At 47.0% G+C, this 144,179-nt stretch overlaps 2 protein-coding genes across 7 annotated transcripts in view; both read right to left on the bottom strand.

Moving 5' to 3' along the window:
- Positions 1-11,799: 11,799 nt before the first annotated feature.
- Positions 11,800-84,601, bottom strand: LOC119976793 (COP9 signalosome complex subunit 7b-like). Of its 5 annotated transcripts, XM_038817583.1 has the most exons (8): positions 84,484-84,601; positions 72,015-72,208; positions 64,529-64,604; positions 43,386-43,474; positions 40,640-40,842; positions 14,796-14,901; positions 14,051-14,070; positions 11,800-12,186 (listed from the first exon to the last, which is right to left on the bottom strand). In XM_038817583.1, exons 2-8 carry the CDS (start codon positions 72,189-72,191, stop codon positions 12,174-12,176), a joined length of 684 nt encoding a protein of 227 aa, XP_038673511.1. In that variant the 5' UTR covers positions 72,192-72,208; positions 84,484-84,601; the 3' UTR covers positions 11,800-12,173. The 5 variants fall into 5 exon arrangements, with proteins under 5 accessions (XP_038673511.1, XP_038673509.1, XP_038673510.1 ...); XM_038817581.1 differs by lacking the exon at positions 14,051-14,070 and having other exon boundaries at positions 84,484-84,600; XM_038817582.1 differs by lacking the exon at positions 14,051-14,070 and having other exon boundaries at positions 72,030-72,208; positions 84,484-84,599.
- A 4,202-nt stretch (positions 84,602-88,803) lies between these two features.
- LOC119976317 (endothelin-converting enzyme-like 1) overlaps positions 88,804-144,179 on the bottom strand; it is a 159,603-nt gene continuing 104,227 nt past the window's right edge. Inside the window, exons 9-17 of one of the 2 annotated variants that reach the window (XM_038816760.1) lie at positions 143,975-144,078; positions 143,392-143,450; positions 138,011-138,062; positions 137,839-137,906; positions 133,731-133,855; positions 118,210-118,275; positions 118,025-118,120; positions 96,116-96,192; positions 88,804-89,333 (exon numbers count right to left, since the gene is read on the bottom strand). In XM_038816760.1, coding sequence (XP_038672688.1) covers positions 89,234-89,333; positions 96,116-96,192; positions 118,025-118,120; positions 118,210-118,275; positions 133,731-133,855; positions 137,839-137,906; positions 138,011-138,062; positions 143,392-143,450; positions 143,975-144,078 — 747 coding nt within the window. In that variant the 3' untranslated portion in view covers positions 88,804-89,233. Of the gene's footprint in view, positions 89,334-90,936; positions 91,542-96,115; positions 96,193-118,024; positions 118,121-118,209; positions 118,276-133,730; positions 133,856-137,838; positions 137,907-138,010; positions 138,063-143,391; positions 143,451-143,974; positions 144,079-144,179 lie in introns of those variants that run through there. The other variant, XM_038816761.1, reaches the window with a different exon arrangement.

The raw sequence follows: 144,179 nt of genomic DNA on the forward strand, positions 1-144,179 counted from the left end.
TAGTACCTGGCTTCCTGGTGCCAGGGTCAGGGATCTCACTGAACTGCTGCAAGGCATACTGAAGGGAGAGGGCAAACAGATATTGTGGTCATGATGTGGAGATGCCGGCGTTGGACTGGGGTGAGCACAGTAAGAAGTCTTACAACACCAGGTTAAAGTCCAACAGGTTTGTTTCAAACACGAGCTTTCGGAGCACGGCTCCTTCTTCAGGTGAATGGCTTGGTCCACAGCATTTCGCATACTGCCACAACTGGTCCACTGCAGACACCCTATACCCATCCCTGGAGCATCTCGATAACAATGACTCATTGACTACAGCTCTGCCTTCAACACCATAATCCCAGCCAAGCGCACATCAAAACTCCAAAACCTAGGACTTGGCTTCTTCTGCAACTGGATCCTCGACTTCCTGACCCACAGACCGCAATCAGTAAGGATGAACAACAACACTTCCTCCACGATAGTCCTCAATACTGGGGCCCCCACAAGGCTGCGTACTTAGTCCCCTGCTGTACTCCCTATACGCACACAACACTACCTTGTCTGCATCAATGGTGCCGAGGTGGAGATGGTTGACTGCTTCAAATTGTAAGTATGCACATTTGGTACCAACAACAAAGGCAGAAAAAGGGATGAGGTCCTGCAAGCAGATTTTGGGAAGCTAGGAAATAGATTTAAAAACATGACCCAGAAGGTACTAATCTCTGGATTACTTACAGTGCCACGTGCTTCTTTTTTTTTCAAATAATTTTTATTGAAAAATTTTGAATTTATGCAACAATAACGCACCATAGTAAAATACCAAAAATAACAATAATATTAACAATCATAAACATTCGCCCTACCTCCATGAACAACACAGCATTTTAACAACAACGCAAATTATCACAATATAAAGTTACAGAACAGACACTACAATAAGGAACCCCCCCCCCCGGGGTTGCTGCTGCTATTGACCAAGTTACCTATCTTTGAGCCAGGAAGTCCAGAAAAGGCTACCATCGTTTATAGAACCCTTGTATTGACCCTCTCAGGGCAAATTTGACCCTTTCCAATTTTATAAATCCCGCCATGTCACTGATCCAGGTCTCCACACTTGGGGGGCCTTGCATCCTTCCACTGTAGCAGAATCCTTCGTCGGGCTACTAGGGACGCAAAGGCCAGGACACCGGCCTCTTTCGCCTCCTGCACTCCCGGTTCTACCGCAACTCCAAAAATCGCGAGTCCCCGCCCTGGTTTGACCCTGGATCCAACCACCCTCGACACCGTCCCCGCCACCCCCTTCCAGAATTCTTCCAGTGCTGGGCATGCCCAGAACATATGGGCGTGGTTCGCTGGACTCCCCAAACATCTGGTGCACCTGTCCTCACCCCCAAAGAACCTACTCATCCTAGTCCCGGACATGTGGGCCCGGTGCAGCACCTTAAATTGGATGAGACTAAGCCTCGCACATGAGGAGGAAAAGTTGACTCTCTCCAAGGCATCCGCCCAAGTCCCGTCCTCTATCTGCTCCCTAAGTTCCTCCTCCCATTTAGCCTTCAGCTCCTCCACTGACGACTCCTCCACCTCCTGCATTACCTTATAGATGTCAGACACCTTCCCCTCTCCGGCCACACCCCCGAAAGCACTCTGTCCATCGTCCCCCGCGACGGCAGCAGAGGGAATCCCTCTACCTGTCACCCAGGAAACGCCTTTACCTGCAAGTATCTGAACATGTTCCCTTGAGGAAGGCCAAATTTATCTTCCAGTTCCCCCAGGCCCGCAAACCTCCCGCCAATAAACAGGTCCCTCAATTTGCTGATGCCCGCCCTTTGCCACCCCCTAAATCCCCCATCCTTGTTCCCCGGGATGAACCGATGGTTGCCAGCCAGTGGAGCCTCCATCGAGCCCCCTGTTTCCCCCCGATGCCGTCTCCACTGTCCCCAGATTCTTAGGGTCGCCGCCACCACCGGGCTCGTGGTAAACCTCTTAGGGGAGAGCGGCAACAGTGCCGTTACCATGGCACCCAGGCTCGTACCTCTACATGACGCCATCTCCATTCTTTTCCACGCCGCCCCTCCCCCCATCACCCATTTACGCACCATTGACACATTGGCTGCCCAATAGTACCCCAGAAGGTTGGGCAGCGCCAGCCCGCCTCTATCCCTCCCTCGCTCCAGGAACACCCTCTTCACTCTCGGAGTCCCATGTGCCCACACAAAGCTCAAAATACTGCTAGTCACTCTCCTAAAGAAGGCCCTGGGGATAAAGATGGGCAGGCACTGAAAGAGGAACCTCGGAAGCACCGACATTTTGACGGACTGTACCCTCCCCGCCAACGATAATGGCAGCATGTCCCACCTCTTGAACTCCTCCTCCATCTGATCTACAAGTCTGGTGAAGTTATGCTTGTGAAGAGTCCCCCAGTTCCTGGCCACCTGCACCCCCAGGTACCTAAAGCTCTCCCCTGCCCGCCTAAGCGGGAGCCTACCAATTCCTTCCTCCTGGTCTCCAGGGTGCACCACAAACACCACCTTAATTTATAACCTGAAAAGGTCCCAAACTCAGCTAGCAACTCCATCACTCCCGGCATCCCTCCCACCGGGTCCGCCACATACAGTAACAGGTCATCGGCATACAACGACACCCTATGTTCCTCTCCACCTCGCACCAAGCCTCTCCACCTCTCTCAATCCCTCAACGCCATCGCCAGCGGGGGCAACCCTGCCTGGTCCCTCGGTAAAGCCGGAAGTACTCCGACCTCCTCCTATTCGTGACCACGCACGCCATTGGGGCTGCTGCCTTACCCATCTAATGAACCCTTCACCAAATCCAAACCTCCCCAACACCTCCCATAGGTACCCCCACTCCACTCTATCGAAGGCCTTCTCCGCATCCAGTGCCACCACTATCTCTGCCTCCCCCTCAATCGCCGGCATCATGATGACATTCAACAATCTCCGCACATTCGTGTTCAGCTGCCTTCCCTTCACGAAACCTGTCTGGTCCTCGTGCACAACCCCTGGCACACAGTCCTCTATCCTGGTGGCCAGGATTTTTGCCAGGACCTTAGCATCCACGTTGAGGAGAGATATGGGCCTGTACGAACCACACTGCTGGGGGTCCTTGTCCTTCTTTAAAATTAACGAGATCATGCCCGCGACATCGTCGGGGGCAAAGTCCCCCCTTCCCACGCTTCATTGAGTGCCGCACCAGCAAGGGGCCCACTAGGTCCACAAACTTTTTATAAAATTCCACCGGGAACCCATCCAGCCCCGGTGCCTTCCCTGACTGCATCTGCCTGATCCCCTTAACTAGCTCCTCCAGCTCAATCGGCGCACCCAACCCCTCCACCTTCTCCTTCTGCACCTTCGGGAAAGAAGGCCCGTCAAGGAACCTCTCCATTCCCCTCCTCTCCCCTGTTGGCTCCGACGGTACAGTTCCCCGTAAAAGTCCTTGAAGACCTCATTCACCTCTACCCCCTTCCGCACCATATTCCCACTCTTGTCTCTCACTCCAGCAATTTCCTTAGCCGCATCCCGCTTGCAGAGCTTTTTTTTTTTTTTTTTTTAATAAATTTAGAGTATCCAATTCATTTTTTCCAATTAAGGGGCAATTTAGCGTGGCCAATCCACCTACCCTGCACATCTTTGGGTTGTGGGGGTGAAACCCACGCAAACACGGGGAGAATGTGCAAACTCCACACAGACAGTGACCCAGAGCCGGGATCGAACCTGGGACCTCGGCGCCGTGAGGCTGCAGGGCTAACCCACTGCGCCACCGTGCTGCCCAGCCGCTTGCAGAGCTGATGAGCCAGCATCCTACTCGCCTTTTCACCATGTTCGTACACTGCCCCTTGTGCCTTCCTCCACTATGCCTCCGCCTTTCTAGTGGTCAGCAAATCAAATTCAGCCTGCGCCTCTCCCCCAACAGTCCCTCCTCTGGTGCCTCTGCATACCTCCTGTCCACCTCCATCATCTTTCCCACCAGTCTATCCCCCTCACTCCTCTCGCTCCTCTCCGTGTGCCCGGATGGATATCAGCTCCCCACGAATCACTGCCTTCAGGGCTTCCCAGACCATCCCCACCTGAACCTCCCCCCGTATCATTCACCTAGAGGTACCCCTCAATACTTGCCCGGACCCTCCTACACACCTCCTCCTCCGCCAACAACCCCACATCCAACCGCCACAACGGACGTTGGTCCCGCACCTCCCCCATCTCCAACTCTATCAAATGCGGAGCGTGGTCGGAGATTGCAATGGCCGAATACTCGGCCTCCTCCACTCTCGGAATCAGTCTCCTACTCACCACGAAGAAATCTATCCGAGAGTAGACCCTATGTACGTGGGAGAAGAAAGAGTACTCGCATGCCCTCGGCCTCACAAACCTCCATGGATCCACCCCACCCATCTGATCCATAAACCCTCTCAGTACCTTGGCCGCCGCCGGCCTCCTACCCGTCCTAGAGCTGGACCAATCCAGTGAAGGATCCAACACCGTATTAAAGTCCCGTCCCCCCCCCCCCGGGACCCGTCCCAAGATACGCCTCATAAAGCCCGCATCGTCCCAATTTGGGGCATACACACTAGCCAGTACCTCCTTCTCTCCTTGTAGCCTGCCCCTAACCATAACATACCTACCCCCCTTATCCGCCACCATCTCCGATGCCTCAAACAACACATTTTTCCCCACCAGAATCGCCACTCCCCGGTTCTTCACATCCAACCCAGAGTGGAAAACCTGCCCCACCCATCCCTTCCTCAGGCGGACCTGGTCCGCCACCTTCAGGTGGGTCTCCTGAAGCATTGCCACATCTGCCTTTAGCCCCTTCAGGTGAGCCAGTACCCTTGACCGCTTCACCGGCCCATTCAACCCTCTAGCATTCCAGGCGACCAACCGGATCAGAGGGCGTCCCGCCCCCCCCTCCCCCATTGACTAGCCATAGCCCGTCGACTGCCCGCCCCAGGCCAGCACCCCCTGCCCGACCCAGTCCCCACAGCGACAACACCTCTCCTCTGTCCCCACAGCCCCCACCAGCTCCTTCCTGACCCTACCAGCAGCAACCCGGTATTCCCCTTTCCCCCCTCCCTTCCCCCCCAGGCTAGGAACCCTCCCAGCCGCGAAACGTCTTCCATTGTACTTCCGTGGGTCAGTTAACTTCTGACGACCCCGGAAACTCCCGCCAATAACCCGACCCCTCCCAAAGTGGGATCATCCCCCAATCTATCCCTCCTCCAGGCACCGCTCCAGCGCGGGGAAGAACCAGTTAAGGCCCCGCCTCCCCCGTCACCGTCTCCGCCCCCCAGCCCCGCAGCGCGGGAAACCAGAGGAAAGCCCGCGCTTTCGCACTGCCCCACCAAACCCTTCTGACACAGCTCCCAAATAACAGCCCCACTCCATACCCCCAACCCGACATAGAATACAACAAACCCCCCCGACCCTCCCCGCAAGATACACAACTCAACCAATGCCCCACAGCAGAAAAAAACATAGCAGAACAACACCCCCATAAATAGCCATATCAAAATTGCAAAAGTACAAAAAAAAAAGAACATAGCAACAGCAGAATCCAGCACTAAGATATTACAACCGACCCCGCAACCCCAAACCCCTAGTTCAAGTCCAGTTTCTCCGTCCGCACGAAGGCCCACGCCTCCTCCGGGGAATCTAAATAATAATGCCGGTCCGAATAAGTTACCCACAGGCTCGCGGGCTGCAACATTCCGAACTTTATCTTTTGCCTGTAAAGCACCTCCTTCGTCCGATTAAATCCGGACTGCCGCTTAGCCACCTCCGCACTCCAATCCTGGTAGATCCGTACTACCCCATTCTCCCACTTGCTGCTCTTCACCTTCTTGGCCCAGCGCAGCACACCCTCCCGATCACTGAACCGGTGGAACCTCACCAGCACCGCACGCGGGGGTTCATTGTCCTTAGGCCTCCTGGCCAGTACTCTGTGTGCTCCCTCCAGCTCCAAGGGCAGATGGAAAGACCTGGCCCCCACTAGCGAGTTCAGTATTATAGCCACATAGGTTGTCAGGTCCGACCTCTCCAGCCTCTCCGCAAGGCCCAAGATCCGCAGGTTTTTCCGCCTCATGCGGTGATCAAGCTCCTCAAAGCGTTCCTGCCACTTCTTGTGGAGTGCCTCGTGCCCCTCCACCTTACTTACGAGGACCACGGCCTCCTCCTCTCGTTCAGTGGCCTGCGTCTGCAACTCCTTGATGGCAGCACCCTGGGTGGCCTTCTGTTTGTTTCCTGCAGAGAGCTCAGTACCTCAGCCTGGAAGTCTGTGACGCAGCGCAGGAGAGCAGCTAGTTGCTCCTGGGCCCACTGTTTCCACTCCTCTGGAGCTCTGCCGGTGGCCATCTTGGATCCCGTCCCCCGTTTTTTTCTGGGGAGCCGCTGCTGCTTTTTCCCCCTTTCCACTCCGAGTTCGATCTCATGGACTGTGGGGAAAGTCGTTCAGCACATCTTCCCCCACCGGGAGACGTCGAAAAATTTCTGTTTTGGGCTCTAAAAAGAGCCGAAAAGTCCGTTTAAAACGGGAGCTCCCAAATGTGTGGCTTCCTACTTCATCACAGCCACCGGAAGTCCACAGTGCCACGTGCTTATAGACATAGAAATAGGTTAGTCTAGATGAATACATGGCTGGAGAGATGGTAAGTAGGGAGAGTTTTAGATTTCTGGGAGACTGGGACCGTATATGCGACAGTGGGTTTTGGACATAGCGGACAGGTTCACCTGAACTGTAATGGGACCAGCATCCTTGCAGAGAATTTTGGTAATGCTGTTGGGGGTGGGTTAAACTAACTTCGCAGGGGTAGGATCCTGAGAGAAGATCTTAAAGATTCATTCTCCGATTTCCAGCAACTTCAATATTTTACCAAGGGGTATTTTAGTGAGGTATTCATCATTATGCTTTTTGTTAATAAGATGGTTCAAATATCCACCGACTTCACAGCAGTCTAAATGCTAACATTTCTTCTGGGAGACGGTAAATATTTAGAAAATACATACATAAAAAAAGCTTGGAAATGCTTCTCCAAGAGCACTGTGGGTGTACCTACTTCACTCGGACTGCAACGGTTAAACAAGGCTCACGATCACCTGAAGGGCAGTCAGGGACAGACAACACACACTGGCCTTGGCAGCGATACCCACATCACACAAACAAAAATAATTTCTTCCGTCTTCCAGGTCCTACTTCAGAACCCAATCTGGCCATTTTTGTTTGAGAAACATTATATTTTCCAAACCGTATTCCATCAATTTACTGTTGAATAAGGAAATCAATCCAATCCCTTCTGAATAATTCATATCAGTATTTACTGTCAGTGTGGAATACTGTCGCTGCAATAATCCAATAGTCATGCACCACTACTTCCTAATTATCTATGTACATTTTCTAATCTCTCACTATACAAAGTCTTTGCAATCCCAGACAGGTGGGCTGTAAATCGCTAAAAATACGCTTGGCGCAATTCTCAATGGGAAGATTTCACGTGTTGTGTATTTGTAGCCATTATCATTTTTATCTGTATAGAATACAATTGCTCCAAAATGTATTCTGCAGAAATTTGTTACATCCTTTATTTCGATTTGCTTGGTACAATAATTTAGTTCCTTACAAAACAGCTCAACTGATGACCATAATTTCTTGAAAACACTCTGCACCACACTTAAACACCATTACTTACATAATATTGAATTGCTCCAGAAAATACTTACAGCGCGTTATGGCATCGGTCACCTAGAGAGACAAAACACATTTTTTGTTTTTTTAAAGGGCTAATAAGAAGCCTGTACATGGAAACAAAACTTGCAACAGGCACAAAGAAGAAATGCCCTCACGCGAACAAAATGGTCTCATCTCATTCAGTAACATTTTACTTCAAAAAGTAAGCACATTTTTTCACAACCATTTTTGGAACTAAATAATTTTCCTGAAAATATACAAAAGGTGAACTGCTGCTTTTCGAGTTGTTTAGGACAAATTGGTAAATTATATAGATTTCCATTATAGAAACCATTGAAGATAGTGTATATGGATTTCAGTAAGGCATTTGATAAGGTTCCCCATGATAATAATAATAATCTTAGTTACAGTGAAAAGCCCCTAGTCACCACATTCCGGCACCTGTTCGAGTAGAGGAGAATTTTGAATGTCCAAAAGACCTAATAGCACTGGAAGGTTGGGTGGGTGATGGGTGGGGGTCCTAGAAAGGGTTGCTGTAAGGAGGCTTGGGGTGGCCTGACGATGGGGAACCCCATAGCGGGGTGTCCTCCCTTGGGGGTGTGGGGTAGTGTTCATGTGTGTGTGGGGAGGTGGAGGGGTGATGACATTGCCCATAGGTGGGGGACCCACAAGCTCACTCAGAGTTCAGGGCACCCTTTCAAAATGGCGACCCAATCCCCAAGTTCAGCTCCCCAGTGCTCAAAAAACTTTTAATGTGCGCTAAACCGGTGAGAAACTCCCCAGGGCCCGAAATGTAACTAAGTATCATTGAATAGCGGTGGGGAACTCGCTAGTAGAGCTGGTGGAAACTCCCTGAAAACGCGCCACAAAATAACTTTGACATTTTTTTGGGAGAATCAGGTCCAATGTGAAAGGCTCAATCAGAAGGTTAGGGAGCATAGGATAAAGGGAAATTTGGCTGTCTGGATATAGAATTGGCTGGCCGAAAAGAAGACAGCGAGTGGTAGCGGATGGAAAGTATTCTGCCTGAAGTTGGTGACCAGTGGTGTCCCACATGTTTCTGTTCTGGGAATGCACTACCAGCAGAGACAGAGTCATTAGAGACATTTAAGCGACTCTTGGACAAGCACACGGACAGCAGTAAATTGAAGGGGTGCAGGTTGGATTGATATTAGATTAGGATAAATGGTCGGCACAACATCATGGGCCGAAGGGCCTGTACGTTCTATGTTTGTGGCGTTTAGGGTGATTTCAAAACATCATGCATGAAAGTTTGTATATATTCACAGATATGGAATCTATTTTATATATACTACCTATTCCTGAAGTTACACCCAATTCATTATTTACAGGAATTGCTTTCATCTGGAGGGGAAAAAAACAAATCTAAATCTACTGAAGTTTCTTCACTCAAAAATAATTTTATCCTCAAAACATAATTTAAGGCACAACCTTTAATCAGATACCTTTATTTCTACAAATGATACTAAATTAATTTGTCCTAGAATCGTAGTCACTCATTTCATGAAGATTCTAATATTATCTACCACGGTTCTTTTAGTATTACCTGGTTTCCAGATAATTATCTATAATTCCTTAATTATATTCCAATTTAGTGTTTTGTTCTTCCTTGACAAAGTGCAAAAGGAACATTTCACCAACCTCAATCTTGAACTTTAAAAAAAAAAATTTAGAATACCAAATTCATTTTTTCCAATTAAGGGGCAATTTAGCATGGCCAATTCACCTAGCTTCGACATTTTTGGGTTGTGGGGGTGAAACCCATGCAAACACGGGGAGAATATGCAAACTCCACACGGACAGTAACCCAGAGCCGGGATCGAACCTGGGACCTCGGCGCCGTGCTAACCCACTGTGCCACCGTGCTGCCCTAATCGTCAACTTTTTAGTATTGATTAAAGTGTTTTAAACTTTTTTCATGCCAAAGGAGATATTTTTACTTCTTCATGGGATGTGAGCAAGGCCAGTATTTTTTTGCTAATCCTTATTTTCCTCGAGGTGGCAATGAGTGCCTTCTTGCACAGCTTCAGTCCATATGATTTAGTTACAGTGGTTTTAGGATATATTGGCCTTAGAAGGAATGCAACATGAAGGAATGACTTGCATTTATATAGTGCCACTGGATTCTCCCAAATAGTTTTAGAGCCAGTGTTACCACTGTTGTCATGAGGGAAACGCCGGGATTATCAATTTTAACATTTTTCTTTAAAAAAAATGAATGCAATTCCTGCAAATAGTGAATTGGGTGTAACTTACATCAGGAAGAAGTAGTATATACAAAATAGATTCCATACGTGTGAATATATACGAACTTTCAAAAATGAGGTTTTGAAATCACCCTAATTTTTTTTTATACAAGGGGCAATTTAACATAGCCAATTCACCTACCCTGCACATCTCTTTGGTTTCTGGGGGTGAGACCTGCAGAATTTGCAAACTCCACATGGACTGTGACCCGGAGCCAGTATCGAACCCGGGTCTTCAACGGTGTGAGGCTGCAGTGCTAACCACTGGCCACCATGCTGCCCTCGCTGGGATTATCCATGGTGTCTTGATATTAATCCCTCAATCAAAATCACAAAACAGGTTATCTAGTCATTATCAAACCGCTTTTTGAGAGCTTTCTCTTTCGAGTACCCAATTAATGTTTTCCAATTAAGGGGCAATTTAGCGTGGCCAATCCACCTAGCCTGCACATCTTTGGGTTGTGGTGGCAAAACCCACACAAATACAGGGAGAATGTGCAAACTCCACACAGCCAGTGACCCTGAGCCGGGATCGAACCTGGGACCTCGGCGCCGTGAGGCAGCAGGGCTAACACACTGCGCCACCGTGCTGCCTTTTTGAGAGTTTTCTGAGCGTAAATTAGCGGTTACGTTTCCTACAATGACTACACTTCAAAAAATACTTCATTAGCTGCAAAGCATTTTGAGACAACCAATGGTCATGAAAAGCACAATATAAATGCCAATCCTTGGGGGGTGGGGGGTTCAAAACACATGGTCCAGTATGGCTGCACTTTCTACATTCTCTTCCTGGTCTCCTTGACTTCTCTATCCCAGTCCCTGGTGTTATTGGAAGTTATTCTGAAGCGGCACAAAGCAACTCTAATAACCCAGCACAAAGCTACCATAAACTAAAACTGTGCGTAAGTAAAGGTTACTGAAAACCACCTCACCTCAAACATGTGTAACAGTCATTTGCACTGGTTCAGGTCCCATCTTGCAGCTGCACCTCGCTGTTTGGTGATCAACGTAGTAATTCATGGACTAAACTTCCAGAAACAATGTTTGAATCCGGTGTCGCATCAGCTGGTTTGACTGAGCGACGTCAGGATAGCATCAGAGCAAGCTGATTTGATGCACGCAGGAGAAACACCCATTTCTTCTTCAGCCCTCATGCTAAGCAAGCCACTTGGGAACCAACAGCTGCAGCAATCCACACACAGCAAGTGGTGCAACTCCTCTGCAGTGCTGCTAAAAGCTGTGCTACATAAATGAATTTCTAACCCATTGTCTGAAACATCTCATCAGGTTTAAAATTGAGCTTTTGCTTTTCATTGGAAAGTGCAATCATGTATGAGTTACAACTAATAGATTTCCGGTTCATAAAGTAATGCAATGGCACATACTTGTATTCTTAAATGAAATTGACATCCAATGACATTTCTCCAGTTTCATGCTGACCAACTTTGCTTTGAAAAGTAATTCAAAATAAAGTTTGGCTTTTTAGCTCTGAAGCTAAAGAGGCCAATAATTGCATCAAAGAGCAAGCACCGTCTTCATCTCATTACAATATGTTCTTGAGCAATCACATTTCATGCCTGTCGATTCCGATTGTTTTTAAGTACCTCAATTTGAGATTATTGAACACAAGATTTATGAAGCAAAGTATTTGAATGAGTTAAATTTCTCAATAAAATACCAGTCATCCGTTTTTTGTCTAAATTCCTTTAGAATAAACTCATTGTAGAGATTATTTTTAAAGTAATTTCATTGCAGAGTACCTTTTAAGCTTCAATGTGCACACATAGACTTACAAAACAGTCACTGCAGAGAACAGTGAACATATGAATGCAAAAATCCTTTATCACTTCAGAGGTCAGTTTGTAACTAGTACCTTTTAATAGGAAAAGGATGATTCAGTAGTCATTCAGATTTCTATTATAAAACCTGTGTATTACAAAAAAACATTTTCAAATTCACAGGAAAGGCTATTTAAATCTTTTTCAATGTGTCATTTGGGAGAACCACTGCACAGTTCATTATATTTTCATTTCTTCTCAGTTTCTCTATATAAGTATTGGAATATTCCTTCGCACATGTGCTTCTAATGACGGCTGGATGATAAACTTTTAGATTTTGAAAGTTTCTTTGTAGATGGACGTTGTTCAACAAGCTGTGGAGTGTCACGATCCATGGGATGCTGATCAGGATCTTGTGTTGAGGTAGAGGCTGTTGCCTTCAATGTCTTCTTTATGTTCGCCACCTTAAAAATAGAAACAATAATAAGAATCTTTATTAGTGTCACAAGTAGGCTTACATTAACAGCAATGAAGTTACTGTGAAAATCCCCTATCGTCACATTTACACCTGTTTGGGTAAACTGAGGGAGAATTCAGAACGTCCAATTCACCTAACAAATAACAGCCATAACAATTTATGCCATTCTTTGTTGTGGAACATAGAACTACGATGTGTAAGAAAGCATTTGAGCCACTTTGTGCTTTTGGAAAAACAAATCTGGTGCCATATACCCATTTTTTATATCATTCATTAAGTTCAATAAGCTCGACATTGCCGGGGAGGCATGTGGCTCAGTGGTTAGCACTGGGACTGCGGCGCTGAGGATCCAGGTTCGAATTCTGGCCCCGGGTCACTGTTCGTGTGGAGTTTGCACATTCTCCCTATGTCTGCGTGGGTTTCATCCCCACAATCCAAAGATGTGCAGGATTGGCCATGCTGAATTACCCCTTAATTGGAAAATAAAAAATTGGGTACTCTAAATTTATAAAACAAAATGCGTACATTGTCAGCGAAATAATTTTATTTATACGTGCTTATCTACTTAAATCCTATCTACTTAAATCCATCGACTGCTGTGTGCTTTCTCCACCTTTCAGTTATTGTCATATTCATGTCCCTACTATCTTTCCTCTCTGTTGCTCTACAATATTCATTAAGTTTATAATCTAATAGCATTTAAAACGATGACAATGTTGTTACAATAAAGCAGCTATATTAGGAAAATAGACTATGGCGCGATTTTCTGGCCATGCTGCGCCGGACAAGCATGCCCATAAAAGCAGTGGGAGCCCCGCTCCCGGGATCCACCTGGCCCATAACGCCTCACGAGATTCAACAGAATGGGAGGACAGGAGACCTCCCATGTTGCGAGCGGAGCTCCCCGTTGTAAAAAAACACTGAATGACAGGAAACAAGTGACTAAACTCGCTCACTCAGGGATTTTGTACCCTTTTGGGAAGATCGCACCCTTTGTACGAGTTTTCTCCAGGTCCTATTTTGCACCAGTCTCTTGTAAAAGGCAATAAATATTTAGGATCTTTTAGCTGTAAAACAGAATATCTTTTGTCTGTGCAGCAACAGATGTTCTTTAGTGTAACAAAGACTATGGACATCAAAATCTATATATGTGAACCCATACCCTCTTGGCATACCAGTGTCAGATTTGTGCGATACCCCAAAGATGCACTGGGTAATCCCTCCCAGATGTTAGGGTTCTCTGGCGATTGTCCAGAAGCGTCAACTTCCCCTGGATAATTGCACTAACTTTGGATGGTTCTGCCAGTATTACACAAGTAGTTATTCTGGAAGGCAGAGTGCAAGAAGAAATAAAAGCACATGTAACCATGTAACTATTTTAAAGACCCAGATCGATCCCTGCACGAGACACATCCCCACACTCCTGAACTCCCACGATATTCTCCTTCCACCGAACACCCTCCTCCACCCCAAACACACAGGGTGCCCCTTACACCATGAACTTGACCACCGTGGCCGGACCCTAAACTCCCCTCCTCCCCTCCAACACCGATTGCTACTTGAGGAAATTATGGCCCATGGTTATATTTGGGAAACCCAAAAAGTACTGAATAACTATGCAGATGAGGAATGAAAAAGAAGGACTTGTATTTACATTGTGCCTTTCATGATCTCAGGAACCTCCCAAAGCTGTGCTATGCACAAGTCTCACTTTCGCTCTGGGTCTTGGTGTTTCCGTTTAGTTCAAGTTGGAAAAGTAATTAACATTATCTTGGAAAAATATACTTAACAGTATCGAGCACTTCCTAGCACCCAATTACATGACCATATCTCAGCAAGTTGATCTCTACCTTCTTGGCAATTGAGATGTCTAGGTCAGGTAATCCAAAGGGAGAATTTGAAAAGAAAGAAAAATTTTGTCAAAACATTTTACCCAAAATGTAGAAACATTTCAATTAAATTCACGAGAGGGAGAAAAGAAACAAATAGTACTTTGTGATAGGTAAACATGATTATTGTAGTAAAACTACTCAAATGACAGGAGACCTGCACTTTACTTGTGCGTGTCCTAGCCTAAACACAATATATATCTTATCCATGTTCTCTGCTTTCTCCTAGCTCCCATCCACCATTTTCATCCAAACTGAAGCTCAAAAGTCTGATGTTTAACCTGTTTATAAGAGCACATTTGGTTGTCAAAAGACATCTAAACTCCCTGGCAGCCAACACAGCTCAAAAATGCCAGGACAGGTGCACTTTTCTATGGTAGATTACGGTTCAATTGTACATATTATCAACTGTTTGGTTCAGAATACATAACCACTTTCTCTAAATAAGTCACTCAAATGCAGTCCTGTGAAGTTAGGTGGGTATTAAAAATTATTGGAGGTGAGCGGGCAACAGAAAACCAGATTAATGATGCAAAACAAAAAGGAATTTGACGATCAGATGGCAGTTGCACACTGGAGTTTTTTTTGGAACATTATGGCTTATGGAATTAATGACAAATTCCCGGCAACAGATGAAACTGCACGCGTTCTATGGAAAAAGCAAGATTGACGAGTCAAAAAGTCTTTTCTTTTCATCTTCACTCACCTCAGTTTCTACCTGTTGCTGAGTTTTTGTGTGGCCTTCCTTATACTGATTTACGCGGAGGACTTGTTGCTCAATTCCTAACAAAACTGCTTGACAACAATCACACCTGTAAACAAACAGGACAAATTGGTGGAATATGACTTTCTTTTTTTACAGTTATCAAAGGCAAATTCATTTAAAAACATAAGATAATCGATGAATAAGGTTTAATAAACTTGTGGCAATCTAGAATATATGATGCAATTATAGAATTTCAAAAAAGTCATAACTTTCATCTCAAGGTCAAAAAAAACTGGAACAATCCTTTCAGTTACAATATTGTTTGACACAATTATCTTTTTGTTACAATCAGCTAAAAGTCGTGTGTTTTCAAAAATATTTCAAAAAGGCACATTTGTTATATTTCTGCAACATTCCTACTTTTATAAAAACATTGAAGATTTATTTTTAGTAATGTCTAGTTTTGTTAAAGAGTATATAGGCTAGCATCTTTCTGTTTAGAATGCAATGTTATTTGCAAATGATACAAGATAATACTGTGCTGAACATGTGCTTCATGTTTCTATTTCAGAAGGGTCCAGATTTAACTAGAAAAAAAACCAATACATTTCTCAGTTAACATTATATTTCCACGACTAAAAAATCCTTAAAAATATAGAAGAACGCGACATTGGGAGGGGATAAATCTATGGTATGGAATATAATTTCACTTTAGGATAGCAACAAAGGACACAAAATGGGTCCTCCGTATAGGATACATTTAATTGTGCTAATCCAAATGTGCTAATCCAAAGAGAGATATACTCCTCAATAGAGGGAGTGCAGCAGAGGTTCACCAAATCTATCCCTCGGTAGGGATTAATTAAATCTCTCATTTGAGAGATTGAGGAGGCTGGGTTTGTATTTCCTAGGGTTTCAAAGAATTAATTCGCAAAAGGGTGACTGTAGACGTAGAAAAGGGCCGCGACGAGGACTTCCGGTGTGCATCATGGAGTGAGTGATCACACAGAGGCAGCTCCTGCCTAAGGTTGCAGAAAAGAGCTGTTTTTTGGGCAGCACGGGTTGGAGTTTCGATGAAAAGGCGTGGGTGAATGTTCAAGGAGTATTTTCCCCCAGGAATAGGATGTTTCTTGGTTATCAGACCCTCAGAAACAGTGCAAGATTTGTCTGAAGCAGCAGCAAACAAAAGCCTCTGCAAGCATGCAAGCGGGGGAAGGGCCAGTTTATAGGTCTCAAGCTGACCTGAGGGCCTTTATGAAAGCTGAATTCTAGCAGCAGAGGGAAGGACGGTGAAAAGATCTCACCAAGGCCATTGAAGAAGCGGAGATGGACTTCCGGTAGCGGTGATGCGGAGCTAAGCCGCACGTTCAGTGGCTCCCACTATTTTCGGACTTTGGGGCTCTTTTAAGGGCTTGTAGTGGTGCTGTTTGGACTTTTCCCCGTGTGGGAACACTCCTTCTCAGATTCTCCACCGGTGGATGGCCTGGACTAGGAGTGGAGCGGTCAGAAAATCGGCTTTGCAGTTGCGGCTAAGCCGCACCGCAGCTCCCGCTACTTAAGGACTTTTGGGCCGATTTGAGGGCCCCAAACGGCGCTGTCTCGACGAATCCCGGTGGGGGAAGGTGTCTAGAGGAGTATTCCCCATAATTTATGGTGCTCACCCGGAGTGGGGCAAAGGAAAAAGCTGCAGCAGCTCCCCAAGAAAAGCGGGGGAAGAAGGACAAAATGGCGGCCGGCGGAACACCCGAGGACTGGTGGAAGTGGGCGCAGGAGCAGCAGGCCTCTCTTCTGCGCTGTTTTGCGGAGCTGAAGGCTGAGTTGCTGGACTCCCTGAATGCGACTACCAACAAGCTGCTTGGGGCTCAGGCGGCCCAGGAGGTGTCCATTAGGGAGTTGCAGCAGCAGGCCGCTGAGCGGGAGGAGGAGGCCGTGGGTCCTCGTGGGGAAAGTGGAGTTGCACGAGGCACTTCACAAAAAGTGGCAAGACCGCTTGGAGGAGCTGGACTTTCGCACGAGGCGAAAGAATTTGAGGATCCTGGGCCTGGCGGAGGGGCTGGATCTCCCGTCGTACGTGACCACGATGTTGAGCTCGTTGATGGGAGCGGGGTCCTTCCATTTGCCCCTGGAGCTTGAGGGAGTTCACAGAGTGCTGGCCAGGAGGCCTAAGGAAAATGAACCCCCGCGGCCGGTGCTGGTGCAGTTCCATCGATTTAGTGACCGGGAGTGTGTGCTGCACTGGGCCAAGAAAGAGAGGAGCAGCAAGTGGGAGAATTCGGTAGTGCGAATCTACCAGGACGGGAGTGCGGAGGTGGCAAAGCGGCGGGCCGGGTTCAACCGGACGAAGGTGGTGCTGAATGCTAAGCAGGTCAGATTTGGAATGCTGCAGCCTGCGCGTCTGTGGGTGACATATAAGGACCGGCACCACTACTTCGAGTCCCCGGAGGAGGCGTGGGCCTTTGTACAGGCGGAAAAGCTGGACTCGAACTAGGGTCTGGGGACACACTATGGCCGTTGCTGTTTTCGCTGTTGCTGTTCTTCAATTTTGACACGTGTTTTTTTTATGCTGGTTTTCTTTTTGCTCTGTTTCCGGGTGGGTTTGTCTGTTGGGTATGGGTGTGGGGTATGTGGGGAACGTTGGGGGTATGTGCTTTATATGTTCTCTTCTGTACGGGGCTGGGGTGAAACTGGATTTTGAGGAGCTGCGTCAGAAGGGTGGGGTGTGGCTATGTGAAAGCGCGGGCTTTCCTCTGGTTATCCGCGCTGCGGGGCAGGGGGGGCGGAGCTGGAGGCGGGGGCGTGGCCTCTACTGGTTTTCTTTCCCGCGCTGAAGCGGTGCCAAGGAGGTGTGGCAAGAGGGGGATGACCCCATGCCGGGAGGAGATGAGTTTTGGCAGGAGCTGCCGGGTCAGCAGAAGTCAGCTGAGTCACGGAAGTACCATGGAGGGTGCGTCGCGGCTAGGAGGGGTCCTAGCCTTGGGGGGGGGGGGGGGGGGGGGGAGATACCGGGGTTGTTGCTGGAATGGCCAGGAAGGAGCTGGCGTGGGCCGGGTCAGGCGCGGCAAGCTGGCCTGGGGCGAGCAGTTGATAAGCTATGGCTAGCCGGCGGGGGAGAGGGGCAGGTTGCCCTCTGATCCGGCTGATTACCTGGAACGTGAGGGGGCTGAATGGGCCGGTTACGAGAACTAGGGTATTTTCTCATCTGAAGGGGCTGAAGGCGGACGTGGCTATGCTCCAGGAGACCCACTTGAAGGTGGCGGACCAGGTTCTTCTGAGGAAGGGGTGGGTGGGGCAGGTTTTTCACTCAGGATTGGACGCGAAGAACCGGGGGGTGGCGATTCTGGTGGGGAAGAAGGTGGCGTTTGAGGCGGCTGAGGTGGTGTCGGACAAGGAGGGCAGATATATTATGGTGAAGGGTAGGCTGCAGGGAGAGAAGGTGGTGCTGGTTAATGTATATGCCCCGAATTGGGATGATGCCAGCTTCATGAGGCGCTTGTTTGGCCGCATTCCGGACCTGGAGGCAGGGGGCCTGATCATGGGGGGAGACTTTAACACAGTGCTGGATCCCCCACTGGACCGGTCCAGTTCAAGGGCGGGTAGGAGACCGGCGGCGGCCAAAGTGCTGAGGGGGTTTATGGACCAGATGGGAGGGGTGGATCCTTGGAGGTTTGGAGGCCGAGAGCGCGGGAGTATTCCTTTTTCTCCCATGTCCATAGGGTCTATTCCCGAATAGATTTTTTCATCCTGAGCAGGGGATTGATCCCGAAGGTGCAGGATGCAGAGTATTCGGCCATAGCGATTTCAGACCATGCTCCGCACTGGGTTGATCTGGAGATGGGGGAGGCGAGAGACCAGCGCCCGCTCTGGCGCCTGGATGTGAGGCTGCTGGCTGATGAGGAGGTGTGTAGGAGGGTCCGGGGAAGTATTGAGGGGTATCTTGATACCAACGACACGGGGGAGGTCCGGGTGGGGATGGTCTGGGAGGCTCTGAAAGCAGTGATCCGGGGGGAGCTGATCTACATCCGGGCCCATAGGGAAAGGAGGGAGAGGAAGGAGAGGTAGAGACTGGTGGGGGAGCTCCTGGATGTGGACAGGAGATACGTGGAGGCACCGGAGGAGGGGTTGCTGGGGGAACGGCGTAGTTTGCAGGCCAAATTTGACTTGTTGACCACCTGAAAGGCGGAGACACAGTGGAGGAGGTCGCAGGGCACGGTATACGAGTATGGGGAGAAGGCGAACAGGATGTTGGCGCATCAGCTCCGCAGGCGAGATGCGGCTAGGGAAATTGGTGGAGTGACGGATAGGGGTGGGAATGTAGTGCAGAAGGGGACAGAAGTAAATGGGGTCTTTAGGGATTTCTACGAGGAACTGTACCGGTCAGAACCTCCGATGGGGAGAGGGGGAATGGAGAGCTTCATGAACAGGCTATGGTTCCCAAGGGTTCAAGAGGAGCTGGTAGAGGGGCTGGGGGCGCCGATAGAGTTGGAGGAGCTAGTCAGGGGGATTGGACAAATGCAGCCAGGTAAGGCGCCGGACGGGTTCCCGGTGGAATTTTATAAAAAGTATGCGGAACTGGTGGGCCCCCTGTTGGTGCGAGCCTTCAATGAGGCATGGGAGGGGGGGGGCTTTGCCCCCGACGATGTCACAGGCCCTGATCTCTCTGATCCTGAAGCGGGATAAGGACCCCTTGCAGTGTGGATCATGCAGGCTTATCTCGCTCCTCAATGTTGACGCTAAGTTGCTGGCGAAGATCCTGGCCACCAGGATAGAGGACTGTGTGCCAGGGGTGATACACGAGGATCAGACAGGATTTGTCAAGGGACGGCAGCTCAACACGAATGTGCGGAGACTGCTAAATGTTATTATGATGCCGGCAGTGGAGGGGGAGGCGGAGATAGTGGTGGCGCTGGATGCGGAGAAAGCGTTTGATCGAGTTGAGTGGGGGTACCTGTGGGAGGTGCTGGAGCGGTTCAGATTCGGGGAGGGATTCATCAAATGGGTGAGACTGCTCTACGCGGCTCCGATGGCAAGTGTAGTTACCAATGGAAGGGGATCGGAGTACTTTAGGCTCGACCGTGGGGCCAGGCAGGGGTGTCCCCTGTCCCCCTTGCTCTTTGCACTGGCGATTGAACCTTTGGCTATGGCGTTGAGGGAGTCAGGGAGATGGAGGGGTCTGGTGCGGGGTGGGGAGGAACATTGTGTATCTCTGTATGCAGACGACCTGCTGTTGTATGTGGCGGATCCAGAAGGGGGAATGCCGGGGGTGATGGAGCTGTTAGCGGAATTTGGGGGCTTCTCGGGTTACAAGTTAAATTTAGGCAAGAGTGAGGTATTTGTAGTACACCCGGGTGATCAGGAGGAGGGAATTGGGAGACTCCCATTTAAGAGGGCAGTGAAGAGTTTCAGATACCTGGGGGTGCAGGTGGCCAGGAGTTGGGGGACTCTCCATAAGCTTAATGTTACCAGGCTGGTGGAGCAGATGGAGGAGGAATTTAAAAGGTGGGACATGGTGCCGCTATCGTTGGCGGGTAGAGTGCAGTCCATCAAAATGACAGTTCTCCCGAGGTTCTTGTTCCTTTTTCAGTGTTTGCCCATCTTTATCCCTCGGGCCTTTTTTAGAAGGGTGACTAGCAGCATCATGAGCTTTGTTTGGGTGCATGGTACCCAGAGGGTGAAGAGGGTCTTCTTGGAGCGGGGTAGAGTTTGGGGGGGGGGGGGGGGGGGGGGGGGCTGGCGTTACCCAATCTCTCGGGGTATTATTGGGCGGCCAATGTGTCGATGGTGCGCAAGTGGGTAATGGAGGGGGAGGGGGCAGCATGGAAACGGATGGAGAGGGCGTCCTGTGGAGATACAAGCCTGGGGACCCTGGTAATTCTTCCTCATGACTGGGACGAGGATGAGTAGGTTCTTTGGGGGTGAAGACAGGTGTGTCAGGTGCTTGGGGAGTCCAGCGAACCATGCCCATATGTTTTGGGCATGCCCGGCACTGGAGGAGTTCTGGAAGGGGGTGGCGAGGACGGTGTCGAGGGTGGTGGGATCCAGGGTCAAGCCAGGATGGGGACTCGCGATTTTTGGGGTTGGGGTGGAGCTGGGAGTGCAGGAGGCGAAAGAGGCCGATGTGCTGGCCTTTGCGTCCCTAGTAGCCCGGCGAAGGATCTTGCTACAATGGAAGGATGCGAGGCCCCCAAGCGTGGAGACCTGGATCAATGACATGGCGGGTTTCATTAAGCTAGAGAAGGTCAAATTCGCCCTGAGAGGGTCGGTACAAGGGTTCTTTAGGCGGTGGCAACCTTTTCTCGACTTTCTGGCTCACCGATAGGGTACGGGGACAGTAGCAGCAGCAACCCGGGGGGGAGGGAAAAGGTGAGGGGGGGGGGGGGGACGATGACTATGTTTATTTATTTAATTTAAATTTATTTTTAAGTTCTTTTGTTGTTCATTGGGGTTGGGGGGGGGGGGGGGGGGATGGGATACATGCGTCGATACGGTCTGGGGGTGTTACAGTTATTATGGGTTATTTTGTTGCATTTCATTGTTTGTCGTTATGTTTTATATTTTCTGTAAAGAATTCCAATAAAAATTATATAAAAAAAAAAGAAAAGGGCGCAAAATATTGCGAGTCAAAAACCCGAATCTTGCCAGTGACTTTCCGCTTTCATATTCCAAACCCCATCCCCACCTACTCAAGAAGGGTCAGGCCCCTCATTTCAATATATTAACATATCTTCAGCAATAGGTCCTGCTGTAACCTTCCCCTTCATTGCATATTCCGGTTTACAACAGGTTTTAAAATGTACACCTGCGACCTCACTTCTGAGGGAGAGTTCGGAGATGAGCACGCAGATAGTCACTATCCACCAGGGAGCTCTTGGGAGCGAGGGAACCGGAGAGCTGAGGAGGGGACCAAGATAAGAGGGTCAAGAGGTTCAGTGGGGGAGGAGGGTTGAGCGGGCTCCGGAGAGGGAATGTCGATCCTTTTGGGGGCGGGGTGGAAGGAGGAAGTGTCTGCAGGGGCAGATACTGAAGCAGCACAGAGACAAAGGTTATTTTCTGAGGTGATGGTGGTGGTGAGATGCTGTCTTGTAGGTAGGAAAGGGCCATGGCTTGGCCCCAAAAACAACACAACAAAGTCACTAACAAACCTCACCTACACGGAGGCAGGAATCCACAGATACAATATCGAGGGGCCGTGGCAGCTGCGCTGGTAAGCAAGTACCCGTAATACAAGGCTTGTAGGAGCCATAACATTTTGGGTTGGGGGGGGGGGGGGGGGGGGAAGATGGTGTGTCTGCCAGTGATGTTTTCGGATCCTGTTACGCAATGAGCTCATTCATGATGCCACATGATGATCCAACTTTCCTATCAACACTCGTTAGCCTTGATGGATGAGCCATTGCTGCAGTTACGTAGCAGTGATGTATGCTTGTGCCACTGATCACCCCTTTTCACAATGAGCTCCCCAATGTCAATTCCTTCTGCATTCTTTGAGGACGAATCAATTTACTGTATCCACTACAAGGCCAAAGGTTTCACAGTTCGCCAGGCCACTAAGCTCCAATGTATTGTCATTGCAGCAGCATCCTTAAAAGCTGCCCCCCACCCCATTCTCAAAGAGGGTATCCAAGGCAGTTGCCTGAGTGGGGAGAGGCTCATCCGGGGTTTTGGCCAGTGCAGGCGATTGTAAAGAAGTGAAACAAGTGAGAAGGTTAGCAATCACTGACCATCTGTAGGATACTCCCGGGTTTGAACAGTCAATGGGTCCAGGAATTCTGGAATCCTTAATGGCCACTTTCTTCCCTGTTATTTCAGATACAAACATGGAGCTAACAGAGTTGGTGGTAACCCTTCATACTGTGCAGCAAGAGAGGCGACGCTAGCATCAATGTGTGGCTTCATGGAGGAAGGAGTAGAACCAATAAGAGAGGGGGGCAAGGCCTACTCAGCTGCTGGAGGCTGGACCACAAAGAGTGGCTACTCAGATGCGTCATCAGGTCCGTGTCTACCGATAGCCTTTGACATACTTGGAAATGAGTGAGAACCAGTGCAGGAGACGACTCCTGATATCCAGGGTCACGGTCACTCAGCTTTGCAGGAGTTGCCACCACATAGCCCCAAGGACACCCATTGCCGTTGCACCGAATGTCACCGCTCCCCTAAATTTATATGTTAGTGGCTCCTTTCAGGACTCCACCAATGCCCTTTGTGGCATCTAGAAGGTGTCAGCACGAAGTACATTAGGGAGGCCATGGATGTGTTCTTTGCAAGACCCCATGACTAAATTAGTTGTGACCGGGACCAGGCTAGCCAGAACCAGGAGGTTCACCCACATAGCTGGCTTCCCTCAAGCACAGGGAGCCATTGACTTCACACACCTGGCCCTCCACACCCCATGGTATCAAGGTGGCCCCTTCATAAATTTCAAGGGCTTCCATTCCCGAAATGTCCTGCGTCATTGGCGACCATGACAAGTCCATCCCTGCAGGTGTGTGTTAAGTTCCCGTGGAGCTTCCATGGCAGCGGCATCCTTGGCTGCTTTCAGATACCAGAGATATTTCAGAGCTCATTGGCTATAGTGTCGACTCCTAGGGGACAAGGGGTATCCCCTCAGGATGCGGCTGATGAGGCCTGAGTGCAGCATAGAGCTGTCACAATGTGCCCTACTGTGAATGTCTGCTTCCTGCCTGGCTAAAGGAAAATGAAATGAAAATCGCTTATTGTCACAAGTAGGCGTCAAATGAAGTTACTGTGAAAAGCCCCTAGTCGCCACATTCTGGCGCCTGTTCGGGGAGGCTGGTACGGGAATTGAACCGTGCTGCTGGCCTGCCTTGGTCTGCTTTCAAAGCCAGCGATTTAGCCCTGTGCTAAACTCCCACTGACCAGGGTAATATCAGGTGATGATAATACATGGCTTTTCCTTATTTAGGGTGTCCCTGAGGATCTGTCTCGCTGGTGGTGCCAGTGGTACAGCCCTCAAGGGTGGATTTTTTTGTGCTGAAGTCAGACTTCTCGCAATCACTGGGTTGGATAATGGCGTTGGCTGTGGGGCTCCTCATGGCCAAGGTGACACTGGCATTTCTGTGTCCTGTCAATGTGAGGGAAGGCCAACAGATACAAGAACATAAGAACTAGGAGCAGGAAATGAAAATGAAATGAAAATCGCTTATTGTAACGAGTAGGCTTCAATGAAGTTACTGTGAAAAGCCCCTAGTCGCCACATTCCGGCGCCTGTCCGGGGAGGCTGGTACGGGAATCGAACCGTGCTGCTGGCCTGCTTGGTCTGCTTTAAAAGCCAGCGATTTAGCTGAGTGAGCTAAACCAGCCCCTAGAGTAGGCCATCTGGCCATCTGGCCCCTCGAGCCTGCTCCGCTATTCAATGAGATCATGGCTGATCTTTTGTGGACTCAGCTCCACTTTTCGGCCCAAACACCATAACCCTTAATCCCTTTTATTCTTCAAAAAACAATCTACCTTTACCTTAAAAACATTTAATGAGGGAGCCTCAACTGCTTCACTGGGCAAGGAATTCCATAGATTCACAACCCTTTGGGTGAAGAAGTTCCTCCTAAACTCAGTCCTAAATCTACTTACCCTTATTTTGAGACTATGCCCCCTAGTTCTGCTTTCACCCACCAGTGGAAACAACCTGCCCGCATCTATCCTACCTATTCCCTTCATAAATGTTAAATGTTTCTATAAGAACCCCCCGCATCCTTCTAAATTCCAACGAGTACAGTCCCAGTCTACTCAACCTCTCCTCGTAATCCAACCCCTTCAGCTCTGGGATTATCCTAGTGAATCTCCTCTGCACACCCTCCAGTGCCAGTATGTCCTTTCTCAAGTAAGGAGACCAAAACTGAACACAATACTCCAGGTGTGGCCTCACTAACACCTTATACAACTGCAGCATAACCTCCCTAGTTTTAAACTCCATCCCTCTAGCAATGAAGGACAAAATTCCATTTGCCTTCTTAATCACTTGTTGCACCAGTATACCAACTTTCTGTGACTCATGCACTAGCACACCCAGGTCTCTCTGCACAGCAGCATGTTTTAATATTTTATCATTTAAATAATAATCCCGTTTGCTGTTATTCCTACCAAAATGGATAACCTCATATTTGTCAACATTGTATTCCATCTGCCAGACCCTAGCCCATTCACTTAACCTATCCAACCTCTGCAGACTTCCAGTATCCTCTGCACTTTTCGCTTTACCACTCATCTTAGTGTCATCTGCAAACTTGGACACATTGCCCTTGGTCCCCAACTCCAAATCATCTATGTAAATTGTGAACAATTGTGGGCCCAACACGGATCCCTGAGGGACACCACTAGCTACTGATTGCCAACCAGAGAAACACCCATTAATCCCCACTCTGCTTTCTATTAATTAACCAATCCTCTATCCATGCTACTACTTTACCCTTAATGCCATGCATCTTTATCTTGTGCAGCAACCTTTTGTGTGGCACCTTGTCAAAGGCTTTCTGGAAATCCAGATATACCACATCTATTGGCTCCCGTTATCTACTGCACTGGTAATGTCCTCAAACAATTCCACTAAATTAGTTAGGGACGACCTGCCCTTTATGAACCCATGCTGCGTCTGCCCAATGGGACAATTTCTATCCAGATGCCTCGCTATTTCTTCCTTTATGATAGATTCCAGCATCTTCCCTACTACTGAAGTGAAGCTCACTGGCCTATAATTATCCGCTCTCTGCCTACCTCCTTTTTTAAAACAGTGGTGCCATGTTTGCTCATTTCCAATCCACCGGGACCACCCCAGAGTCTAGTGAATTTTGGTAAATTATCACTAGTGCATTTGCAATTTCCCTAGCCATCTCTTTTAGCACTCAGGGATGCATTCCATCAGGGTCAGGAGACTTGTCTACCTTTAGCCCCATTAGCTTGCCCATCACTACCTCCTTAGGTGATAACAATCCTCTCAAGGTCCTCACCTGTCATAGCCTCATTTCTGTCAGTCACTGGCATGTTATTTGTGTCTTCCACTGTGAAGACTGACCCAAAAAACCTGTTCAGTTCCTCAGCCATTTCCTCATCTCCCATTATTAAAACTCCCTTCTCATCCTCTAAAGGACCAATATTTACCTTAGCCACTCTTTTTTGTTTTATATATTTGTAGAAACTTTTATTGTCTGTTTTTATATTCTGAGTAAGTTTACTCTCAATCTATCTTACTCTTCTTTATAGCTTTTCAGTAGCTTTCTGTTGCCCCCTAAAGATTTCCCAGTCCTCCAGTCTCCCACTAATCTTTGCCGCTTTGTATGCTTTTTCCTTCAATTTGATACTCTCCCTTATTTCCTTAGATATCTATGGTCGATTTTCCCTCTTTCTACCGTCCTTCCTTTTTGTTGGTATAAACCTTTGCTGAGCACAGAAAAATCGCTTGAAAGGTTCTCCACTGTTCCACCATACAAATGGAGGAGGAGTTTAAGAGGTGGGACATGCTGCCGCTGTCTTTGGCGGGTAGGGTGCAGTCAGTCAAGATGACTGTGCTCCCGAGGTTTCTGTTCCTGTTCCAGTGCCTCCCCATCCTTATCCCGAAGGCCTTTTTCAGGCGGGTTAACAGGAACATTACGGGGTTTGTGTGGGCACATGGGACCCCAAGGGTGAGACGGGTGTTCTTGGAGCGGGGCAGGGATGGGGGGGGGGGGGGGGGGGGGGGCTGGCGTTGCCCAACCTCTGTGGGTATTATTGGGCTGCCAACGCAGCGATGGTGCGTAAATGGGTAATGGACGGGGCGGGGGCGGCATGGAAGAGGCTGGAGATGGCATCCTGTGTGGGTACGAGCCTGGAAGCGCTTGCAATGGCGCCGCTGCCGCTCCCTCCGACGAGGTATACCATGAGCCCGGTGGTGGCAGCTACCCTCAAGATTTGGGGGCAATGGAGGCGCACAGGGGGGAGGTGGGGGCCTCGATGGGGTCCCCGATACGGGGGAACCACCGGTTTGTTCCGGGGAGAATTGATGGCAGGTTCCTGAGTTGGCACAGGGCAGGTGTCAGGAGGTTGGGGGACCTGTTCATAGACGGGAAGTTTGCGAGCCTGCGTGAGCTGGAAGGGAAGTTCAGGCTCCCCCCCGGGAACACCTTTAGGTACATGCAAGTAAGGGTGTTTATCAGGCGGCAGGTGGCGGGGTTCCCCCTGCTGCCGCCGCGTGGGGTCCAGGACAGGGTGCTCTCGGGGGTATGGATTGGAGAGAGGAGGATCTCGGAAGTGTACCAGGTGATGCAGGAGGTAGACGAGGCCTCAGTGGAGGAGCTGAAAGATAAATGGGAGGAGGAGCTGGGTGAGGAGATTGAGGAGGGGACGTGGACGGATGCCCTAGAAAGGGTGAACTCCTCCTCTTCGTGTGTACAGTTTAAGGTACTGCATAAGGCTCATATGATTGGGACAAGGATGAGCTGGTTTTTTGGGACCAAGGACAGGTGTATTAGGTGCTCAGGGAGCCCAGCAAACCATGTCCACATGTTCTGGGCATGCCCAGCGCTGGGGGAATTTTGGAAGGGTGTAGCAAGGATGGTATCGAGGGTGGTAGGATCCAGGGTCAATCCAGGCTGGGGACTCGCAATATTTGGGGTTGCAGGGGAGCCGAGAGTGCAGGAGGCGAAAGAGGCCGGTGTTCTGGCCTTTGCATCCCTAGTAGCCCGGCGGAGGATTCTTCTTCAGTGGAAGGATGCGAGGCCCCCAAGCGTGGAGGCCTGGGTCAACGATATGGCGGGGTTTATTAAATTGGAGAGGGTGAAATTTGCCCTAAGGGGGTCAGTGCAGGGGTTTTTCAGGAGATGGCAACCATTTCTAGATCTCCTGGCAGAACGGTAAAAACAAAAGGTCAGCAGCAGCAGCAACCCGGGGGTGGGAGGGGGTTGTCTCCTTGTTTTTGTTTTGGGTTGAATATCTGTTTTTTGCCAATGACGGGCGTTAATTTATCGTTTCTCTTTTGAATTTACGGCGGGGGGGGGGGGGGGTTCTGTTTGTTTTTTTGTTCTTAGAATTTTCTGTTACTGTTTTCGTTTTTGTGAAAATGTGAAAATTTGAATAAAAATTATTTTTTTTTTTAAAAACTGTTCCACCATAAAGTCTTTGCTCCCAGTCTACCTTAGCTAGTTCTTCTCTCATCCCATTGTAATCTCCTTTGTTTAAACACAAAACACTAGTATTTGATTTTACTTTCTCACCCTCCATCTGTATTTGAAATTCCACCATATTGTGATCTGCTCCTTCCGAGAGGATCCCTAACTATGAGATCATGAATCAATCCTGTCTCATTACACAGGACAAGATCTAGGACCACTTGTTCCCTCGTAGGTTCCATTACATACTGTTCTAGGAAACTATCGCGGATACATTCTATAAACTGCAACTCAAGGCTGCCTTGACCGACCTGGTTAAACCAATCGACATGTAGATTAAAATCCCCCATGATAACTGCTGTACCATTTCGACACGCATCAGTTATTTCTTTGTTTATTGCCTGCCCCACCATAACGTTACTATTTGGTGGCCGATAGACTACTCCTTTCAGTGACTTTTTCGCCTTACTATTCCTGATTTCCACCCAAATGGATTCAACCTCATCCTCCATAGCACCGATGTCATCCCTTACTGTTGCCCGGCTGTCATCCTTAAATAACAGAGCAACACCATCTCCCTTACCATCCAGTCTGTCCTTCCGAATAGTTTGATACCCTCAGATATTTAACTCCCAGTCGTGACCATCCTTTAACCACGTTTCAGTAATGGCCACTAAATCATAGTCATTCACGATGATTTGCGCCATCAACTCATTTACTTTATTCCAAATACTAAGAGCATTCAGGTAAAGTACACTTATATTGGTTTTTTTACCTCTGTTTTGAATCTTAACATCTCCAGTTTTATTCCTTTTAGTATTACTGGGCCTATTCACTGAGCTCCCCTCAGTCACTGTACCTTGTACTGTCGCCCTTTTTGATTTTTGACTTTGGCTTCTCTGCCTTACACTTTCCCCCTTACTTCCTTTTGCGTCTGTCCCTGTTTTACTACCTTCCAACTTCCTGCATTGACTCCCATCCCCCTGCCACATTAGTTCAAACCCTCCCCAACAACTCTAGCTGACATCCTCGCAGATGGGAGATGGAGACGGTGCCATTTGTCAGCATTAGCCTTCACTTGTTAGGTGCACACCGCTGTGTATATGGGCAGGTTATGGAGCAATGGAACTAGAGCAGGGAGGCACCAAGTGTGTGCAAGAACTTAGGTTTAATACATTACAGAGGTGCTCACTTGATGTTTCCCCAGGATCCACAGTTGATGTGGAGGCAGCCTGCTGTCTGCCGCACCCCGTTGTCTGAGATCACTTTGGCAGGTGTCCTCTGGAGGGAGACAGATGGGTTGGACACCCCAAGGTCTCCTGGAGGCCACCCCAGGTTATGCACCAGTTTCTCCTCCTCCATGTAGGAGAGCTTGGATGACCCGGGTTCCTTCTTAGGATAGAAGGGCAACTGAAATGAGACCCAGAAGCCCCTGCCAGCCTCTAGCACTCATGGATGTCCACAAGGACTTGCACCTGACGTTGATGCCCTGTGCCATGGAGTTCATGGTCTGAACCATGCAGTGAACACCTCCTGCCATGGAGTGAATGCCCTGCCCTCATATCTCTAGTATAGATGCCACCCTCGTAGTGTTGGCTCGATTGCCTCAGAGCGTTGGCACTATCACATCAGGCACAAGGTGACGAGACTCCTCCAGTCAACCTTGTAATCAGAGGAGTGTGGCGGATGTGTCTTCCTGATGTTTGATGTGTTAGGCAGGTTGGTTCGACGTGGACTGCACTTGATGCAGTGTGGCGAGAGACAGACCTCCAACACTGGAGAAGATCCAACATGATTTTATTCAACATTATAACTAATATACATGATCAGCTGTGGGCTGACACTATACTGAACTGACTGGAGATCTAGTACGAGCCTGACCAGACTTACTAGCTACCGCATGGCGTTTGCACTGCTAGCTCATGGACTCTGACTGTCTCGGTGGTTGGGTCCAGAGAGCGGGAAACCTAGTGCCCTTTGGCTTTATAGTGGTAGTGTCCTGTCTGGTGATTGGCTGCACTGTGCTGTGTGCTTACTGGTCATCCTGTGTGTCAATCACTGCCTGTCTGCACCCTTGAGCCCCCAATTGTTATGGGAGAGGTATTTTCAGAACCCCAAAATGTAACATGGAGTTCAACCAACCGCTCCCTTTCATGGATTGTTGCTTTTGAAGCACACGGCTTGTTCTCCAGGTATGGTATTACAATTGTGGACACGTGGGTTTTTAAACACAAAACAATGTTTATTCCATGAACTCAACTTAACCTTTTAAATAAATATTGGATCACTTAACACCCCCTTACTTCAAAGATAACCCCGAAAATAATACAACACTAAATAATCCCTCAAAATGTTCCTTCAGACCTCCAAAAGACTTCATCATTAACAACAGAAACACATCAGGTTAAAGACATTACTATTATGAGTTTAAATCACCCAAATGATTCAGAGATAGTCTTTCATGGCAGAGATCACAGCAGATCCAGCTCACTGCAAACACAGACACACCCAAGCTCTTTTTCTCAAAACCTGGCTTTCTCGTTTCGAACAGCTCACAGCAAACCAGCCAGGCACTTTTCAGCTGCTCTCTCTCAAACTGAAACTAAAAGCTCCCCCCACCATCTGAGATCATTTCAGTAATATGAGCTGCTCCATTTCTTAAAGGTACATTGCTTAAACATCCATTTCCTAAAGGTGCTCTCACATGACAACATGCCCATTCCGTCGAATATGCTGTGGTACTGCGTGATGTAATCTATGTCAGTTTGGAAGTTTCCATCAGGCGCAGCCGTCGCCGGTGACAGGGTGTGGACCCGCTGAACCAGGTTCAGGAGCTTGCAGGCTCAAGCACCGAGCAGGGATGCTCTGTCAGGCCCGACGATTTCAAACCGCAGCGTCGCCATGATCGCCTTATTGGACACCCCTAGTTGACACGAGCCACTGGCAGCTATTGCATTGCCATTGTAGTCAAGGAGCTGGCAGGCCGGTCGAAGAATACTTGGTCTGACGCGGATGGTGTCGAGATCGGATTTCGAGATGAGGTTCGCCGATGCGCCGGTATCCAGTTTGAACCGGATGCGAGCCTTGTTAACTGTGAGGACAGCACACCACTCGTCGTCGGGATCCACGCTGAGGATCAAGAGGCGCTTCGCTGTCGTAGTGAAGGGCAGCGCATGCTTTATGATGCTCACCCGGTATGGGGCCTTGAGGCACTCGGCATCAGGTCTGTTGGGCTGTCGGGATCGGAATCTGGCATGCCTTGCTGTATTGAACGGACACTTCTGCGCCGCAGCTGGGATCGCTGGCTGCTGAGCGGTGGATCAGATCTGCAAAGGGCTGCGTCATGGCCAAGCTTGCCACACTGTAGACACCGGCGTCCTTTTGCCGGACATTACCGCTTTAAATGGGCGGAGCCACAATTCGGACGCGTCATACGCCAATGTCAGCGCGTTCCGTGCGCCATTGCGCATGTGCAGTGTGGTCGTTCGCGTACGCACCTGCGCAGTCGGGTCGTTGGTCTCGCCGTCCCCTCGGTTGTGGCGCGCATGCGGAGGGACCCGGGAAAAGCGTGCAAAATGGCCACTCTCCTCGATGCTCAGGCCCTGCATCTGTGCGATGGCCTGCACCCGTTCCGCCTCGTGGGAGGCCAGCTTTGTAGACTCTGCCGCCCTGATGTGGGAGTAACGATGTGTTAGCATGTTCATGGACAACACACGTAGCGATAGCGAGGGTCAACTGCTCGACTTTCAGGAGCTGCTGGCGAAGGGAGTCGGAGTGGACTCCGAAAACGATCTGATCCCGGATCATGGAATCAGCTGTCGAGTCATAGTTACATGACTGCGCGAGGATGCGGAAATGGGTCAAAAAAGACTGAAAAGGTTCATCCTTACCCTGAAGCCTCTGCTGGAAAACATACCGTTCAAAGCTGTCATTTACCTCAATGTCGCAGTGGCTGTTGAACTTCAGCAGGACTGTTTTGAATTTAGTTTTGTCTTCCCCTTCAGCGAACGTAAGGGAGTTGTAGATGTGGATGGCGTGGTCCCCCGCTGTGGAGAGAAATACCGCGATCTTCTCGTGGTACCAGGGGATTGGCGAATGTCATGCTCCTGTTCAAAAAAGGGAATAGGGATAATCCTGGGAATTACAGGCCAGTTAGTCTTACTTCGGTGGTAGGCAAAGTAATGAAAAGGGTACGGAGGGATAGGATTTCTGAGCATTTGGAAAAACACTGCTTGATTAGGGATAGTCAGCACGGATTTGTAAGCGGTAGGTCTTGCCTTACAAGTCTTATTGAATTCTTTGAGGAGGTGACCAAGCATGCGGATGAAGGTAAAGCATGTAGTGTACATGGATTTTAGTAAGGCATTTGATACGGTTCCCAATGGTAGGCTTATGCAGAAAGTAAGAAGGCATGGGATAGAGGGAAATTTGGCCAGTTGGATAACGAACTGGCTAACCAATAGAAGTCAGAGAGTGGTGGTGGATGGCAAATATTTAGCCTGGAGCCCAGTTACCAGTGGCCTACCACAGGGATCAGTTCTGCTGTTTGTGATTTTCATAAATGACTTGGATGAGGGAGTTGAAGGGTGGGTCAGTAAATTTGCAGACGATATGAAGATTGGTAGAGTTGTGGATCGTGAGGAGGGCTGTTGTCAGCTGCAAAGAGACATAGATAGGATGCAGAGCTGGGCTGAGAAGTGGCAGATGGAGTTTAACCCTGACAAGTGTGAGGTTGTCCATTTTGGAAGGACAAATATGAATGCGGAATACAGTTAACGGTAGGGTTCTTGGCAATGTAGAGGAGCAGAGATCTTGGGGTCTATGTTCAAAGATCTTTGAAAATTGTCACTCAAGTGGATAGAGCTGTGAAGAAGGCCTATGATGTGCTAGCATTCATTAGCAGAGGGATTGAATTTAAGAGCCGTGAGGTGATGATGCAGCTGTACAAAACCTTGGTAAGGCCACATTTGGAGTAGTGTGTGCAGTTCTGATCACCTCATTTTTAGGAAGGATGTGGAAGCTTTGGAAAAGGTGCAAAGGAGATTTGCCAGAATGTTGCCTGGAATGGAGAGTAGGTCTTACGAGGAAAGGTTGAGGGTGCTTGGCCTTTTCTCATTAGAACGGAGAAGGATGAGGGGCGACTTATAAGATGATCAGGGGATACCAGGGAATAAATAGAGTAGACAGTCAGAGACTTTTTCCCCGGGTGGAACAAACCATTACAAGGGGACATAAATTTAAGGTGAATGGTGGAAGATATGGGGGGGGGGGGGGGATGTCAGAGGTAGGTTCTTTACCCAGAGAGTAGTGGGGGCATGGAATGCACTGCCTGTGAAAGTAGTTGAGTCAGAAACATTAGGGACCTTCAAGCGGCTATTGGATAGGTACATGGATTATGGTAGAATATTGGAGTGTAGATTAATTTGTTCTTAAGGGCAGCATGGTAGCATTGTGGATAGCACAATTGCTTCACAGCTCTAGGGTCCCAGGTTCGATTTCGGCTTGGGTCACTGTCTGTGCAGAGTCTGCACATCATCCCCGTGTGTGCTTGGGTTTCCTCCGGGTGCTCCGGTTTCCTCCCACAGTCCAAAGATGTGCAGGTTAGGTGGATTGGCTAAATTGCCCTTAGGTTTGGGTGGGGTTACTGGGTTATGGGAATAGGGTGGAGATCATGACCTCGGGTAAGGTGCTCTTTCCCAGAGCCAGTGCAGACTCGATGGGCCGAGTGGCCTCCTTCTGCACTGCAAATTCTATGATAATCTATGATTAATTTAGGACAAAGGTTCGGCACAACATCGTGGGCCGAAGGGCCTGTTCTGGTCTGTATTTTTCTATGTTCTATGTTTTTCCTGGCATCCGATGCGGCCCCAAGGTCGGCGGTCGTGATGTATAAGAAGAGGAACTTTTGCTTGAAGATCTTCCAATTGGTGCCAAGGTTGCCGGAGATGCAGAGCTGCGGAGGAGGGTGGATGTTTTCCATGTCACCGGATGGCTGCTTGCTGGTAAATGCTGATTCACTCGAGGTAGGTTAATCAAATTTCAGTATCACTCCGTGGTACCATGATGTGTTAGGCAGGTTGGTTCGGCGTGGACTGCACTTGATGCAGTGTGGCGAGAGACAGACCTCCAACACTGGAGAAGATCCAACATGATTTTATTCAACATTATAACTAATATACATGATCAGCTGTGGGTTGACACTATACTGAACTGACTGGAGACCTAGTACTAGCCTGACCAGACTTACTAGCTACCGCGTGGTGTTTACACTGCTAGCTCATGGACTCTGACTGTCTTGGAGGCTGGGTCCAGAGAGAGCGGGAAATCTAGTGCCCTCTGGCTTTATAGTGGTAGTGTCCTGTCTGGTGATTGGCTGCACTGTGCTGTGTTCTTACTGGTCATCCTGTGGGTCAATCACTGCCTGTCTGCACTTCACTATATACAGGAGTGGATAATATGACAATGTTCACAACTTTGCATTTGTAGATCCTGCAGCTGAGGGAGAACAGAGTCAGAGGCATGTCATCTGACTTGGGCTCAGTAGAGTTTTGGCCTCCAGCAGTTCTCCAAATGCCAGATCTCTACGATGTCCTGGCCGCCACCTACTGTTGGTCAGCAGAATTGATGTGCTCACCAGTTAGTGACCCAGAATGCAGCTACTGCTCATTCCCACTGAGATGTTTGTCTCTGCACTGTCAGAGGATGTGGGTGACAGTAATGACACCTTGACGGCAATGTTCGAGAATTTGTCAGGAGGTGCTCCCCTGGCTGGTCTCTGAAGCCACACTTGTGGATGAATCAGGCTACTCAACTGATTTTCCTGCAAGGCAAGGAAGATGGCATTAATGTATGGTAGCAGCAAGAGGTGAAGAGAGAGGACACCCACATTAAGCTGGCTGGATGGATGTGTGTATTTTGGGTCCTCACTTTTTTCTCTTGTGCACACGTTGCCCTTAGCACAGGAGAGGACTGTTCCTCCCTGGCAAGCTGGAGGGCTCCCTCCTCAAAGGGTAAGACGATTTTCAGTTCAGGCATTCCTCAGTCTGTGCGCTCTCCTTTTTGTTGTGAGCCAGCTTGTCCTACTAGTAGACAGATGGGGAGTATTTAAACATGATGTGTGCCAGGTCAGATGGTCAGAATGCAAGGCATGTGTGGTTGGTGAGTGGGAGGTGGGCTGTTGGAAGCTGCAGGGGAGATGAGGAAGCATGCAGGAGGGTGAGTGGTGGAGCCCCGTGAGGTGACAGTGAGTGAGCTCCCAGTGGATATCTGACAAGTGTGAGAGTGGGTGATTGGTGACAGATGCGAAGAGTTACTTATCCTGGGGGCAAGGGGTAGGTCATTCATCTTCTTTCTGAACTGCACTCCCATCCTCCTGTGCAGGGAGCTGCCACGCTGTCACCACCCCCCCATGCAGATTTATTGAGTTTGCTCGAGGGTCTTCACCCCGAGGATACAAAATATCATGACTGTCCTCCACCGCATCCAGTAATCTGGTCAGTGCTCCCACAGATAAGTGTGGGTGTGGTAGTCTGTGTAGAGGTATTACGGTACCTAGTAATGCTGGAACACCATTGGTAGATAATGTATGCTTTCTATTGGTCGAGCCTGTATGGTAGCTCCGCCTTGCAAGGCGGGGTACAAGAGCCCGTGCCACCCCAGCAGCTTCCTTTTTGTACCCGAGCTGCTTGGGGGGGGGGGGGGGGGGGGGGATCTAGCTTATTAAAGCCTTCAGTTGTACTACAACCTCGCTTTACTAGTCATTGATTGTGCATCAATTTAATAAGCTAGATTTAAAGAATGGAGCTCCGAATCAAGCCGGAGTGACTGCAACTCAGCCCCCACACAGTAAACTCGGCGGCGACTTTCAAGCACTGGCTAGCGTGCTTCAACAGCTACCTCGGAACGGCAGAAAACACCCACAAGAGAACAGAAACTGCAGATCCTGCACTCGAGGGTGAGCTCAGAAGTCTACACCCTCATCGAGGACGCGGACCACTTTGATGCCGCGATGGAGTTACTGAAAGGACTTTAAATTCGCCCTGTGAACCTACGCCCGGCATCGACTAGCAACGAGGCGACAAATTCCTGGTGAGTCACTAGAAGAATTCTACCGTGCGCTCCTAGTGTTGGGGAGAAACTGCAGCTGCTCACAAGTTTCAGCAAACGACCACACTGAACTGTTGATTCGGGACGCTTTCGTTGCAGGTATGCTGTCCTCTCAAATCTGCCAGCGTTTGCTGGAGAAAGAAACTCTAGGCCTCAAGGAGGCACGGGCCCTTGCCGACTTCCTGGTAGTGGACACCCGAAACCCCTGCGCATACGCCCCCGACCGCGCGGCAGCCCCCTGGGCAGCGTGGAATCCCTCTGCAGCTGACTCAGAGGCAACGCCCCACATTCCATCACACGCTTGCGCTGCAAGACGGCCCAGCAATCCCGGGGGGCCCCACTGCTATTTTTGCGGGCAAGCCAAATACCCCCGGCAGCGCTGCCCAGCCCATTTTTCCACCTGTAAAGGGTGCGGCAAAAAGGGCCATTTTGTGGCGGTATGCCAGGCCCGGGTGGTCGCTGTGGTCTCCGGAAGCGAATGCGGATCGCCACTACAGCCCTCTCCACGGGCCCCGTGCGGCCAGCAAACACCGCCATCTTCCTCCTCCAGGGCCATGTGTGGCCTCCGGGCGCCACCATCTTGTTCCGCTGACGCCACGTGTGATGGATGGGCGCCGCCATTTTGTGAACCAACAGCCACGTGCGACCAGTGGGCGCCGCCATCTTGGATGGACTCCCAGGGCCTCAGTGCAGATGACCACACACTGCCCGACGAGAACACGAGCTGTTGCCATGATTAGCCTCGGTGACCAGACTCGGCCTCGAACACTCTCAACTGCTACTATAACGGTGCTAATCAACGGACACGAGACGTCCTGCTTACATCGACTCTGGGAGCACGGAGAGCTTCATACACCCCGACACGGTAAGGCGTTGTTCTCTCCTGTCCACCCTGTTAATCAAAAAATCTCCCTGGCCTCCAGTTCCCACTCAGTAGAGATAAAGGGGTTCTGTGTAGCAAACATCATGGTCCAGAGAAGGGCGTTCTAAAATTACCGGCTCTACGTCCTTCCCCACCTCTACGCAGCCACACTCCTAGGGTTAGACTTCCAGTGCAACCTCCAAAGTCTACCTTTCAAATTCAGCGGCCCTATACCCCCTCTCACTGTCTGCAGCCTCGCGACCCTCAAGGTCGATCCGCCTTCCCTGTTTGCGAACCTCACCCCAGATTGCAAACCCATCGCCACCAGGAGCAGACGGTACAGTGTCCAGGGCCAGATCTTTATTAGGTCAGAGGTCCAACGGCTACTGAGGGAAGGAGTCATTGAAGCTAGCAACAGTCCCTGGAGAGCTCAAGTAGTGGTGGTAAAGACCGGGGAGAAGAATAGGATGGTCATCGACTACAGTCAGACCATCAACAGGTTTACGCAGCTGGACGTGTACCCTCTCCCCCGCATATCCGACTTGGTAAACAGGATCGTGCAATACAAGGTCTTCTCCACGGTGGACCTCAAGACCGCCTACCACCAGCTCCCCATCTGCACGAGTGACTGCAAGTACACTGCCTTCGAGGCAGATGGGCGGCTGTACCACTTTTTAAGGGTTCCTTTCTGTGTCACTAACGGGGTCTTCCAGCGAGATGGACCGAATGGTTGACCGATACAGTTTACCTTACATATAACAAGGATAAATGAGTGTTTAGCACCGACCGCCAAGCCACCCTCAGCTATGTAGTGCGAAATGGAGTTATAGGCCCCGACCCTGAACGCATGCGCCCCCTTATGGAGTTTCCCCTCCCTCACTGCTCCAAGGCCCTGAAGCGCTGCTTAGGTTTTTTTTATTATTGCGCCCAGTGGGTTCCCAACTATGCAGACAAGGCCTGTCCTCTGATCCAATCCACAGTCTTTCCCCTGTCAATAGAGGCCCGCCAGGCCTTCAGCCGCATCAAAGCAGACATTGCAAAGGCCACGATGCACGCCATCGACAAGTCCCTCCCCTTCCAGGTCGAGAGTGACGCGTCTGTCGTAGCTCTGGCGACAACCCTCAACCAAGCGGGCAGACCCGTGGCCTTCTTCTCACGTACCCTCCATGCTTCCGAAATCCGCCATTCAGTCGAAAAGGAGGCCCAGGACATAGTAGAAGCTGTGCGACATTGGAGTCATTACCTGGCCAGCAGGAGATTCACTCTCTTCACTGACCAACGGTTAGTCGCCTTCATGTTCGATAATGCACAGCGGGGCAAGATAAAATCGATACGGTCTTGCAGTGGAGGATTGAACTCTCCACCTATAACTACGAGATCTTGTATCGTCCCGGGAAGCTAAACGAGCCTCCTGATGCCCTGTCCCGCGGCACATGTGCCAACACACAAGTGGCCCGCCTCCGAGCCCTCCACGAGGACCTCTGCCACCCAGGGGTCACTCGCTTCTTCCATTTTGTCAAGACCCGCAACCTGCCCTACTCCATCGAGGTGGTCAGGACAGCCACCAGGAATTGCCAAATCTGCGTGGAGTGCAACCGCACTTCTACCGGCCAGAGAAAGCGCACCTGATAAAGGCTTCCCGTCCCTTTGAACACCTCAGCATGGACTTCAAAAGGTCCCCTCCCCCCCCCACCGACCACAACCCGTACTTCCTGAACGTGATTGACGAGTACTCCAGATTCCCATTCGCCATCCCCTGCCCCGACATGACCGCAACCACTGTCATCAAAGCCCTCCATAGCAACTTTACACTGTTCGGGTTCCCCGCTTACATACATAGTGATGGGGGGTCCTCCTTTATGAGCGACGAACTGCGTCAATTCCTGCTCAGAAAGGGCATTGCCTCGAGCAGGACGACCAGTTACAACCCCCGGGGTAACAGACAGGTAGAGAGGGAGAACGGAACGTTCTGGAAGACGGTCCTACTGGCCCTACAGTCCAGAAATCTCCCAGTCTCCCGCTGGCAATAAGTCCTCCCGGATGCCCTCCACTCCATCTGGTCCCTGCTCTGCACCACGACCAACCAAACACCTCACAAACGTCTCCTTGTTTTCCCCAGGATGTCCTCCACTGGGACCTCGCTCCCGACCTGGCTGGCAGCCCCCGGACCCATCCTGCTCTGAAAACATGTGCGGGCGCACAAGTCGGATCCGTTGGTCGAGAGGGTCCATCTTCTCCACGCTAACACCCAGTACGCATACGTGGCGTACCCCGATGGCCGACAAGACACGGTCTCCCTAAGAGACTTGGCGCCCGCCGGATCCCCGCGCACACCCCCGCCACCAGTCCCACCCACCGTCCCACCGGTGCACCTTACGGCTGCCCCCTTCCCAGGAGGATCAGTTCTTCTGCCGACCCTGTCTAGGCCGCCCCCCCTGCACCACGCAGACGCTCCCTTCCCAGGTCAATCAGCTCCCCCACCAGCACCGTCTAGGGGTGTTGAAGCTGCCACAGAGATCGAAACCACGCTTCCGGAGTCACAGACGCCCGAACCTCCACTGGCGTCACCACCGAAGCTTCGACGATCACAGAGGACGACCAGGGCCCCCCATCGACTGATTGCTTCATTTTAATGTGTATATAGTCAATTGTAAAATTGTAAATAGTTACGATAATAAGGCAAAACGCTGTACGGAGTCATTACAGTATCTCCATAACTTCTACCACGTTACCATGTTGCAATACCAAGCCACCACCTCCACCGGATTCTTTTTTTTAAAACAGGGGGTGAATGTGGTAGTCTGTGTAGAGGTATTACGGTACATAGTAATGCTGGAACACCATTGGTAGATAATGTATGCTTTCTATTGGTCGAGCCTGTATGGTAGCTCCGCTTTGCAAGGCGGGGTATAAGAGCCCATGCCGCCCCAGCAGCTTTTTTTCTGTACCCGAGCTGCTGGGGGAAACATCTATCTTATTAAAGCCTTCAGTTGTACTACAACCTCACTTTAGTAGTCATTGATTGTGCATTAGTGGGGCAGCCATCCTTGCAGCGATCCTCTTGGTTAAACTTTGAACAAGTGCAGGGGAGGCATTTAGTGAAGGGCTCAGCCCTGGGCTGGGTGAATCAAAATCAGCATAGCATGAAACTCGTGCAAAATGTTTTGTTTTTAAAGGTACTAAATGCGCAGTGCGAAAACAGGCAAAAGGGCTTCTCACCAATTTTCTCACCCAAAAGAGTGGAAAATTGTGCCCTAGATGTGTCTGAAGGCTGGTGAATCTAAAACCAGAGGAAATAATCTCAGGTCAAGAGGTAGGTCATTTAAGACCGAGATAAAAAGAAAAATTTAAGACTGAGATGAGGAGAAATTTCTTCACTTGGGAGAGTGTGATGAGTCTTTCAAATTCTCCATCCCAGAGGGCTGTGGAAGCTCAATCAGAGAGCATGTTCAAGACAGAAATCGATAGATTCCTGGAGACACATGACATCAAGGGATATGGAGATAGTGTAGGAAAGCGGCATAAAGATAGATGATCAGCCATGATCATCAGGCTCAATGTGCAATGGCTTACTCATGTGTCTATGTTCCTATTTTAGGAGGACCATGCTACATCCAAATTCTACTGCAATTAACCTCTATATCGGTCTGGATATGAAAGAAAAATCATGTTAAGTGTTCCATTAGTTTCATTAAGATACTAACACTAGTCGAAAGGTTTGTCATTATGTCCCAACATTGTCCAATAATAATTATTACTAAAATAACAAAGAAAATCACAATTACCATTCCTGGAGAGTTTTAACAATGTTGCTGATGTCTTGCTTTTGGAGATCTCTGCCAATGCAAAAGTCGACCTCAAGAAGCTGATTTCGCTGATCAAGTTTGCCTTGTATTATATCAGTATAAATTGCTTCAATAATTAAATCCTCCAGTTCTCTGAGGTTTTTTATATCAAGGTCTTTCAGGAGCATGGAATATGGAATGCACTGTCAAGTTAGAAAAGACTGGTTAACAACTTCAGTACAATTTCCAAAGAAAGCACACTTTTGATTCCTGATTTATAGATATCTCTATAGGATGACCAAAATCTGAAATAATGGGCAGGATTCTCCGGCCTCCTAGCTGCGTGTTTCTCGGTGGCGGGAGGCGGCACGCCAGTTACTGGCAACAGGATTCTCTGCTCCTGCCATCGTCAATAGGACTTCCCACCAAACCCACCTCACGCTGCCAGGAAAATCTGGGGGTGGGGGTGCTCTGCCGGTGGGAACAGAGAATCCCAACGACCGGAGAATATATGATATGGCCCAAATGATACATTGCAAAACCAAATATAAAAATAATGAATTGTTGAGCGATCATTCATTACTTCCAATATAATATTTCTAAAAGAAATTAGCAAAATTGCAACTAACGGGAAAGAAAATCTTGGTTTCAATTTTTCATGAATATTATGACCTGCTACAATATATCCAGCTAATATGAAATTATTGTTTTCATATCGACATAAAACTCACATTAGCCATAGCTTTAAAAAGATTTGTAGACAGGTATTCTCTGGATGTAAAGTATATACTAATGAGTCGTGCACACATAATGGCACTAGCACCATCAGTTGGGGGCTGGTTTGGCAGACTTGGCTATACAGCTAGTTTGTGATTCAGAGCAAGGCCAGCCCTGCGGGTTCAATTCCCGTACTGGCTGAGGTTATTCATAGAACATACAGTGCAGAAGGAGGCTATTCGGCCCATCGAGTCTGCACCGACCCACTTAAGCCCTCATTTCCACCCTATTCCCGTAACCCAATAACCCCCCGTAACCTGTTTAGGTCACTAAGGGCAATTTATTATGGCTAATCCACCGAACCTGCACGTCTTTGGACTGTAGGAGGAAGCTGGAGCACCCGGAGGAAACCCACGCAGACACGGGGAGAACATGCAGACTCCGCACAGACAGCGACCCAGCAGGGAATCGAACCTGTGACCCTGGCGCTGTGAAGCCACAGTGCTAATCACTTGTGCTATCGTGCTGCCCCAAAGGCCCGCCAAATGAAGGCCCGCCTTCTCTGTCTTGCCCCTTGCCCGAGATGTGATGATCCTCAGGTTAAATTTCCACCAGTCAGCTCTCCCCCTCAAAGGGGAAAGGAGCTTATGATCATCTGGGACTATGGCGACTTTACCTTTCAGTGAACTTTAATTTTTGAGTTTGTCCATCAAGGTATGGACAAGGGAAAAGTCTTCTCAGACCATAATTCAACTGAGATTCTCGAATAGGTCATTTAAGTAAAACCCTTTCTTCCAGTTAGTTGAATTTTCCCACAATCCTTATTTAGCAACGAGACTATAGGGGCTACAGAAGCAATTGTACAATGCTGGCAGAGGTCTGAACCACAAGACCAGAAGTGAAGTGAGAAATTCACTTTATAAGAAGAAATGAGCATGGACAAAAAGAAATTTAGATGTTAATTTAAAACAGTTCGGATTTACTTAGGATGCACCTAAAGATATTACAAATTTGAAGATAAAATTTGCAACGGATGTTAATGCTGAGGGAACAGAATGCATTATGGGTAGCTGCTTAAGAATCACTATGATCAAGCACAATTTGGTTGGATGATAACACTTCAACTAAAACACCTTGCATTTCCCCAAGCATGCCTTATTTCCAAGTTTGTAATGTAATAGTGTGGCAGTTTTATATTTTTCCCATCATCAATCCAACAGGTTCGGAATCATTTGCCAATTCAGGTCAATTTTGTTCTGTCAGCCCATAACTAGGAATTGGATAACTGACAAACCCATTTCATTTAGAGCTAAGATAGACAGGAGTCAGGGAGATATTCATCCTATTAGTTTGTGCTATAGTCTTGAGCAAAAGGGTTAGGTACACACAACAGCATCATCTAGTTCCCTGGAATATTTGTCACTTTGTTAAAGCTAAATAGTACACATAACAAGTACACAACAATGAGAAATAAAACATTCCAACTGTACTAGCAGGTGTGTGAGAGAGAGAGAGAGCAAATGTGCGAGCGAGCAAGAGAGAGAATGTGCGAACGAGCGAGAGCGAATGTGCGAGAAAAAAAAAAAGAGAGAATGTGCGAGAGAGAGAGAGAGAGAGAGAAAAAGAGAGAATGTGCGAGCGAGAGAGAGAAAAAAGAGAAAACTGTATGATCTCTGAGACAACAGAATGAGACTTGGGTTTATTAAATATTTGCTTATAAAGCAGTGCTTCTGACTTTCGGGAACTTCCCAGACATTTCTCAACAGATCCAAGATAGTCTTAGTAGCCCTAAGAGATGGAACAATACTTTTCAAGTATTGCTGCACTGCAATTATAGAGAATAGTTGCTATCATAAATAAAGAAAAATTAATCCCCGTGTAAACAAAGTACACCAAGTTCAATTGCAATTATGCAAAAATATGCCAGCAAAAAAACTAAATTGAATCAGAACACAAAAAGAAAAAAAATTACGACAGGGCAATGCGTTCTGGACACCTAGCATGTATGCACAAACAAAATCTCAAGTACCTTCATTCTTGCCGCCAAGCTTACTATGGTGAGATGTTTCAGCTTGTTCTTCTGAGCTAATGTTAATTCGGGTAGACTTCCCTTATTTGCTAAACAACAGAAAATATGTAATTCTAGAAAGAACCTTTAGAGTTAATTAAAGCAAGAATCATACAAAGCTCAAATCTGCTAAGTGTACAACCAATTTGCCAAAGGAGGTTATGTTCGGATCATGCTTTCTTTAATTCCCCCAAAGCCCATTTAATTCTTCAAATCAATTTAACAAACACTTATTTAAAAATAGCATGATTCTAAAAATAGTCTGTTGTCTTTAGGTAACTTTTGACAGTGTATATATTATATTTATATGCTACTATACAATTGAACATAGGAAAGATAAAGAGGAGCATTTATGTTTAAACCAGCAACTTGTAGAATCAGAGCGAACATAAAGAGCTAATTAGAATTCCATTATTGGTTCAGGCATGCTTTTAAATAAGCATGACCTGTAATATTTTGGAATATTTGGTTTTTGCATGAATGTCAGATGTGTGTGGAAATGTCAAACAAATTCTTCAAGTATGGGTGAGTTAACATGAGCTTTTTCAGAACTGAAATAAACTCAATGTTCAATACTTTACGGATTAAAGTTAAGCAATTTATAAAGAATCAACACTTTGGCAATTATTCTCACATTAAGACGTAACTGGTACTGCTTGTGAAAACTGTAACCAAAGTCAATGTGCAATATGCTTATAGACATGAAATATCAGTTTGAGCATTGCGAGTGCCACTTGCATTTAGAAGTTACTGATTTCAACATATATATATCACACACACACAAATATATACACAATATGCATTTGTTTTCCTACAAATCCAAGACAAAAGAAAACAAACTTGCATTTAAGTTACAAGATATGATAGCCTTATTGTTATGGTACTGGACCAACAAACCAAAAATTGGGAGTGGTGATTTGTGGGATGTGAGATTCTTATTCCATAATACATGCATGACTGTGTTTGCCCTGGGGTAACCAGGGATGAGGAATAAAAGTTATATGCATTACATTTCAAAAATAAAAAGCCTACTATAGATAATTTCGTTTTTTCTTTAAACTAAAGAAGCTTTCAATAATTCAAAATAACCAAAGCAAGTAGCAACGTGGAAATTTAAAGCAAAAATCTGAAGTTAGAATTTTAAAAATTTGCTCATGGGATGTGGGCCCTGCTAGAAAGACCAGTGTTTACTGCTCACTGCTAATTGAGAAGGTGGTGAGGAGCCACCATCTTGAAACATTGCAGTTTGTGTGGTGGAGGTACACCCATAGTGCTGTTGGGTAGAAAGCTTATTATATATTTCCAAGTCAGAATGCTGTGCAACTTTGCAGAGAATTTGAAGATGGTGATGCTCCCATGCGCCTGCTGTCCTTGTTCTTCTAGGCGATAGAGGTCATGGATTTGGATGGTGCTGTCAAAGCCTTGACGAGTTGCTGCAATGCATTTTGTTGATGGTACACATCAACGTTCCCTCTAATCTCCTTTCACTGCGCACAGCCTATTTGATACATGCGTGGTCCCTTTAAGCTTGTCAAGCAGCCACCCATCTTAAAGTGACCACTGCTTATGCGAGATATATTTACCCCTTTTCAAAATCATGAAGCTTGGAGAAACCTTGATACACACTGCATCCATGGTGTGGAAGAAGTGGCTATTTACAATGGTGGATAGCATGTCAATAAACCCGATTGCTTTGTGCTAAATTATGTCACGCTTGTTGCATCTTGAAGTTGCACTCAGACAAGTGGAGAATTTTCCATCACATTCCTGGCATGGTGGAAAGGCTTCAGGAAATCAGGTGAGTGAGCCCCTGCAGAATACGGAGCCTCTGACTTGCTCTTACAGCCACAGTATACAAGTGGCAGGCCCAATGAATTTTATGGTCAGTGGCTCCCAGGATGTTGAATATGGAGGATTCAGCAATGATTGTTATAAAATGTCACGGGAGGTGGTTAGATCTCTATGCCAGAGATGACCCAAATGTTATTCGCTACTTATTAGTTCAAGCTTCCCAGTCTTGCTGCAGGCAGGATCAGTGTGAATTAAAAAGATATGAATTGTACATAATGTTTCAATTGTGCCCTCAGGATATCTCAATGCTTCTTGTCCACTTGTATTTATGGGAAAGACATTCTCTTCATTTCCACTTCTCCCACTCCACAATTTTGTCCAGTATTTAAAGTTTTATCCTTCACAACATAAACAGGACAGTATGAGTTGGGTTTTCTCCCTCCTGGCCCCTCTTGTTTTTTAATGCATCTGGAATACATACAAGTGGACGGCACTGGTGGTTACACATCACTGCTGCTTTCCACTTCTGGCAGCAGAAATTGTATCAGCCCGTTAGTTTTGGAGAATGAGGGAAACACAGTTTTTTCCCTGCACCCCGTGCCCAGAGAGTAACATGATGCAATTGTAGCAATATAGAGTATTCACAAACAGCCGGGGGGGGTGGGGGGAGGGGGAAAGAGGAGGCGGAGGAGGATTCAAAGCTTTAACTAAATTCATTCACAGGCAGGGTTTATCACTACTATTGGCAGACTGCATCTTCAGCAAATGCCAGGAAGCCCATCTTTGATATGCAATGAGCCAAGACCAGAAATTACTGCAGTCATTATCCCCTCAGAGAAGGAATGTAATGTGGGAGCATGATGGACAACAATTTAAGGAACGTACCTATGGGTTTGAATGCCCTACCCAAGTTGAACAAATAAGCCTAGCATTTGGAGAATCAAGCTCTTCAACAGCTTCTTTTGAGGGACAAGTATTGTTGAGTATTATGTAAGGTTTCTTGATCGATTCCAATTGTTTGCTGATGGTTATGAAAGTCACACTGCTGATACATTTCTAAGCTTTTGATGGTTTATAATAATTTCCTGCAGGCAGCTTCTCTAGCATCATTCACCCGATGAACTGCTGAAGATGCCTTGCAGCTCTTCCATTTCCAGAAAAATGTAGAAAGCAGCAAAAGTACTGCCAAGATTTTTTTCCCATTTTGGAAATAAAAGCTACATGTCAATCTGACAGCACACATCAATAACAAATCACTTTCTGATTTGTATTAGTCCAACCACCGCTCTTTTAAGAGCACTTCAGCACAGGAGTACTTGTGCCATGACACTGTTCAATTCACTTCCAACCAAATGAAGCTGTACATCTTCAGTAATGAGTGAAGGGTCATGTGCTGGTTATTCTCCACCTTCTGAGGCACAGATGTCTCATGTTTGATGCTAGTGCATGATACAATTGTGCTGTTTTATGTATATTTGATCTGTGGGTTATGCTATGTACTTTAAAGTTCTTGAAGGCCCAGGTTCATCTGTGTAGAGAATGAATACAAATTAGGGGCAATAACATGGTGTTTCAACACATGTAGATCATACATGCTGAGCAAATAATATTAGAGACAATAAGTACAATCAGCAGTATTAGCTTTTTGATATTCAATGTTTGGATTGGTTAAGCTATTGCCGAAAGCACCACCTGCTGAGACAGGAAACTTACCATGGAAGAAATTCCATACGAGTCAAGTCATTCGTGAAGATGTTGCAGTCCAAACATTTGGAAGGCACCCATTCCTCAAAGTTTGAAAATTCTTAAAGTATGTTCCAATAAACCTGGATTAATTAATTATAGTAGGCTTAAAGTCTACAGTGCAGGACATTATCAAGTTTGCTGAGAACAGATAACTAGGCAAATCAAAGCAGTAATAAAGAAATACCAAAGTTAGGTTTTAAAACAGCAGGAGAAAGGAAAGATCCTCAATTTTGAAAATAGGTTTAAAAAAGTATAAAAGCTCAAAATTTAAGACAGGAAAATAGACAGACAGGAGGGGATGAAGAGAGAAGAGAGGGGAAAAAAGAAACTGCAAGATAGAGAAAAGCAGACAAGTTTGTATTTATCAGGAAAACGGAGACACGAGAGGGCTTTGAATCTAGGCTGATCTGTATCTCAATCTTACTTACCCAGCTTAATAAAAATATATTAATCTTAGTCTTCAAAATTTCATAGTCCCAACATCAACAGCCTTTTGCAGAAATAAAATTTAGATTTCCACGAACCCGTGCAGAGAAATGTGGTTCTTCATTTCACTCCAGAATGACTCAGCTCTGATTTAAGACTTTGCCTCCCTGTTCTGAATTCCCACATCAGAGTTTAACTTAATGTGCTGGGAGCTAGCTGTCCTTGCTTGGATGCCAGTGCTGGGTTTCCCCAAGGCCTGATAAGCCACAATTAAACATGCAATATTCCAGCCCTTTACCATATTTATAATGCCAACCTGCCTCATCCCAGCCACGATAGCGGCACTGTATGCGCTAGAGCACGCTCGTCCCTTTGAGGGGACAGCTGGGGCCAGAGGGTACCTGGGGGCGGGGGCCTCGAGGGGTACCCATACTAGGGCAGGCGACAGTGAGCAGTCAGTGGCATGCGGAGCTGCATGGTTCAAGTGCCCCCCCCCCCCCTCCCTGCCGCGCACCACTCCCCAAGTTATGGCAGACACCCCCGGCCAGCAGAACACTATTGTTGGACCCTGTTTGTACCCCCTCTTGCACCCTCAGCAGCCAAGTCCTCACAAGTGAATCTCTCCATCGGTAACTCCTGCTGGTGGAGGCAGAGCATCGCGGCAGGCCCGGAGAAAGCTGGGCAGACCATTAATGGTATGGCAAAAGCGCTTACTGTAAAATTTGCATAGTCCCACCAGCGTGTGGCGTAGAATGCATTCACGCCGCTGTCGGGGGATCACGGCATGGCAATCCATTTGCCGCCCGGCATCCTGATTATTGGTTGACGAGCAATTCTCCACCCGATCGTGTTTCCCGATTCCTGTGTCACTGGATGGAGAATTTCGCTTTCGATGGCCACAAAGAATCCAGCACGGATTTGTAGAATCAAACAGAAAGAAACTTTATTTATAACAATATGTACAAAGTCCCAGCAGTTCACGCCTAGTTCCCTCTCTAGCAGGTATCATACTGGCCAGCTCTATTTATACAGCTGCACTGCTAATGATTGCCCTGCCCCACCCCCTCATTGGGGGAGCTCATATGGGGAACCAATTGTCCCCAGCCAATAGATCCGGAAAGGTTATAACACCCATTGTCTTTATAAACACCTCAATAAAATCTCCCCATAATATTCTATTGCAAGCCAATACAATTCTATATTTTTTATTAATTCAAAAGGAATGTGCAACCTCTCCAAGCTCAAGCTCAAGAATCTTTTGTGTGGCATAGTGCTCAATTCTGAACACAGTACCACAGATAGGATCTGCCTTAAGGTTCTGTACAACTGATGCACCACTCCCTCAGGTCAATTTCTACCACCTTCAGATAAAGATCAAATAGGTCATAAGGCTTTTTGGTAACTTCAGTACCTGCGTCCAAGGGCAGAATTTTATGGTTCCTCACCGGTCCTGCTGAACTTATAGACGTTTGAATAGTTGCCACATTTGCTGACCTTGCCCTGCCGCAACAAGCTGTAAAGTACCACCCCAGGTCACTGGCATAAATGCTGAAAAGCTGAGGCCTAAGTAAATTAGAAGGAACACCACTCTCAAGATCCCATAAAGTAGGTTTCCTTTATCTCCACTCTCAACCAATTCCTACACCTTACCTCCAGGTTTTTGTTTTAAAAAACCTTGGCACTGTTGAAGGAATGCTGGTAGGTGCTGCTGGTTCAACTTGTTCTGCTTGTATTGTTTTAGCTTCTCTCTTCCTTATGTGGTCTACATGTTGCCTTACTTTTTTTTTAGATCAACCAGATAGGACAGGTCCAGCTTTTGTTATACCATCCCAGGGACCCAGGCTGCACTAACCTTTTTTTAAAAATTTAGAGTACCAAATTATTTTTTTTTCCAATTAAGGGGCAATTTAACGTGGCAAATCCACCTAACATGCACATCTTTGGGTTGTGGGGGCGAAACCCACGCAGACACGGGGAGAATGTGCAAACTCCTCACAGACAGTGACCCAGGGCCGGGATTCGAACCCAGGTCCTCAGCACCGTAGGCAGCAATGCTAACCACTGTGCCACCGTGCTGCCCTCGGCTGCACTAACCTTAAAGTTTCGGACAAATACTAAGTCTGTACCTCGAAGGATTTATCACTTTTAACGGAAGTGATTTTATTGTGTATAATGTATAAATGTGTAATATATAATTTTTCCCACTTTCTCAGTCTTTTAGCTTTGATAAAGGGTCATCTGGACTTGAAGCGTTAGCAGGTCTGGCAGCTATTTTCTCTCCCTACAATGCTGAGATATTCCAGCAGTGATGTACTTCCCAAAAATAAGTATATGTGGCTAATTTGGTTTCAGATTCCAGCATCGGATTATGGACACATCTTTCAGGAGTTGAAATCCTGGTTTTACAATTCCTAGAGATAAACATATGATGGTATTAACTCAAATCAGAAGCTCCCATTGCCTTGTGTTGCATTAAGATAGGAGAAATGATGGAATGTGCAGCAGTACCCCTGTTTGAACCTCGGCACTGCTCCCCATAGTTTCAGTTTAACCTGTCCCGTGCAATTCCATCTTCGGCTTGCATTTCCGATTTCCATTTTGTTTTTCATCCTAATAGTTTTGCAATGGGATTTTATTTAAAAAAGAAAGATCCCAACAGGAGTGGAAAAATTAAATTTTGGTTTGAAATAGGAGAAGGGAGCGTGCATCATTTGGAGATCCTGTTAACCCGAGAAAACTGCAACTGGGAAAATGCAAAGGTCCCTTTTGCAAAGGCCATCGTGGGATTGAGCAATGATTATTAGACTAGTATACTTCGCAAGTGAGAATAACTGAGCTACGGGCTGAAGTTTCTTTGGTGACGAGTACTTATTTATTTTATATTTTTTCTTTGCCGCAGAAAGCTATGGAGGCCAAAGGGTTCCACAGATTCACCACCCTCTGGCTGAAGAAATTCCTCATCTCTGTTTTAAAGGATCGTCCCTTTAGTCTGAGATTGTGTCCTCTGGTTCTTGTTGATACGCATGTCTAGTTTTTACACATTAGGCAACCAGATAGCTTCGCATGAAGATCCTCAATCTTTGGAATCCGATACTTGTCCAGCTCAGCTACTTGGATCAACTGTCAATGAGGACTGTTCTGTCCGACTTTAATAAGGGTGCAATTGGGGCAGCCCATTCACAAAACTGCGCTGGCTCCATGACTCCCAATTCTTACAAACATAACTTCTGCCTTGATGTTTTGATGCAAGATGTTTGGCACTGGGCGAGTCCATTAAATTTTGGGGTAGAATTGGGGTAGATTTTAGCTGTGATGCCCAGAGTTCTGCTGTATTCATTTTGAAAGACCTCAGGATATTTTTATATAAATATTTTTATGAAAGGCATTTTGCATATATACATAGAAATATCAAAAAACCACAGATACAAAAACATAAACCAACCACGGCTACCGATAACAAGCGATAGCCCACAACTCTCCTCGCCAGTTTCCCCCCTCGTTTCCAACCCCCCAAAGCATAGAAGATACAAAATAAAACCTAACCCGCACACCCACCCTCCCGGTTGAATCCGTCTGCTCCCTGTAAAGCGAGTTTAACCTTTTCCAAGTGGAGGAATTCTGCCAGGTTGCTTGCCCACACTTTGGCAGCTCCGAGTTCCGCCAGCCAACAGAATCCGTCTCTGCGCTATCAGGGAAAGGCAATGGCCAGGACACCGGCCTCCCTCCCAACCTGGACTCCTGGCTCTTCCGACACACCGCATATCACATCTGGATGCGCGTCACCCCTACACCTATTATCTGGGGCATAACATCCACATACCCTGCCAGAACCCCCTCAGTTTGTACATGCCCAGAATATGTAGACTGGATTCCCCCCCCCCTCCCCCCACCTATCCTCCACCCCTGCAAAGAACGGACTCCTCCTCAGAACCGTCATGTGGGCCCCATGCATCACCTTAAATTGGATGAGGGCGCGTTCATCCACTGCAGGGCTTCCTTCCACAGCCCGGCCCTCACCTCACCACCCAGCTCCTCCTCCCATTTACATCTGATCTCCTCCACCGGCACGCTCATGATCTTTTTAAAAAAAACTTCTTGTAACCTGCCAACTGAAGATCTCCAACAATTCAGTTTTACTTGATGCAACCACATCCTATGAGAAGATTGTTGCTGATAAGTCACTGGCGCATATGTACTTCCCAAAAATAAGTATACGTGGCTAATCTGGCTGTTGTGTTACTTAACTTTAGGGTTTGAATTTCACCTTGAAGATACTTAAATGTCTGCTCCCTATGATGGTGGCAGAAGGAACAGTATCCACTTTCATGACAAATGACTGCCAATTTATCAGGAGCTCACCTTGACATTATTCAATTGATATATGTCAGATTCCTCTTCTGAATCTTGTTTTTTTTTTTAATTTTAGCTAGGTACATGTCTGTTTGGCTTGCCGCTGGATGTGGTCACTCCGATTGCAGCCAAAACAGATAGAGAATCCCAGAATTTGCATTTTTAATGGGGGTGATCTCTCCCCACCCCACCCACCTTTAGCATTCATTATAACTTCTGGGTTGTTGACCTGGTTGTTTTTTCTTCTGTCTCGTGCTTTTCTCATTTGTTTCTGCTCTATCGCTTCTACGTACTCCACTGTGCCCTCTCAACTAGAAAATGTTTTGCGCAATAGCTGATTCACCTCTGCTATCTGCACACTCTAACTCAAGAGCTCTTTTCTCCACACACTCAATTGCCTGAACTATATCCATGGATTTCCTTCGGGAAATCTTATTCTCTCCTAGCAGCCTTTTCCCATGTTTATTATTCACGCTGCAAACTAATCTGTCTCACAGCAGGTCACTCAGCGATGATTCAAATTTACATGGCTCTGCCAATTTTCTTAGCCTTGCATGCCACAGTCATTTCCCCTCGGGCCCTTACAGCAGAGTTAAACTTAAAACGCTGCTTGTTGACAGTCACTGGGGGGTTAAAATGATCATTTACCAATGTTACAGGGTGGAGTAAAGACTTAGGTTCGAAGTTTCTTGAGATGTTAAATTTCTAATGAGATTGTACGTTTGGGGTCCACATACTGTAAGGAGAATGGTTTTCTGTTTATTCTCTCCTGTAATTTCATTAGCAGTAGGAGAAATAGTGAAGTCTGTCAACATACTGAGCCCAGCGTTCAGTCTCTGGGTCAAAGATATCGATTTTCCCCCCAAAAAAAAGGATTTTCTTTTTACTCGCAGCAGATAGTAAATAAAATTTCTCTCTCCACTCTAGAAAATGGAACTAGATTAGTCAGACAGGATTTACTATAAGACCATAGGATTTACTGTAAGACCATAAGATGTAGGCACAGAAGCTGGCCTTTAGATCCATTAAGTCTGGTCTGAAATGATAATCCTCAACTCCATTTTCCCACCTTATCCCCATAACCCTCGAGTCCCATACTCAAGGGGTATGGGCCAAGCAGGGGAAAATTAGATTACTGTAGTCAGATCTGTGTTGACCAGTGTGGACACAATAGGCCGAATGGCCTCCTTCTGTGCTATAAACATCTATGAACCTATAAACATTGTCTGGATTGCCTCCAATACCTTGACTCACCTGATGAAGGAGCTACGCTCCAAAAGCTCATGATTCCAAATAAACCTGTTGGACTTCAATACCAGTATATCTTTCCTTAAATAAGCATTCCAGGTGTGGTCTAACTAATGCTTTGTATAGCTTTAGCAAGACTTCCCTATTTTTATACTACATTCCCTTTATGAAATATAGCCAACATTCCATTTACCTTCCCCAATACCTGCTGAACTTGCATGCTAGCATTTTGTGATTTATGCACAAGGGCAGGACCTACTCAGGAATGGTAGGGAGTTGGGGAAAGTTACAGAACAAAGAGATCTAGGGGTACAGTTTCAAAGCTCCTTGAAGGTAAAGTCGCAGGTGGACAGGGTGGTGAAGAGGCATTCAGCAGGTTAGATTTTATTGGTCAGAATATTGAATACAGGAGTTGGGACGTCTTGCTGAAGTTGTACAAGACATTAGTAAGACCACACATGGAATACTGTGTTCAGTTCTGGTCACCCTATTATAGGAAGGATATTGTTAAACTAGAAAGAGTGCAGTAGAGATTTACGAGGATGCTATGAGGACTGATGGTCTGAGTTATAAAGGGGAGGCAGGGACATTTTTCCCTGGAGCATAGGAGGCTTCGGGGTGATCTTAGGGGTCTATAAAACAACGAGGAGCATAAATAAGGTAGATAGTCAACATCTTCTCCCAAAGGTAGAGGAGTCTAGAACTACAGGGCATAGATTTACAGTGAGAGGGGAGAGATACAAAAGAGACCAGAGGGAAAACATTTTCAGAGGGCGATGAGCATCTGGAACGAGCTGCCAAAGGCAGTGGTAGAGGTGGGTACATTTTTTTCCTTCAAGAAACAGTTAAGACAGTTACATGGGCAGGGTGGGTATAGAGGGATATCGGCTAAATGCAGGCAAGTGGGACTAGCTTAGTGATAGAAACTGGACGGCATGGACAAGCTGGGCCGAAGGACCTGTTTCCATGCTGTAAACATCCATGACTCTAACCCCAAATCCCTCTGTATTGCAGTCTTTCTCCATTCAAATATTCAGCTCAGTGTGCAGTTTCACACTTTCCTACATATTGCACATTTTTTGCCCAACACGTAACCCATCTATATCCCTCAGTAGACTGTGTCATAGTCACCATTTGCCTTCCCGTCTATTTTTGTCATCTACAAATTTAGCAATAGTGCATTCACTTCTCTTGTCCAAGTAATTGATATAGGTTATGAATAATTGTGGTCCCAGCACTGATCCCTGTGGCACTCCACTAGTTACAGGTTGCCATCCTAAAAATGCCTCTCTTCTCGGTATTCTATTAGTTAGCCAATCCTCTTTCTAAGTTAACATACTACTTCAATATCATGGGCTCTTATCTTATTAAGTAAGTAGCCTTTTGTGTGGTACCTCAAACACTTTATGGAAATCCAAGTATATAACATCTACTGGTTCTCTTTTATCTACCCTGCTCATTACCACCTTGTCATGTGAGAGTGCCTTTAAGAAATGGATGTTTAAGCAATGTACCTTTAAGAAATGCAGTGATGTCAGAGTGTGGGTGGAGCTGGGCTTTAGCTCGGCCATTTTGAAGCTTTTGGTTTCAGTTTGAGGAGAAAGCTGGCAGTGTCTGTGTGTTTTGCTGAGAGCTGCTCGAAAGGAGAAAGCCAGTCCTGAGAAAAAATTTTGAGAAGTGCCTGTGTTGGTTGTGTGATGCATGAAAATGTGCTGGGACTGCTGGCTGATATATCTTTTCCATCCAACAGAAAATATATATTAACTGTAACCTGGTGTTACTGTTTTTGTGATGGTGAAGTTGTTTGGATGTGTATAGGAACAGTGTGCAGGATTGGGTAGTGTTGTTCGGGGTTATCTGTGAAGTAAGGGGTGTTAAGAGATCCAATGTTTATTTAAAAGGTTAATTTGAGTTCATGGAATAAACATGGTTTTGTTTTAAAAACCACGTGTCAATAATTGTAATACCACACCTGGGGAACACGCTGTGCGCTTCAAAAGCAACAATCCATTAAAGGGAGAGGTTGGTTGAACTCCATGATACATTTTGGGGTTCTGAAAATACCTCTCCCATAACAACCTCAAAAAGAATGCTAATAAATGTGTCAGGCATGAAGCTATGCTGTCTCTGCTTGATTATATTATGTATTTCTAAATGCTCTGCTATCATATCCTTTATAATACTCTTAATGGCAGAAGTTAAGCTAACTGGCTTACAGTTATTTGTTTTTTTGTGTCCCAAATTTTGGATAAGGGCATTACATGGGCTGTTTTCCAATCCTCTGAGGCTTCTGCAGAATTTAAGGATTCTTGGAAGATTACTACCAGTGCATCCACCATCTCTGTAGCAACTTCCTTTAATAACCTAGGGTGCATCCCATCTGGTCCAGGTGACTTATTACCCTTTAGTTTCCTTCATAACTTTTCTCTCGTCATAGTTATTATAGTTACTTCCTCCCCCTTTTACTTAGTACTTTAGAATGGTTATACTGACTTATACTCTTCACTAATTCATACAGACTCCGATCAAACACACTGTCTCTAATTCCAGTAATTCCCCCCACACCTGATGTTTGATTCCAGTCACTTCCCTCACAGCTAACTGGTTTCTCTCGCTCTTATTCAAAAATAATGCATTTTTACAGCACTTTTAACATGGCATAAATTCAGGAGTGTTGTCAATCAAAATCTAATACCAAGTGGCATAAGAAGGTAAAGTACTGTGGACTAAAAGCTTGATCAAAAAGGTAAATTTGAAAGGATGTCTTAAAGCAGAAGAGGAGTAAGACAGAAGAGAAGTTTAAAGGAGGGAACTCTAGAGTTTAGAACTTAAAACATGAGAAGGTATAGCTGCCAGCGGTGGAGCAGAGAAAATTACGGATGCACAAGAGGCCAGAATTCTAGGCATGCAGAATTCGAGGCGTATTGGACTATTGGAGATTGCAAGAGAGGGAAGGGCGAGGACATGGAAGAATTGTAATTTTAAAAGGATACAAATTTAAAAATTGAGGTCTTGGGACCACTTGTAGATCAGTGAATGTTGTGTGTGAGAGAGACTTGTTTTGACTTCAAAAATCAGGTTGTGTGTGAGAGAGACTTGGTGCAATTTAGGATATAAAAGTAGAGTTTTGAGTAAATTCAAGTTAGGGAGGGTGCATGTTGAAAAGTGAGCATGGCAGCACTGGAATAGTAGAGTTTGGAAGTAATTAAGAGTGATATTTTCAATTGAATGGCAATTTCAACATCAGGAGATAATTCCTTAAAACCTATCAAACCATACATGATACTAGTAGAGCCGATTCACAAATGGCAACAATATTAAACGCTTCGAGAGATTTGGGCGATTTGTGCGTTAGAGATAGTTATGTTGTACATGGTGCATTAAAAGAGAAACAATTAGCTTTAGCAATGGGAAGATGTGAAAATTTCTTTGTAATCTGTAGTTAATTAGGCCGCAGACTTAAAAAGATAAGGCAGGACATAAATATTAAGCCACAGAAAGTACAGCCTGATGTTTTCTAAAGGTACATTGTCCCACGTCTTACTTTCATAACCGTGTCGTGATTATTCCAGCTGCATGTAGAGGTGCCTTAACATAGCCAACAAGTTTAGATTATGTTTATGCAATAATGTAACATTTATTTCAGCAATATCCTAATAGCTGCAAGATTATAATATTGATTTTTTTCCTCAGATTAGTGTAAAACAAACTTTCTCCTGTTGGAACAGAACTATACCATGCAATGTTGAGCTTCAGATGGATATTTTCATACTGTTATAACTATGACTTCACAACTCTAACCATGCTCTTGGATATGTAATCAATCATTAGGATGCGATGCCTATTATATTTGACAAATTAAACAAATAGCTTGGTATTTATTACAGTTGGCAAAAGATGAATTAGCCATGAAAGGGTTAGTGGAGGGAAATATGAGTTGTTGAGTTGCTGTGGCACATCTTGTAGATGGTGCATACTGCTGTCGCTTTGTGTCAAAAGGTGGAGGGAGCGAATGTATAAAGTAGTGGATGGGGTGCCAATCTATCGGGCTGCTTGGTCCTGGATGGTATTCCACTCAGAATGTTGTTGGCACTGTACTCATCCAGGCAAGTGGAGAGTAATCCACCGCACTCCTGACTTGTTCCTTGTAGACAGGCTTTAGGGGAAGTCTATGCTAGTCTCCCCTAAAGTCATATGATGTTCAAAATTGGCCAAATGTAAACAAAAACTAAAGAGGCAGAAATATTATGATGGTGAGTATCCAATTTAAAGATAAACAAGAGCAATTTTAACTATAAAGCCATGAAAAAACTGAAAGTATCACGATCAAAAAGTACTGACAAGACTTGAGGAGCACTCTTGCATGAAAGTGAAACTGTTTCTTCAGTGTTCAAATTATATTGGTAGATGGATTTGAACTATGCCTTTAACAATATACTTTTTTTTTTAAAAAATCAAATGTTCTGATGCAAATTTGAGAAGTAGATACATGCTGAGGATTTTTCCTAACCTCCTAATGCTCAGTTTATATACTGAATTTACATACTAATTACTTCAGGTTCAGGGATCACCATAATCAACAATAATAGAAGCTGTTCTAGGTTATATAGGAATTGAAGACAGTATTTAAAAAAAATTAATTCATGGAATGTTGATGTCACTAGCTGGGTCAGCATGTATTGCCCATCCCCAATTTCCCTTGAGAAGGTGGTGGTGAGCTGTGGCCTTGTACCGTTGCAGTCCATGTGGTGCAGGTACACTCACAGTGCTATTATGGTGTGCGTTCCAGTGACAGTGAAGGAACAGTGTTATAGTTCTAAGTCAGGATGATATATACCTTGGAGGGCAACTTCCAGGTGGTGGTGTTCCCATGTGTCAGCTGTCCTTGTCCTTCTAGAAGGTAGTGGCCAAGGGTTTGGAAGGCGCTGACTAAGGATGCTTGATAAGCTTCCGCAGTGCATCATGTAGCTGGTACACATACGGTCTTCACATTGAAGATACCCACCAATGCGTTGTGTGACACTGCCACCATTCAGTGGGATAGATTTCGAACCGATCTACCAACTCAAGTCTGGGCAACCATGAGGCTCTGTGGGCCAACAGCAGCAGCAGAATTGTACTCAACCACACTATTACCTTGTGGCCATGCATATCCCCCACTCTACCAATCAGCCAGGGGATCAACCTTGGATTAACAAGAGTGCAGGAGAGCAGGCCAGGAGCAGCATCATGCATGCCTAAAAATGAGGTGTCAACCTGGTGAAGCGGGTGTCACCTTGCTAGATGTAAAGTTAGTTAACAGAAGCAGAGGAGTGGGGGTATCTGCAGCTCATTACTTTAGGGTTTTTTCTTCTTTTAAGTCTCGAGCTGAAGATTTTTGCTCTTGTTTTGTTGGAGGTTGGGGGCAGGAGACAATAGGGCCCTTTGTTCTCTTTGTGGTGTGGCTGAGAGGTGGGGAAGGGGTAAAAGGCTGATGATGATGAATTCTGTCTTTGTTCTCGTCTTATAGGGGTTTGGTGGCCATCTTGGGCACTCGCGGAGTTGAGGGAAAGAGGACGGTAGAAGCCCCCTGTTCAGTTGATAACTTGGAATGCTTGGGGGCTAATCGGCCCAGTAAAAAGCTCACGGTTGTTTGCGTATCTGAGAAGTTTGAAGGCTGATGGTGTTTTTACAAGAGACCCATTTGCGGATCAAGGACTAAACAAAGTTACACAAGGGCTGGGTGGGACAGGTATCCATTTGGGTTTTGATGGTAGGGATTGGGCCTGCAGTGTTGATCAACAAGAAGGGTGGCTTTTTCAGCTGTTAAGATCTAGGCAGGACGTATGCAACTGTAAGTGGGACATTGGCAAGCACGTCGGTGGCATTGGTTGACATGTATGCACTGAACTGGGATGATACAGTGTCGATCAATAAGGTGTTGGCTTCTATCCCAGAGCTGGATTCACATCAACTAATTCTAGGGGAGGGAGACTGCAATTACATTTTGGATCCTAGGTTTGATAGGTCAAGTCCCAAATCAGAGTCCATCAGGGGTAACAAAGGCAATATTCTTCTCTATGGAGCAGATGTGGGAGAGGCAGACCTATGGAGATGTGTATATCCGATAAGAATTTTCTTTTTCTCACGCGTCCCATCGGGTCTACTCCCAGGTTGACTTTGTTATGGTGGGCAGGTCTTTTCTTCCTGGGGTGAAGGGGGCAGGGTACTCTGTGATCATTATCTCGGATCATGCTCCACACTTTGTGGATCTGATGTTGGAGCCAGACCCCACCCAGTGAGCTCAGTGGAAATTGGACACTGCGTTGCTGGCTGATTCTAGGAGCGTATATCCTCTGTCATTGGGGAGTACAATAGAAATGAGGCGGTTTTGCCTTCCACGTTGTGGGAAGTTCTAAAGGCAGTGGTCAGGTGGGACGTAGTATCTTACAAGGCACATAAGGATACATTTGGTAGGGTGGACAGGCAGAGGCTGGTGGTTTCCATTCTCAAGGTGGACTGCCACCATTCAATTGCCCCTACAATGGAGTTTCTGGCAACTAGGAAGTACAGACAGAGTTTGAGCTGCTCTCAATGGGCAAGGCGGTGAACCAGCTGCAGCACTCAGGAGGAAGGGGAACCTTTATGAATATTGGGAGAAGGCTAGTTCCCTTTTGGCACAACAGCTGAGGTGGCAGACTGCCTCCAGCAAGAAGGGGATTAGAGTGGCGAAGGTTAATGCAGCGTTTGAGGCCATTTATCAAGAGTTACACAAGTCAGAGTCTCCAGAAGAGAAACTGTCAATGATGCAGTTTTTTGGATGGATTGTCCTTGCCGGTGATGAAGCACAGTAAGAAGTCTTACAACACCAGGTTAAAGTCCAACAGGTTTGTTTCAAACACGAGCTTTCGGAGCACGGCTCCTTCTTCAGGTGATGAAGCAGGGGAGAAGGGAGGAATTGGAGACGATGATGGGTCCGGACGGGGTTATGAAGTGTTTCTGATTAATGCAGTTGGTTAAAACTCCACATCCGGATGGGTTCCCTAACAAATTTTATAAAAGATTTGCAGGTCAGTTAATCCCACTATTGTTGAAATGTTCAATGGTTTCATGGCTCAGGGGATGTTGCCGGCCACATCGACGCAGGCATCGATTTCCTTGACCCTGAAGGAGGAGAAAGGACCCAAATGAGCATGGGTTGTACCAAGCAATTGTATTGGTAATGCGTTTGGAGCACGGCCTTCCGGGGTGATTTCCGAGGAGCAGACTGATTTTGTTAAGGGCCGGCAGGTATTGCCCAACATATGGAGATTGTTAAATGTCATTCTGTTCCCCCTCCCTAGTGCCAGAGCCAAAGGTGATTAATAATCTTTATTGTCACAAGTAGACTTACATTAACACTGCAAATGAAGCTACTGTGAAAAGCCCCTAGTCGCCACATTCCGGCGACTGTTCAGGTACACCCGAGGGAGAATTCAGAATGTCTAATTGTCAGGCGAGTGTTACTTTAAAAAAGGTTTTGTTTTCCACATGGCTTGGAGCACGACTTCAGTGATGTCATTTGTGGGTGGAGCTGCGCTGTGGCTGTCAGGTGTGAGGGGGCTTAGTTTTTTAGGTTTCATTTTCGGTTTGTTTGTTTGGACTGCAGAAGCAGCAGTGTTCGAAGGCACTGTTAAGCTGCAGGACATTTTCCGTTTATCTTAAAGCTGTTTCAGTGAACTGAAAGCACATTGGGTGCGGCAAACTGCCTTGGTAACCTTGAATCAAGAGTTGTTTTCCTGAAGGAGTTGTGAATCTGCTGATTGGAAACTGGACCAGAATCTCAGGAAAAGGACCAGTCCCATTCAAGTGAGATTACAGTGTGCTGGGCCACGCCCTTGAAGGGGGTTTTGGTTTTATTGGATTTTGTTTGAATTGTAACAGCTAAGGGGGATTCATTAAGAGTTACATATTATAGATTACTGTAACTGTTGTGTGATTTTTCATGTTTGTAATTGATAACAAATTCTTGCTAAGTGTTTTATATATGTTAACTACATTCTTATAATGAACTTTGTTTTGATAAAAGCACTTAGGAAGTCTGATGATCACACTTGAAAAAAACTTGAAGTGAAGGCTCCTGTGCTCATCCTAGCCAAATTCAACATAAAAGAGTTATAGGTCAGGTGAGCTTCATAATACACTTTGGAGTTTCTGAGCCCTGGCCTATAACACTATTCACCTAACAAGCATGTCTTTTGGGACTTATGGGAGGAAACCCACGCAAACACAGGGAAAAAGTGCAGACTCCGCACAGACAGTGAGTGAGTCAAGCAGGGAATCGAACCTGGGACCCTAGCAGTGTGAAGCAACAGTGCTTCACACTGTTCTACCATGCCACTGAATGGACGCTGAAAACGAATTTGATAGGGTTGAGTGGGGGGTACCTATTTGAAATTCTTGGAAGGTACGGCTTTGGCCCAAAGTTTATATCATGTGTTTGGCTCCTGTACATGGCCCCCACTGCGAGTGCACATGAATGCCCGGAGTTCACGTTACTTTCAATTAATCACGGGTACAAGGCTGGGTTGTCCATTGTCTCCTCTTTTGTTTGCCTTGGCAATAGAGTCTCTGACCTTGGCGTTGGGATTGTCCACTGGATAGAGCAGGAACGGAGGGAGGGCACTGGGTATCTTTATATACGGATGATTTGCTTCTGTATATCATGGATCCACTCTCTAATAGAGGAGATAATGAAGCTCCTTGGGAGTTTTGGCTCCTTATGGTACAAGGTGAATTGGAGCAAAGGTGAATACTTTCCAGTGAATCCCCAGGGAGAGAAGCTGATCTGGGGAAGTTGCCGTTTCGCCTGGCCAGGACAAGCTTCGTTATCTGTGAATTTGGGTGGCCCACGATTAGGCCTCACTCCACAAACTTGCTCATCTGGTGAATGGGGACAGGGCAACAGAGCGAGAGCCAAGATTCACCACAAGCCCAGTACTGGTAGCCACTTGAGGATTTGGAGACAGTTTAGGTAGCATTTTAGGTTGGGCTCCATGTCAATGTTGGCCCCTATTGCAGGAACCATTTGTTTGTGCCATCTGGCTTGGACTTATCATTCAAATTTGGTGACATGGTTATTGAAGGGAGGTTCACCGGTATGGAGGAGTTGTTGGATTAGATCCAGCTCCCGAGAACGAACGTATTTAGGTACTTGCAGTTTTGCGACTTTCTGCGCAATGATATTCCTTCACTTCCCCTGGCACCAATCGCCCTCGCTCTTCAATAGGGTCCCGTCTCTGGCAGGGTTAGGAGGGGACGATTTTCGATGTCAATGGCCCGATCTTGCAGGTCAACCCCACCTCACTCTTGTGCTAGGCTCAGCTTGATCCAGTTCAAGGTGGTGCACTGTGCACACTTGCCCAGGCGCGGATGACTAGTTTCTTCTCGGGAGTGGAGGATAGATGCCATCGTTTAGGGGACTGGCGAACAATGCAAACATGTTTTGGTCCTGCCTGGGTCTTTTCCAGGACCATGTCGGGGATTTGGGGATTTCAGCCAGAGCCATGCCAGTCGGTGGCTATTCTTGGTGCCTCGGACTCACTGGTGCTGCAGACAAGGGTAAAGGCGGATGTCCTCGTCTTTGCCTCGTTAATAGCCCCGAGGCGAGCTCTGCTCGGGTGGAGGTCCCCGACACCGTCCGTGGCTCAGCCTGGCTGAGTGATCTGATGGAATTTTTGTACCTTGAGAAGGTCAAGTATTCTATGAGGAGGTCGGTGGAAGGGCTTTACTCAAAGTGATAGCCTTTCATCTCCTTTTCAGGGAGTTAGGCACCATCTGTTGTGGGGGGGGGGGGGGAGGGGGCAGTTGTATTTTGCAATATATTACTTTGTTTATCTTGTTGTAATGACAAATGTTTTGAGAAAAAAATATTTTTAAAAAGTGGCCAAGTGGACTGGCTGCACTAAAATCTATGGGCCCAATTGTATTTCAATGCTGTAGTGCTAAAAAACTGTAGACAAAGCTGCAACCTAGTCAAGTGGAACTGTACTACAGCCACCTGTCCACAAAAAAATGTGGAAAACCTCCCAGGTTTTATTATATCCAAAAAGGAATAAAAATCTAATCCATCTGACTGACATTCTCTTAGATACTTCTCACTCACCAAAATAAGTGAGTCATCAATGGAGTCCCCAACCCATAAATTGGGCGTATTCATACTAATGAAATTTCCCCACTATATGCAGTGGATTGTTGACCCATCAAATGCCACATCGTCCCATTGTACAAAAGCAAATAGTAAAAAGCAAATGTTGACATCTATACCAACTGCAATTTAAGATGCAGTTCAACTGTGACTTCTGTGGAGGGAGGGTGACCCCAAATCTGGAGCAAACAGTACCGTAAATTGTCATATTACCAAGAACCTCCAGTTTCAGGCATTTGCACAGCAAACAGTTGCTTGAATTGCCCGAAACAGCCAGCTTACTTAATGTGATTTAAGCTGTAACATTGCAATTGCCACTTATGATCAGTGCCATTTGCGGGACATAGACTTCTGACCAGGATAAGTAAAGGATGAAACCCTATTCAACAATAACCTGATCACGAACAGAGTTCAGACTCTGTCAAAACAATTCAGCTCCAAATCACATCATAACTTCCATTCAAGATTGGTTTTTAAAAAGCTGAACACAAGAGGAAAGGAAGTAGAGGCAAGTGGCACAGTAGGCCTCAACATCAAGGCAGTGTCTGACTGCGTATGACAACAAGAAGCCCTATCAGACGGAGGTCAATGGGAAATCTAATTACTGGTTGGAAGACATATTTCAGATGCAGGAAGGTGACTAATTGTCAGAGGTTGATCACAGCTCCATAAAGTTCTTTTAGGAATTCCCACAGACCAGCATTCTTTATTCAGTCATCTTCAGCTGATTCTATAGCACATTTGAGTGAAAAAAGTACAAGGAAGCATGTTCTTATTGAAGACATTTAAAGAGTTGGGGGGGGGTGATGATCTTGGGGTGCAGATACATTTACCAGAAAATGAAAATGTGCATTATATTAAAAAGGGGAACATTTTTAAAAAGATTAAATTTGTACAAGCCATTGACTAGGCCAAATTCATGAAAAGAGCAGAACGATTTACTAGAACAGTACCAGAAATGAGCTGTTACAATCATGAACAAAATTCAAAAAAATTGGTGCTTTTGAAAATCAATTAGTTTACAAAAATAAAGACTTTGAGGGAACAAAATATTATTTCCTCTGGTTGCTGAATTTTTAAACAAGATGCCACAAAATATTTGCATTATCGCTGAAATGCTGATTCTCTCCAACTCCCCCCCCCAGTATACAAAGGTTATTAAAAACAAAATTAAAACCTGCTTTCTCACAAAATCATGACATTTTAAAGAAAATAGATAAACATTTCAAAAGAATAAAAAGAAATGGGATCAGAACTGATAGCTCCAGATGAAGAGCTTGCACTGGTAAATAATTACCTAATTTTGTGCTGCAATTTCAATGTTTCCATCTTCTAGCAATAGTTTGTAGAACAGACAGAATAAATACCATTCCCTTACCTAAATAGTCAGGATATGTTCCATATGCAAACAAGTTCAACAATTGCAAGTAGGAAGCATGCGATCCATTAGCAAGCTGTAGAGAAAAGACTAAAAGTTTAAATGTCAGTAATCTTTGAAAGTAATAAATAAACAAACAATGAAAAGCATGGTGAGGCAACTGGAAGGTGGCTTCAAATTCTAGATACAAAGTAAAAATGTATTGGAATAGGGAAAGCAGTTAGAGTTCTAAATTTATAAATGAACACGTGAATAGCATGCTAAAATAATCAATAACAAAGAGTTTGAGATTTGCATATTAAGGTTTCTCACTCCCACAGTACATAAAAAGTGAACAAAGTATCAATTTCCTGGTTTGATCTTTAGTGATCAATTCCTAGAAAAACACATCTAGTTTTCAAAATGCAGAAAGCTTTGACAAACACACAAATTGCATAACTACTTTAGATTCCTTTGGAGGGGTTGGTTTAGCACAGGGCTAAAGAGCTGGCTTTGAAAGCAGACCAAGGCAGGCCAGCAGCACGGTTCAATTCCCATACCAGCCTCCCCGAACAGGTGCCGGAATGTGGCGACTAGGGGCTTTTCATAGTAACTTCATTTGAAGTTTACTTGTGACAATAAGAGATTTTCATTTTCATTTCAGATGCTAAAAATCATCAAAAGGTCCCTGGTTCGATTCCTGGCTGGGTCACTGGCTGTGCGGAGTCTGCACGTTCTCCCAGCGTCTGCGTGGGTTTCCTCCCACAGTCCAAAGACATGCAGGTTAGGTGGATTGGCCATGCTAAATTGCCCCTTAATGTCCAAAAAGGTTAGGTGGGGGTTACTGGGATCGGGTTGATACGTGGGCTTGAGTAGAGTGCTCTTTGTAAGGGCTGGTGCAGACTCAATGGGCCCAATGGCCTTCTTCTGCACTGTAAATTCCATGATCTATGATGGAAATTGTAACATTTTCTCAAATCACAATAGCTCTTAGAAAACACTGGCAATGAGAGCAATTTTTTTTTGGTGCACAACATGCTACTACAAAGCAGTAATTGGTCTAGTCAGCTGTCCAATATTGAGTAGATATTAGCAATCCAATTGTATTGCAGAATACAAGGCTTTTAAAGTCAATAATTACAAACCAATTAAAAGCTAGTTTTATGCATTCTAAACATCAGGTCTACAGTGCATGGTAGTTACATTAATTTCTTCAATCTTACCTTTTTATGTTTTCACATTTCACAGTCTTCCAAAAGTAAACTATGCAGAACTTCACAAGCCCAAGCCATCAATTATATAATATATAATCTTTATTATTGTCACAGGTAGGCTTACATTAACACTGCAGTGAAGTTCTGTGAAAAGCCCCTATTCACCACACTCTGGCGCCTGTTTGGGTACACAGAGGGAGAATTCAGAATGCTCAATTCACCCAACAGCACGTCTTTCGGGACTTGTGGTAAGAAACTGGAGCACCCGGTGGAAACCCATGCAGAAACAGGGAGAACGTGCAGAAACAGCACAGACCGTGACCCAAGCCGGGAATCAAACCTGGGACCCTGGTGCCGTGAAGCAATAGTGCTACCAACGCCAATTAATGGTCAGGATGCATCAGTCCAGCTGGACTCTGATGCCTTACATCTTTGCAATCCCAGTTTATTAAAAGAGAAACAGATTTTTGAATCTCCGCCTTATATATTTTAGTTATTTACTTTGTTGTTTAAGTGCCCAATACATGTACCTATTTACCATACAAGGGCATTCAGAAAACCATTAAGTTACATGTTTAGTGAGTGGGAGTTAGTGAGCAGGAACAAAAAGGATTAAATCCACCTTGCTTGTTCTGCATATTTGCATACAAGTGGAAACAGCCGAGAGGACAGATGCACAATTGATACTTCCATAGGCTTGTAACCAATTCTTCATAATCAGCGAGTGCTCAAATGTAATAAAATGTACTACTCCTATCATCTTGACGCTGCACCAGACCAGCCTGGCCAACACCTACACTTTTGCCAGTAACAGAAGCACATGGGAAAATAAACCAAGTAAAATGTTGGCTGGTTCAATGACTTATCTAATGCATGACAATGCCACTACCAGGGTTTGGTACTCGACATATATTTTCCAAATATAAAACAAGTGCTTCCATTTGCTTTAAGATAATTAGGTTTAAACCATAAAACTCATTGTGGTGAAGCAAATTTAGGAAAAAGAACCCGAAAAATGAATACCATTCTTGAAAATTTAGTAGAATTCCAATATTACATGCCACAACTGCCAGGCAATGATCATCTCCAACAAGAGAGAATTTTACCATCCCCCATGACATTCAATGGCATTACCATTGCTGAATATATTAACAATCAAATTCCTGGGGGTTGTGGTGTTCTGTGTTGCTAACTTCAGGATGGTTGGCATAGTGTTCACAAAGATCACAAAATAGCATTAACCTGAACAAAGCTATACATTTATTAACACTACTAATTTGGATTTGACACGCACTCCAAAAAAAATAGTTGATTAACACTCACCTACAGCTAATCTTTATACTGTTATAAACTATGATCTGCCTTGGAACCCCCCACGGGGCCGGAGGGGATGAGGCGCTTCTTAGATGGGCTGACCTTCCCAAAGGTGGGCAGGGGGATGGTAGAGGGGCTGGGGGCCCCGATTGGAGCTGAAGTAGTAACGGGGGGCCTGAAGGCCATGCAGTCGGGTAAAGCCCCGGGGCCGGATGGGTATCCAGTGGAGTTCTACAAAAAGTTTGCGGGTATACTGGGGCCGGTGCTGGTTAGGGTGTTTAACGAGGCGAGGGACAATGGGGTGCTACCCTTGACGATGTCGCAAGCCACCATCTCGCGGATATTAAAACGGGATAAGGATCCGGAGGTCTGTGGGTCCTGTAGGCCAATCTCACTGATTAATGTGGACGTTAAACTGCTGGCCAAGATCCTAGCGTCCAGAATCGAAGACTGCGTACCGGACGTGATTGTGGAGGCCAAACGGGGTTTGTTAAGGGCAGGCAGCTAGTAGCCAATCTAAGAAGGCTACTCAATGTGATTATGATGCCCCCGGAAGGCAGAGAGGTGGAGGTAGTGGTGGCAATGGATGCCGAAAAGGCTTTTGACCGGGTGGAGTGGGACTATTTATGGGAGGTGATGGGACGGTTTGGGTTTGGAGGGGGCTTTGTGGACTGGGTTAAACTGCTATATCAGGCCCAGGAGGCTAGTGTAAGGATGAACAGAATGACATCTGAGTATTTTAGACTACACCTCGGGACAAGACAGGGAAGCCCCCTCTCTCCACTGCTGTTTGCGTTGGCCATAGAACCGCTGGCCATTGCTCCGAGAGCGGCAAGGGGATGGAAGGGAATGGTCAGGGGGGGGTAGAACACAAGGTCTCGCTCTACACGGATGACCTGCTTTTGCATGTGTCAGATCCAGCGGCAGGGATGGACGGGATTTTGGAAATCCTTGGGGAGTTTGGCCGGTTTTCGGGCGACAAGTTGAACATGGCAAAAAGCGAGATATTTGTGGTGCAGGCGAGGGGTCAGGAGAATAGGCTGAGGGAGCTGCCGTTTAGGCTGGTTGGGGAAAGCTTTAGGTATCTAGGGATACAAGTGGTACGTGACTGGGGTAAGATGCATAAGTTGAACTTGCCCAGGCTGGTGGAGCAAATGAGGCGCAAGTTTCGGAGGTGGGATGCACTCCCGCTGTCACTAGCGGGGAAAGTACAGACGGTGAAGATGACGATCCTCCCGAGATTCCTGTTTATTTTTCAGTGTCTCCCCATTTTCATTCCGCGGTCCTTCTTTAAAAGAATCAATAAAATCATCCTGGGATTTGTTTGGGCGGGGAAGTCCCCGCGGGTAAAGAGGGGGATGCTGGAACGGAACCGTAGCGAGGGGGGGCTGGCGTTGCCGAACCTCAGCAACTACTACTGGGCGGCTAACATAGCCATGATAAGGAAATGGATGGTGGGTACGGGGTCGGTTTGGGAGCGGGTGGAGGCTGCTTTGTGCAGGAGCACCAGCTTGGCAGCCCTGGTCACAGCTCCCCTGTCGCTCCCGCCGGACAGGTACTCCACCAGCCCTATAGTGGCGGCGGCTTTGGGGCCAATGGAGGAAGCATGCGGGGGAAGTGGGAGCGTCGGTCTGGTCCCCAATATGTGACAACCACCGATTTGTCCCGGGGAAGATGGATGGCGGGTTTCGAGCGTGGCGGAGGGTGGGGGTGGGAAGGATGGGCGACTTGTTCCTGGAAGGGAGCTTCGCGAACATGAGGGCGCTGGAGGAGAAGTTCGGGCTGGCGAGGGGGAATGACTTTCAGTACTTGCTGGTGCAGGATTTCGTACGTAGGCAGGTTCTGTCCTTTCCACGCCTTCCACCAAGGGGGATCCAGGACAGGGTAATTTCCAGGGGTGAGGTAGGAGAGGGGAGAGTCTCAGATATTTATAAGGAGCTTATGGGAGCAGAGGACACAGGGACCGAGGAACTGAAACTTAAGTGGAGGAGGAGCTTGGTGGGGAGTTGGAGGGAGGCGTATGGGCAGACGCTCTGAGGAGGGTAAATGCAACCGCAACATGTGCCAGGCTCGGTCTGATTCAGTTCAAGGTGGTTCACCGGGCCCACATGACAGTGGCCCGGATGAGCAAATTCTTTGGGCTGGAGGACATGTGCTAGATGTTGAGGAGGGCCAGCGAACCATGTCCACATGTTCTGGGCGTGTCCAAAACTCAGGGGATACTGGCAGGGATTTGCGGACGTCATATCCCGGGTACTGAAATGAAGGGTGGCGATGAGTCCAGAGGTGGTGGTTTTTGGGGTGTCGGAAGACCCGGGAATACAGGAGGGGATAGAGGCTGACATTGTGGCCTTTGCTTCCCTGATAGCCCGGCGACTAATACTGTTGGCCTGGAGGGATCCAAAGCCCCCAAAGACCGAAATATGGCTGTCGGACATGGCAAGCTTTCTCGGCTTGGGGTAAATCAAGTTCGCCTTAAGAGGATCACTATCGGGGTTTGCCCGGAGGTGGCAACCATTCATCGACTTCTTCACGGGGAACTGCTCTTACTCACACTATCTTTACTTCTGTCCGTCTCTAGCCAACTCCTGCACTACTCTCTCCCAAAAGGCATAGCATCAATGCCTTATATACTTGTAGCTGGTGCTTCCTCTAGTGGATACTCGAGACATTTCATTAACCCTTGCAGTTATGATAATACCACAGGAGTCACCATTGACGAGAAACTGAACTGGACCAACCATATAAATACAATGATGGGAAGAGCTGGTCAGGGCTGGTAATTCTGCATCTCCTGAGTCTCTAAAGTCTGTCCACTGTGATGAATATAGGAAATGTTTTCTATACTGTGTGTCTGTTGCAATAATGTTACTAAAAGAACCCAGATAGAAGTTTGCTAAATCTGTGATTAAGGAGGTTAACAGATAAGCAGGCTATCTTCTATGATGTCACTCATGGGGGGGGGGGGGGGGGGGGGGGGGAAGAGAATGGCCCGTTATGGCCCAGAGCCATAACGTTTTTAAGTTTTACGGCTGTGTGGAAAGAGATTTGTCCCAGGAGTGGTAATACAAGTAATAGGGTTTCACTAACTTTATTAAAACAAAAAATTTATTTAAACTTCAATCCTAACTGAGTGAAGAACGTTCTCCTCATCTTAGTCCTAAATGACCTACCCAGTCTCCAGAGAATGTGGCCCCTTGTTCAAAATCACCCACCTCACGAGGGAGAACACCATCTCTGCATTTAGTTGTCCAGCCCTGTCAGAATTCTATACGTTTCAAACAGAGCCCCCCTCATTCTTCTAAACTCCAGTGAATACAGATCTAGTCGAATACTGCCATACCAGGAATCAGTCTGGTGAACCTTTGCTACGCTCCCTCTATGGCAAGTTTTCTTATGTAAGATTACCAATCAGAAGCCAGTCTGATTTTGCTGATACTGAATATCCATATACACGCATTGAGTTTTTAAAAAAAAGAAAACTATTATGGCAAAAATACGATCTGATTTTTCCTCTGAAAAGAAGGATGGTCATTTGACTCACAATACATCTTCAGGTTCTTTTTAAGACCTATTCATTCGTCCCACTTTCATCCTCTGCACATTTTATGTCATCAAGTATTTATCTCATTCCCTTTTGAAAGTTATAGTTAAATCTGATTCCACCATCCCCTCAGACAGCGTAATCCAGATCATAACACTTCACAACAAAAACAAAATCTCATCCACAAACTAGTTATTTTGTCAATAATTTTAAATCAGAGTCCTCCTGCCAGTAGAAACAAATTCTCCCTATTTACGCTATCAAAATACTTCGGTCGCGACCCACCAGCAATACTGCGCCCGTAAAACAAATCGCTCCGGTTTCTATCCGACTCACAACGTCTTGCGAGATCTAATGTGATCTCTCGAAATGTTGCGATGTAAATTTTAGGAAATCCGCATATTAGAGTGAGACTAGAATATGCAGTTTCTCGTAGTTTTGGGATCTATCCCCTTTGCCTCGAAGACCTTTAGCGAGCACCGTTCAGTACTGGTCTCCACAAATGGGGACCAGACGGAACGGCACTCGTGGGTGTCTCCCAGAGGATCGGAGGGCACCTTGGCAGTGCCAGGCTGTACCAAGGTGCCCTCCAGCCTGGCACTGCCAAGGTGCCCAGGTGGCACTGCCAATTGGCAGGGGCACTGCCAGGGTGCCAGGTTGGCACTAAGGTGCCAGGCTGGCATTTTCTGTGTGCTGGTGATCAGGGGGCCTGGTGTACCTGGGGACACTCCCATAGCGCTTTGGAGCTTGAGGGGTCAGGGGCCTAGGAAATCTTCACGCCATCAATCTCTTGCTGTGCTGAGGAGTTCTGGCGAGCAGAGCTCCTCAGTGTAGAAAATGGGACTATGTTCCCCGCTGAGGCCCCTTATTAGGGAAGTGGCGTTTTATAGCCATGTATTTCTCGGCGCTACGAGTGCAGGAATACACGTGGCTAAATGTGTTCGCTATGAAACTTTGTTCCCATTTAGTTGAATCGTGCCCTTCATTTTAAACATGCTGTCAAATGCCTTTTAACTTTATCTAGAGAACAATCCTAACATCTCTAGTCTTTATTTAGCCTAGTATTGCTGAAGCCAATAACAGTGCCTCATGGTTATTGACTATGGTTGCACAGTTGAGGGATTGAATTTAGGGTATACCACATGGGCTTTATACTAAGTCATCAAGGAGGCCTAGTTAACTACTTAATCTCAAACTTCAAATTGAATTCTATCAGATAATCACAAAAACGAGCTCACATTATTCAGCGTACCTTTACGTTTATTTGTTAATTTTACATAGTCAAATGCTTAACATTTCAAATTAATTAACTAATAGCAGTAAATCTCAAGACTCTATGGAGAAGCATTTTAAAATTACTTAGGTTTTTTGTATTTTAAATTTAACAAAGATTCATGGCAATAAGGAGAAATGTTGAAAAAATGTTTCTCTGTACCGTGTTCGTCCTTACCTCCTGTATATTAGGTGTTTCCAGAAGTTCACCAAAAACAAAAACTCCTGGAGCCTCTAATACTTGGCTAATAAGAGTCGTTAAAGCTGGACCTTTAGCATTTCTAGACAACAAAATGAACTGTTCCAAAGGGTTACTTGTAGATTTTGATTCTCCTGCCATTGCACAAAGGTGGTTCCCTGTAAAACAAAAAGCCAGTAGTTTTAAATTGCCAAATCAGAGGATATTTTGCATGGAAATAAATCCATACTGAAGCAGCGAGTAAGTTATTTATGGATCTTCTCTGGCTCTGTCTTAGTTTATCTTGTAATAATGAAAACCTCAACCATTTCATAAATTAAATGGAAAACATCAGTTGATTGTACAAAAATAATCCAAGATATAATTCCAAACATAGATTTAGAAAGGAAATATGTCACTTGGCTGATGTCCTTGATTATTTTGAGTAAGTGACATCCCAAAAGAACCGCTGGAAATAATAATAATAAATCCAACTGATGCGAGAAAGAAAGCGACTGAAGGAAAGAAATAACCTATTACTGGAGGGAGTTAGATCAAGGTGGATGGAGGGACTGAATAGAGTGCCAAAGGATCGGTGCTTAGGTGGTTTTCAGCTCACCCATGCCTGCCACAGCACAATTTTACCATCTACCATGATGGGATTCAAGAACCCCAGAGCATTACCCTAGGTTTGTGGATTACCAGTTCAGTGGCCTATGCCCTTCCATTGTTTCCAATTTACATTAATTGGATTTTTAAATCCATGTAAAATAGATGCATTTGCAGAGGGCAGTAAATGATGGAGTAGGTAGAAGAAAGCAGCCAGGGACCTATAAAAGTAGTCAGATAAAATTCACAAATAGGTAAATTTTTCCAAAACAAGCAAGCGCAAAGTACTACATGTCATAGTCAGGGTCATACAGCACAGGGTCTATGCCGACCTTCAAATACCAATCTATACGAATCCCATTTACCAGCACTTGGTCCATAGCCTACGATGCGGGCGAATAGCACATACTGTGCTAATGAATCCTTTGACAAATGGAGATCATCATTGCCAAGCCAAATTCCACTCTTCTCATCATTTACACTTCCAACAGGGGTCACTCACATTCAAGGAGTAAATGGTCCGAGATCATCTGGTTCATTGTATGTGTCCACAGCCTGAAGTAGCCACCATCATAGCGGAGTGAGCTGGAAAGATTGCCGATCAAATTTTGGACCTCTAGAGTCAATGCCAGCTATGCATGTGACAAGAATACGGTGGATGCTGTGAAAATAGCTACCAGTGAAATTGACAGTAATTCATGGCTCAGTAAATTTGGCACTTGATAATGGAACAGCAATAAGCGCATCAAATAGAACGCTTTATTATACTGCTGGATCACATGAGTTCAAGTTAGAAGTTGTTATGCCAGACCTGTATAGTGCTTTGGTCAGATTCAACCTTGAATACAGTGCTCACTTTGACGTCCTCAGACAAAAGGGAAACACACAAGACAAGGTAGCAGTCGAACAATAATAATAATAATAATCTTTATTATTGTCACAAGTAGGCTTACATTAACACTGCAATGAAGTTACTGTGAAAATCCCCTAGTCGCCAAACTCCGGCGCCTGTTCGGGTACACAGAGCGAGAATTCAGAATGTCCAATTCACCTAACAAGCACGTCTTTCAGGACTAATGATGAGGATACAGTTTTAAGAAAAGATTGCTGAAATTATTTGCCTTGAAGTATACAATGAGCATAACTACAGTTATTTTGGAACACTATCCAAGATCTAAAACAGGACCGATTAAAATGGGCAAAAGGGACATTTAAGATAAATCACATAATTTTCATGCTGAAATGCTCTATCCAGTAGACAAAAGGATGCAAAATCCTTAGCCTCATCCAAGAAACTGCGGAAGAAATGGAATTTGCATTTATGTAGCACTTTTCATCACCACCGGCAATGAAGACATTTTGAAACATAGTCGTTGTGGTCCTGTAGGAATTATGGCAGCCAATTTGCCATCAGCAAGCTCCACGAAGAGCAATGCGATAATGACCAGAAAATGGGTTTTATGAAGTTATTGGAGCAATAAACATCGGCCAAGACACCAGGAACAAGTTCCCTGCTCTTCTTCGTAATAGTGCCAGAGGATCTTTCACATCCACCCAAACATTCAGATGGGTCGCTGGTTTAACAGCCCATTGAAATATGGCACCTCCAACAATGCAGCCATTCCACAGTATTTCACTTAGAGAATATTAACGTTGGCTTTTAAGTTGCAGGACACAATGATTGAATTCAAGTTTTTCTTCATTCTGAATCGGAGGCAAGAAAAGTCAAATAATACCCCAAATGTAATCTCGCATAACTACAATGGGCAATGATTTCAAACCTAGTACCCATGGAGGCATTTTTCTGACTGCTGCCAAATTTCACATCGATTCGGTGTGATTCCAATATGCATTGAGCACAATATTAGAGTTTTTTCTTTGCCAGTGGAACCAAAAATACCAACTTACCAATATTCAATTGACTTAAATAGAAATGAAAAGTCTGGGGGTGAGAACGCAAAATTGCAAGAGAAATGTCTATTTGCAAAATATATGTATAAAGTGCTGCTGGATGATTTTTTTAATTAAAATTTCCTCCCCCAATTATAGACCTGCAGTGCAGGTCTCACAAACATTAATTACATAAATGATCAATTGATTTGTTTTTGTGGTAGTACAATAAGCAGAGTTCAGAGTTGAAAACTCATCTGTGTGTTTTTGTGTTGGCAGAAATTTAAACACCCCATGCAGCTTAAAAGCAGGTATTGCCAATCCCATTCGTTTACTATTTTTAACACAATTTTTTTTAATTCAACGAAATTTTGTTATTATGCTTTCCTCATCTTCCCAAAAGTGTGGTCAGTTATACAGAAATAATCACTTTTCCTGGTATTTGACTGCTGCCTCACAGCTCCAGGGACCTGGGTTCAATTCCGGCCTCAGATAACTGTCCGTGTGGAGCTTGCACTTTCTCCCTGTGTCTGCATGGGTTTTCTCCGGGTGCTCCAGTTTCCTCCCACAGTCCAGTGGGATGTGCAGGTTAGATGGATTGGCCATGACAAAATTGCCCTTAGTGACCAAAAACGTTAGGTGGGGTACTGGGTTTTGGGGATAGGGTGGAGGGATGGGTTCCGGTGCAGACTCTGTGGTGATTGCATACCTGTGTAGATGCAATACAACTGAGCAAGCACTAGCGGGAGCACAGGAGAGGTATAAATACACACGAACAGGAAGTCAGGGCACTTCACAGGAATGGAAGTTGGTACCAAGACAGACTAGCAGCACAGATGTAACTTTAAGTTAAGCACTGAAGAGAGAATAAACTCACAATAAAGTATCTACTTCAACTTTAAGACTACGAGCTTTATTTATTTTTTTTATTTTTTTTAAATAAATTTAGATTACCCAATTATTTTTTCCAATTAAGGGGCAATTTAGCGTGGCCAATCCACCTACTCTGCACATTTTTGGGTTGTGGGGGCGAAACCCACGCAGACACGGGAAGAATGTGCAAACTCCACAGGGACAGTGACCCAGAGCCGGGATCGAACCTGGGACCTCAGCGCCGTGAGGCGGTTGTGCTAACCACTAGGCCACCGTGCTGCCCTCGACTACGAGCTTTATTAAGACACAAGGAACAACACATGGTACCAGGACTGGCTTCAGAACGCTTACTATGAGATTACACAAGCTGCAGAGACAGAAAGACCAAAATGACAAGAAAGATGTTGGAAGACTTAGCTGATTTACTGCAATTTGGACCTCCACTGCAGCTGGAAACAACCGGTAATTTAAGTAATAACTGGAAAAGCTTTAAACAAATGTTCGAGATATGTATTGTAGCAAATGATATGAACGCAGTCTCTGATGCAACAAAAATAGCGCTGCTACTCGCAACAGGACAGAAAGCTAGAAAATAATATAATTGCTTTAAATACTTGAAAGGTGAAGACAGCACCAAATTAAAAGTAATACTGAAAAAAATTGAAGATTACTGTATCAGTAACAATGCTGCTTTAAAACATTCAATGCCCAGAGACCAAATTGCACAGGGAATAAGTGATGCAATTCTGAAAAAATCAAAACCAGAACAGAGAAGGGTTAACTCTGAAAATTGCAATTGAAAAGTCCAGATCGAAAGAAAAAAGTAAATTGAACTTTTTACAACGAAAAACGTTGAAATTCACGTAAAAATGGCGTCTGAGCACATTTTACACCCTCCGGGGAACAAAAGACGAAAATCTGCGTCTACGCATGCGCAGGAAACAGAAGCCGTGCATGCGCAGTTAAAATCCGCCGTTTTGCCTTCTGCGCATGCGCAAGCTGCACATGCGCAGTGTACAAAAAAACAGTGAATGAAGATCGATTTGCGCATGCGCAATCGATTCCTACGCATGAAGTCACGAGCGGCGTGACGTCAGAGAACCTGGACCACGCCCACTTAAAAGGGAAAATACCCAAAAATAGAAAACAAGAACCGTAAAGCTGTAAAACCCAATTTTCTTACATCAAAAGAAAGAACAATGCCTCAACTTATATCAGCAGTGGAAGATAACTTTCACAACACCCTGGAACAAGCAGTCTGCACCACCCTAAGTGAAGAGAACAAAACAAATCCGAAACAAAAACAGATGAAGAGAACGAAAACAAATCTGAAACAAAAAAAGATTTGTTTTTCGAACAATACTCAGACATGGCTGAGTTGGCCGAGTTATTCATATATGCTGACCAGAGCATCAGCACCACGGTTGCAAACCTCAACACGACTCTACTCATGGTAGATGAATCCAATACCTTGATGACATGGCAGATCATCGAGACATTGAATAACAGCAATACTCAAGAAGACGACGCCACACAAAGAGCACAGAACGACTCCGTTAAGAGAGCACAGATTGACTCCACAGAGAGAACACTGCACAACCCCACAGAGAGTGTGATGTTGGACTCCACAGAGGGAGTGACGCAAGCCTCCACAGAGAGCTCGTTGACAGACTCCAAATTGGAAACAATTAAACACTCCATAGTGATGCATGAACAAGACCATGAAGGGCAACCCACCATATCTAAGCAACCACAAGCAGACTATGAAAGTCTACCAAGCTCACATGATCAAGAAGAAGACAATGTAAGTCTACCCACTGCATGCGAAACAATGACAATATGATCACACTCGACATACAGGAGGTGCAGGATCACAGTGAGACTGACAGATCTCAGCCTGCCTGTACAGAAGCACAGAGTAGGACTACCCAAGAGTCCAGAGAGACCACGTCAATTGAAATTGTGAAGATTTTGACTCCAGAAGAGGAGCACCAAGAACGCAAAGAAGAGAAATCAAATCCACCACAAATGACTGATGACACCAACATTAGTGCAACATCAGACCATGCTCTAGACAAAACGCTCAATGTAACAGATACCACAAAGGACACTCGTACCAACAACTGTGACAATAACGCAAATTATCCACACGGAACACTCATTGAGCGCAACAAGAAAAACAAAAACCACAAGAAGCACAGCAGAAACAAGAACAACAGCAAAAACAAAAACAACATGAAGCGCAACAAGAACAAAAACCGCAAGAAGCACTGCAGAAATGAGAACAAAAACTACAAGCACAACAACAAAAATTACAAGAACAAAAACAACAAGAAGCATAACAAAGACAACAACAAGCACGACAAGAACAATGGTGAAAACAACAAAAAGAGAAACAATAAGATCAACGAAAGCAACAAAGACAGAAACGACAGAAACAACAACAATGAAACAACGACCTGTACAAAATGGTACAACTCTGCACATGAAGGACAATGCCACAGCACACTGCAAAACAATGACAAGACTACAAACATGCCATGGCATGACAAACAATCTCACAAATTCACATCTGCTCCAGAACAGGCAGGCACACCTGCTTTCAAGGCAGATGACACACTAAATGGATACCACAAGCACAGAAAAAAAGTCCATGTCAGTCAACATCAGTGGTTCGACCATTCAAACACCTCGGGATGACTTGTTGGTTACTTAAAAACAAGAACACAGACAACATTCACAACGGAGTTGCAATATCAATATCACCACGTCAACACCGAAAAAGAAAAAACTCAACGAACAAATTCATCAAGTTTGGACTCATAACTGTTTTTATTAAGATTGGACTCATAAATATCAATTGGCTTTGTAAAATATCCAATATCATAATCACTTGTACAGATGTACATATAAGTAATCTAACTGTTTTGTACAATATTCTTTAACACTGTACAGAAAATATGTAAAGAAAAAAGGGGGGATGTGGTGATTGTATGTCTGTGTAGATGCAATACAACTGAGCAAGCACTAGAGGGAGCACGGGAGAGGTATAAATACACAAACAGGAAGTCAGGACAGTTCACAGGAAAGGGACAGACTAGCAGCACAGATGTAACTTTAAGTTAAGCACTCGAGAGAGAACAAACTCACAAAGTATCTACTTCAACTTTAAGACTACGAGCTTTATTAAGACACAAGGAACAACACAGACTCAATGGGCCGAATGGCCTCCTTCTGCACTGTAAATTCAAAATGCAAATCTTTCTTTCCTTACATCAACCCCACCTAGCCACTGTTTCAACCACATTCCTCAATCTCCTGTCATTAAATAAATTGCATCTTGAACCCTTTTACACCCGTCTACAGTGATCTTCTTGGGTAATAATTCTCTCTCTTCCCCCCCCCCCCCCCCACCCCCAAGTTAACCTCTCGTATTTGGATATTTTCCTCATTGAAATATTTGCTTGTCAATTTCCTTCATAGGAGACATTTGGTAACAATCAGGGGGCCAATCCAATTCCCAACTGAATTTCATTCCTGCCACAGCTCATAAGAAACAGGAGCGCGAGTAGGCCATTCAGTCCCTTGAGCCTTTTCGGTTATTCAAAGAGATTGTGACTGTTCAAATTGTGGCTAAAGCTCCACTTTCCTGCCTGTGTCCATCACCCCCTTTTGACTCCCTTGTAGGTCAAAAATCTGTCTAACGCTGCCTTGAATATATTTAATGACCCTGCCTCTATCTAAAGACTGATGCCCAACATAAAATATGTTTTCCTCATCTTGGTCTTGAACAGGACACCCATCTGTGCCTCCTCGTCTAGAATCCTTTGACAATTCACTCCTGAAGCTGGGTCACATCAGGGAGCTGTCTCGACAGGGTTTTCCCTGTCGCCAAAAGGACAAGACCAGATAATTCTGGCCAATTGAGAGAAGTAGGAATGTACAATACTAGGAAATGAATTGGGGTGGGGAAGAAATTATAAAAGATGAAGGCAGCAGAGAGCTCAAAGAGAAATGTCCTTTTCCAGGCCACCATAATTAACTCTGTCCTTCACCAAAACTCTTTTGACATCAGCCCATCTCCATCCTGTCCTATACCGTCAAGGTCCTGGAGCTGATCCTTTAACCTCACAACCACCTTCCCGATTTGAATCCCTCCCAGTTTACCTTCCGATCTATCATTGACCACCATGGGAATTCCTGGATCCTGGCTTCCTGTCATTTATTTTCTGTAGGATTTGGTGCAGCACCAACAGTGGAAATTGCTCCCAGTGACACTACTGGGACTACAGCATTGACGGCCAATAAGCAGCAGCTGTCTGACATGAGGCTTTCTCTCCAGGTAGGTGTGCAAGACCAGTCTCCAGCCAATAAATGCTCCACAGAGTGTTAAACGGCTGCAGGGCAGGGATTCAAAGTAGTGTTAGGAAGCGTACATTAGCCTTGGAGGGAATTCTGCATAGCTTTAACCAGATTATTGGAAGAAGCAACTGCAGAAATATGTTGGAATTGACAAATGAATGGTTAGCTTTTGCTTGACCAATATTTTACCACCCCGATCAAACCCCTTCATAATTTGAAAGGCCTCCATCAAGTATTGACTTGATCTCTGAGGGAAAAAAAAGGAGATCCAGCCTGATCAATCACTCCTGAAAGTTGAATCCTCTCAATTCTGGTAACATTCTTGTAAATGTTATTTGCACTTTTCCAGAGCTTCATTATCTATTTTGTAATATGGAGATCATGAATTTAAACTAAAGTTCTAAATAAATTTAGCATGACCTGCTTTTGTAATTTACTCCTCCAGAAATTCACACTAGAACTTTGTTTACAACCTTTATGGTCCCATCAATCTGCACTGCTGTCAGTGATTTATGTATTGTACCTATCCCCCAGCTCTCTTTGTTCCTCTACCTTCTTTACTTCCCTCTCAAGGAGTAAATGATCTCCTCATGCTTCATTTGGCAATATTGTATCTACCAACCTTACAAGCCTGCTTATGTCTTCTGTATTTTGGGGCAATACTCCCACACTCCTACTTTGGTATGATCTGCAATTTTTGATACCCTACTGTTACGATCCCAGTTGATGTTATAACTGGATGGTGAGATCACAGAATGGACCCCGGGTCAAAAGATCATACATTTAAGGAACAGTGTTGCAGGACCGGTGATTAGTTTCAGCAACCAGAAAAAAAATTCATGAAAAATTGGATGATATGCATTTACTCTTACTTTAACAAGTTTTAGGATTAACATGGATTATAAAATACATTTTAATCCACAATAGTCTAATTAACAAAGTCCCTTTTAAGCACACCAGATGACTGTGGCCAATACACTTTCCACTCCAAAGCCCAAGTGAATATTTGTGGATGTCACTTCAGAATACCCCCAGATGAATGCCACACGAGTGTTTCCAAACCACTCAAAACAGATTTAAAATCTTCTCTCAATTATATTTTCCCTTAGTGATTTGCATTCTGAAATCCAGGCTCTCCAAATGACACTTTAAAACAAGGCTTCTGCTCCACTTCACAATGAATCCAGTCCAGGATTTTACACCAACCCCTTTTTATGTTTCATTTGTCTTAACTGCTTTGACACCAACTCAGGATCCAGCAACCAATTTCCACAGCTATTTCAACTCAAGTTCCACTTGCTGTAGTAAAATCTCCCAAACCCGAAAATCATTTCAGATATACTTCTGGCATAATAATAATCTTCATTGTCACAAGTAGGCTTACATTAACACTGCAATGAAGTTACAGCGGAAAGCCCCTCATCGCCACATTCCAGCACCTATTCGGATACACAGCAGGACAATTCAGAATGTCCAAATTAACTAACGGTAAAGACTCTTTTGGGACTTGTGGGAGGAAACCGGAGCACCCGGGAGGAAGCCCACACAGACACAGGGAGAAGGTGCAGACTCCACACAGACATTGTAGGTTTTCCGGGCAAGATTCGAGCCTTTTACGAGCTGGGAAAAGGACTTTGAACTTTAAAGCAGTAAAAAAAAGCCATGTTTGGGGCTGCAGGACCTTGACTAAACTTCCCAGCAGCCTCAGCCCGTGTGTGTGTTTAGAGAGGCAACTCTCAAAATCCACAAGCAGCAGAAACCCAGACAGGCCGGTGATTAGTTTATCTGCAAGATAAAGGAGTTTGTGACATCACCAGACTAGACCGGCAGAAGAACAATGCACCTGGGTTAGTTTCAATACAGGCGCTGATGGCCCTGGCCCAGAGGGAACAGAAGAACAATGCACCTGGGTTATTTTCAATACAGGCGCTGATGGCCCTGGCCCAGAGGGAACAGAAGAACAATGCACCTGGGTTATTTTCAATACAGGCGCTGATGGCCCTGGCCCAGAGGGAAGATAGAACCCATTTCCTTAATGGGATAGCATTCAGCAACCTCCGGAGGGACAATAGGGTGCAATCAAGTACCTGATAACGAAGATAACGATGTCAAGCCCACGTATGCTTCAATGGGGGCTGAAGATCACAGTAGCAGAAAAGGCCGTAGCCTTTGCAAACTACGAAACTGTTGGTTGGGAAAGGGGCGGAGGTGGCAGGGAACTCAAACTTGGTGTATAAAAAGGATGGTCAGACCGGCCAGCACTCTCTTCCTTTTTGTCAATCTTCTCTCCTCGCTCCTGCTCATCATCATCGTGCTCCTGGTGCCTGCTTTTCATTTGTTGCAGCACGCAGCCTGAGACCCACTGAGCAGTTTAAGTTTGAACTTGGATTGTGAGTATCCTCTGGAAGTTCGCGAAATTCCCAAGATTACTATAGTGGATGAGGCTTTTGGGGGAAAGGGGGTTGCACGCATCTATCATTGTTTTAAGACACTGCTAAAATTGTGTAAAGTAAGCTTTTACGTGGTGCCCGTTTAGTATTCCTTCCATCGTCATAGTTTTGTAAAGCATAAGGCATTTTGTGGTGTTTTCTAGCATTTGGTGATATTGACCGTGAACGTTTAATAAATACCTATATTTGGCTTTCAATTGGAGTCCGTTTTGAGTTTTCAATTCCTCACCAACGATCTCTGACCAAGTCACAATAATAAATCTCCCTTACCATAATTCCGGTGTCTAGGACCGAGGGGTACCCTGGACGCCTCGAAACCGCCCACTCAGGAAAGACTGCCAGATAAAGGTGGGCAGAGACTTCCCTTTCTTCTCTCTCCCGGGGGCACTGCTCAAGTGGAGTAGGCGCAAGGTGGTTGCGAGTCCACCGGTAAGAGAGAGAGGATCACCCGGGCAGTGGTGGGGCTTGGACAAAGGGGTGTCAAGCCCAATATAAGCCCGTTGGGTGGAGTTAGAAAAAGGGGATCCCGCTACAACAGTGACCCAAGCCAGGAATCGAAACTGGATCCTGGCGCTACGAAGCAAGTGTTAACCACTGCACTACTGTTCCAGTATCTTTAACTTCAGACTTCTTGGAAGCTTCACTTCATTTCTCTCGTATTCTTAAGTAGCTGCTCTTCAGATCACTGCACTGGTTTTCTTAAACATTACTCTATCGTATGTTTTATCTTCTCACAAAACTCAGATATGTGTTATCTCTTTAACATTGTAAAACCAAGTGCTTCTAGCAGAGCTGAGAAAACTGCCTTCTCTCTCACTGCCAACTGCGATCAAATAAGTTATGACTTAAAAGCTTCTCTACCTGACAAGGCCCTAGTTGCTGAGCAAGCACATACCGGTTCATTTATTCTTCACGCCACAGCCCTCTCTAAGCATAATGAAAATACAGTTGGAACAATACTTCAAATTTAAATCCAAATCAGTTAGGTATATGGTAAAATAGCATCCCCAGCAGAAATCCATGCCAAAAATCACTTCCCAATTGTCCAAAAATCCTCCTTCAACACTGACGTTTCCTGGTCAGCTTTTAATACTTTTAGCAACCCGAATCTTAACTCCATATGCCTGGACCTTTGACATGATTCTGCAACGTGCCAATCTATACAAGACCCCCTTACTGCACACACACAACTCATCAAAAGGATGTGGAAGCATTGGAAAGGGTGCAAAGGAGATTTACCAGGATGCTGCCTGGTTTGGAGGGTAGATCTTATGAGGAAAGGTTGAGGGAGCTAGGATTTTTCTCTTTGGAGCGGAGGAGGATGAGAGGCAACTTAATAGAGGTTTATAAGATGAGGGGGATAGATAGAGTGGACGCTCAGAGACTATTTCCTCAGGTGGATGTAGCTGTTACAAGGGGGGCATAACTATAAGATTCGGGGTGGGAGATATAGGAGGGATGTCAGAGGTAGGTTCCTTATTCAGAGATTGGTTAGAGTGTGGAATGGACTGCTTGTTGTGATAGTGGAGTCGGACACTTTAGGAACTTTCAAGCGGTTATTGGATAGGCACATGGAGCACACCAGAATGACAGGGAGTGGGATAGCTTGATCTTGGTTTCGGGCAAAGCTCGGCACAACATCGAGGGACGAAGGGCCTGTTCTGTGCTGTACTGTTCTATGTTCTATCACTGCACTGCCCTCATTTTCACTTGCCCAATTGTTCAAAGAATCCAATGAATGGTTAAATACAATTTGTATTTTATGAAATCCATGTTAACTACTCATATCGATAAATATCCACATTTTTTAAAAGTCGCGACTTCAGCTAAGTACCAAAGTTGGCTAGTCAAGAGGGACCCGAGTAGCTCTAGTGACAAACCGGGTGCAGGAGTTCTGAAATGTATTGTACTCGTTTGCACTTCAGTTCAATCATAGCTCTACGCCCGATGTCGGACTTTTCAGGGCTTCTCGCGCTCATATCAAGCAATAACAGGCGAACAACAGAGGACGCGGAATATTTAACTTAACTGCGAAGAGAAAAGGGCTTCCATCCTTTAAAAGCTCACACAAACAAAAAGAACAACGTGCTTGTCGCTTATTGCTCTAGGCCCAGACCTAATATTCTGACAACTGGCTTAGCGGGCTGGTGACTCGGGAAGCCAGAGGTACATTACAGCGCGCTCAGCAGCGAGCCTGGAATTGCTGCCGCCAACTAGCCAGCCAGCCGCTCCCGGAGCATCCGTCACCCGCACATTTTTAAATAACTCACCTGTGCCCAGGCCCTTTGCCTCAGTCCCTCTTTCAGAGGAGAGCTGGGCGCCTCCGCTCCGCGCCTATTGGCCGGGACGACAGGCGCTTGGGCCCGCCCCCTTCACCAGACCGGGCTTTGATTTGCTGGCTCGGCCGCCCATCTAATTACGTCACCCCCCTCTCGCCGCACTTCAGTCATGAGGCGGAGCCGTTGGCAGCGTCTCGTGATTCGGAGATTTAAATTTAAATCTTCCGGCGCGCTGAACGACTTCTGCTCCAATCGCACTCCCTCCTTGTTCCACACGAGAGGCAAGGCAAGGCAAGGCAAGGCAGAGACGGCTGGAAACGTATCAGCTCAGTCAGCAGCCGTAACAGGGCAGAAGGTTGTTTTAATTCTTTACCTTGTTCCCACTCTGATCGTGGTTGCTACAGCATCAAGGAGGCTCAATGCAAGATTGAAGAGCGGCACCTGTAGTCTCGGACGCTCAACAGCAGCTTTATATCATAACCTCTGCCTCCACCTTGTTCTATTTGTGTTTTTGTTGGGGACTTTCTTTGTCACTTCTGTTGCAATCAGATTATTTTTGTGCAGCTATTTCTGCCTCAGTTGGGCACAATTATTTGTTTCTTTACTATATCCATCACCACTCTTACACCATAAAACATTGTTACATAAATCTCCGCTGGCCTCCACTATCTTCCGACCCCTTCTAGCAGTGGTTTCATCGAATTATAGAATTTACAGTGCAAAAAGAGGCCATTTGACCATCTGAGTCTGCACTGGCTCTTTTAAAAAAATCTTTATTGTCACAAGTAGGCTTACATTAGCACTGCAATAAAGTTACTGTGAAAATCCCCCAGTTGCCACATTCCAGCACCTGTTTGGGTACACTGAGGGAGAATTCAGAATGTCCAATGCATCTAACAAGCATGTCTTTCAGGACTTGAGAGGTACCCAGAGGAACCCACATTGAGAATGTGCAGACTCTGCATACAGTGACCCAAACTGGAAATCGAACCTGGGGCCCTGGTGCTATGAAGCAGCAGTGCTAACCATTGTGCGACCACACCATACTGAAGTCCATGCTGCCACCCTATCCCAGTAACCCCACCTAACCTTTTGGACATTAAGGGGCAATTTAGTATAGCCAATTCACCTAATCTGCACATCTTTGGACTGTGGGAGGAAACCGGAGCACCCGGAGGAAACCCACGAAGACACTGGGAGAAATGCAAACTCCATACAGTCACCCGAGACCGGAATTGAACCCAGGTCCCTGGAGCTGTGAGGCAGCAGTGTTAACCACTGTGCCACCATGCTGCCAAGGTTTATCTTCAGTTCTGATGAAAGGTCACAACTGAATTTTTGCAGTATTTTTCTTCCTATTTCAGATCCCAGCATCTGCAGTATTTTGTTCTTGATGTTATGGGGCTATCTCAGGCCAGTGACCCTTCAACAACCAGCAATCACATTGTTGCACATCATGATCAATTTAATTTAAATATCACATTGCTGGTCATAAGTTAGCAGTGAACCAGAACAACACCCCAAACCTGGGAAGGCAACGTTTGTGAATCAGAACTCCTCCAGGAACAACTGTTCTTTGCATTTGATCATGTTCACATCTCTAGCCACCTCAACCAGAGTCCGTTTACAATGCTAATGTTTACAAACCAACAAATGTTGTGTGTCCCAGACTAGTCTTGCCCATCCGATAGTCATTTCAATATGATTTGGGAATTCAATACAATCTGGCAAATTGGAATATGGTGAGAATGATGTTGCAATTGAATAGTTCCTTAAATCACGTTCTGGACATTTCTGCCTGTCCTGGGTGAGGCAATTAAGTTGAGTGCTGGTGAGAAAACTCAAATCCTTAGCCTAGTTTTTCTCCTATGCCATCTCAACATAGAATCCCAATGAAAACGATAACACTTCCCATTAGCTTCCTTAGCATTCACTGTGACATTTATCACTGCCTCTTTTAGGAGCAGCAACCCTAATTCCTATCAGTTGTCTCACTTAGATTGGCTCGGGTATTAATCTCTCCAAGGTTCTCCTTATCTTGCTCACCTCTTCCATACTGGCACCAGTTTAATAATTAGCTCTGCTAGTTTGCCCTCTTGAATATTTGCTCACTTGCCAACAAAATATTAGTCATCCACAACCTCATCATGGATGATTACATTTATAGTCTGACACTGATAGAAACATGGCTTAGAAGCAGTCTCTCCTTTCCCTTTAGTTTCCTCATTTAGCTACATTTTTCCCTGCTTGCCCTATTCGCCCACACCTCAACTATCTGTCCTCCATCGAGTACCTCATACCTTCCCATTGCTCATGCCTTTAATTTACAACCATTGTCCTGTAATTAATTTTGCTCCTATGCTGACTTCCTTTTAGAAATGCTCCCCCTCTCTGTTATCTTGGCCTCTGCACAGGGAACCTTCATTATTTCAAATTACATCGTAACTCCCACACTTCTCACTCCTTCAAGTTAATTCTTCCTCTCAATCTGATATGAGCTCCCCTATATCACCTTTTTTTTTCTAGAACATAGAGCATACAGTGCAGAAGGAGGCCAATCGGCCCATCGAGTCTGCACCGACCCACTTAAGCCCTCACTGCCACCCTATTCCCGTAACCCAATAATCACTCCTAACCTCTTTTTTTGATCACTAAGGGCAATTTATCATGGTCAATCCACCTAACCTGCACGTCTTTGGACCATGGGAGGAAACCGGAGTATCCGGAGGAAACCCACACAGACACGGGGAGAACGTGCAAACTCTGCATAGTGACCCAGCAGGGAATCGAACCTGGGACCCTGGCGCTGTGAAGCCACAGTGCTAATCATTTGTGCTATCGTACTGCCCAAAGGAAGATCTTTAAGGAAGACCTTGGCTTCCTTAAAACCTTCATTACTCGTCCCTGCTCAAATCCTAATGTTATCATCTGCCAATGATAAAACTCTCACACATTCTTTATAACCTCACTCTCAAATATCCAGACACGCTATTGAACCAGTAACATAAATGTCAGGGCTATTGGCCAGAGGCTGGGTATTTTGTAGTAAATGGCTTAGTTCATAATTCTCCAAAGCTTTTTGTCCATTTATAAGACACAAATCAGAGATATGATGGAATAACCCATTATAATGATGTGTGCATCTGTATCAACACTGACAAAGCTCAACACCACCTTAGCCAAAGCAGTCTGTGTAATTGGCACTTTACTTACTAGCCAAAGCATCTATTTCTGTGGTTGCAAGTGTCCTATCTGCAGGATAAATTTTAGCCATTTGCCATGACTTTTTAAACAGCAACTCACAAACCTACAACTTCCAGAACCCAAAAGGACACCCCACCATGAAGGAGTTCATTGAACCAATGCTCCAAAAGTTCACATCCATATCTCAGGAAAGGAATGAGATTAACTCAATTATACCAAATCTGAAGATAAGGTTGTATCATTTCTGAATGTTGCTCATCACATATGTAGAGTTGAGCTATGTGATAGCCTGGCTGTCCAAAGTTGTTAGTTTGTCAGCTATCTCAGGAATTATTCTCACTAATTTATAACCTGAGAGTTGGGTCACAGCTAATGATGACTTAGTGTTACACTGAATTAACTGTATGACTTTTGCTTCCCATTTTGTTGAGTAACTAATTCCAGTAATGATTTGCTACTCAACTGGTAGGCAACTCATTATATTTATGTATGTCTATTATGTGTTTCTGTACCCAACTTTAAAGTTAAGTTGCAATTTGTAATCAATAAATAGCGTTCTGTGCAGGGCATCTTGCTTGATACTTGAGTAACAAAGAGTTAATTCATTCACACTACAGGGTTAACCAAGGGTTAAGTTAAATTCCTTTTGATCGGAACTGGATTAAATGCAATGCAATTTGGTGAGTCAAGTCAAGTTTATTTCATCACAATCTACACCAATGGGACAACCCCAGATGGTTCCTTGTTAAAGAGTTAGAGGAGGATGTTAAGGATTCATCTGCTTCCTTACCATATATTTGCCAGGATTTTGAAAACCAACTTTCTTACATTATCCATAGCCATGTTCCAATTTCAAAGTAGAGTGTAACTATAGAGGCAATAAACATTTTTTCAAAGAACTAATGGCACCTTATTTGACATTTAAAGCAATAACACTTTAACTTAATTACATTAAATTTAAAAAAACTAGCCATATCAATTTAATCACAAAAGTTGTAGACTGATGAGCCTGTGTTTTACTAGGTATCACATAATTAAGAAGCCCAAATAATTTGGTGCATTTTATTCCACTTTCTGCTATGCACTTAAAGAAAAAGAAACTAAATCTTTATATGATACAATTTTATTTGCAAGACATATTCCAATAAGTTTTCAATAAAGTGCACAAATATTCAACCAGTCTAAAACATCCTGTTTGATTTTAACAATTGGCATACATTGAAACACAATTTTGCAATGATAACATGAAATACAGCTCAATCATGAAACATTGATTTCCTAAAGTAGTTTAAGACTGGTAACAAGAAGGCATGGTGAAAAGAGAAAGGTTCTTATTTGAACCTCTTTTATAAATATGTGCATACCAGGTGAACCATAAAAGTAGTGACATTTTGCTGTTCTTAATACACTTAGAGGAATTCAGCTATTTTTATTTAAGAAATTAAAAATACAATCAAGAGAAGAAGAACTGGCCACATTTTATTAAACACTAAGGAAAAAACAAAACTGCTGTTTAGATTAAAAAGTACAGTTGAAATCACCACACTGAACATTTTTCAACTGGATTCATTGGAGCTCTTTTTGGACAATGGAATGCCCTTCCAAATTCATCAAACTGGGAAACACTCCCAAAAACCCTGTTAAAATAAAAAGGAAGATTACCATTTGCAATATACATAACCTATTTTTGTAAATGAATATTATGTTGGGGTCATGTTTAGCAACCACTATTTATGGTTTAGGTGGTAAAAGAAATACCTGACTGAACCACACAGATCAGATGATCCTACAGTCAATCACTGGTCTGTGCGCTAAATGTACTGGGCTGACACACTACAATTGGTGCCCTGAGGTTGGGTGTGTGGGGCAAAAAACAGAAGTTCCCAGTTCCGATTGTTTTTCATTGGCCTCTGCTAAAAGTAGATTTTTAATGGGAAGAGGATTGGGCTTGAGTTGGGTGTCAGCCCTTTACACTCAGATAGTCTGCCGACATATAGGGCGCAATTCTCTGGCCAAGCTGCATTGAAAAATCAGCTCGCCATGGTGCAGCGTGACCAGTGAAAGCCGGGAGATCCTGCTCCCAGGATCTATCAGGCTCGCAACACCTCACGAGATTCAACGCAATCTCACGAGACATTGCAAGGGAAATTCCGTCCACAATGGGCAGGATCACTTGTCAACAAATCTGCATATTAGAGCGAGGCAGCAAGCCGTACTCTAATGTGCAGATTCCCGAGGTACTTGAGGCTTTGGAATTCAATCCCTTTGCCTCGGCTTCCTTGGGCGAGCATTGTTTAGTACACAAATGGGAACCAGGTGGAACAGCACTTGTGGGGTCTCCAAGAGGATTGGAGGCCCCCAGCTGTATGCCCTTTGGGCAGGGTGGTGCCCTGCACTGCTGGTGCCACCTTGGTACCCTGGCACACCCAGTGTGGGATTTGGGGGATCCTCCCATGTTGCGTTCGGGCTGGGAGGGAGGTTGGAAATTGGGACGCCATTTAAAATTCGTCCCGAGTTCCAGCGAGTGAAGCTCCCCATTGTAAAAAAACAGGGCTAAGTACGGCCTTGGCCGTGCTTTCCCGCTTAGGTCCCTTATTCAAAGTGAGTCGCGTTGAATAGCCATGTGTTTCTCGGCACTGTGAGTGCTGGGAAACACGTGGCTAAACGGGCTCATTCGGGGACTTTGTTCCTTTTGGGAAGATTGTGCCCATACTTTTGAGTCCGAGATGTTGAATAGTCACTTAGTTGACATCGTAAAATATATTCATGCCTGTGGAACCATGGCTTTGTTTCTTCAGAAGAGCTGGGGAATTTTTAGTTTGTTGAACCATAGTATTTTGGCTGATAATGTTTTTTGAACTGTATCACAGGAACTGTACTGTCTACTCCCATCTCCCTTTCCTCGTATTCTTTTGTAGTCTTCCTTTTTAAATACTTTTCTATTCCTGTTTAAATTTTATTTTAGCCATCTGTAATAAACATTCCATGTTCTAATTTACAGTATGTGTGTTTTTGATGCTGTGGAAAATAATCTTAGAAAATGAGAAGCATTTAGAGAGTATAGATTGGTTGGTCAGGAAATACACTACATGCTTTTGTGGATAAAGAATTTTGTTTCATAGTTCCCCACTATTTCAAGGAAAATTTCGAATTCAGAAAAAAATGGGCAGGAAAATAATTATGTGTACTAATGTATCGATTTAGTATTCTTAGACTCAATTTCAAAATTACATAGAATTTAAAGTGTCGAAACAGGATATTTTCCTCAACAGGTCAATCTGGAAGTTACATTCTTACTATGGAAATACATAAAAACCAACTGTGGGTAATTTGAAGGCTGGAAGAGCACATAGGAATATGACCAGAATTATATATTTTTAAAACAGGTTCTACCTAACCCAGTAAAGGTTTGGAGTGAGTCATGTGCATTAAAACTGGCACAAATGTCTCTTGGCTCAAGAGACTGACAAGATACATAACTTTCATTTTGATCTCAGTTTTTAAATTAGAAAATGGCCACCATGGTTTGGCAGTGAACAGGATACATTGCTCCAAGCTGACACGTGGAATGGAAAATGACTCCACTAGAGTCTGAAGTGGATTGATAATTGTTTATTAAAGTCAGCCAAGAAAGAACAAGATAGCAGAGATGAACGGAACAGTGGAAGTAACAGAGGAAACCAAACAAGAGATAGAAATAGAACTCTGTTTGATAAGAGGCAAATGAATGAAGGTAGACTTTACTTGTAAATTACTGCTATCATCCATTTAGGTTTGCTCGAATGATCTGTGCTCTTTCCAGATCATTGGGCTTGCTGTTGAGAAACAAAACATCTATTCTTCACCTAAAAAAAAAATAAGTGCATACTTAACAGATTGCCTTTCCACACTATTTAGCAAATTACCATAATAATGTAAGTGTTTGAATACTTTATTGATGTTTGTAGAAAAAAACTATACAAAGAAAATGTGCAGTATTGATGGTGGGACTAAGGGAGCCATGATGCATAAAAGGACAAAAAGAGAGTATCAGAAAGTTTGGAGGCTGGGAGGTGTTGTTGAGCCGAAGGGTGTTACAGTGTGAGTGATTGAGGCACAAACAACGTTAACATTCAATATTAGACTGGGTAAATGGATGAAGGAGGACCCTATGCAGATATGGGAATAAAGTTGATTTAAAACGACTTTGCTCCCATGAAGGTTTAATATTAGCTTGGAATTGTTGCAGCAAATGGTTTGTTTTTGTGTGGCAACTTTTTGGATCTTGTGCATCATTGGGAGCATGGAAAATAGCAATGGTGGCTGAATACATGGTTGAGAGAATTTATCTGGAATTAAGGGTTTAGGATGGACGAAGTATAATGAAAACAAACAAGAAATATCAGGGAAAGCTGAGTTTGAATTCATGAAGGATGAGAAGTTACATAGTGCAAAGGCTGTATGAAGAAAGTGGGGAGGATATTTTTATGAAAAATGTGGTGGGACTTTGGTGTGTAGTAGACAGAATTTGAGGGGGAGAAATGAAAAGTATGGAACAAAGTGAGGTGATTGAAGATTGAGAAGGTACAGAGGAATAGCGATATAGACCAAGGGCCAAATTTTCAAGGAGTCAGGCCTGTTAAGGAATGGGTTAAGAGACATTCCAATTAAATGTCTCATTTATGTTAAGTATCCAATAATTGACACTGATTATGTAAAGAAGCTTCAGGTGGCCTTTGAGGCATGTGATGTGATGATAGAGTTTTTGTACAGAGTTGTGTTAAAGGAAAATAAAGGTGTTTGTGAGAAGGAGTAGAACTTTTGACTCTTTATACAACAGCAACTAAACAGCTAACAAGATTGGGTGAGGAGAACTTTAAAAAAGGCAAGCAGTACCTGATTCTGGGATTGCCACCACTATTCCTGTTTCTGGCTTTTTTTGCTTGTGTGTGATAAGGGTGCAGGAAGCGAGCCTGCATGAAGTACTACCACCCACGAGGTACTCCCACCCTTGACAACTCCTATGGAGGGGTGGGCATCCAAACTCAAAAAAAAATACAGCACGGGAATAGGCCCTCCAATCCTACACCGATCATATCTGTCTAAACTAAAACCTTCTGCACTTCGGGGTCGGTATTTCTCTATTCCCATTGTATTCATCTATAAAACTCCCTCACAATTTTTATGGAGCTGGGCCCATTTTGTTACTGAACAAGGTTCAGCACATCTCAGAGGAGACATGAACCATGGAGAGACCCTCAGTCTTGAGTCAGAAACTGAATGAATAGCCAAACATTCAACATTCTCTTTCAAAACCACTGCCCTCTTAATTTAACATAAATATTTCAATCAATCACAGGCAGTATCCCATTAAGGAAACCTTCAATTCACATCATACCTCTTAATCTTGTCCACATGAACACACCAGCATTGAAAAAACATTCTTGAAAGAAAGAGCAGGTTATCAAACGGTAATAAGGATGTTAATCAAATATGCAAACTAACTCAATATTTCCTGCTGAGCTTGATTCATTAGCTTTTCTTGGAGCTCAACCAAAGCATTCATTATGAGGCCATCTAGCAATTGTGTCAACATAACTGAGAGCTAGACACATGTATTTTCCAGATGACTTCATTATGAATGCTTGGCTGAGCTCCTAGAATGGCCAACGGACTCAGCCCTGTACTCAATTTTGATTCAGTTTGCAGCGGATTACTATCTTTGTTTGGCTGGCATTTTCATTACCTTACATAGTTTACATAGAACATACAGTGCAGAAGGAGGCCATTCGGCCCATCGAGTCTGCACTGACCCACTTAAGCCCTCACTTCCCCCCTATCCCCGTAACCCAATAACCCCTCCTAACCTTTTTTGGTCACTCAGGGCCATGGATTAGATGGCCAATCCATCTAATCCACACGTCTTTGGATAGTGGGAGGAAACCGGAGCAACCGGAGGAAACCCACGCAGACACAGGGAGAACGTGCAGACTCCGCATAGACAGTGACCCAGCAGGGAATTGAACCTGGGATCCTGGCACTGTGAAGCCACAATGCTAATCACTTGTGCTACCATGCTGCCCATTGCCTTGTATTAACCTGATCTTTATTTGAGTTTTTCAATGTCTGGGTGTTTATTTATATAAGATTAAAGAGTGCAAAGTGAGTTAAAGCTTTTTGTCATTGATATTGTGAGTGTGTGTTACTGACATTTGTATGAGGCTGTAGCATGAACAAAGGAGAGTTTCAAAATGCGTTTGCTAATGTTGTCAGTTTCAGGAGTATTTCAAAGACTTGTCAAACTTACCAATAACTCACTGTTTCTGTACATGGATATTGAAACAGTGAGTATGGAGAATACATGGCTGGAGATGGAGGGACAAGGGGTAATGGAAGGGGCACTGGTGTGGAGTGGCATTAGAAGGGCCATGGAGGAGGCATGGGAATGGGTGGAAGGTGAACAGGTAAGAAGTGAAGGCTAGAGAGCCTGACAGTCATGATTATAACTGGGCAAATATCTGAGTAAATACAGGCAAGCTTCCTAGCCTACTGGCTTCAACATCTCCCCACCTCTATTGCCACCTTGGACCCACATCCAATGGGGGCAGGTTTGTCTTCAGCCCATGGCCACCTCCCAGACATAAAAATAAGCCGGACCAGCTCCTTCAGGGTGAAGATGGAATTATGGAGTTGGAAAATTCCTGACCACCTACCTTTCTCTTTGACAAAGATAAGGCCCAGATTTGTAAATTAATGATATGGTTCACATCCCAATCATAAAAGTTTGGGTTGGACTAATTGGGGAAAGTTCAATCAGCCGAGTGCTTGGCTGGAAGATTGGCAAGGGAGGACTATGATGCATTTGGGGGTTGTAGGATATATAAGGAGACAGTGACCATTCATTATTCATGAAACAAGGATATTACTTTTGGAAACTTTGAACACAATTGAAATTTTAAAAAGGAGAGGTGTCAAAGGAAAAAGTGTAAAAGGAGCTGCCGCTCACAATGACACATTTTACACCATCATGTAAGATCACGGTCCATTCTATTGACTTCTAATCCCTTTTGAAATGGCTATGTCGGGTATTCGGCTGTAAAAACAATTGCTATGTAACATAAAGTTTTACAACTGTCCCACAGTAACTAAGGATGGGCTGTATGTATTGCCATACTAGTGGAACTCACCCAGAGTACAAATGAAAAATATATGTACATTGTACATTTAAGGTATTTAAACGCAGTATCTTTAAAATATATTGGGCGGAATTCAATGGCAAAATTTCTAAATTCACTTTTGGCAGGTTTTTCAGGGAGTTCCCCACCACTATCCATTGACGATGGATAGGGCACGATTCTCCCAATGAATTTCTAAGTTTGTTTGGGTGGGTTTTTGATGAAATTTCTGTCGGCTCAGCCAGCGAGTTCCCCACCACTATTCAATGACACTTCGTCACTTTTTTGGGTCTTTGGGAGGTTCTCATCAGTTTAGCCCACACGTAGAATTTGTTTTGGCACTGGGGAGCTGAACTCTGAGATCAGCCCCACCCCCACCACCCATGGTAAATGTCACCCCCCCACACACATAGACACTATCCCATACCCCCCAAGTGAGAACACCCTGCTAAGGGGTCCCTTGGGGGTCCCCCTCTTCAGGCCCCCTACAGCACCTCCCCTTCTACGATCCCCACCTGTCACCACCCCCCAAACTTCCCAGAGGCCTCTGCTTACCTGCACTGCAGGCCCCCACCCTTGAAAGCCCTCCTCCACCCTCCTTTCATGGGCGTAGCCCCCCCTTGGGCCCTGACGCTTGGCAGTGCCACTGTGGCACCCTTTCACTGCCACCCTGGCTGTGCTCCTGCCAGCTTGGAAGTGTCACTCAGGCATTTTGGCTGTGCCAGGGTTGCAATACCAAGGTGACAGATGTGCAGTGCCAAGGTACCCACCTTCCAGGGGAAATATCCCTGACCAGCGAGGGAGGGTAGATTCTGGGTAGGAAGGCCGTAAGAAGGTTTAAGACCTACTTTAGTGAATGCTGTTTGGTTCCAATTCCGAAGCCTCACGGGACTTAGGTATATCCCGCGAAGCGCAAAGGCTGTTGGGAGGTCGGCGCGAGGCTTCACTCGGGATCTACTAGCCGCATTGTGCTCTCGCTTGAGTGCAACGCAGCCACTGAATCACACCCATTGCCATGATTTATTTAACTTTTGTTTGTGTCAGAACTTCAATTTGAGGAAAAATATTTGGAACTATTTTGTTATACAGAACACATGAAAAAATACAGTTTAAGTAACAATGTTAATTCCGGCTGTCTGACTGCAGATCAAAATAATTTCAGTATAATGTGATGAAAATCCATAAATTCAAAATTATTTAAAATAAACTTTTAAAAAAAGTTTGATGCAATAGGCAGAAGGATCAAACATTATAAAGAACGATACCTGTAGTGTTCTGGGGCATGTTTGTCGGTAAGCAGCTGTAGGTAGATAGACTGGGATCTTCTCTTCATACACCAATTCTAATGAGGCAGTGTAATAATTAAAAATCAGTCCACATTTAATTAGGAAGTTCACATTAAATACCACAGTGTCAAATTTAGCCCTATTATGTATTTTCTTGAATTTTGTTTAATTCCCTTTTCTTCCCATGTACTGAATGATCTGTTGAGCTGCTTGCAGAAAAATACTTTTCACTCTACCTCGGTACACATGACAATAAACAAATCCAAATCCAAATTCAAATCGCAAGGTAATTGTTACTATTGATTATTATTGGTGAGAGTTATTTTTGGAGGAAATAATTATTTACTGTTTGGCACCCCTTGGTAATTTATTATACTTAGAAGACCCTTTAGTTTGCAATGCGTAAAATCAATTATGCACTACTGAACTTCAGAAAAAGACCCATATTTCAAATAGCCTGGCGTCTGGCTGATTTTATATTGGATTAAGTGAGGCATTAATACCATTGACCAAGGGCTGGATTCTCCGAGCCTGCGCTAGGCCGGACACCACAACACGGCACCACCTCACCACCGACCACACTCACCTCCCCCACCACCGACCACACTCACCTCCCCCACCACCGACCACCCTCACCTCCCCCACCACCGACCACCCTCCCCTCCCACACCACCGACCACCCTCCCCTCCCACACCACCGACCACCTCCCCTCCCACACCACCGACCACCTCCCCTCCCACACCACCGACCACCCTCCCCTCCCACACCACCGGCCACCCTCACCTCCCCCACCACCGACCACCCTCCCCTCCCACACCACCGGCCACCCTCACCTCCCCCACCACCGACCACCCTCCCCTCCCACACCACCGCAACACCCGCATGCACATCACCCCTCCATTACACATCCACGTGCGGCACATCAAGCTGGGGGCATATGTTTACCAGTGACAGTGGGTCTGGTCCATGGCATGGAGGATGATGACAGCCCGCTCTGCGATAAGCTGAGCTCCAAATTGTTAGACAATGTCTGACATGCACACACAAAGACCCAACAACTTTCAGCCGGGTGTGGACGTGGGGGAGGGGGGTGGGGTGATGCAGTGTTCCAGGACCTCCCCTGAAGGAGTCAACGGTACATTCTCCAACACCTCCCCCTCCCTCGGGGTGGCCAGTGGCCCCCAGGCTTCTCCATTGGATGGGGGTGCGAGCGGAGCCCTCCCCCAAGGCACCCCCGACATCTAGCGCTGCCAGCCCTGGAGTCCCGCCGTGGCATCGACAAGGGTCTGGACGTTAGCGGCTATGGAGCTCAGGTATTGGGCCATCTCTAACTGGGAACATGACACCTCCCACTGGGACTGTGCCATCTCCCTCTGGGACTGCGCCATCTCCCTTTGGGTCTGTGCGACACTAGCCAGCACCTGGGCAATAGCATGGATGCTCTCAGCCATGGCCTCCTGAGACTGGGCCACGGCCTGCTGGGACTGGGCCACAGTGAGGAGCGCCGCCGCAATCTGCACATGGCTCTGGCACATGGATGCCTGTGAGTGAGCAGCCATGTCCTGGACCACTGTCCCCGCCTGCACAGAAAGCCCCACGCCTTGCATAACGTGACCCATGTCCAACACCATCGCCCCCATTTGCCTCCACCGCGGACGCCACCCGTGCAGTTTCGGCCTGGGTGGCATGCATGACCGGCACCACTCCCTGCTCCTGCACGCGGTTGGACTCCTCCACCTGCGTCTGCAGGTGCTACAAGCCGGCTGTCATCACCTTCTCTGGTCCCTGGGTCGCTGACTGCATCGCGTCTTTGGGTGGGAGTAGAAATTCCAGGAACCCGGGACCCGTCTGGGCGGCAGCTGGTTGCTGGAGCTGGGCTGTCCTCCAACCGTCTGGCCCCTCGGCTGCTCCTACCTCCACCTGTTGTACCGGAGCAGCTGTCTGGTGCGCACCAATAAATGTCCCAGAAACCTCCTCACAAATGATCCCAACTGAGGTGTTAGTCTCTGCGATGGTGGAGGATGTGGATGATAGTAATGCCGGGTAGTCTAATGCAATGTCCTCATCGGGCCCAAAGTCTGGCGTCCCCTGTGTCAGTGTGTGCTGTGTTGCCATCCCCTGTGTGTCTATCCCCTGTGTAGCTGTGACCTGTGTAGATGTGTCCTGTGTAGCTGTGACCTGTGTAGCTGTGACCTGTGTAGCTGTGACCTGTGTAGCTGTGTCCTGTGTAGCTGTGACCTGTGTAGCTGTGACCTGTGTAGCTGTGACCTGTGTAGCTGTGACCTGTGTAGATGTGTCCTGTGTAGATGTGACCTGTGTAGCTGTGACCTGTGTAGATGTGTCCTGTGTAGATGTGTCCTGTGTAGATGTGTCCTGTGTAGCTGTGACCTGTGTAGATGTGACCTGTGTAGATGTGTCCTGTGTAGCTGTGACCTGTGTAGATGTGTCCTGTGTAGCTGTGACCTGTGCAGATGTGTCCTGTGTAGCTGTGACCTGTGTAGGTGTGTCCTGTGTAGATGTGTCCTGTGTAGATGTGTCCTGTGTAGCTGTGACCTGTGTAGCTGTGACCTGTGTAGATGTGTCCTGTGTAGATGTGTCCTGTGTAGCTGTGACCTGTGTAGCTGTGACCTGTGTAGCTGTGACCTGTGTAGATGTGTCCTGTGTAGATGTGTCCTGTGTAGCTGTGACCTGTGTAGCTGTGACCTGTGTAGCTGTGACCTGTGTAGATGTGTCCTGTGTAGATATGTCCTGTGTAGATGTGTCCTGTGTAGATGTGTCCTGTGTAGCTGTGACCTGTGTAGCTGTGACCTGTGTAGCTGTGACCTGTGTAGATGTGTCCTGTGTAGATGTGTCCTGTGTAGATGTGTCCTGTGTAGCTGTGTCCTGTGTGTCTATCCCCTGTGTAGCTGTGACCTGTGTAGATGTGTCCTGTGTAGCTGTGTCCTGTGTAGATGTGTCCTGTGTAGCTGTGTCCTGTGTAGCTGTGTCCTGTGTAGCTGTGACCTGTGTAGCTGTGACCTGTGACCTGTGTAGCTGTGACCTGTGTAGATGTGACCTGTGTAGCTGTGACCTGTGTTGCTGTGACCTGTGTAGATGTGTCCTGTGTAGCTGTGACCTGTGTAGCTGTGACCTGTGTAGATGTGTCCTGTGTAGATGTGACCTGTGTAGATGTGACCTGTGTAGTTGTGTCCTGTGTAGATGTGACCTGTGTAGATGTGTCCTGTGTAGATGTGACCTGTGTAGATGTGTCCTGTGTAGCTGTGACCTGTGTAGCTGTGACCTGTGTAGCTGTGACCTGTGTAGATGTGACCTGTGTAGATGTGACCTGTGTAGATGTGACCTGTGTAGATGTGTCCTGTGTAGCTGTGTCCTGTGTAGCTGTGTCCTGTGTAGCTGTGACCTGTGTAGATGTGTCGGGTGCAAGGCCGTTGAGGTGGCTGGCCTCCTCGTCGGTGCCGCGTCCCTGGGGGGTACTGGCCCTGGCACTGGCTGGCGGCGGAGTGGGGCGCCAGATAGGCCCGGAACATTGCCGACTGGTCCTGTAAGACACAAGACAGCATGTATGGCTCGACCGACGGGCGGATGTAAGGTGGTGGGGGGTTGTGGTGGGGAAGTTGTGGTGAAGGGGATGGGGTGGGGGATTGGGGGGGTTACGGTGAGGTGGGGTGGGGGGGTTGTGATGAGGGAGGTTGGGATGGGGTGAAGGGGGGTGAGGGGGTTGTGGTGAGGGGGGGTGGTGTTGGGGGTTGTGGTGAGGGGGGGGGACATAAATGTGTTGTGAGGGGCCACGGCCAGGCAGGGGCGCGTCTCACTTGGTTGCACGCCCCCGACCTCAGAATCGCAACCTCCCAATCCTTGGGTCCGCCAAGTGCCCTCTGCTCGGCCACGGTGAGGGGATACAGTTCAGGTGCACCCCCCACCAGTCTTCTTCTGCCATCCTGAAGAGGTCCCTCTTATCCCAAATTTCTGCCTTCTATCGGTTAGCCAATCCTCTATTCATGCTAATATACTACCCCCAACTGGAGGGACTGAAGGTACGGTTGCTCAATTTGTTGACGACCACAAAGATAGGTAGGAAAGTGAATTGTGAAGAGGACTTAAGGAGGCTTCGAAGGGACATAGATAGATTAAGTGAGTGGACAAAAATCTGGCAAATGGAATGTAATATGGGAAAGTGTGAAATTGTACATTTTGGCAGGAAGAATAAAAAGTTCATTATCTAAATGGTGAGAGAGTGCAGAGCTTTGAGGTGCAGAGGGATTTGGGGGTCCTAGTAGATAGAATCATAGAATCCCTAAAGTGCAGAAGGAGGCCATTCAGCCCATTGAGTCTGCACCAACCCTTTGAAAGTGCACCCTACCTAGGCCTACTTACCCGCAACCCTGCCTAGCCATAGGACACTAAAGGGCAATTTAACATGGCCAATCCATCTAATCTGCACATCTCCGGACTGTGGGAGGAAAACGGAGAACCTGGAGGAAACCCACACAGACACGGGGAGAATGTGAAAACTCCACAGACAGTCACTCGAGGTCGGATTCGAACCCGGGTTCCTGGTACTGTGAGGCAGCAGTGCTAACCACTGTGTCACCATACCACCCACAAAAGACTATTGTGCAGATGTAGCAAGTAATTGGGAAAACTTATTGTGAGGGGAACTGATTACAGAATTGGGAGGTTACGCTTCAGTTGTACAGGGCATCAGTGAGATCTCATCGTGTATAGTATTGGCCTCTTTATTTAAGGAAAGATGTAAAAATGCTAGAAACCGTTCAGAGAAGGTTTACTAGACTAATACCATGAACGGGCGGGTTGTCTTATGAGGAAGGGTTGTGAGGTTACGTTTATATCCACTAGAGTAAGAGGTGACATGATCAATACCTTTAAGATCCTGAGGGACATTGGCAGGGTAGATGTGGAAAGAATGTATTCTCTTGTTGGACCCCGAAGGGGTCACGGTTTAAAAATAAGGGGTCGTTCATTTAAGACCGAGATTAATTAAGTCACTCGAATTCTCTTCCTCAAAAGGCAGTGGAGGCAAAGTCTTTGAATATCGTAAGGCAGAGCTATTTAAATTCTTGACTAACAGGGAGGTGAAATATTATTGCAGGTAGCCAGGAATGTCAGGTTGAGCTCAATCAGATCAATCATGATCTTATTTAATGGCAGAGCAGGCTTGAGAGGCGAAGTGACCTACTCCTGGATTCTCTCTAAGTTCCTACCTGCCCCATCCTCACAGCACTTTTACGCTGTGACAAGCAGGGCCTCGGATGCAAAGCCCAACCTTGTCCTTAAGTGACCAGTTAAAATGACCACAAGGGCCGCTTCCCACACACCTTCCATTTTTAGGTTGGTGGGCAGATGACAGCTTGGGGTGAGGGGGCACTCAGATATGAAGAAAGGTAGATCTCGGCCAAGACGTTGTGGATGGTGGGTTGTCTCCATCAGAAGCCCTCTTCTCACTGGTGTACCTCCCCACTGGCCTACCACCCGAAATCCCATTGGCCCCCTTTGTAACCCCCAGTCTTACACTACCTTTCCACCCTGGGACCCTTGACATTTACCTGGGTCTTTGGTTCCCAGGACTTAGGCTCTGGCAGCTCCATGCACTGCCTCTTCCGGCCACTGCTGCACTGTTGCTGGAGGGACTGGAGAGCTGCCAACCAATCTCCAAGGCAGGACTTACTCCTGACTGAGGGTCGGAAGTCCCGCATTATGCCAATCAACACGTTAGTGTATAAAATGGCAGTGGGACCCTTGAAGTCAGTGGGGATGTGTTTCTGCTGACTCTTAAAAATTCAGGCCCAAATTATTTCCCAATATGACCCCATTTTAATGCCCCAGACTGAAAATTGTTGGGTGAGCCTGGGGAAGCGGGATGGGGGTTTGAGAGATGTCCAGCTGGGGAGGGATTTAAAACTGCTGTGTTTGCCCAGAAAAAAGCGAAGGCCCACCTTTTTACAAGCTGTGATTGTTGCAGCAATTGGGCCTCAGAGACCAGACAGTTAAGCACCACTGGGGGTCATGACTAGGTTGACAACCATCTAGGATTGGCCTGGAGTCTCTAGAAATTTAAATCAATTTCCGGAATACTGCTGCATGCAACCCTAGACAAAAATCATTGTATTTGTCATTCCCTTTGAACATTTCTTTTCATCATTTATAAAAATATTGAAAATGGGGGGGAAAAACATGTTTGGCTGACAGTCAAGCATCATCCAATTGGATAATGAGTCATTTTGCTTCACTGTTGGCACAGGAAGGCAGTGTGTCATAATGATGAATGTGCTGGTTGACTGATGGTTGAGAGTGAGGGTCAAGTCATGTGATGAAACCTCCAGGAACTCATTGAATCTCAGTTGGCAGCCTTATTCGCAACCCAGTTTGGGAACCCCCGGGGCTGGAATCTCCAATAATGGGGCTAAGCGTTGACGCCATCGTAAAGACCGTAGAGTTTTACAACGGCGTCAGCGGGCCCCCAGATTCAAAAGTCCGCAAGGGGCCAGCACAGGCTCCGCGGGAAGCGCCTGAGGCAGCGGCCACCGATACGCGGCGGCAGATCCGCCCCAAACACTTCCGTCGCAAGGAAGATGGCCACCCGCCGTGCAGCGCCAAGATTTTGGGAGGGAGAACTGGACACCCTCCTGGACGCTGCGGAGCAGAGGAGTGGGGTCCTGTTTGTGTGACCCCCCCTCCCCCCCCCCAGGATAAGAACGGCCATAACCACAGAGAGCGGGAGAAGACCCAAACTCTACAGCTCTCTGCAGTAAAGAATTCCACAAATTCACTACCCTCTCGAGAGCAGAAATTCCTCCTTATCTCTGTCTTAAATGGATGTCCCCTTACCTCTGAGATTATGCCCTCTGGCCCTAGACTCTCCCACAATGGGAAACAATCTCTCAGCACCTGTCAACCACCTGAGAATCCTATATGTCTACAGTGAATACAGGCCCAACCTACTTAACCTCTCCTCAAAGAAAATACCTCTATACACAGGATCAACCAAATGAACCTTCTCTGGATTGCCTCCAATGTCAGTATATCTTTCTTTAGATAAGGGGACCAAAACTGTTCACAGTATTCCAGGTGTATTCAGTTTTAGCAAGACTTCCCCATTTTTATCACACAAGACTTCCCTATTTTTATAGTCCACTCCCTTTCAAATAAAGGCCAACATTCCATTTGCCTTCCCGATTACCTGCTGAACTTGCATCCTAGCTTTTTGTGATTTATGCACATGGCCTTCAAATCCCTCTCTGTTGCAGCTTCCTGCAGTCTTTCTCCATTTAAATAACATTCAGCTCCTTTATTATTTCTACAAAAGTGCATAACATCACATTTTCCTACAATGTATTCTATCTGCCAAGTTTTTGCCAGGAAATATTAGATTAAAATCGAGACTAACACTGGGGTAAGTATACAACTGACTCTTCATCACCCCCCTGAACTCACATCTACCAACCCTTTAAAAATCCAACCACCCAACTAAGCCCCCAAACCGACTATCATCCAAGCCACTCGACTAACCGTCTGAAGCATTCCAACTCTCCCCTCTGACCAAGCCTGACTACCCCTCTCGACCACGCGACTCTCCCCTGACAAAATTACCATTCCTGACCACCCCATTACACCCTCTCCCAACCCAACCCGACTACCCCCCAAACCTACTCTACCTATCACTTCACCCACCTACTCACTTCACCCACTTAGATCCATAGAATTTCTGCAGTGCAAAAGGAGGCCATTTGGCTCATCAAGTCTGCACTGACCCCCTGAAAGAACAGCATATCTAGGCCTACGCACCCCCGCCCTATCCCCATAACCCCACTGAACTTGCACATCTTTCAACCCTCAGGGGAATTTTAGCATGGCCAAACCACCTAACCTACACATCTTTGTGGGAGGAAACCCTCGCAGACACAGGGAGATAGTGCAAACTCCACAGACAGTCACCCAAGGCCAGAATTGAACCCAGGTCCCTGGCGCTGTGAGGCAGCAGTACTAACTACTGTGTCACTGTGCCACCCAACTTACCTACATACCCACACACCCTCAGCCACCAAAACCTCAGCCTCCCGACCCACCCAACCAATCTACTCACTTAGCCACTCCTCCATCCACTCACCCATTCACACGCATTAAATCCAGGCTTTTAAACGTACTGTGCGGCAGCTGGTGCTGTAAAAAGAGGGCATGTCCTATCTTCCCTCCCACTCGACTCCACTCTGATGGAGTTTCCAAGGGATGGTGCGCTGTGCATTTCTGTGAAAGCCAGGATAGGAAGGACCCCAAGGGAAATGCACAGCAGCGTCAAGTTGGGGGAATTTTCAAGCAGAGTGGCGAGTTGCTGCTGCTCAGAAGATCTGGGCCAGACTGTTTGTTTTAAAGAGATTTGGTTGAGGGATGAATGTTGTCTCGGACTGCAGGGATACCTGTCCTCCTCTTCTTTGAAATGGTGCCATGGGATAAATTAGAACCACCGGAAGGAGCAAAGGGGATCTCGGTTGAATGTTTTATCCAAAATATAGCATGTCTGATGGAACAACATTCTCACTGTACTACACTGGAGTGGCACAAATATCCCTTTTATCCCCTTATATATTCAGCTGATAGCACATTTAATCAATTGTGATCTGTTTTCAAAGCTACAAATCATCATACAATGGGATTAATTTTGACTGTGTGTAATTAGGTAGAATGAGTGATAATGAATCAGCAACCTGGGCCGGGATTCTCCTCTACCCGGCGGGGCGGGGATCCCGGCGTGTTGGAGTGGCGTGAACCACTCCGGCGTCGGGTCGCCCCTAAAGGTGCGGAAGTCTCCGCACCTTTAGGGGCCAAGCCCTCACATTGAGGGGCTAGGCCCGCGCCGGAGTGGTTGGCGCTCCGCCGGCAGGCGTGAACGGCCTTTGGCGCCACGCCAGCCGGGGCCAAAAGGACTTCGCCGGCCGGCGTAAGTCCGCACATGCGCCGGAGCATCAGTGGCTGCTGACATCATCCCGGCGCATGTGCAGTGGGAGAGGGTGCAGAATTGCCCGGGGGGGGGGGGGGGGGGGGGGGGGCTGCCGACCGCGCAGCGCAATTCCCGCCCCCGCCGAATCTCCGGTGGCGGAGAATTCGGGACAAGGCGGGGGCGGGATTGACGCCGGCCCCCGGCGATTCTCCGACCCGGCGGGGGGGTCGGAGAATCCCGCCCCTGGTGTCCAACTCTTCTGACTTTTATTTCCCTTTAAGTAAGCTGCAAACTGCCACAGAGTTAACCTCATTGTGGTAAGTCAACAAAGGAAAGAAAAGTTTGAAGAATTATTTGGGCTGGCTATTGAAATGTTTAGCTATATTGGGTCAGATTTTAACTCCACTTGCACGCAGTTCAAATTGAGTCCATTGACCCTGAAATGCTTTGGTTGGTTGTAAATCTGATTTTCATCTGGGGTACTTGGAGAACAGACCAGAAGCCACTTTTTCTGGAATTCTACCATGCTTAGGCCTGACCTGCTCTAGATTCTGGTTGGGGGGGGGGATTAAGGTGAGTTCTCCCATGGCAAACCACCTTGAACACATTTCAGGGCTTTTGCTGGAAAATTACTCCTTTTAGTGCTTTGAAAAACATCATCAGAGCTCATACCAGTTGACAAGTAGTTTGTCAGCCTGTGAAGGCTCCAACTGTTTAATATACCAAGCTAATTGATCCTGAAATAGATCAATTATATACATGAACAGCGGAGCCACACAAGTCGGAGCGAAAGAATTATGAAAAATATTTTTTTTTCTTTGGCTAACTTGGGCCTCAAGTGGGTTGGTAAGACCGTCCAAGGGCAGGAAATAAGCTGTTGGTGGCTCTCCTCAAATGACCCTGTCCCTGGGATTTTGGATGGGCTCTTGGCCGGAGACTAGGACAGACTGCAATTCTGCCCGGCTGTGTTTAGTGCAGCAGAACGTGACACAGGAACTTTGCGGTTACAAAAGGGAGATTTATGACATATAAATTTCCTGCCACAGTAAATATCAAGCGAAGTAAAGAAAGTACAAAGGAAATCTAAATAAAGAATAACTGGGACAAAAAAATAATTTGAGAATAGTTTAGTGGCTAACATAAACGGGACACCAAAAATCTTTTACAAAGCTCAAATAATAAAATGGTAGTCAAAGAAACAAAGAACAAAGAAAATTACCATGATGTGGAGATGCCGGCGTTGGACTGGGGTGAGCACAGTAAGAAGTCTTACAACACCAGGTTAAAGTCCAACAGGTTTGTTTCAAACACGAGCTTTCGGAGCACGGCTCCTTCTTCAGGTGAATGCTCCGAAAGCCGGAGCCGTGCTCCGAAAGCTCGTGTTTGAAACAAACCTGTTGGACTTTAACCTGGTGTTGTAAGACTTCTTACTGTAAAGAAAATTACAGCACAGGAACAGGCCCTTCGGCCCTCCCAGCCTGCGCTGATCCATATGCTTTATCTAAACCTGTTGCCTATTTTCCAAGATCTACTTCCCTCTGTTCCCCACCCGTTCATTTTTCTGTCCAGATGCATCTTAAATGATGCTATCATACCCGCCTCTACCACCTCCGCTGGCAAAGCATTCCAGGCACCCACCACCCTCTGCGTAAAAAACTTTCCACGCACATCTCCCTTAAACTTGTCCCCTCTCACCTTGAAATCGTGACCCCTTGTAATTGACACCCCCACTCTTGGGAAAAGCTTGTTGCTATCCACCCTGTCCATACCTCTCATAATTTTGTAGACCTCAATCAGGTCCCCCCTCAACCTCCATCTTTCCAATGAAAACAATCCTAATCTACTCAACCTTTCTTTATAGCTAGCACCCTCCATACCAGGCAACAACCTGGTGAACCTCCTCTGCACCCTCTCCAAAGCATCCACATCCTTCTGGTAATGTGGTGACCAGAACTGCACGCAGCATTCCAAATGTGGCCGAACCAAAGTCCTATACGACTGTAACATGACCTGCCGACTCTTGTACTCAAACTGTAACATGACCTGCCGACTCTTGTACTCAAGGGTAAGGACAATTAGGAACCAAAACGAAAATCTTCTTGTGGAGCCAGAGACCTGGTTGAGGTAGTAAGTGAGCACCTAAGAAAACAGAAAAAGTGAACGCAAAGAAAATGCTGAGCTGGATTCTCTGGTCCCCCAGCCGTGTGTTACTTGGCAGTGTGCCATTCGCTGTGCTCCCACCCCTTGTCAATAGGATTTCCCAATGAAGCCACCGCATGCTGCTGGGAAAGCCACAAGCAGGTGTGCGCTGCCGGCAGGAATAGAGAATCTTGTGCTGCCTATGTCATTGTAAAGGAGGCGGCATGTTAGATAGGATCAAATTAGATATATTGGAGGCACTTAATAGGCGGGCAGTTCTCAAAGTAGAAAGTGTGATTCAGTGGCCTCGTTGTGCCTGCCTTGATATCGGGGTGAGGCCGTTGTATCTCATGAGAGGCCTCTCGCGAGATTTGCGACACTGGAAACATCGCGCAAGATTCAACTGAATCTCGCAAGACATCGTGATTGTGGCGGAGAATCTCCCGAGGCCAAAAAAAAAAAGCAAAGTGCCGTTGAATAGCAAGATGTCTGCTGAATTGCGCCCATATTCTTTCAATCTTCCTTGGATATGGTATTAGAGGATTGGAGAAAATCTTCTTGTAAGCATCTCCGGCAGGCAAACCCCAGTCACTGCACACGGTGTGGTCTGATAGGAGAATAGGAAACAAGCGGCAGCACGGTAGCACAGTGGCTAGCACTGTTGCTTCGCAGCACCAGGAACCCGGGTTTGATTCTCAGCTTGGATCACTGTTTGCGCGGAGTCTGCACGTTCTCCCCTTGTCTGCGTGGGTTTCCTCCGGGTGCTCGGGTTTCCTCCCACAAGTTCCGAAAGACGTGCTGTTAGGTGAATTGGACATTCTGAATTCTCCCTCAGTGTACATGAGCACGCGCCCGAGTGTGGCGACTAGGGGATTCTCACAGTAACTTCATTGCAGTGTTAATGTAAGCCTACTTGTGATACTAATAAAAATTATTATTATTATCCATCAAAACTGAAGCCTGCTTCCGGAGCCCCTGTTTAAATGCCTGAACGGCTTGCTCTGCCAACCTGTTGGACGCCAAGTGGCACGGGGCAGTACGCACAGATCGATTCCCGTTTGCCTTCAGGAACACCGAGAACTCCTCACTTGTGAAAGAACCACCATTGTCTGTGACAACGGCCTCAGGAATGGCATGCGCCGAGAAATAGATATGCAAACTCTTAACGATCGCACAGGAGGTTTTTTAATTCGTTCATGAAAGACCTTCACAATGATGTGGGCAGCACTGGCTAAGTCAGCATTTATTGCCCATCCCTGAGGGCATTTGATTGTCAACCACATTGCTGTAGATCTGGAGTCACATTTAGGTCAGACCAGGTGAGGACGACAACCTTCCTTCCCTGAAGGACATTAGTGAAACAAAAATTGATCATTAGATTTTTAATTCCAGATTGTATTTTTAATCAAATTCAAATTTCACCATCTTCAACAACAGTACCAGTTGTTGCTCGTTATGCTTTCCTTAATTTGCTCTGTTTTAATTACCTTTGCTCAAGAGTCGCCAGGTATCTTTCTGATACCACCACAAGGTTCAAAACTGAATACTGATCAATGACTCAATACACCAGTTAGTAAGTTTGAAATCAATGCACATTTATTTACACACACAGTCAATTATTACTCATGCACAAACTCTACTCACTAAACTACAACTACTACTAAAAGCCTATACTTAGCTTCGGGCGCCCACTCAGTCAGAGGAACAATGGCCGTTGTCCGGTTCTGATACTGCTGGCTTCGAACTGGTATAGAATAGTAGCTAGGAGCGCCTTTCTCGTAGCGTGCGTTGACCTTAGACTTACTTGGCTGGTGCTTGGCGGGCCTCTCGTCGCTGAGAGCCAAAAGCCAAGGTGAAGATGAAGAGTTCAAGAGTTCTTAAGAGAGCGCTTTGACCTTGGGGACTCTGTTTTATACCCTAAAGGGTTTCGTGCCCTTCTGGACTGTCATTTTGTGAACGTCTAACCACTTGGAATGGGTGTCTAGTAAAAGAAGAAACATCGAGCCCAGCAACAGACCAGCAAAGTCAGCGTGCACTCGAGCCCAAGGGTGACCCGACCACTCCCAGGGGTGAAGGGGCACAACAGAAGGAAGCTTTTGGTGCTCCTGACAGATGGAACACTGCTGAGCCATCTGCTCGATGTTGGTATCCAGGCCTGGACACCAGACATAGCTCCGCGCCATCATCTTAATTTTGGACACTCCTGGGGGCCAACAAGGGGCGAGGCCACATTGGATTTGGTACTGGGTAATGAACCCGGCCAGGTGTTAGATTTAGATGTAGGTGAGCACTTTGGTGATAGTGATCACAACTCGGTTATGTTTACTTTAGCAATGGGCAGGGATAGGTATATACCGCAAGGCAAGAATTATAGCTGGGGGAAAGGCAATTATGATGCTATTCGGCAAGATTTAGGATGTATAGGATGGGGAAGGAAACTGCAGGGGATGGGTACAATCGAAATGTGGAGCTTTTTCAAGGAACAGCTACTGCGTGTCCTTGATAAGTATGTACCTGTCAGGCAGGGAGGAAGTTGACGAGCAAGGGAACCGTGGTTTACTAAGGAAGTTGAAGCACTTGTCAAGAGGAAGAAGAAGGCTTATGTTAGGATGAGACATGAAGGCTCAGTTAGGGCACTTGAGAGTTACAAGTTAGCCAGGAAGGACCTAAAGGGAGAGTTAAGAAGAGCGAGGAGAGGACACGAAAAGTCGTTGGCGGATAGGATCAAGGAAAACCCTAAGGCTTTCTATAGGTATATCAGGAACAAAAGAATGACTAGAGTAAGATTAGGGCCAATCAAGGATAGTAGTGGAAAGTTGTGTGTGGAATCAGAGGAGATAGGGGAAGCATTAAATGGATATTTTTCATCAGTGTTTACACTGGAGAAAGACAATGTTGTCGAGGAGAACACTCAGGTTCAGTCGACCAGGCTAGATGGAATTGAGGTTCAAAAGGAGGAGGTGTTAGCAATTTTAGAAAATGTCAAAATAGATAAGTCCCCTGGGCCAGATGGGATTTATCCTAGGATTCTCTGGGAAGCCAGGGAGGAGATTGCAGAGCCTTTGTCCTTGATCTTTATGTCGTCTTTGTCGACAGGAATAGTGCTGGAAGACTGGAGGATAGCAAATGTTGTCCCCTTGTTCAAGAAGGGGAGTAGAGACAACCCTGGTAATTATAGACCTGTGAGCCTTACTTCGGTTGTGGGTAAAATGTTGGAAAAGGTTATAAGAGATAGGGTTTATAATCATCTTGAAAAGAACAAGTTGATTAGCGATACTCAACACGGTTTTGTGAAGGGTAGGTCATGTCTCACAAACCTTATTGAGTTTTTTGAGAAGGTGACCAAACAGGTGGATCAGGGTAAAGCTGTTGATGTGGTGTATATGGATTTCAGTAAGGCGTTTGATAAGGTTCCCCACGGTAGGCTATTGCAGAAAATAAGGAAGTATGGAATTGAAGGTGATTTAGCGGTTTAGATCAGTAATTGGCTAGCTGAAAGAAGACAGAGGGTGGTGGTTGATGGCAAATGTTCATCCTGGAGTTCAGTTACTAGTGGTGTACCGCAAGGATCTGTTTTGGGGCCACTGCTGTTTGTCATTTTTATAAATGACCTGGAAGAGGGTGTAGAAGGATGGGTTAGTAAATTTGCAGATGACACGAAGGTCGGTGGAGTTGTGGATAGTGCTGAAGGGTGTTATAGGATACAGAGGGACATAGATAAGCTGCAGAGCTGGGCTGAGAGGTGGCAGATGGAGTTTAATGCGGAAAAGTGTGAGGTGGTTCACTTTAGAAGGAGTAACAGGAATGCAGAGTACTGGGCTAATGGCAAGATTCTTGGTAGTGTAGATGAACAGAGAGATCTTGGCATCCAGGTACATAAATCCCTGAAAGTTGCTACCCAGGTTAATAGGGCTGTTAAGAAGGCATATGGTGTGCTAGCCTTTATAAGCAGGGGGATTGAGTTTCGGAACCACAAGGTCATGCTGCAGCTCTACATAACTCTGGTGCGGCCGCACCTGGAGTACTGCGTGCAGTTCTGGTCACCACATTATAGGAAGGATGTGGAAGCTTTGGAAAGGGTTCAGAGGAGATTTACTAGGATGTTGCCTGGTATGGAGGGAAGGTCTTACGAGGAAAGGCTCAGGGAATTGAGGTTGTTTTCGTTAGAGAGGAGAAGGCTGAGAGGTGACTTAATAGAGACATATAAGATAGTCAGAGGGTTAGATAGGGTGGACAGTGAGAGTCTTTTTCCTCGGATGGTGATGACCAACACGAGGGGACATAGCTTTAAATTGAGGGGTGATAGATATAGGACAGATGTCAGAGGCAGTTTCTTTACTCAAAGAGTAGTCGGGGTGTGGAACGCCCTGCCTGCAACAGTAGTAGACTCGCCAACTTTAAGGGCATTTAAGTGGTCACTGGCTAGACATATGGATGAAAATGGAATAGTGTAGGTCAGATAGGCTTCAGATAGTTTCACAGGTCGGCGCAACATCGAGGGCCGAAGGGCCCGTACTGCGCTGTAGTGTTCTATGTTCTATTGTGAAGGTCTTTCAAGACGAGCTCTTGACTCCTTGCCGGGATAACAATCTGCGTGCCCACCAGTAGGACACCATCTGTCTTTCTGTCTGCGTCCAGTCTCGGCTGAGTGATGTAGTGACCAGCCCAGCCGGAGTCCATGAAATTCAATGTGGCGACCAGTTCGTCTGAGAGACCAGCGAAGACCCTCCTTCTCAATCTGCGCATATTTACGTTCAGGCGCCACCTGTGTACGAGAGGCAAAAGCGATTGGCCGCTCCCAGGACGGCCCCAATTCCATAAGGTGATGCATCACATGTGATGATCAACGGTTTGGCAGGATCATAGTGGATTAGCGCCTCTGAATGATGACCATCACCTTAGAAATACAGAAAAGCTGCTTCCTGGGCAACACTCCACACCCAGGCCTGGTGTTTCCTCAGGAGCAGAAGCAAAGGAGCCAGTATGGCCACAAGGTTCAGGACAGGTTTCCCAAGGTAATTAACCAACCCCAAAAACGAGTGACGTTCCATGACATCCTTCAGGGCCTGCTCTTTCTCAGCAACTGGGTGTAAGCCGACCCGATACCCTAACTAGACCACTTCCTTCATGTGGAACACACACTTTGCACAACGCAGGCAGATGCCATATTCTGAGAAGTGCTGCAATACTCCCTGAAGGTTCTCCAAATGTTCCTGGTCTGTACTCCCCATGACTTGCACATTATCCAAATACACTATGACGCGGGGTAAGCCTCGCAGGATATTTTCCATGACTCGCTGGAAGATTGCACGTGCTGATGTCACCCCGAAAGGCAGCCGAGTGTTCTTGTAGAGTCCCCTGTGCGTATTTATCATATGTATTTGCGGGAGGATCTGTCGAGTTCAAACATTACTCCTATCTAGTTTCATGAACGAGCATCCACTAGCCAATTTATCTTGCAGGTCTTCAATGCGGGACATGGGGTAGCGATCCAGCCTGGAAGTAGTATTGACCATCATTTTATAATCCCTGCACAAACGGACCATTTTCTCCAATTTCAGGTCTGGGATCTCGGGTGCCGCCCAATCTGTAAAGGCTGAATAATGCCCAAACTCTCCAACCTGTTGAGTTCAGTTTCCACCTTCTCTACCAAGACGTAGGGATCAGGCCCACCTGGAAGTAGGGCGGCTGAGCCTCCAGGTCAACCTGGATCTTGGTCACGCCCCTTTTATGGTCCCTGAAGACTTCAGGATACTTGACGAATACCTTACAAAGGCCACCGGACCCCATTTGGAGAATGTGCTGCCAGCCCAAGCGCAAATAGAACATAGAACATAGAACAGTACAGCACAGAACAGGCCCTTCGGCCCTCAATGTTGTGCCGAGTAATGATCACCCTATTCAAACCCATGTATCCACCCTATACACGTAACCCAACAACTCCCCCCCCTTAACCTTGCTATTAGGACACTACGGGCAATTTAGCATGGCCAATCCACCTAACCCGCACATCTTTGGACTGTGGGAGGAAACCGGAGCACCCGTAGGAAACCCAGGCACACACGGGGAGGACGTGCAGACTCCACACAGACAGTGACCCAGCCGGGAATCGAACCTGGGACCCTGGAGCTGTGAAGCATTTATGCTAACCACCATGCTACCGTGCTGCCCTTGTAATGGACAACACCCAAGGGCTTTTCGATGTCCCGCATCGAAATGATGTAAGCAATCACGGCTATCAGGCAAGGACCATTCCCTTGAACGATAACGAAAGGGAGGCGAGTAAGCTGGCGTCCATAAATCACCAGAGTCAATGTAATCCCAACAATACTCAGCTGCTCCCCTGTACATGTGGCCACCGAGCTGCGGTGTGCGCTAAGATCAAGGTCTGCACACCACGTTTATGCAGTCAACGGTGCTCCGTGCCAGAACAGAAAACGCCGCTCCATTATCCAATTCTATGGGCTGGATTCTCCGCCAGCGGGATTCTCCGTTACATCGGCCGGTCAATGGGGTTTCCCATTGTGGGGCAGCCCCATGCTGTCGGGAAACCCCCTGGGTACCGACAAAACGGAGAATCCCGCTGGCTGAACATTCCTGCCTGGTGATTGTCGCGCGATATCCGTTCATTTGTTGTCACGCGACAATCACCAGGCAGGAATGTTCCCTTCCAGTCGGGCATTCAGAGGGCATTCAGCCTCTGATATCCGGGTAACCGTTCTCCAAGGCAGCCTTCAGGACACGCGACAACGCAGAATCGCCAAGCAGAAACGTATCGCCAAGTTCCGCACGCATGAGTACAGCCTCAAGCGGGACCTTGGATTCATGTCGCATCACATTTACCCCCCACTATCTGGCCTGGGCTCGCAAAATCCTACTAACTGTCTTGGCTTGAGACAATTCACACCTCTTCAAACTGGGGTTACCCCTATCTCTGGATCTGTAAAGACTTAATTACCTGCAAATGCTCGCATTCTAAGCATTGTCTTACATCTTTGAATTTGCCTATATATATGTTTCTGGAACATACCTCTTCATTCACCTGAGGAAGGAGCAGTGCTCCGAAAGCTAGTGTTTGAAACAAACCTGCTGGACTTTAACCTGGTGTTGTAAGGACTTCTTACTGTGCTCACCCCAGTCCAACGCCGGCATCTCCACATCATATCATTTTATGATTCTATAATCTGGAATTTTAGTTTTAAGAAAACATTTCTACCAATAGCCAGAACTGAGCTGTGCCTTTTGGACCTATTTATTTGGGCTTCCCTACCTGGCATTAGTAACATTGATCTTATCCAAGTTATCAATCAGACAAGGTTTGGTTTGAGACAACAATGCAAGATCAATAATAACGCAAGTACTTTATATCAATGTGACGAGCCATTAGAGTACCTTCTTCTTCATTGGGTTAAATACTGTGGCAATATTGTTGCATAATGTTTTTAGTTTTTATGTTGTTTCGAAGAATTCTCCTTACACCGATTCAATTTCCTTTAGATATTTTGAATTCTCCACAACAATCTAATTATACAGATGCAAAGCTAAAATGATAAAAAGGAAAACTCTATTTTAGATCACAAGTTGTGCCACGCATCAAGTTCCTCGTATTGTTCTGATGGGACAACTCTTCCTGTACAGCGACATCAAACAGATATTAAAAGAAAATGCTGCAATGGTGTCAAGCTGACACTACCAGCTCGTTCACACACAGGATTTGTGTTTGTCTGTCAAGGTCTTGGTGCGGATGTGCGGTTTTGAGAGAAAGTAAGAACTGAAAGAGTTAATGTCATCACAGTAAAAGTACATCTGGAAAAATGTTGTGCAAAAGATGGAATAAAGCGACAGTGGCCAGCATTGAGTGGTTGGGTGTGGTTAGAAGTCTGATGTGAGCTCGGATGTTGGTGGGAGAGAGCAGAAGGAAAAAACATCAAAGCCTGGAAATGACTGGTACTGGGCTAAGCTGGTGTTTCATTTTACAGTATACAAGGTCTTTCAGACCAGTACCAGTCATTTCCCAAATTTTACTGGCTTTACCTTCTGTGAGGGGAGGCCAGGTGCTTCCCAGACAGAAAATTTAGGAGGTGAGTCAAACTACTGTCACACAACCCATTAACAGCCATAATAACAATAACAGAGACCTGGGAACAGAGTGTCTGAACACGAGAGAGAAGTCCGGATATGTATGTACTTAATTTATAAAACATAGTTGCTGCTCAGAAATGGAGAATTATTTCCCTTCAACTGGGGTTTGTAAAGTTGTTCCGAAAATTGACCCAGGGAAATAACTCCAAAGAGCTTAAAAGTCAGTGCCTTCAACGAACCTTTTTGCAGTGTATGCCTAATTTCCTGATTTTCTTAAGAATGTTTAGATTAGGGTAGGCAATTCAACATCATTCATGCCCCTTTTCTGATCTCAGGGCTAGAAAATGATCCAGGGACTAAATCCCAAAGCTTGACTAAACTAAATCCAATGAATGTTGAAAATTATCTTTTACTATGAATCATAAGCAGAATATTTGTTGCAGGTATCTGATAATGGGACACAAAGGAATGTTTTGCTACATTTAGGGTTTTACTCTTTAGGCTCGGTTTTGAATGGCTGCACCAGCCCAGTATCTGGTACACCATTTTCGAATTTGTCACTTCAAGAACAGTGTTAGTTCATTACTCTAGTTCGTAACCTAAATTTTAAATCTCATTCCCACACCCCCTCACCCACCTATCCCTTACCATCCCACCATTGGATTGTTAGAAGCCAGCAATGTACCTGAATTACGAGGCCTGGATTTTCATTGAGTTTGGATAACTTGGGAGTCCTTTCAAAATGGCGGGAATTCCCTAATTTAAGGATTCCTGCCCCCATTTTCCTTCCTGGCAATTTTCACCGGGGCTAAGAATAAGGCTGTGGGTAGTCAGTTCACACGCAGCACTTCCACTCTTGCTAGCTCCACTTGGACAGTTGGGTTCAGATTACATCCCACCCCCACAATATTAACAGTGCTGCACCTCTTCAGTAAGTGGATGTGGTTGACATCTCAGAGGAAGTATGAACCATAGGGGAAACCCAAACCCAACTCGGGAACCAAAAAAGGTATCTGTTCCTGGAATAATTTCTTTGAGATGCATTGGAGTACTTTTCCCATTGTCTCCATTTCCGATTGGGTAGGTTCTCTCAACAAATCAGTTGTATAATAACTTAAAGTGATTCAAATGCCCAGGGCCATTTTTAAATGAAAAATCCCCAACCTGCTCCCGGACTACTTTCATTGACAGGTTATGTCAGTGATCCTCAGTAGGAAGATGGGATTTTGTCTGCACAAAGACTGTGTGTTGGTCACTGCTACCAGTATTGCCATGTATAAATGCACAATTGGCATATAGATTGATGAAGATGAGGTCAAATAGTTTTTCCCTCTTGATGTTTCCCTCACCAACTGCCTCATGTCCAGTCTGGCAGGTATGGAAGGGTAATTAAGGAAGGGAAATATATTTTGGCACAGCCAGTGACACCTGCATTCCATGAAAGCATAATTTTAAAAAAAAAATGTGGCTGGGATTTTCTGTCTCCGCCCGCAGCTGGAGCGTGTGGGCAGGAACAGAAAATTTAAAGAGCTAGCCAAAATTTCACTGACTTTAGGCAGTACTGGAAAATCCTGGACATGGGCAGAGGCAGAAAATCCTGGCCTTTGTCCTTCAGTCAATAGGGATGCCACTGAGCCAACCTTGGTGACGAACACTGATGCACTTCCCCACCCCAACTCCACCCAGAATACACTTTGTGTCCTTGATACCCTCAGTGCTTCTTCCAAGTGGTGTTTAACATGGAGGGACACTGCTTCATTAGCTGAGGGAGGGGGTAGGTGTTAATTAGGAGGAGGCTTCCTTGCTATGTTTGATCTCAAATCATAGAACCATAGAGTAGTTACAGCACAGAAGAAGGCCATTCGGCTCATCATGTCTGTGCCAACTCTTTACAAAAACTATTCACCTAGATCCCCCTCCTTTGCCTTTTTCTTGAGACCTTGCAATTTCTATCTCTTCAGATAATTATTCAATTCTTTTTGGAAGCTTTGATTGAATCTGCATTCACCACATTCTCAGGCAGTGTATTCCAGATCCTAATCACTCGCTGTGTAAAAAAGATTTTCCTCATAATAATGTTGCTTCTTTTATCAATCACCATAAATCATTGCCCTTTTATTTATTATTATCATTGATTCTTCTGCCAACGGGAACAGTTTCTCCCCATCTGCCAAGACCCCTAATGCCTTTGAAGACCTCTATTTGATCCAAGGGAAACAGCCCAGTAGTTTCATAATTATCATTACTGAGATTAGCTTTTCATTTCAGGTATATTCACAAATTATATCATTGAACAATAATACACAGAAAAATTATGACATAAAGTTACATTCACTGATAGAGAAATAAACAATTTCTGGACACCTAGGTATCTCCAGTGCACTCAAAAATAATGAATGGATGGGAGTATAATAACGCATAAGGAAATTGTCAAAAACACAGGTGAATTTATTTACATATAAACAAGTTAAACTTTACAAAGCATTTCACTCCCAGCGTAGACCCTAAGGAGAGGATAGGTTTCACCAGGCTCTGACCTGGGCCTATTTTTATCCTAAGTCTTAACGAGCCTTGGGTGGTGGGTCTCCGCCCCTACCTGGAGCTCTCGTATTCAATGGACCCGATTGGAAGATCAATGATTGCTTTCTCATGGGGATTACAACAGGGAGTTTATGGAAGACACTCCATTAAAAATTAAAACCTTGTTTTTCACCTGAGCAAATGCAATGAAGAGAAGTTGATTATGGGTGTATTTTAGGCCTGGAAGGGGACGTTCAGGACCATGATCTCGAATCCATTTCTGATAAGCCTGGAATATAGGTAAAATAGCTGTTGGCTACAGTTACTGCACATTTCAAAAGATCCATTTGTATAAAATAAAATTAGTAATTCACTCACATAGTATGCAAGTTTAAGTCCTCCCATATCAGCAATGTTTTCTCCAAGTGTAAGTTGGCCACTGACCTGTAGAGGGAGACCAATAGTAGCAAAGTATATTGTAGATATACTCTGAAGTAAAATTACTCCTGGACAAATCTGATAGATTTCACACTATGTATCACATATTCTTTGAAAATTACAATCTTATTGGCTGGAATTCTCTGGCTGCTGGCATTCTCTTTTCCCTCCATCAACACACCCGCACCCATCGGTTTCCCAGCCGCGTGGGGTGGCTTCAATGGGAAATCCCATTGACTAGCGGCAGGAATAGAGGATCTCACCACCAGCGAACAGCACAACACCGAGAAACTCGCCGCCGGAGGACCGGAGAATCCCGTCCATTGTCTTTTCAGAGAGTGGTGGTATTTTTCAGATTGACTCGAGTTTATTGTTTTGCCCGAACATTTCCTCGATCATGATAATTGACAGTAGAACCTTTAAAGTTTGTTAATGGAGCCAGCTTTACACTGCATATTTAACATGCATTGATAATTTATAATTAGCAGTCTGAGATTCCTTTCGAGATATATACTGTCGAGCAGCCTAATCTTGATATGGAAATCCCAGTTCCCGAAATAACAGCATATTCCCAGGTGGACAAAGAGGCAGTGCTCACTCTCTCTCCTTCATGTGTGGACTGTGCAAGTCTGGGGTGCGAGTAGGGATTCTGATGCAGTCTTTGTACTCGGTCTATATTGCACACCTTTCTACTCTTTCGGCGTTCCCTTTCGTATTATTTTAGTCAAAAGTGAAGAAACCCATTGGTTACAATTGCCCAAACATCTCCCTCCCTCCCTCTCTCCCTCCCCCATCAGCTCCCTCCCAATCGCCATCCCCCTACATAGCCTATCAATGACATGTGTCCACACATTTCTCGGGTCGTTTCATAATTAAATCCCAAAAGCCTCGTTCGGGTGATCATCAGATCATCTATGGAGCAATCATTACTGACATTCTAAAGCAACAAATGCCTGAGAATATTTTCTTGATTTATTGAGGCTATGTTATTGGGTTATAGGTATGGGTGATCTTGGTCACCACAGCATTATTGCCTACGATACACTTGACTGAAATTTTTCTGATGTATGCTGTGAATATGCATTCTTTTTTCAATCTTTTCAGTAATTTCAAACCCTGAACTTGGATCACTCTTAAAGTTATCTGGAAAATGTAATATTGATTTCCCAGCGTTCTACAAATATACCTTTGCGTATCTTAATTTGAAGGATGTCATTTGTTTTCTGGAACCAGAAGAGATGCATCATAAATGTGTATCAATTCAGATGGTAAGGTGCACAAACCATGGGCGCGATTCTCCGCACTCACGCCGGTTCGGAGAATAGCGGGCCGCGCAAATTTTCACGGCGACGCAGGTCCGACGCCCTCCCGCTATTCTCCGAACCCCGCACAAACTACACGTCGGGATTCCCGGCAAAGGCCTCGAACGCGCCCCCGAAATGACCAGAGTCGCTACTTATGGGCCCCCCGCTATTCTCCGGCCCGGATGGGCCGAAGTCCCGACGTCATCACGCAATGTTTTCACGCTGGCCAACACACCTGCTTTTCAAGTTCGTCAACCAGTCGTGCTGGCTGACAAGAGCTTCGATTAGGTGAGCGCACCGCTCAACGCACTGCTGGAGTCTGGCCACAACAGGGAAGGCATCCCCGAGAACGGGAGGGGGGTCCAGAGCGGGGGGGAGTGGGGGAGACTGAGGGGGGAGGGGGGGAGACTGAGGGGGGAGTGGGGGAGACTGAGGGGGGAGTGGGGGAGACTGAGGGGGGGAGTGGGGGAGACTGAGGGGGGGAGTGGGGGAGACTGAGGGGGGGAGTGGGGGAGACTGAGGGGGGGAGTGGGGGAGACTGAGGGGGGAGTGGGGGAGACTGAGGGGAGGAGTGGGCGAGACTGAGGGTGGAGTGGGGAGACGGAGGGGTGAGTGGGGGAGACTGAGGGGGGAGTGGGGGAGACTGAGGGGGAGTGGGGGAGACTGAGGGGGGAGTGGGGGAGACTGAGGGGGGAGTGGGGAGACTGAGGGGGGAGTGGGGAGACTGAGGGGGAGTGGGGAGACTGAGGGGGGAGTGGAGGAGACTGAGGGGGGAGTGGAGGAGACTGAGGGGGGGAGTGGGGGAGACGGAGGGGGGAGTGGGGGAGACGGAGGGGGGAGTGGGGGAGATGGAGGGGGGAGTGGGGGAGATGGAGGGGGGAGTGGGGGAGATGGAGGGGGGAGTGGGGGAGATGAGGGGGAGTGGGGGAGACGGAGGGGGGAGTGGGGGAGACGGAGGGGGGAGTGGGGGAGATGGAGGGGGGAGTGGGGGAGACGGAGGGGGGAGTGGGGGAGATGGAGGGGGGAGTGGGGGAGATGGAGGGGGGAGTGGGGGAGATGGAGGGGGGGAGTGGGGGAGACGGAGGGGGGAGTGGGGGAGATGGAGGGGGGGAGACGGGGGGAGTGGGAGGATAGGGAGAGAGTGAGCAAGTGACCCGTCCAACCCCGGTTACAAAATGTCTGCCACCATGCCATGGCGTGCCGGTCACGAGGACACGGCCGCTGGTTGCCCTGTGGCTTTCGGCCACAGGCCACTGACGCACCGGTGAAGAGGACGTAGTTAACTGCCCGTTGGATGCAGAATGTGACCAGGGGTTAGGCTGCCCGCGTGTCAGCAGCGCGACCAGGCCACCGGGACACACAGGTATCCCATGGAAGGCGGCTGCCGAGGTGTCGACTAACCTCCGTCTAACATGTCCCGTTTCTCTGCCTCCTACCACCCTTCTGTAGGTTAGCACAATGTCTGTGAACAGAACGCCTATGTTCTGCGCAGTGGTTGGGGCCGCTGCACTGCATTTGGAGATGCAGCAGCATCCACAGCCACAACCCGCAGTGGATGCAGGGCCAGCTGCAGCAGCAGAGGGAAGGGCCGAGGAGTTGCCAGTCGTCGAGCAGCATGGGGGGGACGAGGAGGAGGAGTGGGAGGAGGAGAGAGTGAGGGTGCAGCCACGGCGCCAAAGGCGACGACCAAGGCCGAGGGTGTACCGTGTCCGGATCTCTTTCCTAACAATGACGGACATCACCTGCAGGAGGAGACTCCGGGTGAGTAGGCGGACGGTGATACATATCTGTCACCTCGTGGCGCACCTCGCCCCACGTGGAACGGGGGGAGGGCACGCGATCCCGGTTGCCATCAAGGTGACGGTCGCTCTGAACTTCTATGCGACCGGCTCCTTCCAGTCTCCGAGCGGGGACCTCTCCGGGATCTTCCAGTCATCGGTGCACAGGTGTATCCGGGATGTGACCGACGCCCTCTATGCCATCGCGGACCGCTACATCACCTTTCCCGAGGCCCGAGCAACTCAAGACTCAGGAGCTCGTGGATTTGCCAGCGTGGCCGGGATACCGAGGGTGCAGGTGGCAATCGATTGTGTCCACGTCCCCATGCGCCCGCCTGCAGGTGACAGGGACGTGTTCACAAACAGGAGGGGGACATACTCCATAAATATCCAGGTAGTATGCGACCCCCACATGAGGATCATGAACGTCTGTGCAAGGTTCCCAGGGAGTGTGCATGACTCCTACATACTGGCGCAGTCGTTCATCCCTGCGATGTTTGAGGGACGTCCCCCCCCGGCTGAGGGGCTGGTTGCTAGGCGACAGGGGTTATCCGCTGAGGTCTTGGCTGATGACACCTATACGGAGGCCTCAGACCAATGCGGAAACCCGATACAACGATGCCCATGCAGCAACCAGGGGTGTGGTGGAGCGCTGCCTTGGCCTCCTGAAGATGAAATTCAGGTGCCTGGACCGCTCCGGAGGGGCACTGCAGTACCAACCTGAGGCACTCTCAATTACGACACGAAAATTAGGTCAGTAATCAAAGGCTTTAATAAGCAGTGAACAATGGCAGCCTCCATGAGAAGTGTGCTCGCAAAATGGAGTCTCATCTTAAGTACTGTTTCCCAGGGGGCGTAGCCAGAGGCGGAGTCCCCCAGGGTTCCAAGCCTCTTAAAGGGGCAATGTATTCCGATCATCACAAGCCTCTTAAAGGGGCAAGGTATTCCGATCATCACATTCACCCCCTGTTTAAAAAAAAACATAGTCCATCGGGATGAAGTGTTTTTAAATTATAAGTTCAGTCTTTGTGGTGGTCTGATAGTCCGTGCTGACTTTCGCCGCTCCGGTGGTGGCGCCGTGGATGCGGTCGGTTCCGATGGTGGTCTATCCGGGAGCACGGTTGACTGAAGCTTTGTCCGCCTTGGAGAGGGGGGGTATCAGGAGTGATTAGGGTGGTCGGTGTCAGCTGGGGGGCAGGGGGCGCTATGGAGGGGACGCTGTCGAAATCGGCGTTCGTTGTAGGGCCGGGAGCGTCGGTAGAAGGGGGGGGGTCGGTGGGAGGATCGGTGGAGTCGGTGGGAGAGCCAGCGGGTGCCAGGTCTCGCAGGGAGACGGTATCCTGCCTGCCGTCGGGGTGCTCGACGTAGGCATAACGAGGGTTTGCGTGCAGCAGGTGGACCCTCTCGACTATTGCATCCGTTTTATGGCTCTTCACATGCCTCCGGAGTAGGACTGGACCCGGAGTCGTCAGCCAGGGTGGAAGCGAGACCCCAGAGGTGGACTTCCTGGGGAAGACAAACAAACGATTGTGAGGGGTCTCGTTCGTGGCCGTACAGAGGAGCGATCTAATGGAGTGCAGGGCATCGGGTAGGACCTCCTGCCAGTGGGCGATAGGGAGACTCCTTGACCGTAGGGCTAGGAGGACAGCCTTCCAAACTGTCGCGTTCTCCCTCTCCACTTGCCCGTTTCCCCGCGGGTTATAGCTCGTCGTCCTGCTCGAGGCGATGCCCTTGCTGAGCAGGTACCGACGCAGCTCATCGCTCATGAACGATGTACCCCGGTCTCTGTGGATATAAGCGGGGAAACCAAACAGAGCGAAGATGCTGCGCAGTGCCTTGATCACTGAGGCCGAGGTAGTATCGGGGCAGGGGACAGCAAAAGGGAAGCGGGAGAATTCATCGATGAAGGTGAGGCAATAGATGTTGCGGTTGTTGGACGGGAGAGGCCCTTTGAAGTCCACGCTTAGTCGCTCAAAGGGCCCAGAGGCTTTTATCAGGCGGGCCTTGTCTGGTCGATAGAACTGCGGTTTGCATTCTGCACAGATCTGGCATGCCTTAGTCATGGTCTTGACCTCCCCCGTGGAGTAGGGCAGGTTGCGGGACTTGATGAAGTGTGCAAGCCGGGTGACCCCCGGGTGGCAGAGGTCATCGTGGATGGCTCTCAGGCGGTCCAATTGCGCGTTGGCGCACGTGCCGCGAGACAGGGCATCTGGGGACTCGTTGAGCTTCCCCGGGCGATATTTAATATCGTACGTATAGGTGGAGAGCTCTATTCTCCACCTCAGAATCTTGTCGTTCTTTATTTTGCCCCGTTGTGCGTTATCGAACATAAAGGCGACTGACTGTTGGTCGGTGATGAGGGTGAACCTCCTACCAGCTAGGTAGTGCCTCCAGTGCCGCACGGCCTCCACTATGGCTTGTGCCTCCTTCTCGACTGCAGAGTGTCGAATTTCCGAGGCGTTGAGGGTTCGGGAGAAGAACGCTACTGGTCTGCCCGCTTGGTTGAGGGTAGCAGCCAGGGCGACGTCTGATGCATCGCTTTCTATTTGAAAGGGGATGGCTTCATCCACCGCGTGCATGGCGGCCTTGATGATGCCGGCCTTGATACGGTTGAAAGCCGACTGGGCCCCATCCGTCAGAGGAAAAACCGTGGTCTTAATGAGTGGCCGGGCTTTGTCCCCATATCTGGGGACCCACTGGGCGTAATAGGAGAAAAGCCCCAAGCACCGTTTGAGTGCCTTGAGGCTACGGGGGAGGGGGAGTTCCTTAAGGGGACGCATGCGGTCGGGGTCCGGGCCTAGGACCCCGTTCTCCACGACGTAGCCGAGGATGGCGAGCCGGGTTGTGTGGAACACGCATTTCTCTTTGTTGTAGGTGAGGTTGAGGGCCCGGGCAGTCTGGAGGAACTTCCTCAGGTTTGCGTCGTGGTCCTGCTGGTCATGGCCGCAGATGGTGACGTTGTACAAGTACGGGAAGGTAGCCTGTAAGCCGTACTGGTCCACCATTTGATCCATCGCCCTCTGGAAAACGGAGACTCCGTTTGTAACACCAAAGGGTACCCTGAGGAAGTGAAACAGCCGACCGGCTGCTTCAAAAGCCGTGTAGGGGCGGTCCTCTGAGCGATTAGGGAGTTGGTGGTAGGCCGATTTGAGGTCAACCGTGGAGAATACCCAATACTGGGCAATTTGGGTCACCATTTCAGCTATTCGGGGAAGTGGGTACGCATCGAGTTGTGTGAAGCGGTTTATTGTCTGGCTATAATCCACAACCATGCGTTGCTTTTCCCCGGAGCGGACTACTAATACCTGGGCCCTCCAAGGGCTGTTGCTGGCCTCTATGACCCCCCTCTTTTAGTAGCCGCTGAACCTCCGACTTGATGAAAGTTAAGTCTTGGGTACTGTACCGGTGACTCTTGGTGGCGATGGGCTTACAGTCGGGAGTGAGGTTCGCAAAGAGGCGGGGTGGCGCAACTTTGAGTGTCGCCAGGCTGCAGACTGTGAGTGGGGGCAGGGGTCCGCCGAACTTCAGTGTCAGGCTCCGGTGGCTGCACTGAAAGTCGAGGCCAAGCAGCAGGGGGGCGCAGAGTTGAGGAAAAATGTACAGTTTAAAACGGGAGTATTTCGCGCCTTGAATTGTGAGGTCAGCAACACAATACCCCGTGATTTGAACCAAATGGGACCCTGAGGCGAGTGCGATAGTTTGGGAGGCGGGATGGGTGCGCAGGGAGCAGCGCCTTACCGTGTCTGGGTGGATAAAGCTCTCCGTGCTCCCGGAGTCGAACAGGCAGGGAGTGTCTTGGCTGTTGATTCGCACCCGCATCATCGAGTTTCGCAGGTGTTTCGGCCGTGATTGATCAAGCGTGATCGCTCCTAGGTGCGGGCCGTCAGAGTCGGACTCACAAAATGGCCGCCCGGAGTCACAAGATGGCCGCCGCCGCCGGTCGCACGTGTCGGGTTTCGAAGATGGCCGCCGCCAAGATGGCCGCTCCCATGACTCGCACGAGGTCGATGACGCGTCAGAAGTGGGCGTGCCCGGCCGCAGTGCAGCCGTGTTGCGGGGTCTGTGAGGCCGGGAGCTTGATTTCTGGGCCCGGTGAGACTTTTGTTTGTGGCCTTTGGGCCCAGCCAGGCAGACTTTCGCGAAGTGCCCTTTCTTCCCGCAGTCGTTGCAGGTCGCGGATCGGGCCGGACAACGCTGACGTGGGTGCTGGCCTTGCCCACAGAAATAGCATGGGGAGCCCCCGGAGTGAGTGGATCGATGCGTGGCACAGGCCTGTAGCGTGGCCGAGTCTGGAGGGGATCGAGAGGGATTCGTAAGGTCCGCGGAGTACGTACGGAGGTTACGGTGGGCCGTTTCGAGAGAAAAGCCGAGCGTTACCGTGCCTTGGAGATCCTTCGCCCCGTCTTCTAGGAGCCGCTGCCGGATGTACGATGACCTGATGCCAGACACAAGGGCGTCGCGAATGTGTAAGTCCCTGTGTTCTTCAGCCGTCACTGCTTTGTGGTCGCAGTTCCTCGCGAGCGCGGTGAGTCTTTCCACAAACTCGTCCAGCATTTCCCCGGAGCGCTGGCTGCAGGTCGAGAGCAAATGCCTGGCATGTACCTCATTGGTAGTCTTTATGAAGCGTTTCTTCAATATTTCGATCGCCGCCTCATAGGTCGTAGCGGTTTCAATCATGGCAGAGATTCGGTGGCTCTCCCGGCCATGTAGGAAGCGCAGCTTGCGAGCGCTGTCGACATCAGACGGTGAGGAGTCCAAATAATCCTCAAAACACCGGAGCCAATGTTTAAAGATTTCCGAGGCTTCAGGCGTCCTGCCTTCCAGGTTGAGTCTCTCTGGTTTCAGACCGCTGTCCATCTTGATGTGCACTGCTTATTAAATTGAGGCACTCTCAATTACGACACGAAAGTTAGGTCAGTAATCAAAGGCTTTAATAAGCAGTGAACAATGGCAGCCTCCATGAGAAGTGTGCTCGCAAAATGGAGTCTCATCTTAAGTACTGTTTCCCAGGGGGCGTAGCCAGAGGCGGAGTCCCCCAGGGTTCCAAGCCTCTTAAAGGGGCAATGTATTCCGATCATCACAAGCCTCTTAAAGGGGCAAGGTATTCCGATCATCACACAACCCGACAGGGTCACTCGCATTGTTGTGGTCTGCTGTGCGCTGCAGAACATCGCGATGCAGAAGGGAGATGACCTGCTGCAGGAAGCGGAGGGAGAAGCAAGTGGCAGTGGTGCCAGCACAGAGGAGGAGGAGGAGGAGGAGGAGGCTGGCGGAGTGGTGGGCGCAGCACGCAGACACGACCCTGGTGCTGGTGATGTCCAGGAGGCGGCACGACGGACCCGGCGAGGACGGTGGGCATGCGACGCCTTGGTGGCAGCACGGTTCACGCGTCGTATGTAACGTCCCCGCTGAACACCAAACCACCACCTGCATCGCTAGTCGTGCAGAGGGTCAACACATAACTGCCACCACCACAACCCCCCCCCCCCCCCCCCTCTCTACACTGCTCCACAGACATCACCCTTACCACTGGGTCCAGACGGTATGGCACAACATTGATGGCTGTGTCAGCGGGTGTGATCAGTGCCATGTGGAATGATGACAGCCCGCTCTGCGAAGAGCTGTGAGCTCAGAATCGTTAGAGAGAGTCTGACCCATGGCAATAGCTGAACCATCCATTTTGGTGGCCGCTGAGATCGTCACGGACACTCCATCACGTGCCCGCGTGGGCTAGCTGTGGGAGGGGGTGGGGGGGAAGGGACTGCACACCCGGCACCGAAGTTTCATTGCTCGTCAACCCCAGCGACACTCGGTCACCATCACGATTCCTGTGGCTGTGGAACAATCACACGGTATTACAAGTAAGGTGGAACAGTGCGTTTAATGTGAACAAAAATTTACAGGTGCCCTAGCCCCTACAACTAAACTGTGCCCTTCACCCGTGCCAACTTACTCAATCTCTCTCTTTGTTGCCTTACGGGCCCTACCACTACGTCGAAGTGATTCCCCAGATAATATAGCAGGAATGGAGGAGGACTGTTGCGAATCGCCCCCTTCGACTCGTTTCTCCTTCGGCAAGCGTTTCCTGGGGCAACCCGGCCTTGATGGGCCAGGCTGCTCTGCAGGCGTCTCGGATGACGTTGTGCCACCCTGCTCTGCCTGCTGCCCACCCGATGCACTAGGGATGGGACGGGGGGAGGCCGAGAATTCCGGGACGTCCCGTGATGGAGTTAATGGGATGGGCCCCGAAACCTCCTCCTCCCTCGGGGAGCCCGGTGGCCCCCGGGCTTCACTTTGGGACAGAGGTGCGAGCGGGGAGGTGCCCCGTCGCGCCACCGATACCTGGAGCTGCCAGTCCTGGAGGCCTGCAACGGTATCCACCAGGATCCGAAGGTTTGCAGAGACGGAGTCCAGGGAGTTAGATATTCCCGCCAGGGACTGTGCGATCTCAACCTGTGAGTGCACAACGCCAACCAGCACATGTGTTAGGCGGTTGATGCTCTCCGCGACTGACTGCTGGGACTGTGCCATCGACTTTTGGGACTGTGCCATCGACTGCTGTGACTGTGCCATGGCGTGCTGCGACTGGGCCATGACCTGCTGAGGCTCGGCCATGGCCCGCAGGGCGCCTGCAATGTCGTGTTGGCTCTGGCGCATTGCTGCCTGTGAGAGGGCAATCCTGTCCAGGGCCGAGGATGGCGCGTGCACATTAACCCCAACGTCTTGCATAACCTGACCCATTGCCTCCACCGCGGATGCCACCCGTGCGGCGTCGGCCTGGGTTGCTGCCATGAGCGGCACCACTCCCTGCTTGTGGACGCGGTTCGACTCCTCTAACAGCATCTGCAGAGTCTGGAAGACAGCCCTCATCACGTCATTGTTTTCCTGGGTTTCTTGATGCATCGTCTGTGCGGGTGGGTTGAGAAAGTCCAGGAACTCGGAAAATGTCTGGGAACCAGCTGCATGCTGGGCCTGGTCTGGCCTCCGCCAGTCCGGGCCCTCGGCTGCTCCGACCTCCACCTGCTGTACCTGCTCAGCTGTGATGTGCGACCCAGACTGTGACCCAGGAGCCTCATCACTAAATAGGCCAACCGGGGTGAGTGTCTCTGGGATGGTGGATGGTGTGGGAGATAGTTGTGCTGCAAGCTCGAGGTCGTCTTGGGTTGACGCCGCCTCTATATCATCGGCCCGCTGAGAGGCCGCAGGGCGTTCGCGGGCCATTTCTCTCTCTTGCTCTGTCGCCGCCCTCTGGGCGTCCTGCTCCACAGATTCGGTTGGGGAGGATGGGACTCCCCGCTGATCGGGCACCCTCTCTTGTGCGGCCCTGGGTGAGGTGGGGGCAGATGCCTGTGTCTGCCTGGAGGCAGACAGCCCTGGTTGTTCGGCATCACGTCCTAGGGAAGAGAATGAAACGGGTTATTTAGATTCGCTCGGCCGGGCACTGGACGGTGACCCAGTGGGCAGGGGGTGAAGGGACAGAGGATGGGGGAGGTGTTCCAGTGGGCAGGGTGTGTGAAGGGACAGAGGATGGGGGAGGTGTCCAAGTGGGCAGGGTGTGTGAAGGGACAGAGGATGGGGGAGGTGTCCAAGTGGGCAGAGTGTGAAGGGACAGAGGATGGGGGAGGTGTCCAAGTGGGCAGGGTGTGTGAAGGGACAGAGGATGGGGGAGGTGTCCAGGTGGGCAGGGTGTGTGAAGGGACAGAGGATGGGGGAGGTGACCCAGTGGGCAGAGTGTGAAGGGACAGAGGATGGGGGAGGTGTCCAAGTGGGCAGGGTGTGTGAAGGGACAGAGGATGGGGGAGGTGTCCAGGTGGGCAGGGTGTGTGAAGGGACAGAGGATGGGGGAGGTGACCCAGTGGGCAGGGTGTGAAGGGACAGAGGATGGGGGAGGGGGGGTGTTTGTCATGCAGGGTTGTCTCACTTGTTGCAGCTCCGCCAACCTCGCATTGCGCGATCTCCCGGGTGGCAGATCCCCCAATAAGGTCCAGTGCCCTCTGCTCAAACGTGGTGAGGGGGCGCAGGATGGGCGAACCCCCTCCAGTCTTGTTCCGCTCACGGGTGTTGTGAGCGGTCTTGTCCTGTTGGGGGAGGGGGCATAGGTATATCATTACAATACGACAGGTATCAGCAGTCCGTTCAGATACTGGCACAGTTTGGGGGTCAAGTTGTAATAAGACCATTGCATCTCTCCACGGGGGCCAGAGTGCTGGGTCTGTGACTACTTTGTGAACCACCCTCAACTCACTCTGCCCCAATCCCCCTCCACCCCCCCTGTGCCGGGGGGGCGGGGGGGGGGGTGATTAAGTAAAGGGGGGAGGGATGGTTGTGACCCGGGGGCACCCTCTTGGCACTTACCCTGGCAGCCCTGGTGAGGTCGTGCATCTTCTTCCGCCATTGGTCTGCAGAGCAAGGGGTCTGCCCCACAGCACTGACGGCAGCAGCCACCTCACGCCAGGCCTGGCGCACCGCGCTGGCAGGGTGGCGATGCCCTCTACGCGGGCAGATGATGCCCCTCCTCTGCTCGATTGATTCGAGCAGCATCTCCATGTCAGCCACAACGAATCGCGGAGCTGCTCTCCTGAGCTCCGACATCCTGGCCTAGTTTCTGTGCTCGCCCGCGCCCTTTTACAGCGTCGGGCGGAGTCACGTGGGCGTGTTCGTAGCGTCGCCGCTTTCCGGCGTCATCGCACACGTGATTGACGCGGCCTCGATCCTAGCCCATTTCCCGGACGTGCATACCTCGGGAAATGGGCCGTGTCGGGCCGTCGCAAAAGTCGGCCGTTTTCACGGCCAACCGCGATTTTCCGCGGGTGCGGAGAATCGCGCCCCATGTCTCCCGAAGGTGATTGGGGAGGACCAGACAAGGGGCGCGATTCTCCGCAAATGCGGAGAGTCGTAAAGGCTGCCGTGAAACTGGCCGTGTTTCACGGCAGCCACCGCGCCCCCTCCCGGGACCCGATTCTCCCCCCCAGGCGGGGCTAGCAGCGCGGCCTCGCGAAGCACGGCATCGCGGGCTTAGCGACCGTCGCTAAGGCCGCGCGCCAAGCCTCATGGCGGCTGACGCACACGATGACGTCAGCCGCACATGCACGGATTGGACGGCTCCAACCCGCACATGCGCGGATGACGTCATCACGCATATGCGTCAAACCCGCGCATGCGCGGGCCGTCATGCCCCTCAGCCGCCCCGTGGACTGATCCTGTGTGGCGGTGGAGGAACAAAGAGTGCGCGGGTATCGGACCCGCTGCCCGCGATCAGTGGGCACCGATCGCAGGCTCATGCCACCCTTGGCCGCGGCCGTGCCAATCGGTACCATGGTTGTCCGGAACGGCACTTTGCGGCCGTTTTCACGAACGGTGAGAGCAGGTGTGTTTGTGTTTGTGAAAACGGCCGTAAAGGCCTTGGAACGCGGCCCATCGGCCTGGGGAGAATCGCTGTTCGCCGTAAAAAACGGCGAGCAGCGATTCGTGTCGTGGGGCGGCCGTGGGGGGGGGGGGGGGGGGGGGGGGGGGGGGGCGAATAGCGGGAGGTCGGTAAAAATGTCGGGAAGGCCCTCCCGCTATTCTCCGACCCGTCGTGGGCAGCGGAGAATCACGCCCAAGTTTCATGAATGTGATCCTGTCTTCAGTGGAGGGAAAGGAGACGGAGGGTGGTGGTGGCACTAGACACAGAGAGGCGTTTGATCGGGTAGAGTGGGGTTATTTGATGGCGACTTTAGAGAGAATTTGAATTGGGCTGAGGTTTGTGGCATGGGTATGGCTGTTGTATTAGGAGCTGATGGCAAGTGTTTGCACCAGTAGTATGAATTCAGAGTACTTTGCACTGGTAGAGGTAGGGGTGCCCCATGTACTCCCCCTGTTGTTTGCACTGGCTATTGAGCCCTTGACCATCGCGCTAGGAGCTCGGGCTGTGGAAGGTTAGTGGGGAGGGTGTGTGTGTGTGTGTGTGTGTATATGGGGGGGGGGGGGTAGTGGAGCACAAGGTTTCCTTATATACTGATGAGCAGCTATTGTACATCTCGGAACTGAGCACATCGGCGGGGGTATAATGGGCTGCGTCAAAGACTTAGGACTTTCTCGCGGTATAAATTGAACTTAGGCAAGAGCGAGTATTTCATGGTCTCCCAGCCAGGAGAAGGGGCGGGGTGGAAGGGCTGCCATTCAGTTTGGCGGCAATCCATTTTAGGTACTTGGGGGTGCAGGCGGCCTGGGATTGGGGTGGGCACCGAAAATATAATTTTATTAGTTTGGTAGGGGGGTGGGGGGTGAAGGCCCGACTTATTAAGGTGGGACAATTTCCCTCTGTTGTTGGCGGGCGGGTGAGGATAATTGTGTTATGTGTTACCATGATCTTTGTTTTTATTCCAGTGCCTGCTGGTCATTTTACCGAAATCATTCTTCGGGCGGGGGGGGGGGGGGGGAAGAGACAAGTTGATCTCCTCATTTATCTGGGTGGGGGGGGGGGGGGGGGAAGGTCGTCTTGCAGAGAAGGCGACAGGCAGAGGTTTGGGATTTCTTATATGTTAGGCCTCCCAAACTTACTGTACTGCTATTGGGCGGTGAATGCAGAGAAGGTGCGGGGCTGGACATAGGAGAGGGAGGTCCGATGGGTTAAGATGGAGGAGGACCCGTGTAGTGGTTCAGAGTTGCAGGCGCTAGCAACGGCACCCCTCCCAACGGCTCCAGGAAGGTACTCGGTGAGTCCAGTGGTGGTGCCCATATTGAAGGTCTGGAGGCAGTTTAGGCACCATTTTAAGCTGAGGGCAGGATCAGGGGGATGCCGATTAAGGGGAATCATGGGTTCAAGCTGGGGGGGATAGCTGTGAGGTTTCGGAAATGGAACGAGAGGGGGATCAAAGAAATGAATGACTTGTTCTTTGGGGATGATTCACGGATCTGAAGGAGTTGTGAGATGCTGCAGAGGGCAAATGCCTCAACCTCTATGGAAGGCTGGGGCAGATACAGTTGAAAGTGATGCATAGGGCGCACCTCACAAAATCAAGGATGGGCCGGATTTTCGAGAGGGTGGAGAATGTTTGTGAGCGATGTGGGAGGGGCCACGCAAACCACGTTCATATGTTTTCGTCCTACCCGAAGCTGGAAAGGTTTTGGAGGATGGCATTTAATATCAATAATAATAATAAATAATAATAATGTAGGCTTACATTATACTGCAATGAAGTTACTGTGAAAAGCCCCGAGCACATTGATGTTCTATTTTCAGGGTGTCAGACCTGCCTGAGTTGCAGGCAAGTGCATGGGCAGATGCTTTAGCCTTCGCCACGCTGGTCGTTCGTAGGAGGCCCTGTTGGGGTGGAGTTCAGTCTCTCCACCCTGTGCCTCGGTGTGGTGGGGGACCTACTGGAGCTTTTGACCCGAGAGAACGTGAATTGTGAGCTGAGTGGTGTTATAATATCCACTCATGTATATCATGAGATGCAGACAGGCAATGATGACCACACAGGATAGCCAATGAACACACACGACACAGAACAACCAAACACCAGGCAGGACACCACCACTATAAAGCTCACAGGGCATTAAGGCTCTCCCTCTCTCACAGGACACGGCTAGGGAGATCGTCGCAGTTCATAAGCCAATGAACATCATCACCATGTGTTAGAGAGCTAGTCTGGTCAAGCCAATAGGAGGTTATCAGTTAGGTTAATAGATTGTCAACCCACAGCAGATTATGTACAGCAATCAACAGGTTCAATAAAACAGTGTTGGACCATCTCCTGTGTCGGAAGCCTGTTTCTCGTTTTACTGCATCCAGTTGCAGTCGATGTTAGACCAACACAGATGACACATCAAGTCGGGGGCAAAGTTGGATTCTACAATTTTTGAGGGTTGTTTATTATGCACTTTTGGGAGTTGGTTGTTGTTGACTGTTGGAGGGGGAGGGGGCATGGTTTGGGGGGGACTGTTTTCTTTTTTGTACTGTTGGGGTTGCTTTTGTTTCTATTTTTCTTTTGTATAGTGAAAATGATGAAAATATAGAGAATAAAAATATTTTTTTAAAAGATGCCGTTTGGCATTAACGTTTCACCCCTTTTAACACCATTATTCTGCCTGATTTGGGGGTGTCATAATATAAGAAAATTCAGCCAAGAATATCATATATAAATGTGCCTAATCTTGATTCCCTACAGTATTTAGATCTTAAGACCCTTCACTAATATTCTGTTCACTGAATGGATCAAATGCAATCGACAAAATATCTTGCTTCCTAACTATTTTTTTTACAACATTCTGATACACATTTTAAAACCACTTTTTCTTTTCTCGGGATAATCTATATAAGTGTTTCTAGCTCAATACATAAATGAGAATTCATAACTCACGACTATTCAGAAGAAATGGGTGTCAGAGAGCTTACCCGTTGGTCGTAAACAGTAAAGTTTTCATATAGATTAACAATGCATTGCGCTCTGTGAATAAATTTATTATAGGATTCCTCTGTCCACCATTTTTTCAAATTGCCATATTTGTCATAATGACTTCCTGAAACAGAACAAATATTGTGCAACACCTTTATAACAATGGCATTTTCACATTATGTGGCATGCACATTTACATTCAAAAGCTTTTTTGTACACTGGCAACTCCTCCTACTGCTTCAATTTCACTGAATGTTCTGGCTCCCATTAAATCCTCTACTTAATAACATAAACCAACATTTGTGAAACTGCGTGTCAGGGAATCAGCTCCATAGTCATTTGGGAATCAATTGTACTGCAACTGGGTTATTTTGCATTTGCATATAGCAATTCACTATAAAATGAGTTTACGATATGATGCAATGATCTGATATATCTCTATGTAACTGCCTGCCAACAGACATGTTATTCACAGTTGGACAATTCATTGAAATAAGTATCACCTATTGAGCAACATTTATTTTATTCTCTGTATGGAATGGGTGAAACATTTCTCTAAGCTTCGTTAATTACTACGACAATAAGCATGAAAAATTATTATATTAAGCCGAGGTGGGCCTTCTGTCCAAAGTAGTTGCATAAGTAATCAAAAGATAGTTTTTGGAATTGCTTTTTAAGATAACTTTATTCGGTCTAATTAGATTGAAATTACAATTTTAAATTTTAAACCAAATTTCTGTTATGATGTGAACATAAAGAGTTGATTTTTATCCTCGCACACCAAACATTATGGAATCCTTAGTGCCTGTATTGATCTGAACACACATAACCACAAGGTAATGAGCAGGACCAGCAGTTTCATTATGTTTGAAATGGATGGCAAAAGACCAAGAAGTGATAAGACAGATGTAGGAAAATAAGAAGATTAAAGTAAAGAAAGAAAAAAGATCGGAAAGAAAGGGGAGAATACTGTCACAGAGTGTCATTCTGAGTACAGAATGTTCTTCTAAGCCTTTCTCCTATGTAATTATTTTATTGGCATCTGTTGAGGGTTCTGAGCAAGTGCGTCTGCAAGAGTGTGACCTGTAAGTAAAACCTGTTTTACTAATGCTCCTTTTACAGTTATTACTGCTGTTACTGTTCTGCTGAGTTATGGCTGTTGTTCAACTTTATTATTTATATATAAAGAAGTTTTTTTTTGAAACAACGCATTTGACGACCATATTTGTGGTCTCAAGTCACCACAAATACCATTAACATTTCCTTTTATAAATAAATTTTGGAGTACCCAATTATTATTTTTCCAATTAAGGAGCAATTTAGAACAGCCAATCCACCTACCCTGCACATCTTTTGGTTTGTTGCGGCGATACCCACGCAGTCACGGGGAGAATGTGCAAACTTCACACAGTCAGTGACCAAGGAGTGGGATCGAACCTGTGTCCTCAGCGCCGTGAGGCAGCAGTGCTAACCACTGCACCATCATGCCACCCTCCATTGGCATTTCCGGTGTTCAAGCATACTATTCAAAGTGGATAGGTCTACTGAGGGTGAAAGTTCAGACCAGACCTGCTTCCTTCCTGCAACTCCTTCCTTCCCCTTTTATGCCCAATGAAATTTCCGAACCACATTTGTGATAGATGTGTGGTTTTTGTACTGATAATCTTAGCAAAGATTGCTGTAAGGGAATCAGTGCATCTTTGATAAGAGCATTGATAGATACTGCATTATTGAAAAGCAGGGATTCCCCACTGAGGTCAAAATTTGCCAACTCCCTGCTCCAAGTTCCTGAGTTAGGCACCTCAGCAGCACTAATCTAATCATCTTTATTATTGTCACAATTAGGCTTACATTAACACTGCAATTAAGTTACTGTGAAAAGCCCCTAGTCGCCACACTCCGGCATCTGTTCGGGTACACAGAGAGAAGTAACATAGGTAACCCGTCCACTTTATACAAGTGCCCGGCCCCCCAAATATCCAGTTTGTTGGGACCATTTGGTGGAGGTTCTACCCTGCCAAGATACACTGGCTCTGCAGGTTTCAGGCAGTTCATGAAATATACAAGAAATAAACGAGACAACAATAAGAAAGAGATGATTAAAGGATTAAGGAATATGAAAGGAAAGATCAACGGTAAAGGAGTAAGAAGAGTCACAAGTAAATATTCACCTTTCTCACTTATTCATCTAACTTTAAATATTTGATGTGGAGATGCCGGCGTTGGACTGGGGTGAGCACAGTATGAAGTCTTACAACACCAGGTTAAAGTCTAACAGGTTTGTTTCAAATCATTAGCTTTCAGAGCACTGCTCATTCCTCAGGTGAATGAAGAGGTAGGTTCCAGAAAAACTTATATGGACAAAGTCAAAGATGAAAGATAATGCTTTGAATGCGAGCATTTGCAGGTAATTAAGTCTTTACAGATCCAGAGATAGGGGTAACCCCAGGTTAAAGAGGTGTTAATTGTCTCAAGTTGGTAAGATTTCGCAAGCCCAGGCCGGATGGTGGGGGATGAATGTAATGCGACATGAATCCAAGGTCCCGGTTGAGGCCGTACCCACGTTTGCGGAACTTGGCTATAATTGTCGCGCGATGTCCATTCATCCATTGTCGCAGCGTCTGCATGGTCTCGCCAATGTACCACGCTTCAGGACATCCTTTCCTGCAGCGTATGAGGTAGACAATGTTGGCCGGGTCGCACAAGTATGTACCGCGTACTTGGTGGATGGTGTTCTCACTTGTAATGGTGGTACCCATGTCGATGATCTGCCACATTTAGCAGAGATTGCCATGGCAGGGTTGTGTGGTGTTGTGGTTGCTGTTCTGAAGGCAGGGCAGTTTGCTGCAAATAATGGTTTGTTTAAGATTGCGCGGTTGTTTGAAGGCAAGTAGTGGGGGTGTGGGGATGACCTTGGCAAGATGTTCATCTTCATCAATGACGTGTTGAAGGCTGCGAAGGTGTTGTAGTTTCTCCGCTCCGGAGAAGTACTGGACGATGAAGGGTAATCTGTCAGTTGTGTCCTGTGTTTGTCTTCTGAGGAGGTTGGTGCGGTGTTTTGCTGTGGCACATTGGAACTGTCAATCGATGAGTCAATTAACACCTCTTTAACCTGGGGTTACCCCATCTCTGGATCTGTAAAGACTTAATTACCTGCAAATGCTCACATTCAAAGCATTGTCTTGCATCTTTGACTTTGTCTATATATATATGTTTCTGGAACCCACCTCTTCATTCACCCAAGGAAGGAGCAGTGCTCCACAAGCTACTGATTTGAAACAGACCTGTTGGACTTTAACCTGGTGTTGTAAGACTTCTTACTTTAAATATTTGATTAAGGTAACCTGCAAGTTTACTATTCTGTGAACGATTTTTTAATAACGGAGTGGCATTGGCAGTTTCCCAATTCAAGGGCACAATACCTGAGTTTTAGAAGATCAAGGGTGGGAATTTCTGGCTCTTCCCACTGACGGGATCTCCCAGTCCTGCCAAAGTCGAGATCTTCACCCCAGCTGGTTCTCTGGTGGTGGGACGAGTCAACCATGCCTGCAGATCACAGTGGGACTGGAAGATTCCACCAGAGACCAATGGCTCGCCCAATGCGTGGTGGGAAAACCCACTGCTGGGGGGGGGATCATCAGTTCCTGAACAAAGGTCTATCTTTAATCTGCTCACTTTCTCCATCACCTTTAAGAAAACTTATATTGAATGCAGTTACTTCCTCCCCTTGATTTACTGTTCGTTTTCTTCTTTCTCTAGTACTTTACCCTAATCCTTTACTGTCAAAATCAGTATAGTGTCACCATGCACATTTTGAGACAATGCTAACTATAATTTTTATTCACCGTAAATGTTTGCTGTGTGTCCATAATTTTTTTTACAAATCTCATTGTAAATCTCCAGGATTACAGCTGCAACCACAAACACATTCCCACTGACCTTGTTCATCCACCAGAATATGTGATAGATTGCAGTGAAGGATTTAATGGCACGGCAAATGATTATAATTGCTGCCCTGTACATCAGAATGGAAATGTAAATACTGGATCCAGTTTGCTGGCACACAAAAGCAGAAAGTGTAAGATTTTTTCTGAGGCTAAAACATACCCCAGTCATCATAACCATGTGTCAATTCATGTCCTATAATAGTTCCGATACCTCCATAGTTCAGGGACCTGTCAACAGATAATTTGGCATGAAGCAATTTAAAAAGTGATTTATGTAGTCAAAATTATTAATTTTCGTGAGCCAGCACATGCTATTGATTTGGAATACTTACTGGGGAAATTCAGGATCATAAAGTGGAGGCTGCAGGATCCCAGCTGGAAATACTGAAGAGGTGAATACAAAAGATGCCAAACACATTAATATACATACATTATCCCCATGACTAAGTTTTAAAATTTTAAAAACCAGACAAGGATCGTTTTTAAAATGACGGAAGATATGTCTGTCTGGAACCCTCGAACAATAAGTGCTAATATGGTAGTTTCGTAGAAACTGGCATCTCATTTTTCCCAAAGAGACCCTAACAACCCCCTAGAGGTTGCAGAGACCAAATTCAAAAAGGAACAATATAAAGGCTACCTACATTTCATAAGCCAGGATCCAACCGGAGCTGGTTCATCTGCTTAGACAAAGGACCCCACAACCTGCCTTTAAAACTTAACGTTTGGAGCAATAATCTCAGGGATCCAGAGAAAGGGATACACACCCTTTGCCAAAGCCAAAGTAGAATGGTGAGAGTTACGTGACATTATCTCCTAGCTGGTGGAACCAGTAATATTGTCTTGTGGTACTAAGAAACCTCGGTCTGCCATTTTCACCATTTGCAAGCAGCAGCACAGAAAATGAGCTCTGTCCAGGTCTGAATGCCTGAATCTATACTGCTTAAACTGGAACTTCTGTTCTGAGAGGCCGAGATAGAGTGGATGTGGAGAGGATGTATCCACTAGTAGGAGAAACTGGAACCCGAGGGTACAGCCTCCGACTGAAGGGCCGATCCTTTAAAACAGAGATGAAGAGGAATTTCTTCAGCCAGAGGGTGGTGAATCTATGGAACTCATTGCTGCAGTAGGCTGTGGAGGCCGATTGACTGAGTGTCTTTAAGACAGAGATAGATAGGCTCTTGAATATTAGGGGGATCAGGAGTTACGGGGAGAAGGCAGGAGAATGGGGATGAGAAATATACTGGCCATGATTGAATGGTGGAGCAGACTTGATGGGTCGAATGGCCTAATCCTGCTCCTATGTCTTAACACCGGCAAGACTGATTCAACTCTGTGTGCCTACGTCATCATGAAAGTCAGCTCTACTGGGAAATTGAATTGTCCAGCATCAGTTCAGCCTGCCAACCTCTGTGAAGAAATACCTCATTGGACGTCGATTTTGAACTCTGGATACATGTAAAACAATAATTATTTTCTCTGTGGTATTTACCCTTTAAATCTTTCTTTCTCTGTCCCTCTTTGCTGTTTGAGTGCACAGTGGGTTACAAAACGACCCCCTCTCCTGCATTCTGAGAGTGTGCAAATAAACTAACCATCAGATTTCATCCCGTCCCACATTTGCTGTGGGGTTATTAATAGAGAATTGGATCACACCACTCTTGAGGGTTTGGGAAACATCCCAACATAAGGGGGAAGCAGGGAGAAACCAGAGCCGGAATTCTCCAGCCATTGGAATTCTCTTTTCCCGCTAGTAGCGCATCCCCATCCGCTGGTTTCCTGGCAGTGTGGGATGGCTTCAATGGGAAATCCCATTGACAAGCGAAGGGAGTAGAAAATCCCACCACCAACGAACAGGAAAAACGCAAAGCTGGGAGGGAGGCCGGAAAACCCAGCCCAGATTCTTCTGCGTGGAAGGATAGATCCAAAGTGCTCACTTAATACCTCTGCCAAGCCCTCTGGCTCCACAAGACTATTTCCTTTTTGGTTCCTAATTATCATTACCCTTCCTTTGACGACCATTTTATGCTCAGGTCTATTTAAAATGGGGGGGGGGGGGTGGTTGGTGCAACATGCTGGAGGAGGTGCGGCTTCATCTGTTGTGGAGAAGGGGGCAGGCTAGGAGGGGTTGGAGGACGTGACCAAGTTGGAGCTGGAGGATAGAGGAGAGGCAGCAGCAATGGTCCGACATGTCAGGAAGGCCCACAACGTCTCCAGATTCTCATAGAATGAGTTAGCTCAACACCCCCATTCACCCCCCCCCCCCCCCCATTTCCCTTCCTTCCCCAAAAATTCCCCTCCCCATTTCCCACCTTCCAAGCCCCTTCCCCCCATTTCCCTCCCCCCATACCCCCCTCTTTCCCAATATCCTCTCCCTCCAATCCCCCAGCCCCCCCCCCCCCCCCCCCCCCCCCCCATTACACCGCTCGGTCCCGACCACCCTATTCCACCCTCCAAGGGTCTATGCAACATCACTCCATGGTGATGGTATGCGTCAGCATAGTCAGTGGATCACTATTCAAGGCAAGAGAGTGATGATTGTAATGATATGTAGACAGACATGTAACTAAAGCGTTAATCACAACACCTAGCTGTGGCATGACCACGAGAGAGTATTACAAAACCCACTATATTAACTGAGCTCCCAGAAGCTCTCCCTCTCTTTCCAGCAGGAGTTACCAGTGAACAGCAGTGCAGCCGAGCCAACACGTGTAACTTAGATACAGTTTGTACAGTTAGTTATCCTTACTTTATTGCTAGAGTTAGTTCAGTAGAGTGTCAAACTCATTTATTTGTTTTATCATTACTTAATAAATTCTTTCAGTTTATTTTGAAGACTCGAGTGTTCTTCAATATCATCTAGTCAGTAACGACATATATTACTTAAACCCGGTAATATAACAATGAAAACTCGCTGTGAAGAGAGTTCTGCTGCTCTCAGTTTCTGCAAAAGTGGGATGGGGTACCAGAGGGCAACAGGAGGTTTGGGTGGAGGCAGGCCTACTGTGAGAGAATAAAATGACAGGCATTACATGGGTTAGGTGGATTGGCCATGCTAAATTGCCCGTAGTGTCCTAATAAAAAGTAAGGTTAAGGGGGGGGTTGTTGGGTTACAGGTATAGGGTGGATACGTGGGTTTGAGTAGGGTGATCATGGCTCGGCACAACATTGAGGGCCAAAGGGCCTGTTCTGTGCTGTACTGTTTTATGTTCTATGTTTTAATAGTGAACATTTTACATTTCCATTCCCCCTAGCTACAGATAGTGATAGCCCCAGCGACCACTCAGTGCTCCTCACTCTTCTTAATCTTTTACGGTCTACTGCTACCTCTAGGTGCGTTCCCAGGATGCACTTCAGAGATGGAGGCAGTCTGCTTCTTTCCACACTCTGTGGCCTTTGATGCCCTTGGCAGACATCCTTTGGATGCCCCGGTGTGCCTCGGCCGACATACCAGTGTCACTGGCATTGCCATGCCACTCTGTTCTTCCCACCACCCCTGAAATGCACCGGTGTCAGGGGGGGAGATTCAGAAGAACTGGAGACTGCCATTGTCTCCTTGGTGGCCGTCCTCAGGTTGTCTTCCAGTGCTTCCTCCTCCCTGACAGTGCCAGTGGGGCCCTGGGGGACTCCATAGGACGGAGGGGCAACCAGTGTGAATGCCAGAGGCCTCAGTGTCATTTGGCTCTGCCAGTCCTGGCTCCTCCCCATACAGTTGACGTCCTCAGCGATGCTTGTCAGTGACTGGGCCATGCTCTGATGTGCCCTGGCAATGTCCATCAGCATCTGGGTCATGTTCCTTAGCGACTGGTGCATGCTCTACTGTAACTCAACAATGTCCATCTGCGTGTGGGACATGTCCTTCAGTGACTGGGACATGATGTTGAGGCCCTCAGCCCTGGTCCTCACAGACTGAGCCATGCCTTGTGCACCACCACTCAAGCCACTGACCTCGTGCTGCAGGCTTTCTACTGCAGTCACCTCTCTAGCAGTGTTGGCTGGGTGCCACACCTTGTTGGCACCATCACCTGGGCCCTCAGCTTTCCAGTCACTGGAATGTCGGTGACAACCCCACCTGAATGTCACGGCTTTGGCCTATCATCTGCATCAGCTCTGGGAGAACCTTTTTGAGGCTCAGCATCTGACTGGGACCCAGCTTTCAGCAGTCCTTCGGCTGCTGTCTCCCTTGGATGTTCCTGCCTCCACCTGCTGTACATCAGCAACTGTGTGGTGCTCACCAGATTATGCCCCTGAGGCCTTGTCACTAATATCGCCCACCAAGGTGTGTGACTCTGCACTGGTGGAGGTGATGGTGGTAGCTGGTAGGACTCGATTATGGTCTCTTCGGAGCACTCCTCCAAGATGGTCTCTTGGGTGACAGGAAGGGGAATGACTCTGGATAGCTTGGCCTCATCATTTGGAGATCCTGCAAGCAAATGGACATGTGGTCAGGGAGAGGGAAGGTTCATTTTGTCTGACATGAACAACTCACTTGAGACAGATCATCTGGGTGAAGGGGCAGTGGATCCTCACCTCTGTGGCGCAGATCAACCTCGCTGTCGGTGACTGCTCTCTCCTTGGACAACCCTGCGATATCCAGGGCCCATTCCCCATAGGCTGTGAGGCTCGGATGTCCGGCACCCCTAATAGTCCCGGCTGGGACTTGGACTATTGCTTGGGATTTGTATGTACTTTTCCTAAATCAAGGGTTGAAAATAAACCATTTTTGAATCTCCTTTCTGGACTCTTCCTTGGCTACCATATTGTCAAAGAGGGTAAAGCAGAGTCACAGTCGGTGCTTTGAGCTATTTGGTGTACAGCCACCTCTCTTCATGTAAGAATACGGTTTGCACCATTTAAAAAATGCCGCCTCTTTGACAGACTCGATGCATTTGATGTGGGTGTGGAGGACTGGGCTCAGTACATAGAGCACATGCGTTATATTTTCAAGGCAAGTGCTATAGTCGGGGATGATCGCTAGTCGGTAATTCTTCTGACTAGTCTCGTACCAAGTAAAGACTTCTGAATGGACAGCACCTTAATCAGCTTCGGAGCAGGGGGTCAGTGTTAGGACACATCCCTGTCTTCAAGCCACATCAGCTCGGCACATGGCGGCCTGGGAGTATCGCCCCCCTGGGGGTCCCGACACCAAGATGAGACAGGTGGTGGACTTGGACTCTGAGATGTAGACCCAGCCATCCGAGGTTTCCGATGGGACCTTGACTGGGATCAGTCGGCAGCAGTACCCCCAGATGGTCTTTGAGGAAATGGCGATCCCCGACACACTAAACAACCCCGATCCAGCCCTGCAGCCACAGGAGGTACAGCCATGGGCAAAGAGAGAAAGAGCTCCTACATCCATACTTCAGGGGAAGTTATGGACTTGGCGGGGGGAAGGGATGCTATAACCCCCACAAGACCCACAGGGATAACCTGATTAATTTCCTCGTGAGCCTCCTGGAGTAACAGCTCCCCCAGCTGAGAGGCTGAGGTGCAGCAATGGGCTCATTAATTCCACAGGATAAAACCCGGCCAAGGTCCAGAATAGTCTCGGCTGGGACTTGGACTATTGTTTATATATACTTTTCCGACACCAAGAATTGAAAACAAATCATTTTTATTCTCCTTTCCAGACCTCTTCTCGACTACCATAGTAGTAGAAAAGGAAACTTTATTGATAATCACTACAATGATATATTGATCTCCATTTACTTACCCATTTGGTTTTGTGTGGATAAATAATAAGCATTTAGAGTTTGAGGCGGAAGTAACCACCTGTAAACAAAGATTCTTGAATTACAAATGTTATCACATTTTGTTGAAAATTATTTCAGTGACAATACAATTACCCCAGTAAGAAGTCTTACAACACCAGGTTAAAGTCCAACAGGTTTGTTTCAAACACGAGCTTTCGGAGCACTGCTCCTTCTTCACCTGAAGAAGGAGCCGTGCTCCGAAAGCTCGTGTTTGAAACAAACCTGTTGGACTTTAACCTGGTGTTGTAAGACTTCTTACTGTGCTCACCCCAGTCCAACGCCGGCATCTCCACATCATGAATACAATTACCAACAACAAAGAATACAACACAGTAATTTACAATTGTTAAATCTACAACTCAGGACAGGAAAGCATCTGCTTTTTATTGTGCTTCCCTGCAGTAACACAACGAAGATTGACAGGATTCATCCCGCAGTTTGCCTGCATTCCAGGTTACTAATGTATCGCAACGCCACAAGACTGATATTCCGGTTTTCACCAAGTTGGGTTTGTTTCAGAAAGTGAAAGAGAAAAATACTCACGCAGTCTTGTCCACCTGCTGCCGTATTTTCTTCACTGAGAGCTTGATATTGTACATGATGCTGTTAAGCACATTTTTAAAGTATGTGCTCTCATTCACTTCGAACTGAAACAGGAGAGGACATTTTAAGAACTGTAGTTGCATAAAGGCTGAAAAGCAAGATTTTGTTCTCAAATGGTAATTTTGCAGTAATATAAGAAATAGGA

The sequence above is a fragment of the Scyliorhinus canicula genome, chromosome 13 (assembly GCF_902713615.1).
Source record: "Scyliorhinus canicula chromosome 13, sScyCan1.1, whole genome shotgun sequence".
NCBI classification, from domain to species: Eukaryota; Metazoa; Chordata; class Chondrichthyes; order Carcharhiniformes; family Scyliorhinidae; genus Scyliorhinus; species Scyliorhinus canicula.

Excerpts from the sequence above, each read along its gene's own strand:
- LOC119976793 (XM_038817581.1), bottom strand. The coding sequence starts at position 72,191 with ATGGCAGGAGAATCAAAATCTACAAGTAACCCTTTGGAACAGTTCATT. Across the intron at positions 43,475-64,528 it reads AACATATCCTGACTATTTAG|CAAATAAGGGAAGTCTACCC; the intron begins GTAAGGGAATGG and ends TCTGTTGTTTAG. Across the intron at positions 12,187-14,795 it reads AGCAACAGGTAGAAACTGAG|GTGGCGAACATAAAGAAGAC; the intron begins GTGAGTGAAGAT and ends TCTATTTTTAAG.